The 144179-nt window shown below is 48.5% G+C and overlaps 2 protein-coding genes and 1 long non-coding RNA gene across 5 annotated transcripts in view; 1 reads left to right on the forward strand and 2 right to left on the reverse strand.

The window, feature by feature from the left end:
* Positions 1-28694: 28694 nt before the first annotated feature.
* Positions 28695-114195, reverse strand: prmt7 (protein arginine methyltransferase 7). The gene is made up of 17 exons (XM_085991146.1): positions 113978-114195; positions 86081-86117; positions 85323-85472; positions 84184-84292; positions 82972-83084; positions 82474-82721; positions 81904-82084; positions 80820-80947; positions 80240-80375; positions 78164-78247; positions 76801-76848; positions 65868-65957; positions 63411-63572; positions 59514-59588; positions 50324-50484; positions 36295-36391; positions 28695-29748 (listed from the first exon to the last, which is right to left on the reverse strand). The coding sequence occupies exons 1-17, from the start codon at positions 114139-114141 to the stop codon at positions 29596-29598; spliced, it is 2136 nt and encodes a 711-aa protein (XP_085847272.1). The 5' UTR covers positions 114142-114195; the 3' UTR covers positions 28695-29595.
* Positions 114196-129512: 15317 nt separating this feature from the next.
* LOC147116302 (uncharacterized) overlaps positions 129513-144179 on the reverse strand; it is a 19116-nt gene continuing 4449 nt past the window's right edge. For both annotated transcript variants that reach the window (XR_015078778.1, XR_015078777.1), the window contains 2 exons: positions 144148-144179; positions 129513-129819 (listed from right to left, as the gene is read on the reverse strand). The exon at positions 144148-144179 is cut by the window's right edge. This is a non-coding gene — a long non-coding RNA (uncharacterized LOC147116302). The remainder of the gene's footprint in view (positions 129820-144147) is intronic.
* The window catches only part of b3gnt9 (UDP-GlcNAc:betaGal beta-1,3-N-acetylglucosaminyltransferase 9), an 8876-nt gene continuing 1089 nt past the window's right edge, over positions 136393-144179 (forward strand). The window contains exons 1-2 of one of the 2 annotated variants that reach the window (XM_085991148.1): positions 136393-137217; positions 140529-144179. The exon at positions 140529-144179 is cut by the window's right edge and continues 1089 nt beyond it. In XM_085991148.1, the coding sequence (XP_085847274.1) occupies positions 140573-141808 (1236 nt within the window). In that variant the 5' untranslated portion in view covers positions 136393-137217; positions 140529-140572 and the 3' untranslated portion in view covers positions 141809-144179. The remainder of the gene's footprint in view (positions 137218-140528) is intronic. The other variant, XM_085991147.1, reaches the window with a different exon arrangement.

Raw genomic sequence — 144179 nt, forward strand, 5'->3', positions numbered from 1 at the left:
GTAGAGGTGAGGAGGTGGAGAGTAATGATGGGATCAGGATAGGGAGAGAGTAGTGATGGGATAGGGAGAGGGTAGGGAGCAAGTCAGGATTTGGAGGGGGTAACAGTCAGATCCGGATTGGGAGAGGGTAGGGATCAGATTAGCATTGGGAGATGGTAGGGAATCGGATCAGGATTGGGAGAGGATAGGGATTTGGCAGAGATGGGATAAGGGCTTGAATTCTGAGGTTTGCTTTGTAGTTTATGAATATTCACTGAACATTAACATTAGGAAGATTACTAATGTTAGGAGCGTTACTTACATTAGCAATATTACTCTTATTAGTAACTTCTACAGATTGCGGGTCTGCCTTGGATATTCTCTGGCTTAGTGTCACCGGTCACTCCCCAAGTGCCCTCACGATTAGGAGGTGACTTTCGCTACCCAGTATTGAGACATATGATAGCATCTTCCAGAGGGGTAATAATTATATGAACTGGATATTGTGATCCTGGCATGTACCATCACAGGCACTCCTGTGACCTTCCGAAAGGTGGACTGATTAAACCTTTAGTGAGATGAGGCCAGATACGAATTGTTAAGCTGCTTTACTTTACCATCAGTAAGGGAACATACAGAGTAACAGTAATAATAGATTTCACCTTTAACTTTAACCTCAGTTCCTCTCTGCTGTGAATAAAATAATAAAGGCACCACACTGTCCCAATTAGCATCCTCAGTAACACCTTTACTTTCCTTTCTGATCAGCCCCTGAGATGAAATCTGACTTTCCCTACTCTTAATTTCCAACCAAAGGCCCTCACCTGCTCCTCACAGCAGCTCTTCCCGATTAACGGCCAGTATGTGTCTTGTCGCTCATTTTCTGGTCGTCCAGAGGACAGGAAGGCAAAGGCTCAGTTTACAATTCCTTCCCTGTCCGCGGCTTGGCCAATAAAGCTGCCACTTAAAATGGCTATCAAATGATGTTCCAATGCTGCTGCTTGGTGTGGTTTATGTCACAGAATCACGGGTTTGTAAATGCACAATAAAGAGGGTCAATGAGAACTTCTTCAGGAAGACGGTTCCCCTTTAGGCAGCTGGTTATTTTGATGTAAACTGCATGTGGATTTGACCTCTGACCTGTTTCATCTTTCAGAGGACAAGCTGGAACAGCAGCATTCCCTGTTCAACCATTACAAGGACCCCTGCCGCCTGGGCCCTGGAGAAGAACAGCCCTGGGTCATTGGTGAGTGCATCTCCCACAGCAACTAGTGCGTTCTGTCCCTGCAATCATGGTGAGGGTCACGGGGCTCAGGGTGAGGGTGAGGGTCACGAGCTCAAGGTGAGGGTCACGGTGAGGGACACGGCGCTCAGGGTGAGGGACACGGCGCTCAGGGTGAGGGACACGGCGCTCAGGGTGAGGGACACGGCGCTCAGGGTGAGGGACACGGCGCTCAGGGTGAGGGTCATGGAGCTCAGAGTGAGGGACACGGCGCTCAGGGTGAGAGACACGGCGCTCAGAGTGAGGGACACGGCGCTTAGGGTGAGGGACACGGTGCTCAGGGTGAGGGACACGGCGCTCAGGGTGAGGGACACGGCGCTCAGGGTGAGAGACACGGCGCTCAGGGTGAGGGACACGGCGCTCAGGGTGAGGGACACGGCGCTCAGGGTGAGGGACACGGCGCTCAGGGTGAGGGTCATGGAGCTCAGAGTGAGGGACACGGCGCTCAGGGTGAGAGACACGGCGCTCAGAGTGAGGGACACGGCGCTTAGGGTGAGGGACACGGTGCTCAGGGTGAGGGACACGGCGCTCAGGGTGAGGGACACGGCGCTCAGGGTGAGAGACACGGCGCTCAGGGTGAGGGACACGGCGCTCAGGGTGAGGGACACGGCGCTCAGGGTGAGGGACACGGCGCTCAGGGTGAGGGTCATGGAGCTCAGAGTGAGGGACACGGCGCTCAGGGTGAGGGTGAGGGTCACGAGCTCAAGGTGAGGGTCACGGTGAGGGACACAGCGCTCAGGGTGAGGGACACGGCGCTCAGGGTGAGAGACACGGCGCTCAGGGTGAGGGTCATGGAGCTCAGAGTGAAAGTCACGGTGAGGGTGAGGGACACGGGGCTCATGATGAGGGACAGGGACACGGGGCTCAGGGGGAGGGTCACGGGGATCAGGGTGAGGATCACGGGGCTCAGAGTGAGGGTCACGGGGCTCATGGTGAGAGTGAGGGACACGGGGCTCATGGTGAGGGTGGGGGACACGGGGCTCACGGTGAGGGACACGGGGCTCAGGGTGAGGGTCACGGGGCTCAGGGTGAGGGTCATGGGCTCACGGTGAGGGACACGGGCTCAGGGTGAGGGTGAGGGACACGGGCTCAAGGTGAGGGTGAGGGACACGGGCTCAGGGTGAGGCTGTGGGAAAGGCGAGGGTTACAGGTCTCAGGGATGCTGGACTAGCAGTGAAGGTGACAGTGAGGGACTCTGGCCTTGCACTGAGGGTGGTGAGGGGGGGACGGTGGGGACAGCCACATCATGACGAGGGGCGAGGGTGCCGGCATCACTGTGGAGAAATTAGCGAGAAAAATGGACATGCTTTCAGTTTAATGATGTGCCTGGTGCTCACAACCACTGCCCCTGACAGGTGTGCACAGAATTTGTGAGTTATTTAAATCTGTGCACATAGGATAGCTGTCTAAACCTGTACCAATTTAAAGGGCTGGGCCCAGGCTTGGTGACTGAGGAAAGTGTGGTTGTATTTATGAAGCACGGGAGATAAGCCTTGAGTTTGATATAACAGAGTGCTGAATTAGGAAATGATGGGAAGAATCTGAGATTTAACGTAATAGAAAGGAGCAAACTCGAGCGTGCACTTGTAAAGTAGGTGGGGCAGCTATGGGTCAAAAGGGACACGAGGGTATAATTCAAAGTATGAGGGGCCTGTCAGTCTAAACTGAGAATGTTCGACTGTCTCTGCCCCCAGGTCTCAGACCCAGTATCACTGAGGAACAAGCCCTTGTCTAATTAAAGCGGAGGCATGTTTATTGTTCCAGTCTGGCAGAATCCTGGCATGTTTCAGTGTTTAATCGCTTGTGACTGAGCTCTCTGAGAGATGCCTTGTGTTTATTCTGAGTGTTTTTTGTTTGCTGTGAAGGCTTTGATACATGACACGTGTCTGTGTGACAGGTACTTTACTGGACCCAGAGGGACTGTACGATGAAGACACCATCACACCAGATAATCTGCAGAAGTAAGTGTTCTGCCTTCACTTTCTCGCCTAGGGTTTTGTGTTTTCAAGAAGTCTTTTTTCGATACTGGGGAAGGGCGGGGTGCAGTCTCTGAAATTCCAGCATCACGTCAATTTCTGTTGGACACTGCTGCAGTGACCATGTTGATAGTGACCACTGTATCGGTTCCTGTTCTGACCACACTGACAGTGACCACTGTATCAGGTCCTGTACTGACCACACTGCCAGTGACCACTGTATCGGTTCCTGTACTGACCACACTGACAGTGACCACAGTATCAGGCCCTGCACTGACCACACTGACAGTGACCACTGTATCTGATCCTGTACTGACCACACTGACAGTGACCACTGTATTAGTTCCTGAACTGACCACACTGACAGTGACCACTGTATCAGGTCCTGTACTGACCACACCAACAGTGACCACTGTATCAGGTCCTGTACTGACCACACTGACAGTGACCACTGTATCTGGTCCTGTACTGACCACACTGACAGTGACCACTGTATCAGTTCCTGAACTGACCACACTGACAGTGACCACAGTGTCAGGCCCTGTACTGACCACACTGACAGTGACCACTGTATCGGTTCCTGTACTGACCACACTGACGGTGCCCACTGTATCAGGTCCTGTACTGACCACACTGACGGTGACCACTGTATCAGGTCCTGTACTGACCACACTGACAGTGACCACTGTATCAGGTCCTGTACTGACCACACTGACGGTGATCACTGTATCAGGTCCTGTACTGACCACACTGACGGTGCCCACTGTATCAGGTCCTGTACTGACCACACTGACGGTGCCCACTGTATCTGGTCCTGTACTGACCACACTGACAGTGACCACTGTATCAGGTCCTGTACTGACCATACTGACAGTGCCCACTGTATCAGGTCCTGTACTGACCACACTGACGGTGACCACTGTATCAGGTCCTGTACTGACCACACTGACAGTGACCACTGTATCAGGTCCTGTACTGACCACGCTGACAGTGACCACTGTATCAGGTCCTGTACTGACCACACTGACAGTGACCACAGTATCAGGTCCTGTACTGACCACACTGACGGTGATCACTGTATCGGTTCCTATACTGACCACACTGACGGTGTCCACTGTATCTGGTCCTGTACTGACCACACTGACAGTGCCCACTGTATCAGTTCCTGTACTGACCACACTGACAGTGACCACTGTATCAGTTCCTGAACTGACCACACTGACAGTGACCACAGTATCAGGCCCTGTACTGACCACACTGACAGTGACCACTGTATCATGTCCTGTACTGACCACACTGACAGTGCCCACTGTATCTGGTCCTGTACTGACCACACAGACAGTGACCACTGTATCGGTTCCTGTACTGACCACACTGACAGTGACCACTGTATCAGTTCCTGAACTGACCACACTGACAGTGACCACTGTATCAGTTCCTGTACTGACCACACTGACAGTGACCACTGTATCAGGTCCTGTACTGACCACACTGACAGTGCCCACTGTATCTGGTCCTGTACTGACCACACTGACATTGACCACTGTATCAGTTCCTGTACTGACCACACTGACAGTGACCACAGTATCAGGCCCTGTACTGACCACACTGACAGTGCCCACTGTATCAGGTCCTGTACTGACCACACTGACAGTGACCACTGTATCAGGTCCTGTACTGACCACACTGACAGTGACCACTGTATCAGGTCCTGAACTGACCACACTGACAGTGACCACTGTATCTGGTCCTGTACTGACCACACTGACGGTGACCACAGTATCAGGTCCTGTACTGACCACACTGACGGTGCCCACTGTATCAGGTCCTGTACTGACCACACTGACAGTGACCACTGTATCAGGTCCTGTACTGACCACACTGACAGTGACCACTGTATCTGGTCCTGTACTGACCACACTGACAGTGCCCACTGCATCAGGTCCTGTACTGACCACACTGACAGTGACCACTGTATCGGTTCCTGTACTGACCACACTGACAGTGACCACTGTATCAGGTCCTGTACTGACCACACTGACAGTGACCACTGTATCTGGTCCTGTACTGACCACACTGACAGTGACCACTGTATCAGGTCCTATACTGACCACACTGACAGTGACCACTGTATCGGTTCCTATACTGACCACACTGACAGTGACCACTGCATCAGGTCCTGTACTGACCACACTGACAGTGCCCACTGTATCAGGTCCTGTACTGACCACACTGACAGTGACCACTGTATCAGGTTCTGTACTGACCACACTGACAGTGACCACTGTATCAGGTCCTGTACTGATCACACTGACGGTGATCACTGTATCGGTTCCTATACTGACCACACTGACAGTGACCACTGTATCAGTTCCTGTACTGACCACACTGACAGTGACCACTGTATCAGGTCCTGTACTGACCACACTGACAGTGACCACTGTATCGGTTCCTGTACTGACCACACTGACAGTGCCCACTGTATCAGGTCCTGTACTGACCACACTGACAGTGCCCACTGTATCAGTTCCTGTACTGACCACACTGACAGTGACCACTGTATCAGGTCCTGTACTGACCACACTGACGGTGACCACAGTATCAGTTCCTGTACTTACCACACTGACGGTGACCACAGTATCAGTTCCTGTACTGACCACACTGACGGTGACCACTGTATCTGGTCCTGTACTGACCACACTGACAGTGACCACTGTATCAGGTCCTGTACTGACCATACTGACAGTGCCCACTGTATCAGGTCCTGTACTGACCACACTGACGGTGACCACTGTATCAGGTCCTGTACTGACCACACTGACAGTGACCACTGTATCAGGTCCTGTACTGACCACGCTGACAGTGACCACTGTATCAGGTCCTGCACTGACCACACTGACAGTGACCACAGTATCAGGTCCTGTACTGACCACACTGACGGTGATCACTGTATCGGTTCCTATACTGACCACACTGACGGTGTCCACTGTATCTGGTCCTGTACTGACCACACTGACAGTGCCCACTGTATCAGTTCCTGTACTGACCACACTGACAGTGACCACTGTATCAGTTCCTGAACTGACCACACTGACAGTGACCACAGTATCAGGCCCTGTACTGACCACACTGACAGTGACCACTGTATCATGTCCTGTACTGACCACACTGACAGTGCCCACTGTATCTGGTCCTGTACTGACCACACAGACAGTGACCACTGTATCGGTTCCTGTACTGACCACACTGACAGTGACCACTGTATCAGTTCCTGAACTGACCACACTGACAGTGACCACTGTATCAGTTCCTGTACTGACCACACTGACAGTGACCACTGTATCAGGTCCTGTACTGACCACACTGACAGTGCCCACTGTATCTGGTCCTGTACTGACCACACTGACATTGACCACTGTATCAGTTCCTGTACTGACCACACTGACAGTGACCACAGTATCAGGCCCTGTACTGACCACACTGACAGTGCCCACTGTATCAGGTCCTGTACTGACCACACTGACAGTGACCACTGTATCAGGTCCTGTACTGACCACACTGACAGTGACCACTGTATCAGGTCCTGAACTGACCACACTGACAGTGACCACTGTATCTGGTCCTGTACTGACCACACTGACGGTGACCACAGTATCAGGTCCTGTACTGACCACACTGACGGTGCCCACTGTATCAGGTCCTGTACTGACCACACTGACAGTGACCACTGTATCAGGTCCTGTACTGACCACACTGACAGTGACCACTGTATCTGGTCCTGTAATGACCACACTGACAGTGCCCACTGTATCAGGTCCTGTACTGACCACACTGACAGTGACCACTGTATCGGTTCCTGTACTGACCACACTGACAGTGACCACTGTATCAGGTCCTGTACTGACCACACTGACAGTGACCACTGTATCTGGTCCTGTACTGACCACACTGACAGTGACCACTGTATCAGGTCCTATACTGACCACACTGACAGTGACCACTGTATCGGTTCCTATACTGACCACACTGACAGTGACCACTGCATCAGGTCCTGTACTGACCACACTGACAGTGCCCACTGTATCAGGTCCTGTACTGACCACACTGACAGTGACCACTGTATCAGGTTCTGTACTGACCACACTGACAGTGACCACTGTATCAGGTCCTGTACTGATCACACTGACGGTGATCACTGTATCGGTTCCTATACTGACCACACTGACAGTGACCACTGTATCAGTTCCTGTACTGACCACACTGACAGTGACCACTGTATCAGGTCCTGTACTGACCACACTGACAGTGACCACTGTATCGGTTCCTGTACTGACCACACTGACAGTGCCCACTGTATCAGGTCCTGTACTGACCACACTGACAGTGCCCACTGTATCAGTTCCTGTACTGACCACACTGACAGTGACCACTGTATCAGGTCCTGTACTGACCACACTGACGGTGACCACAGTATCAGTTCCTGTACTTACCACACTGACGGTGACCACAGTATCAGTTCCTGTACTGACCACACTGACGGTGACCACTGTATCTGGTCCTGTACTGACCACACTGACAGTGACCACTGTATCAGTTCCTGTACTGACCACACTGACAGTGACCACTGTATCGGTTCCTGTATTGGCCACACTGACAGTGACCACTGTATCGGTTCCTGTATTGGCCACAGTGACAGTGACCACAGTATCAGGCCCTGTACTGACCACACTGACAGTGACCACTGTATCAATTCCTGTACTGACCACACTGACGGTGTCCACTGTATCTGGTCCTGTACTGACCACACTGACAGTGCCCACTGTATCAGTTCCTGTACTGACCACACTGACAGTGACCACTGTATCAGTTCCTGAACTGACCACACTGACAGTGACCACAGTATCAGGCCCTGTACTGACCACACTGACAGTGACCACTGTATCATGTCCTGTACTGACCACACTGACGGTGCCCACTGTATCTGGTCCTGTACTGACCACACAGACAGTGACCACTGTATCGGTTCCTGTACTGACCACACTGACAGTGACCACTGTATCAGTTCCTGAACTGACCACACTGACAGTGACCACTGTATCAGTTCCTGTACTGACCACACTGACAGTGACCACTGTATCAGGTCCTGTACTGACCACACTGACAGTGCCCACTGTATCTGGTCCTGTACTGACCACACTGACATTGACCACTGTATCAGTTCCTGTACTGACCACACTGACAGTGACCACAGTATCAGGCCCTGTACTGACCACACTGACAGTGCCCACTGTATCAGGTCCTGTACTGACCACACTGACAGTGACCACTGTATCAGGTCCTGTACTGACCACACTGACAGTGACCACTGTATCAGGTCCTGAACTGACCACACTGACAGTGACCACTGTATCTGGTCCTGTACTGACCACACTGACGGTGACCACAGTATCAGGTCCTGTACTGACCACACTGACGGTGCCCACTGTATCAGGTCCTGTACTGACCACACTGACAGTGACCACTGTATCAGGTCCTGTACTGACCACACTGACAGTGACCACTGTATCTGGTCCTGTAATGACCACACTGACAGTGCCCACTGTATCAGGTCCTGTACTGACCACACTGACAGTGACCACTGTATCGGTTCCTGTACTGACCACACTGACAGTGACCACTGTATCAGGTCCTGTACTGACCACACTGACAGTGACCACTGTATCTGGTCCTGTACTGACCACACTGACAGTGACCACTGTATCAGGTCCTATACTGACCACACTGACAGTGACCACTGTATCGGTTCCTATACTGACCACACTGACAGTGACCACTGCATCAGGTCCTGTACTGACCACACTGACAGTGCCCACTGTATCAGGTCCTGTACTGACCACACTGACAGTGACCACTGTATCAGGTTCTGTACTGACCACACTGACAGTGACCACTGTATCAGGTCCTGTACTGATCACACTGACGGTGATCACTGTATCGGTTCCTATACTGACCACACTGACAGTGACCACTGTATCAGTTCCTGTACTGACCACACTGACAGTGACCACTGTATCAGGTCCTGTACTGACCACACTGACAGTGACCACTGTATCGGTTCCTGTACTGACCACACTGACAGTGCCCACTGTATCAGGTCCTGTACTGACCACACTGACAGTGCCCACTGTATCAGTTCCTGTACTGACCACACTGACAGTGACCACTGTATCAGGTCCTGTACTGACCACACTGACGGTGACCACAGTATCAGTTCCTGTACTTACCACACTGACGGTGACCACAGTATCAGTTCCTGTACTGACCACACTGACGGTGACCACTGTATCTGGTCCTGTACTGACCACACTGACAGTGACCACTGTATCAGTTCCTGTACTGACCACACTGACAGTGACCACTGTATCGGTTCCTGTATTGGCCACACTGACAGTGACCACTGTATCGGTTCCTGTATTGGCCACAGTGACAGTGACCACAGTATCAGGCCCTGTACTGACCACACTGACAGTGACCACTGTATCAATTCCTGTACTGACCACACTGACAGTGACCACTGTATCGGTTCCTGTACTGACCACACTGACAGTGACCACTGTATCGGTTCCTGTACTGACCACACTGACAGTGCCCACTGTATCGGTTCCTATACTGACCACACTGACAGTGACCACTGTATCGGTTCCTGTACTGACCACACTGACAGTGCCCACTGTATCAGGTCCTGTACTGACCACACTGACAGTGCCCACTGTATCAGGTCCTGTACTGACCACACTGACAGTGCCCACTGTATCGGTTCCTGTATTGGCCACAGTGACAGTGACCACTGTATCGGTTCCTGTACTGACCACACTGACCGTGACCACTGTATCTGGTCCTGTACTGACCACACTGACGGTGCCCACTGTATCAGGTCCTGTACTGACCACACTGACGGTGCCCACTGTATCTGGTCCTGTACTGACCACACTGACAGTGACCACTGTATCAGGTCCTGTACTGACCATACTGACAGTGCCCACTGTATCAGGTCCTGTACTGACCACACTGACGGTGACCACTGTATCAGGTCCTGTACTGACCACACTGACAGTGACCACTGTATCTGGTCCTGTACTGACCACACTGACAGTGACCACTGTATCTGGTCCTGTACTGACCACACTGACGGTGCCCACTGTATCAGGTCCTGTACTGACCACGCTGACAGTGACCACTGTATCAGGTCCTGTACTGACCACACTGACAGTGACCACAGTATCAGGTCCTGTACTGACCACACTGACGGTGATCACTGTATCGGTTCCTATACTGACCACACTGACGGTGTCCACTGTATCTGGTCCTGTACTGACCACACTGACAGTGCCCACTGTATCAGTTCCTGTACTGACCACACTGACAGTGACCACTGTATCAGTTTCTGAACTGACCACACTGACAGTGACCACAGTATCAGGCCCTGTACTGACCACACTGACAGTGCCCACTGTATCAGGTCCTGTACTGACCACACTGACAGTGACCACTGTATCAGGTCCTGTACTGACCACACTGACAGTGACCACTGTATCAGGTCCTGAACTGACCACACTGACAGTGACCACTGTATCTGGTCCTGTACTGACCACACTGACGGTGACCACAGTATCAGGTCCTGTACTGACCACACTGACGGTGCCCACTGTATCAGGTCCTGTACTGACCACACTGACAGTGACCACTGTATCAGGTCCTGTACTGACCACACTGACAGTGACCACTGTATCTGGTCCTGTACTGACCACACTGACAGTGCCCACTGTATCAGGTCCTGTACTGACCACACTGACAGTGACCACTGTATCGGTTCCTGTACTGACCACACTGACAGTGACCACTGTATCAGGTCCTGTACTGACCACACTGACAGTGACCACTGTATCTGGTCCTGTACTGACCACACTGACAGTGACCACTGTATCAGGTCCTATACTGACCACACTGACAGTGACCACTGTATCGGTTCCTATACTGACCACACTGACAGTGACCACTGCATCAGGTCCTGTACTGACCACACTGACAGTGCCCACTGTATCAGGTCCTGTACTGACCACACTGACAGTGACCACTGTATCAGGTTCTGTACTGACCACACTGACAGTGACCACTGTATCAGGTCCTGTACTGATCACACTGACGGTGATCACTGTATCGGTTCCTATACTGACCACACTGACAGTGACCACTGTATCAGTTCCTGTACTGACCACACTGACAGTGACCACTGTATCAGGTCCTGTACTGACCACACTGACAGTGACCACTGTATCGGTTCCTGTACTGACCACACTGACAGTGCCCACTGTATCAGTTCCTGTACTGACCACACTGACAGTGACCACTGTATCAGGTCCTGTACTGACCACACTGACGGTGACCACAGTATCAGTTCCTGTACTTACCACACTGACGGTGACCACAGTATCAGTTCCTGTACTGACCACACTGACGGTGACCACTGTATCTGGTCCTGTACTGACCACACTGACAGTGACCACTGTATCAGTTCCTGTACTGACCACACTGACAGTGACCACTGTATCGGTTCCTGTATTGGCCACACTGACAGTGACCACTGTATCGGTTCCTGTATTGGCCACAGTGACAGTGACCACAGTATCAGGCCCTGTACTGACCACACTGACAGTGACCACTGTATCAATTCCTGTACTGACCACACTGACAGTGACCACTGTATCGGTTCCTGTACTGACCACACTGACAGTGACCACTGTATCGGTTCCTGTACTGACCACACTGACAGTGCCCACTGTATCGGTTCCTATACTGACCACACTGACAGTGACCACTGTATCGGTTCCTGTACTGACCACACTGACAGTGCCCACTGTATCAGGTCCTGTACTGACCACACTGACAGTGCCCACTGTATCAGGTCCTGTACTGACCACACTGACAGTGCCCACTGTATCGGTTCCTGTATTGGCCACAGTGACAGTGACCACTGTATCGGTTCCTGTACTGACCACACTGACCGTGACCACTGTATCTGGTCCTGTACTGACCACACTGACGGTGACCACTGTATCAGGTCCTGTACTGACCACACTGACAGTGACCACTGTATCAGGTCCTGTACTGACCACACTGACAGTGCCCACTGTATCAGGTCCTGTACTGACCACACTGACAGTGCCAATGTATCGGTTCCTGTATTGGCCACAGTGACAGTGACCACTGTATCAGGTCCTGTACTGACCACACTGACAGTGCCCACTGTATCGGTTCCTGTATTGGCCACACTGACAGTGACCACTGTATCGGTTCTGTACTGACCACACTGACGGTGACCACTGTATCGGTTCCTGTATTGGCCACAGTGACAGTGACCAGTGTATCAGGTCCTGTACTGACCACACTGACGGTGACCACTGTATCAGGTCCTGTACTGACCACACTGACGGTGACCACAGTATCAGACCCTGTACTGACCACACTGACAGTGACCACTGTATCGGTTCCTGTATTGGCCACACTGACAGTGACCACTGTATCGGTTCCTGTACTGACCACACTGACAGTGACCACTGTATCGGTTCCTGTACTGACCACACTGACAGTGACCACTGTATCGGTTCCTGTACTGACCACACTGACAGTGACCACTGTATCGGTTCCTGTATTGGCCACAGTGACAGTGACCACTGTATCGGTTCCTGTACTGACCACACTGACAGTGACCACTGTATCAGTTCCTGAACTGACCACACTGACGGTGACCACAGTATCAGGCCCTGTACTGACCACACTGACAGTGACCACTGTATCAGGCCCTGTACTGACCACACTGACAGTGCCCACTGTATCGGTTCCTGTACTGACCACACTGACAGTGCCCACTGTATCAGTTCCTGAACTGACCACACTGACAGTGACCACTGTATCAGTTCCTGAACTGACCACACTGACAGTGACCACAGTATCAGGTCCTGTACTGACCACACTGACAGTGACCACTGTATCAGGTCCTGTACTGACCACACTGACAGTGACCCCTGTATCGGTTCCTGTACTGACCACATTGACAGTGCCCACTGTATCAGTTCCTGTACTGACCACACTGACAGTGACCACTGTATCGGTTCCTGTACTGACCACACTTACAGTGACCACTGTATCGGTTCCTGTACTGACCACACTGACAGTGCCCACTGTATCAGTTCCTGTACTGACCACACTGACAGTGACCACTGTATCGGTTCCTGTACTGACCACACTGACAGTGCCCACTGTATCAGTTCCTGTACTGACCACACTGACAGTGACCACTGTATCGGTTCCTGTATTGGCCACACTGACAGTGACCACTGTATCGGTTCCTGTATTGGCCACACTGACAGTGACCACTGTATCAGTTCCTGTACTGACCACACTGACAGTGACCACTGTATCGGTTCCTGTATTGGCCACAGTGACAGTGACCAGTGTATCAGGTCCTGTACTGACCACACTGACAGTGCCCACTGTATCGGTTCCTGTACTGACCACATTGTGACCGTGACCACTTGTTAACAAATTTTTGGCCTGCACTAGATAGTCTCTCAGGATCGGTCTCTCCTGTAAGTGGACCTCACGTCCCTTATGATCATAAGAATGCCTTTACTGCCCGATATCTAGTGACACGATTGTGTAATCCAGGGCTGTAACAATGACCCCTCTCTGTGTCCTGGATACTGTATTCCCTCAAGTGCCCCACATGCATTTCTCCTCCCTTCCAGAAGGCGGTAAAATAAATGCTAGTCAGACAATACCAACTGCAATCCAACAAACGGGTTTATTTTATATGAATTTCATGACTGCACAGAAAACCATTTTCAGTGAGATTTACTTATTTCCTATTGTTCCTCATATCATCAAAAATAATAAATTATGTAAGCTTTGCCCTTAATTAACTTTACTACTCCATATCGCTGAATTGGTTGGCACTTAATTAAAAATTAAGTCTCACTAATATTTTCAATCTCAGACTTGCTCCATGCTGCTTTTGTCCAGCCACAGAGGAAGCCAAAAACATGACCTCTGACCCTCCCTTGGTAAGGATTGACTTACCAAGTTGCCAATCAAGTTACTACCTTGAATGGGAAACCCTCTCCCTGTTTGGCTCGGCCTCCAGCTCTGTTCAATGAATGGAACCAATCCAACATTATAGATGCAAACTCTCTGGAAAGTGCTATCGATCCCCATTATTTCAAGCTGATATGGTGTGCTCCAGGGACCCGGGTTCGAATCCGGCCTCGGGCGACTGTCTGTGTGGAGTTTGCACATTCTCCCCGTGTTTGCGTGGGTTTACTCCGGGTGCTCCGGTTTCCTCCCACAGTCCAAAGATGTGCAGGTTAGGTTGATTGGCTATGATAAATTGACCCTTAGTGTTAGGGGGATTAAATACGTGGGGTTACGGGGATAGGGTGGGATATGTGTTGGTGCAGGGGTTATGGGGGTTGGGTGGGATATGTGTCGGTGCAGGCTCGATGGGCCGAAATGGCCTCTATCTGCACTGTGGGGTTTCTGTGATTTCTGTGAAACTCACTTCTGTTAATTCCTTCAACTGGTCTCCCAGATACAGAACAACTTGCGTGTTGCTGGGAGTTAACCTCCTGTGACCCAAACTTAACTTCTTAACAACATTATAATATAAATTAACCCAAAAACCCATCTGTTGCAAATTGGCAAAACATGATGCCACTGACCATATTGACACTGACCATTGTATTGCTTCCCATGCTGACCATATGAACAACATTAACAACTGTATCAGTTACAGCACTGACCACATCGACAGTATTAGCTCCTGTGCCGATCACTTGAACAACGATGACTGTATTGGTTCCCACACTGCCAGTGACCGGTGGATCAGCTCCTGTGCTGACTCCACCGATAACGATCACTGTATCAGTCCCCACACTGACCAAGACCATAACAGCAGTGACTGTAGTAATGTTCCCTTACTATGCTGTGTCTGGCTCTCAGAGTTACAGGATCCCAGGGGCTATTAGCAGAAGGTGGAGCCTTGACTCAACAACACTCGAGTTCCAGATACTGCTGCTTGGCCATGAATATTGAATATGTTGCAGGGTGAATGGCACTGGACAAATAAATCTGTTGTCCCCAGGCTCCTCCTGCCTGTCAATCTGTGGTGAGTTCCACAGCAGCATCAGTCTGGGAGCAGATCCCACTGCAACGAGAGATCAGACTGCGCCGTAACCTTTCACCTTCTTCACAGGGTGCTGGAGAGCGAAGAGGGGCGCAGGGAGTACCTGGTCTCCTCCAACAGCAAAAACCACTCTCAGAAGGGGAGGAAGGTGCCTCTGAAGGGCTGTGGACGGAGGATCGACTATGCGCTCTACTCTGAGGAAGACCTCAACCCCGGCTGGAAAGCGGTACAGTTCGCGCGGTACCCCCTCACCCGACGAGGACACTGCGCATAAAGTCCATTAGGAGATGCAGTGAACGTGATCATCCCACAGTGAAATAAGAGAGAATTCCACAAGCTATGGGGAAAGGGCAGGGCATAGGACTAATTGGATAGCTCTTTCAAAGTGCTGGCACAGGCACGATGGGCCAAATGGCGGCCTCCTGTGGTGTATCATACTACGGTCCTGCAGGGAGAGAGGGGTGAGGTGGGCACTAGAATCCCCAGGGGAAACATGATGAAAAGGTGGTGAGAGGCACAAAGAGGAATCTGGACATGGGAACAGCTGCAGGGACAGAACACGACAGCGTGAAATCTTTCTGGCACTAACAGTGAGAGGGCTGTCGGAGAGAGAGGTGAGGACTCTAAAGGAAGCTGATGAGATCCCAAAACTGAGGGTGACCCTAAAGTAGGAGAGTACTGAAGTCTTCAAATCGTTGAGTAGGTTTGGAATGTTAGCTCCCCAGTTGAAAAGTATAAAAAGAGAATAACCACATGTACAAAATAATAGCTTAGAGCAGAGGTTGTGTCCCCTGATTGTTTTCCTTCCAGGAGCTGCTTAGTCTATCTATTATAAATATATTATATTATCATAGAATCTTACAGCACAGAAGGAAGCTATTCAGCCCATCGTGCTTTTGCCGGCTCTTTGAAAGAGCTATCCAATTAGTCCCACTCCTCTGCTCTTTACCCATAGCCCTGTAAAGTTTTCCTTTTCAAGTATTTATCCAATTCCCTTTTGAAAGTTACTATTGAATCTGCTTCTACCACTCTTTCAGGCAGTGCATTCCAGATCACAACAACTCGCTGTGTAAAAACATTTCTCCTCATTATATTACTATGCTATATTCACTAGTTCACCTATTGTTCAATAATTTACTCGTTACTTAAAGTCTAAAACAAGGTCTGACGCTGTGATGCTCGACTGCTTTTCAAGGATAGATCCAGCAGCTGAAGCAATTTACACAAAGGCCTTCTGTTTGTTATCAGAAACTTACCGAGATATCGGGCCAGTGACATGGGGGGGGGGGCAGTGACATGGGGGGGCCAGTGACACGGGGGGGTGCCAGTGACTTCAGGGCCAGTAAAGATACTCACGTGACCCCGGGGACCCAAGGCAACATTGTGTGAGAGGGTTCTAAAATATATGAACTGAAGGAAATGACCCAAAAACATAACTGGGGCATCAAGCAGTAAAGTACTCGATGAGTAAGGTGTCAACAAGAGATAAACAGGTAAAATCTACAGGGGCGCGACATTTCTTGATCGATGTATCACCGACACCTGTTGTTTGTTTATGTGCAGGAGGTGGAAGAGTTCAACTTTGTCACCCAGCTGGCTGGCCTGACTGATCACCTGGCGGTGGCGATGCGTCTCTCAATATCGACCGGAGAGGAGGACCCTTGACTTCAGGAGACAGCAGAAACCACTTGGGAAAGTGTTATTTGTGTGGGAACGAGGGTGGCTTGTTTTCAGGTGCACAGATAAGGATGACACCCAACCAGACCTCGGCCCGAGGCCTCCCACTCGATTTGTCTATAGAAATTATTTAGAAGAAAGTGTCGTGGGCAATGATCAATGCTGGTTATTTCCATGCTCTTCTCCAGAAGGCTGAGGCCTTGCTGTGGACTCCCAGAACAGTGGAGAGCGAAACGACATAGATATTCCTCACTGCCTTGGACTAGTGCCATTCTTGAGGTGTTTTCTCTCTTTTCTAAATGCCTAGCACAACTTAGTTTGTGACCAGTCCGTGAATGAGTGTTTGATGTTTTTTTTTGCATAATCCTTTGTATAACTTTCAATGAATCTGTCATCTATTTTTGCCTTTCAATGAGCATGGCTACGTGGCAATGACACCTTCAGTGTTTGTGTGTGTCCCATTCCTGACATTGTGTTAGTGCATGTCCCATCTCTGAAGGTGTGTGTGTATATATGTATAAAGACAACAGCAGCCAGGCAAATGTGATTAGCTGCCGCGACACAGGTCTGGACCCTTCTGCCAATTGTTGCTCTAATCGCAGTCACCCCGCACCACTGCCCTCTCTAGCGATCTAGGTGTGCGTCTGGCACAGGGAAAGCTGGCATCTCGTTACACATTAGTGCGCTGGGTTTTGGCACGTTTAATGTAATCCCCACTTGAGACCAGTTCACGACAGAAACCCAAGGAACATTTAGCTTCACGTCGTGGTTTCTGTACAGACGGCCGAGGTGTGACCAGCTGTGCCATTTCTGACACGAGAGTTTTGGGGAGGTGGGGGTGGCGGGGGAAGAGAGGTGAGGTGAGGAAGGGAACAGTCCCGCCTTTAGTCTGGTTACCAGGGACGGGGTGATAATTGGTCCAGTCTGGTTCCCCGCCGCTCCCACACAAGGTTACTGCGACGGGACAAAGCTCCACTCCAAACACCACCTCCCACTGGCAGCCCTGAGTGTTTACACTTTAGCCGATGGTCTGCGCACGACAGCGCAAACTTTTGCAAAGCCACTTTTTGCATGCGTCTTTCGCTTTTTGTTAATGAAATCCTCAAATTGTCAGCAGATAGAGTGAGCACTCCGACCCCCCCTGAGGAGTGTGTCAGTGAACACTCCCCCCCGCCCTGAGGGGTGTGTCAGTGAGCACTCCCCCCCCCCCCCCTGAGGAGTGTGTCAGTGAACACTCCCCCCCCCCTGAGGGGTGCGTCAGTGAACACTCCGACCCCCCCCTGAGGGGAGTGTCAGTGAACGATCCGACCCCCCCCGAGGAGTGTGTCAGTGAACACCCCCCCCCCCGAGGGGTGTGTCAGTGAGCACTCCCCCCTCCCCTGAGGAGTGTGTCAGTGAGCACTCCGACCCCCCCTGAGGAGTGTGTCAGTGAACAATCCGAGCCCCCCTGAGGAGTGTGTCAGTGAGCACTCCCCCCCCCCCCGGAGGGGTGTGTCAGTGAGCACTCCGACCCCCCCTGAGGAGTGTGTCAGTGAACAATCCGAGCCCCCCTGAGGAGTGTGTCAGTGAGCACTCCCCCCCCCCCGGAGGGGTGTGTCAGTGAGCACTCCGACCCCCCCTGAGGAGTGTGTCAGTGAACGATCCGAGCCCCCCTGAGGAGTGTGTCAGTGAGCACTCCCCCCCTCCTGAGGGGTGTGTCAGTGAACACTCCGACCCACCCCCTGAGGGGTGTGTCAGTGAGCACTCCGACCCCCCCTGAGGGGTGTGTCAGTGAACGATCCGACCACCCCCCCGAGGGGTGTGTCAGTGAGCACTCCCCCCCCCCCTGAGGGGTGTGTCAGTGAGCACTCCGACCCCCCCCGAGGGGTGTGTCAGTGAACACTCCGACCCCCCCCCCAGGGGTGTGTCAGTGAACACTCCGACCCCCCCCCCGATGGGTGTGTCAGTGAGCACTCCCCCCCCCTGAGGGGAGTGTCAGTGAGCACTCCGACCCCCCCCCGAGGGGTGTGTCAGTGAGCGATCCGACCCCCGAGGGGTGTGTCAGTGAGCACTCCCCCCCCTGAGGGGTGTGTCAGTGAGCACTCCGACCCCCCTGAGGGGTGTGTCAGTGAGCACTCTGACCCCCCTGAGGGGTGTGTCAGTGAGCACTCCGACCCCCCCCCTGAGGGGTGTGTCAGTGAGCACTCCGACCCCCCCCCCGAGGGGTGTGTCAGTGAGCACTTCGACCCCCCCCCGAGGGGTGTGTCAGTGAGCACTCCGACCCCCCCCTGAGGGGTGTGTCAGTGAGCACTTCGACCCCCCCCCCCCGAGGGGTGTGTCAGTGAGCACTCCGATCCCCCCCTGAGGGGTGTGTCAGTGAGCACTCCGACCCCCCCCTGAGGGGTGTGTCAGTGAACACTCCTCCCCCGAGGGGTGTGTCAGTGAGCACTCCCCCCCCCCCGAGGGGTGTGTCAGTGAACACTCCCCCCCCCCCGAGGGGTGTGTCAGTGAGCACTCCCCCCCCCCCTGAGGGGTGTGTCAGTGAGCACTCCCCCCCCTGAGGGGTGTGTCAGTGACTCAAGTATGATACATGCACGATGACGTGTATACGCTAAAATTGCTTTTTCTCCTTATTCCTCCCCCGGTAGTACTTTGCTATTCTGTGACTGGCCTTGAAGAGACAGAAATTGTCCAGGGCAAAACTCCCTGCAATTCTCTCTCCGTTCCCTGTGGTCAATACCAGGTCTCTGCAGAATTATATTCATCAGCAGCCCGCCCGCAAACCCGGCGGCCTCATCTGAGGAAGTCAGTGTGCGCGGGGGGTGGGGTTTGCTCTGTGACCAGGCACCACTGAGCATTACTGAACCACTATGATTGCAAATGTGACTTACGCAGCGGGGGTATTAGGAAACACAATTCAACAAAACAAAGCTTGTCGGCTTGCTCGTGCTGTTCGCAGTTGTATCGCAGGATGAGATCCTGTTCCCAATCCTTCCAACGAGTGGGCAGCAGCGGACCGTGGGTTAGGGTGGCGAATCAGCCGCCCGTTATTATTCTCGTTTCCAAATTTCCCGATTCTCGTTTCCAAATAAAATTAAATGGAAGTGAAAATCAGGCAGTCTGTGTCGGGCAGAGTGTGTATCGGGCGGCCAATCCACGGCGCCAGTAGCCCTTGAATCCACCCATCCTGAGGGCGTTTTCCTGCCACAGCACTTCACTGCCAGCTGATGGTGCTGTCGCGCCGCCTGACGGGTCCTCTGCAGTGGTCTGTACTTTGCCCTGAACCATTACTGCCTTCAGATCCCATTCAACCGTCCCCATAAGCAGAGTTTCTTGTGCTTGTCTGGATGATGACAGACTATTGTGGGACCAATTTCGCCTGCTGCATGGTATCAGTTTGCTAGGGAGGTACCAAACCTCTGTTTGGTATTTACAGTTCGGGCCCTTCTTGCCATCAACCTGTGCAGGGCTGGGAACAGCTCCTTTAACTGAAACATACTTTGCTGTTGAGAACTGCATGCAGTGCTGGAAGTGGTTTCCAGTCACTATCCACAAGTAGCTCTGTGTGACACAGAGCCCTGCTGGACAGACACGACTCTGTTAAATGTCACTCTCCGCCACCTCGGCAGCTTGCCCAGCACGCTGAGTTCCCAGGAACAGCTTGAGGTGAGCTTCTAGCATGTTGGCCTCTTGAAGGAAAACTCGCTCCCTGGGACTTGGTGCCAGCTGCTTCACCGGCTGTTAAATGTTCTTCATTTCTGTAGGGTTCAGGGCTCCATAGTGATAGAACTCCTCCCTTCTTCTACCTTTCCTTCCTTTGACAATCTGCAGACTTTAAAAACACAAGCCTGCTGCCACTTATTCTGGCTTCACCTCTTTCTTCATTGACTAATTTTTTTAGCCTTGGTGATATCCCACACTGGGACTACTGTGTGGAAAGTGTTCAAAAAAGGAAGACTTACATTTATACCAAGGACATCCCAATGCGCTTTACAGCCAATTAAAGTACTTTTTGAAGTGTTGTCACTGTTGTAATGTAGGAAATGCGGCAATTAGTTTGCGCATAGCAAGCTCCCACAAACAGCAAGTTGATAATGTCCAGATAATCTAGTGATGTTGGTTGAGGTATAAATGTTGGCCAGGACACCAGAACTCCCCTGCTCTTCATGGGATCTTTTACGTCCACCTGAGAGAACTTCAACCTGAGGTCGTGACATCCCCAAGCTTGTTTGTTTGTGCCTATCCTCCCTTCAGTTCTCACACTGGCTTCCAGCCCAGGGTCTGATACAGCTGAATACCAGAACTGAAACTCTGGCCTATTCCTGGTACCTACTTCTGCATCCTCGATCGTTTGGCAGCCATATCGGAAAGATGTGCTACTCCAAGCGGCAGAAGTCCAGTACCTCGTGGCACAGGGTGACTCATGAATCCATTGGGGAATGCTGGGCCAAATTTTAATGGGTTGATTATTACTCGTCATATTTGCACTCCCCACCCCCACGTAACCTATCTGGAGCTCAAATGATCCTGAACTGAGCAGATGTCACTGGCACCCGCCCTAAAGCTCAGATCTCACTCCCCTCCACCAGCCCCCTCGCTCCCAGTTTCACGCCAGCCCTGCTCATTATACCAATCTTATTTGTTCCCCCCAGCCTCCCTCTCCATGGAAGGAGATACAAAATTAAGGGAATATAAAATATTTAACATCTGTTATGTTACAGCTAATTCTTATGAGCATTCCGGGACTGTCTGAGGTATCCCAGGAGTAGCCTTATGTTGGTGTGAACTCCCATGTCATCTTGTGTTCCAACATTCTGCAGGAATGACTATCTCCATCTTCGTCACAGTGAGGTGAAGACAGGATATCCCATGTCCCCCACACAACGAGGGGAAGGCAGGAGATCCTGTGTCCCTCACACAGTGAGGGGAAGGCAGGAGATCCCGTGTCCCTCACACAGTGAGGGGAAGGCAGGAGATCCCATGAGATCCACGTGAGATCCTGTGTCCCTCGCGGTGAGGTGCAGGCAGGAGATTGCAGGGGACGAAATTGAGATCCTTTTCCGCTCTGTTGATAATTTTTTTAGTGAGAGGCTTGCCTTGTGTTTCACTTATTTGAGATATAAAACCTGATGTCAGGCCACTTCCCACAACAGCCGCACTGACTTGGTGAGAATTTGGAATTGACCAGAGTGGAGCAAGTCCTTGCAGTAAAGGAATCCTTTACAGGAGCTTGTACCACATGCATACATAAAATAAATCTGACTTCAATATGTGGCATCTTGAACACTTTACCCCTGCCATCAACAGCAGGGCAACGTCTACATGTGTAGGCAACCCCTTGGATGGAGCAGGTTCATTAGCAGGAGTACCTGACCCATGCATAACCTCACACCTCTACACACATATATGGACTAACACACACCTGACGATTCTAGAGCACAAATGCGGTCAGTCTAGTGTAATTGGCCCTTAGTCTCAGCATCAGATTACACGAATATTTCCTTTTGGTATAATGTTGTTTTCTGACACTTTAGATCGTTGTATTAACCTGGGGTGCATTGAGTGTGTAAGAGATTTATAAAACTGTGTACTGCAATCTGGTATCCACCGTAGGAGGAAGCGCTAAAATCAGGACGAGGTAGGACATGAAGCAGCGTCTGTCAGCATTACACAGTCACAGATTTTTTTTAAAGACTTTGATTTATATGGCGCCTTTCACAACCTCAGGACATCCCAAAGCGCTTTACAGCCACTGAAGTACTTTTTTTGAAGTGTAATCATTGTTGTAGTGTAGGAAACACAGCAGCCAATTTGTGCACAGCAAGCTCCCACAAACAGCAATGTGATAATGACCAGATAGTCTGTTTTAGTGATGTTGATTGAGGGATAAATATTGGCCAGAACACCAGGGATAACTCCCCTGCTCTTCTTCGAAATAGTGCCCTGGGATCTTTTACGTCCACCTGAGAGACAGGGCCTCGGTTTAACATCTCATGAGAAAGACAGCACCTCTGACAATGTGGCACTCTCTCACCACTACACTTGAGTGTTAGCCTAGATTTTTGTGCTCAAGTCTCTAGCCTTGATCCCACAACCTTCTGACTCAGAGGCGAGAGTGCTACCAACTGAGCCATGGCTGACATTTACAGAAGTACAACTTCTGCCACTTGTAGCCCTGCATGCAGTTTGAAGATGATTATTGCTAACCACAGCCACTCCCTCAGTACAATGACCTCAAGAGTTCAAACTATGGGTGGGTGCCCTACATGTGCGTAGATGACACGTGAAGCCTGCTGGGCTCACTTCATGGAGTGGAGTTGGAAGCCCTGTTTTCCTGAGGCAGGACTTGCAGTTTAAGGGGTCTTCGAAAGGTATATTAAGCAAAAAAAATGAAGATATCGTATTTTCCAGCGTTCTTCTGCGGGCTGGCTAAAAAAGTGATAGGAACAGGAGGAGGCCATTCAGCCCATCGAGCCTGTTTCTCCATTCAGTGAGATTATGGCTGATCTGTATCCCAACTCCATCTGCTGTTGTGGAATTTACAGAGGACCAGATGCCGGGGAGTGCGGAATTTACAGAAAGCAGCAAATGATGCGTCATCCGATGTGTGATGTGCTCACTGCTCAGACTGCGGGAGTGGAGGGGCGGGTTTCTAGGCTTCGAGCAGGGTGATTACAATAAACAGTTCTACAAATGTGGGGTGTACTGAGAAACATTAAAAGAAAAGAAAACTGAAAATTTGAGACAAAAACAGAAAATATTGGAAACACAATTGGTGAGGCAGTCTCCGTCGAGAGAGAAACACGGGGTAATTGTCGGATAGGGTCCCTCTTCAGAACTGAAGGTTGAGAGATGAACAAGCGTTGCAATAGAAACAGAGAACACGGAGGGGGGGAGTAAAGTGACGACCCTTTACATTCACTCTGTCCAAATATCAACACCGACGACCTGTCTCTTGCACAAACAAATGCAATTTATATGAAGAAAATGGAAGAGTAAACGCCCTTGTCTCCCGAGATTGGATTGAACCCCAGGTTAACAGTGACATAGGCACTGCGCGCTCTCGCCATACAGCCCAGCTCCTGTGAGTCTGACTCGGTTTGCTCTGTTTTCTACTCTGTCCGGACTGAACTTTTTGTACCTTTCCTTGTCTCCACCGCTTTCACTAGAATCTGAGAAATTGTTTTGATAATTTTTTTTCTAATCCGCCATGGATCTTTTCCAAGTGTATCCGACCTGTTTTATCAGTAAAGAGAAGCACAATTGTTAGCCACGACTCTGGGCGTCGGGAGTCCTTTATTTCCCAGCACCATTCTTCACTATCGGCGAGGGAACCAAACTGGCGGTACGGGGGTGGGGGGAGAAGTACAGGGAAAGAGTGGCTGGAGCACAGCGCTGGCAGGCTCCTGTGGGGCAGGCACTTGGGGCTCCTGTGTGGGGAGTTCTTGTTCTGAGCCGTGTCACTGCGGGTGAGACCGGGCGTTGCCCATACGGGAGGTGGGCGAAGGGAAGAGAAGTTCCCCACTGATGCTCCCCTCTAATCCATCTACCAATTACTTTAGATCTATCGGAGGGCCCGGGGAGCAGATTGCCCGTCACATTTTCATAGCCAGTATAGGAAGAGATCAGAGGGCCAAACTATGGGAAGGGGCGTTTGGAGGAAGAGGCACAGCTTGATCAAAGGTTTCTGCTCTTCGTTAGCAATGAACTCAGTAGGTAACACGAGGTTTGTATTCCAGGGAGAGGGAATGACGGCAGAGTTCTGAAGGGATTACCCGATTGAGAGGTTGCAGTGTTCAGAAGGGAGTGGTTTGCTGTGTGTGTGGGGGGGGGGGGGGGGTTGGAGAGCTTACAGTGGGGGGGGGGAGGGTTTATTGTGGAAGGAGGCAGTTCGCTGAGCTGCTTGCACTAAAGTTAGCATGACTTGTTCCACAATGAGGTCTTTCACTGCAATACCAAGAGTTTGATTATTTTCCATTTGCTGGGGGGAGGACGGCAATGTTGGGCGAGTATTCCTCCCTCAGACACACACGTCATTTAGAAACAACACACTCGCTCGTCACCTCCATTCAGAACAGCAGCCTTGGACCTCTGGAATATACAAAGCACCTTTCCTCACCAGCTGGATCTGAAATACTTCTCATCAGTTACCTAAATGAGGTAAAAGCTGAATCATGAGTGTTTGGGAAAACAAGTATACTCCATTGGGGCTTTCCTGCCAGACTCAGGGTTACATACCCCTTTGCAACGCACCCCAACTTCCCACTCTACAGCCAGCCAAAATTGACACGTGTTTGTATACAAATAAATATTTATCACTTGAATTATTACTCCATATCAGTAACTGTAGAACCACATATGTCACCTGTCTGCTGTTGGACAGTTTTTAACTCCGAGAAAGACCATTCTAGCACTTACTACCTGTGTTAAATTTCAGCAAATGCTTACATTAAGTATGAGGATACTGGTACTCGTACTCCATTTGTGAAAGACTTCCCACCGGCCGTCTAATCTATGCTCCGTGCGGGCTGTGGGAGGTGCCCACGGGTGGAGCAAACATAGCGCACGGGGCTTTCAGCTTCCTGAACTGGTGCCACTCCCGCGGGGAGAAAGAGCGACCCTCACACCGACACAGTCAACACAATCCATCCGTGGGCCAAGATCCTTGGCTGGTGACTGCAGCACAGAGGGTCCAGGTCACCAGGAACCATCTCAATCAGATGGCGAAAGAGCTTGTGGCCAACGAACGCACTCTCCAAAACACAAAGGGTCCCACATTTACCCCACACTAATCAGGCCGCACAGATCCACGGCTCCATTTCTCTATTATGAGTAAAGTAGAATCTGTTCTCTCACCCCTTATAATCGGAGGTCAGTGAGAAGATCAATGGTGTCTGTGCCAAGTGCCAGACCATGAGAGATACCATCAGTGGGGGAGGCTCACCGAGGGCAGTACAGCTGAAACTCGCACTCTACACGCTGACAAGAGTGCACAGTGGTTTGTCAGACCGACTGAGCAGGGCAGTTTACGTCTCTTCCTTCCTGAAGGATGTTGCCGCCCTCTGGTGCTTCACCCCAAAGCCCAGTCACTTTCTTCAACCACCAGGGCATCACAGCCGAGCCCAACACTGCCCTCGCCGGACACCCGCACATGTACCTCCCAGCACTGGTTACTGCATCAGGAGTGGGAACCGGGCTGAATTGTCTCTTCGCTAACCCAGACCTGCTGAGGCCAATGGTAGTGACCATGTAGCTAAGATCAGTAGACTAACCTTGTTAGCACGTACAGCTCAGTACCAGACCGGGCAATGCACTTAAAGCGGAAACTTTGGAGGAGCAATCAGAATAATTCCTAATACACGAGGGACACTCCAGCATTATCATGGAGGACAGTGCAGGAGAATGAAGCCGTGCTATACACATCAACCACTAGACGGAGCCTGTTCATTTTGGAAGCAGTTTTGAAATGGTGCTGTGATTTATTTAATCAGCACGCGGTTTACAGACAGCGCGAGCCGAGTCAGTGATCGGTGCATTCTCGACACTCTAACAGCGGGTCCACAGCTCATTCAGCTCCATGGCACCTGCACATCATCGGGCAAGGCACAACTAGACAGAGCACACGCCACACAACTCCTGATATTTATTAAATAACCTCCAGTGAGACTGGCTAAACAAATACAGGATAAATCACACAAAGCCAGAGTGACTCACTGGATACAAAAGCAAAATACTGCGGATGCTGGAAATCCGAAATAAAAACAGAAAATGCTGGAAATACTCAGCAGGTCAGGCAGCATCTGTGGAGAGAGAAACAAAGTTAACGTTTCAGGTCGATGTCCCTTCGTCAGAACTGGTTGACCTGCTGAGTATTTCCAGCATTTTCTGTTTTTATTATTGACTCACTGGGTTTACGCTGACCATGGTTACTAGCACAGACCGTCTGGGATTGCACTCGGCAGTGAATATACTGTGAAGAGCCAGCCTGTTCTTGATGATGTGCAGGGCCACGAGGCAAATCACGCTGTTATGGGGCAGTCGGAGGGCCAGCACAGCCTCCTTTAACTAGGGCCGCACGGTACAACACATGGTGAATAAAGCGATCAGCCCTCACCCCAGCAATCTGGGATTCAATCATCAGTCGCGTATGCTGGTAGACAAATATCTTTAAATCTCCAGTAGGGGGAGCAAAAAGAGGGTACGGAAGTCTGTATTTATTTATCTATCTATATATATAAAGCGGTACTTCTGTCATTCTGTCTGTCTATCTGTCTGTCATTTCCTGTGCGTGTTACGGGTATGCACTCGAAAGTTACAGGGCGTACCTACGCGCGCGTTACCTCCAAAGAAAGCTTACGCTTCAGAGACGGTTTTAAGCGTATTTACTTTTCGGTCGGACGAAAATTGTTCGCGCCTTATGCAAAAAACCTTCAAAATTAAACTCATTATCTGCTAGCATTGATTGACTGACATCAAGGTTCCACCAATCCTGTTCCGTCACGATTGACCAATCCTACAGTACGGTCCCCTGATGGTTGGCCAATCGGTGTGTGTGTGGGCGGGACTATTCGTTTTCATCTCGGGGAGCTGCCAGCCATTGTTTGACTACCAGTTTCCAGCTCAAATGACTTCACCTTCCAGCTAAAACGACTTTCAAAGTTAGTTTCTCTTTTAAAAATAACATAAGATTTACCAAAAACGTTTTATAAGTACTTTCACTTTTATTTTTCTACCTTTTAAAAGGTAGACATACAGGGACACAGACAGGGCCCTAAGCCTCCCACTCGATTTAAAATGTTGCCCAGCCCCAGATTCACAAAAGGGACACAGACAGGGCCCCAAAGCCATAAGTAGTTTCACTTTCATTTTTCAACCTTTTAAAAGGTAGACATACAGGGACACACACAGGGCTCTAAAGCCTGCCACTCGATTTAAAATGTTGCCCAGCACCAGATTCACAAAGGGACACAGGCAGGGCCCCAAAGCCTGGCACTCGATTTAAACCGCCTGCCCCAAAACAGCCCCGGCAACGCCGGGCTCCCCAGCTAGTATAAAATATAATGGCTTATCGTATCTTACAGGAGCACTTCGCATACAGGCTTTTAGAATTACAGTTACTGTTGCCACAAAGCTAAACGTGGCAGCCATTCGCACAGGGGCAAGATCTCACCAACAGCTGTTTGGAGGGGGGGCGGGCGGTCTGTATCGGTTTAACAAACCCCCCAGCAATGCAGCACTCCCTCAGTACTGCGCCGATTGTCAGCCTACATGATTTGCTCCAATACATGGAGTGGGGTTTGAACCCTCAACCTGGACTCAGAGCCACTGAGCTAGGCTGACAGATAGCAGTGCAGTACTGAGAGACAGGTGAAATGAAACAGAATTACTCAGACTTCATAGATTCAACAAGTAAAATTCTGTAGATTGATCTACAGCTCTGTGCAAACACACAACACGGGGCAGGGGGAATGGACCTCGGCTCTAAACTCTCTCAGCTATAGGGGTCAATCTGAATCGGCAAAACATGGAGATTTCTAAAATTATATAAATCCGGGGAAGGGGGCAGGGCTTGAACAATGCTTTAATGAGTCTCCTTTTAAAATAAAACAAATCTTGTATAATTTGAAACATCAATGACATTTGAATCAAGTCCCACTGCCGACTTTACGCAATGAAGATTGACAGTCCAGTACTGAAGAAGTGCTCCATTGAGATGAGATGTTAAACAGAGGCCCCATCTCAAAGAAAAAGCTTGCGTTTATACAGTACCTTTCAGGGTCAATAGGTTAGTTTTGAAATGTTGTTATTTAGGCAAACGCAGCAGCCAACTCACACACAGCAAGATCCCACAAACAGCGATTAGATGAATGCCACGTTAATCTGTTCTGGTGGTGTTGGTTGAGGAATGAATGTCATCCAGGATACTGGTAGAACTCCCCATCTCCTTTCAATACCGTCACGGGATCTTTTACATCCACTTGAGCAAGCAGATGGTGCCTCAGTTTAATGCCTCATCCCAAAGACGGCACTTTCAATTATGCACCTGGCGTGTCATCCTAGATTTTCTGCTCCACTTCTAGACTGGAGCTTGAACCCACAACTTTGTCTCAGATGAGGATGCTACTATTGAGCCAAACAGGCTTATACTGGACTCTCCCCTCTTGCCCCAGTCACTGTCTACACTGCATGGCCCTGGAGTTCAGCCGTATTGATTGAACAAACCACTTCAGCTTATTCTTCCTTCAATTTCAAAAGAATCAGGAAGAAACAGTTCTTCATTTCAAAGCTTGGCGAGGGTCCGAAAGATTCCCAAGAGTAATATCTGAGTCTAGTTTCAGACCTATTACAGTTTTACTGGGAGCCCTGTGGCATTTAGTGCAGCCCGCCTCTCCAATTACTGACAACACTCAAAGATACTCGGCACCATCACTCATTCTTCAGCACGCTATGGCTGGTCACAGGGACTACTTGAAATCCATGGCTAACTCGCCAGTCTCTGGGTGAAAGGTCACGCTGTAGACGACTGAGGTCAGCCCGTCTGTCGAGGTTTCGGGATTGGTCACCGAGCTGAGGAAGTAAACACCTTGCTTGCAGTGCGGGTTCCAGTTGCAGTCACCCTGTCGAAGGCAGAACAAAGGAATTCAGGAACAAGAAGACAGGACATGGCAGATGCCTGTTATCCGAGACAGAAACATCCGTCAGGTGACCGGACAGTGCTAATCCCAACTAGGGGTCTGCCAGTATTGATCACAACTAGGGGTCCGTCAGTATTGATCACAATCTAGGGTCCGTCAGTATTGATCACAACCTAGGGTCCGCCAGTACTGATCACAACTAGGGGTCCGCAAGTATTGATCCCAACTCAGGGTCCGTCAGTATTGATCCAAACTCGGGGTCCATCAGTACTGATCACAACTAACTCCCAGAATGACTGGGAGTTTAAGAACATAAGAACATAAGAAATAGGAGCAGGAGTAGGCCAATCGGCCCCTCGAGCCTGCTCCGCCATTCAATAAGATCATGGCTGATCTGATCCTAACCGCCAATCCACTATCACAGAACCATCTCCTGAATCTAACAGAATTAGACACACGAAATAGGAGCAGGATCAGGCTACACGGCCCCTGGGCCCGCTCCGCTACCCACAGGGCCATGACCAATCCGAACCTAGACTCATGTCCAAATTCCTGCCCGCTCCCCGTAACCCTTAATTCCCTTTACTTCTAGGAAACTGTCTATTTCTGTTTTAAATTTATGTAATGATGTAGCTTCTACAGCTTTTTGGGGCAGCATATTCCATGGACCTACCACCCTCTGAGTGAAGTAGTTCCTCCTCATCTCAGTTTTGAAAGAGCAGCCCCTTATTCTAAGACTATGCCCCCTAGTTCTAGTTTCACCCATCATCGGGAACATCTTCCCCGCATCCACCCGATCCAACCCCTTCACAATCTTATATGTTTCAATAAGATCGCCTCTCGTTCTTCTGAACTCCAATGAGTACAGTCCCAATCTACTCAACCTCTCCTCATATGTCCATCCCCTCATCCCCGGGATTAACCGAGTGAACCTTCTTTGTACTGACTCGAGAGCAAGTATGTCCGTTCTTAAGTATGGACACCAAAACTGTGTGCAGTATTCCAGGTGCGGTCTCACCAATACCTTGTACAACTGAAGCAATACCTCCCTATTTTTATATTCTATCCCCCTAGCAATGAAAGCCAACATTCCATTGGCCTTCTTAATCACTTGCTGCACCTGCATACTAACCTTTTGAGTTTCGTGCACCAGGACCCCCAGATCCCTTTGTATTTCAGTACTTTCCAGTTTCTTGCCATTAAGATAACTTGCTCTACGATTTTTCCTGCCAAAGTGCATAACCTCACACTTTCCATTATTGTATTCCATCTGTCAAATCTCTGCCCACTTACTTAGCCTGTCTATGTCCCCTTGCAGGTTTTTTATGTCCTCCTCACTCACTACTTTCCCTCCCATCTTAGTATCATCTGCAAACTTTGATATGTTACACTCGGTCCCCTCCTCCAAATCGTTAATATAGATTGTAAAGAGTTGGGGACCCAGCACTGACCCCTGCGGAACACCACTAGTTACTGATTGCCAGTCTGAGAATGAACCATTTATCCCAACTCTCTGCCTTCTGTTCGATAGCCAATCCTCTATCCATGCCAGAATATTACCCCCAATCCCATGATTTTTTATCTTAAGCAATAATCTTTTGTGTGGCACCTTGTCAAATGCCTTTTGGAAGTCTAAATACACTACGTCCACTGGTTCCCCTTTATCCACCCTATACATTACTTCCTCAAAGAACTCCAGCAAATTTGTCAAACATGACTTCCCCTTCATAAAACCATGCTGACTTTGTCCTATTAAATTATGATTATCCAAATGTCCTGTTACTGTCTCCTTAATAATGGACTCCAAAATTTTACCTACCACAGATGTTAGGCTAACCGGTCTATAGTTTCCAGCCTTCTGTCTACTGCCCTTTTTAAATAAGGGTGTTACATTAGCAGTTTTCCAGTCTGCCGGGACCTTTGCTGAGTCCAGGGAGTTTTGGAAAATTATTACCAATGCATCCACAATCCCTACCGCCACTTCCCTCAAGACCCTAGGATGTAAGCCATCAGGTCCAGGTGATTTATCCACCTTGAGTCCCATTATTTTACCGAGTACCACTTCCTTAGTGATTTTGATCGTGTTTAGCTCCTCCCCCCCTTTAGCCCCCTGTTTGTCCAGTGTTGGGATATTCTTAGTGTCTTCTACTGTAAAGACTGATGTAAAATATTCATTCAGTGTTTTTGCCATCTCCATATTTCCCACCAATAATTTCCCAGTCTCATCCTCTAAGGGACCAACATTTACTTTAGCCACCCTTTTTCTTTTTATATAACTATAAAAACTCTTACTATCTGTTTTTATATTTTTTGCTAATTTCCTTTCATAATCTATCTTCCCTTTCTTAATCAATCTTTTTGTTAATTTTTGCTGTCTTTTAAAGTTTTCCCAATCCTCTATCCTCCCACTAGATTTGGCTACCTTATATGCCCTTGTTTTAAGTCGAATACTATCCTTAATTTCTTTACTTAGCCACGGATGGCTGTCTTTTCTTTTACACCCTTTTCTTCTCAGTGGAATATATATTTTTTGGAAGTTGTAAAATAACTCCTTAAATGTACACCACTGATCATGTATTGTCTTACCCTTTAATCTATTTTCCCAATCCACTCTACTCAATTCCGCTCTCATACCTTCATAGTCTCCTTTATTCAAGCTTAGCACGCTTGTTTGAGATCCAACCTTCTCACCCTCTAATTGAATATGGAATTCAACCATGTTATGGTCACTCATTCCAAGGGGATCCTTTACTAGGACATTTTTAATTAATCCCATCTCGTTACACAGGACCAGATCTAAGGTTGCTTGCCCGCTGGTCGGTTCAGTTACATACTGCTCAAGAAACCCATCCCTAATACACTCAATGAACTCATCCTCAAGGCAGCCCTGCCCAATTTGATTTGTCCAATTAATATGATAGTTAAAATCCCCCATAATTATAGATGTTCCCTTATTACAAGCCTCAACTATTTCCTGATTGATACTCCGTCCAACAGAGTTGCCACTGTTCGGAGGCCTATAGACTACGCCCACTAGTGTTTTTTTCCCCTTATTATTCCTTACCTCCACCCAAACTGTTTCATTATCCTGATCTTTTGACCCAATATCATTTCTCTGTATTACAGTGATTCCTTCCTTTATTAACATAGCCACCCCACCTCCCCTTCCTTTCTGCCTGTCCTTCCTGATCGTTAAATAACCTGGTATGTTTAATTCCCAGGCATTGTCACCCTGCAGCCATGTTTCTGTAATGGCCACAAGATCATACCCATATGTAGTTATTTGTGCCATTAACTCGTCTATTTTGTTACGAATGCTACGTGCATTCAGATAGAGAACTTTCAAAGTTGTTTTGTGACACTTAGTTCCTGCTTTTGCCCTTTTTATTACTTTACCTTTTACTCCATACCTTCTGCCCCTTCCTGACACGCTCTGGTTTTTAATTTCCCCACTGCTACCTAAGTCTATGACCTTCTCTGTTGTCATTTTTATTATTTGCTCTCTAGGAATCTCCCCCCCCACAAGTTAGTTTAAAGCCCTCTCTACAGCCCCAGTTATATGATCCGCCAGGACTCTAGTCCCAGCACTGGCCAAGTGAAGCCCGTCCCAACGGAACAGCTCCCTCCTGCCCCAGTACTGGTGCCAGTGTCCCAGGAAGCAAAACCCATTTCTCCCACACCAGTCTTTGAGCCACGCATTTAACTCTCTAATTTTATTTGTCCTAGCCAAATTCGCTCGTGGCTCAGGTAATAATCCAGAGATTATTACCTTTGTGGTTCTGCTTTTTAATTTGGCCCCTAGCTGCTCAAACTCCCTCAGCAGAACCTCCTTCCTTGTCCTATCTATGTCGTTGGTACCAACATGGACCACGACAACTGGATCCTCCCCCTCCAAGTTTCTCTCCAGTCCAGAGGAGATGTCCTTAACCCTGGCACCGGGCAGGCAACACAGCCTTCGGGACTCTCGCTCTCGGCTGCAAAGAACTCTATCTATCCCCCTAACGATACTATCCCCTACCACTGCAACATTTCTTTTAACTCCCCCCACTTGAATGGCCCCCTGCTCCAAGGTGCTGTGGCCAGGTTGCTCATCCTCCCTGCAGTCCCTGCTCCTGTCCCCACAGGGAGTAAGAGCCTCGAACCTGTTGGACAAGTGCAAGGGCTGCGGCTCCTCCAACACTACCTCCTGGATCCCCGTACCTGCCTCACTTCTAGTCACACCATCCTGACCCTGGCCACGGACTACATCTGAATTAATTAATCTAATTGGTGTGACTACCTCGTGATACACAGAGTCCAGGTAACTCTCCCCCTCCCTGATGTGTCTCAGTGTTTGAAGCTCGGACTCCAGCTCTTCAACACGGAGCCGGAGTTCCTCGAGCAGCCAACACTTACTGCAAATGTGATCACTGTGAGCATCAATGGTGTTCACCAGCTCCCACATATTGCAGCAGCAACACATCGCCTGATCTCCCATTCTATGTAATTAATTAAATTTATTAATATTCTTAAATATCCTCTGCCCCGATTCTAGATGGTGAATATCACACCTTAGAAACTATAAACCAAAGAGATTTAAGCTTAAAAGTGAGAAATACTTACCAACCAATCACTTACCCGCTTTCTGGTGACGTCACACTTGGATTACTTTTTACCTCTCTCCTTCCAGACTGGAGACTGGTCTCGGGAGCCTTTCATAGCCCCGCTCTGCCGCTCGAGATTCCCGCCGACGCTGTGAGGCCTTACCTGATCTCTGGGGCTTTTATAGCCCCGCTCTGCCGCTCGAGATTCCCGCCGACGCTGTGAGGCCTTACCTGGTCTCTGGGGCTTTTATAGACCCGCTCTGCCACTCGAGATTCCCGCCGACGCTGTGAGGCCTTACCTGGTCTCTGGGGCTTTTATAGCCCCGCTCTGCCGCTCGAGATTCCCGCCGACGCTGTGAGGCCTTACCTGGTCTCTGGGACTTTTATAGCCCCGCTCTGCCGCTCAGGATTCCCGCCGACGCTGTGAGGCCTTACCTGCAATCGGGGGACCCTCTCCTGAGCTGTGCCTCCAGCAGCCCGGGAGATCAGCTATTTAAATTTCCCACCGCAGTAGCCCGCACCCACCCCTCCCGTTCTGTGACACCAATGGCTGCTGTAAAAGCCTAAGGCTCAGGGACATCACATGGCAACTGCCACAGAGAGCTGCGACCGTGTGGATCGCAGTCGGCAGGGACTGGAGAGTCGGCAATCAGGAGGCTTGGGAATCGTGATTGTTGGCATTCGGGTAGTCTCTGAACTCATGACGGCTCTGAAAACGGGTGGGAGGTCTGAAATCTAAGTGTGCTTTACTCAGAAGTGCAGCGGGAGCTCCATTCCCTGCACCATTATCAATATCCCACTGCCTGCTCCATTCCCAGCACCAATATCCCACTGCCTGCTCCATTCCCAGCATCAATATCCCGCTGCCTGCTCCATTCCCAGCACCAATATCCCACTGCCTGCTCCATTCCCAGCACCAATATCCCACTGCCTGCTCCATTCCCAGCGCCAATATCCCACTGCCTGCTCCATTCCCAGCATCAATATTCCACTGCCTGCTCCATTCCCAGCACCAATATCCCACTGCCTGCTCCATTCCCAGCACCAATATCCCACTGCCTGCTCCATTCCCAGTGCCAATATCCCACTGCCTGCTCCATTCCCAGCATCAATATTCCACTGCCTGCTCCATTCCCAGCATCAATATCCCACTGCCTGCTCCATTCCCAGCATCAATATCCCACTGCCTGCTCCATTCCCAGCACCAATATCCCACTGCCTGCTCCATTCCCAGCATCAATATCCCACTGCCTGCTCCATTCCCAGCACCAATATCCCACTGCCTGCTCCATTCCCAGCACCAATATCCCACTGCCTGCTCCATTCCCAGCACCAATATCCCACTGCCTGCTCCATTCCCAGCATCAATATCCCACTGCCTGCTCCATTCCCAGCACCAATATCCCACTGCCTGCTCCATTCCCAGTGCCAATATCCCACTGCCTGCTCCATTCCCAGCATCAATATTCCACTGCCTGCTCCATTCCCAGCATCAATATCCCACTGCCTGCTCCATTCCCAGCATCAATATCCCACTGCCTGCTCCATTCCCAGCACCAATATCCCACTGCCTGCTCCATTCCCAGCATCAATATCCCACTGCCTGCTCCATTCCCAGCATCAATATCCCACTGCCTGCTCCATTCCCAGCACCAATATCCCACTGCCTGCTCCATTCCCAGCACCAATATCCCACTGCCTGCTCCATTCCCAGCATCAATATCCCACTGCCTGCTCCATTCCCAGCACCAATATCCCACTGCCTGCTCCATTCCCAGCACCATTATCAATATCCCACTACCGGTTCTTCACCATTACCAATGGCCCATTTCCTGTTTCATTCTGTCACAATACCGATATACCACAGCACAGATTTACTTCCTGGCCCAGTGCCCAGGTTCTGTTGGGCTTCATCTTACTGTGAAATTGAATAAAGGATTATTACCGTATGAGAGTGGGGCCTGGTTAACCCCGTGCTGATGGTGATGTCATCAGTTAGGCAATAGTCCATCCAAAGCACTACTCCATGGCAAGTGCCAGATCTAGAAAATAAACAAGCAATTTAACAACATTAAAAAAAAATCAATACACGAGAAATGTTATTAAGGGAATTTAAGATTCTAAAGGATGTGATAAATGGAAACTTAATAATACATCACAAACCACAGAACATTCTATGGGGGGGGGGGGGGTGGGGGGTGAACAGCCAGAGGTCGTGGTTCATGTTGGTACCAACGACATAGGTAGAAAGAGGGATGAGGTCCTGCGGGTAGATTTTAGGGAGCTAGGAGAGAGATTAAAAAGCAGGACCTCAAAGGTAGTAATCTCCGGATTACTCCCGGTGCCACACGAGTGAGTATAGAAATAGGAGGATAGAACAGATGAATGCGTGGTTGGAGAGACGGTGCAGGAGGGAGGGCTTCAGATTCCTGGGACATTGGGACCGGTTCTGGGGAAGGTGGGACCTGTACAGGCCGGACGGGTTGCACCTCAACAGAGCCGGTACCAATAATCTCGCAGGAAGATTTGCTAGTGCTGTTGGGGAGGGTTTAAACTAAGTTGGCAGGGAGATGGGCACCAGGATGTAGCATTAGAAAGGAGAAACAAGGTGCACAAAAGACAGACAGAGAGCACTAAAGCAAGAAATAGTAAGGTATTAGGTGGGGTCAGACTAAGAGAGAACACAGGATAGTCTAAGATAGGTTTACAGTGTATGTATGTGAACGCACGAAGCATAGTAAACAAGGTTGGTGAGCTACAGGCGGAAATAGCCACATGGGAATATGATGTCGTGGCAATAACAGAGACCTGGCTCAAAAAAGGGCAGGGCAGGATTGGGTATTAAATATTCCTGGATATAGTGTGTTCAGGAAAGATAGGAGGTGGTGTGGCAGTATTGGTTAAGGAGAATATTACAGTGCTGGAGAGAGAGGATGTCCTGGAGGGGTCAAGGACAGAATCTATTTGGTTAGAGTTAAGAAATAATAGAGGTGCCATTACACTACTAGGTGTATTCTATAGACTACCAACTAGTGGGAAAAATATGGAGGAGCAAATTTGCAGAGAAATTACTGAGAGATGCAAGAACTATAAAGTAGTGATAATGGGGGACTTCAACTATCCTAATATAGACTGGGATAGTAATAGCGTAAAGGGCAGAGAGGGGGAAGAATTTCTGAAGTGTGTTCAGGAGAACTCTCTTGATCAGTATGTTTCCGGCCCAACAAGGAAGGAGGCATTACTGGATCTGGTTCTGGGGAATGAGGTAGGTCAAGTGGAGCAAGTGTTAGTAGGTGAACATTTAGGGAACACTGACCATAGTATCATGAAGTTTAGATTAGCTATGGAAAAGGACAGGGAGCAATCTAGAGTAAAATACTTACTTGGAGGTAGGCAAATTTCAGTGGGATGAGAACGCATTTGGCCCGGGTAAATTAGCAGGCAAAACTGTAGTGGAACAATGGGCTGCCTTTAAAGAGGAAATAGTTCAGGTACAATCGAGGCACATTCCCACTAGGGAGAAAGGTAAGGCAACTAAAGTTAGAGCTCCCTGGATGACGAAAGAGATAGAGAGTGAGATGAAGCAGAAAAAGAGTGCGTATGACAGATATCAGGTCGAGAATACATCTGAGAATCAGGCTAAATATAGAAGGTTCAGAGGAGAAGTGAAAAACAAATAAGACGGGCAAAGAGAAGGTATGAGAATAGAATGGCAGCTAACATAAAAGGTAATCCAAAAGTCGTCTATAGGCATATAAATAGTAAACGGGTAGCAAGAGGAGGGGTGGGGCCGATTAGAGACCAAGAAGGAGACCTACGCATGGAGGCAGAGGGTGTGGCTGAGGTACTAAATGAGTACTTTGCATCTGTCTTCGCCAAGGAAGAAAATGCTGCCATAGACATAGTGAAGGAGGAGGTAGAGGAGATACTGGATGGGATAAGAATTGATAAAGACGAGGTACTAGAAAGGCTGGGTGTACTTAAAAGGAAATAAGTCACCAGGACCAGATGGGATGCATCCTAGGACGCTGAGGGAAGTGAAGGAAGAAATCGCGGAGGTACTGGCCATAATCTTCTAATTCTCCTTAGAAACGGGGGTGGTGCCAGAGGACTGGAGAATTGCAAATGTTATACTCTTGTTCAAAAAAGGGTGTAAAGATAAACCCGGCAACTATAGGCCAGTCAGTTTAACCTCGGTAGTGGGGAAGCTTTGATAAACAATAATCAGGGACAAAATTAACAGTCACTTGGTTAAGGAAAGCCAGCACAGATTTGTTAAGGGCAAATCATGTTTAACCAACTTGATCGAGTTTTTTGATGAGGTAACAGAGAGGGTTGATGAGGGCAATGCGGTTGACATGGTGTACATGGATTTCCAAAAGGTGTTCGACAAAGTGCCACATAACAGGCTTGCCAGCAAAGTTGAAGCCCATGGAATAAAAGGGACAATGGCAGCATGGGTATGAAATTGTCTAAGTGACAGGAAACCGAGAGTAGCGGTGAACGGTTGTTTTTCGGACTGGAGGAAGGTATGCAGTCGTGTTCCCCAGGGGTCAGTTCTAGGACCAGTGCTTTTCTTGATATATATTAATGATTTGGATGTGGGTGTACAGGGCACAATTTCAAAATTTGCAGATGACACAAAACTTGGAAGTATAGTGAACAGTGAGGAGGATAGTGACAGACTTCAAGAGGACATAGACAGGCTTGTGGAATGGGGCGGATACGTGGCAGATGAAATTTAATGCAGGAAAGTGCGAAGTGATACATTTGGGTAGAAAGAATGAAGAGAGAAAATATAAACTAAAGGGTACAACCCTAAAGGGGGTGCATGAACAGAGAGACCTAGGGGTATATGTACACAAATCGTTGAAGGTGGCAGGGCAGGTGGAGAAAGCAGTTAAAAAAGCTTCCTGAATAGAGGTCTAGAGTACAAAAGCATGGAAATTATGATGAACCTATATAAAACACTGGTTCAGCTTCAACTGGAGTATTGTGTCCAATTCTGGGCACCGCACTTTAGGAAGGATGTTAAGGCCTTAGAGAGGGTGCAGAAAAGATTTAAGAGAATAATTCCAGAGATGAGGGACTTCAGTTACGTGAATAGACTGGAGAAGCTCGGGTTGTTCTCCTTAGAGCAGAGAAGATTAAGAGAAGATTTGATAGAGGTGTTCAAAATCATGAGGGGTCTGGACAGAGTAGAAAGTAACTGTTCCCATTGGCAGAAGGGTTGAGAACCAGAGGACACAGATTTAAGGTGATTGGCAAAAGAACCAAAGGCGACGTAAGAAAAAACTTTTTTTTACACAGCGAGTGGTTAGGATCTGGAATGCACTGCCTGAAAGGGTGGTAGAGGCAGATTCAATCACGGCTTTCAAAAGGGAGTTAGATAAGTACCTGAAAGGAAAAAATTTGCAGGGCTATGGGGAAGGGTCAGTGGGGGGGGTGGGGGGGGGGAGGGGGGGGAAGTGTGGGACTAGCTGAGGTGCTCTTGCAGGGAGCTGGCACAGGCTCAACGGGCCAAATTGTGAAGGAATATACTATATAGCCTTTTTAGAAAAATACACTATCTTATGAAAGAATTCTGGCCTTGTTGAGATAAGACAGTGGTTGACCCTGAAGAGTACCTTATAAGGAACTCTACCTTATAAATTCTTTAAAACATGACAAACTGGGTTTGGAAATTTAGAAACCTAACTGTGAAATAGCTATGAAAGAATTCTGGCTATTGAAACAGGACAAGTTGTTGACCTTGAATAACTAACCTTATTGAAACAGAAGAATGGGATGGCTCTGAGTAGCTGACTTTTTGGGAACAACACAATGGTCAACCCTGGATATGTGATATAAACGAAACTTCGTAAAGATGGCATATAAGATAAGGAACATCTGCCCTCGTAAAGATGACATATAAAATAAGGGACATCTGCCTTTCACACCTGTTTATATGGTGAACCCAGAACACCTGAAAATGTGGCAGATTCTGGAATATTACAAGTTGATATGGCAGTAAAGAATTGCAGAGGTCAGCAGAAAGATGAATAGTGATAATTAACTTGCATTAGTAGAAACCTTAAAGGAAATACAACTGAAAAAGGGTATAAATATTGAAGTCTCAAATGGGATATCAGAGTCGCTTTAATCGGGCAAGGTGATTCTCGACTACAAAGGCGGCTCTGTGGTCTTCCACTCTTTGCACCTCAGGGAATCAAAGGTATTTTGATATTGATGGATATCCTGTATAGAAAATTTCAAGAACTATAATACAGTAGCGAAGTTAAGATTTAAAAGTAAGCTTCTCTGTTAAAAATAAATTGTATTTTTTCCCTTTTTAGAACTGTTAATGTTGCGATTAACTGATTCACCAACTGTAAATTGCATGTCGGTTCTTTTAATAAATCTCTATATATTTTTAGAATAGTCTCACATAAGTCTTCTGTATCAATAACTCGCGAACTCGATCTCTGTACACTCCTTGGTGAAGAGGTACATTTTTCTGAGGGGAGATCTCCGGACCCTCATAATATCCAGGACGTTACAGTCTGGCTAAACTTATTAAAAGCGCTATCTGGAGGACGGTAACATTCTCGGGTTACTCCTTTCGTTTAGGGAGAAATAGCCAGACTTTTAGACCCAGTTAAGTGTCTTTAGGATTCGGCTACCTCAAACTTTAGTTGAAAGTGAACATCTGAGAAATACACCTGATCCGGGATAGCCCCAAAGGGGCCAGGACAAGTAAATATCCTTTCAGAATGGCTTTCTTCCATGCTGTAACCATTCTATGATTCTATAAGGGTGGGGAGGGGTTTGACTGCAGCTCGGCAAAGGAAAGGTGAACAGAGAGTTTAGAAGTAACTACTTTACAGACAGTGGTGACTGTACAGAGCAAACTCACTGGTGAGCAGCAGAGACATACATGGTCGACAAATTCAAGGCCGAACTGAATGGATAAGTAAGAGAAATGACTGAGAAGTATGATGCAGTAGTATATGATGTTGATAGATAGAGGTAGCTCCCGGCGACAAATAGTGGGAGCGCACGCCCCACGATAGCACTCACTCTATATCCTGTGCCATGTGGGAAGTCCAGGATGCTTCTTGTGTCCTGGACAACCACATGTAGGAAGTGTCATCAGCTGAAGGATCTCGAGCTCCAGGTTTCAGAGCTCCAGTTCCATTATAAAAGATGTAATAGCAGAGCACTTGGAAAACAGTGACAGGATCGGACAAAGTCAACATGGATTTACAAAAGGTAAATCGTGCTTGACTAAGCTACTGGAATTTTTTGAGGATGTAACTGGTAAAATAGATAAGGGAGAACCAGTGGATGTGGTGCATTTGGACTTTCAGAAGGCTTTCGATAAGGTCCCGCATAAGAGATTAGCGTGTAAAGTTAAGGCACATGGGATTGGGGACAAGGTAGAGAACTGGTTGGCAGACAGAAAGCAAAGAGTTGGAATAAACGGGTCTTTTCCCGAGTGGCAGGCAGTGACTAGTGGGGTACCGCAGGGATCGGTCCTTGGACCCCAGCTATTCACAATATATATTAATGATCTAGACAAGGGAACTAGATGTAATATCTCCAAATTTGCAGACGACACAAAGCTGGGTGGGCATGTGTGCTGTGAGGAGGATGTCGTGAAACTCCAGGACGATTTGGACAGGTTGGGTGATTCGGCAGAAGTATGGCAGATGCAATATAACGTGGATAAATGTGAGGTTATCCACTTTGGTGGCAAAAACAGGAAGGCAGATTATTATCTGAATGGCAATAGATTGGGAGAAGGGGAAGTGCAACGAGACCTGGGTGTCCTTGTGCACCAGTCGCTGAAGGTAAGCATGCAGGTGCAGCAGGCGGTTAAGAAGGCAAATGGTATGTTGGCCATCATAGCGAGAGGGTTTGAGTACAGGAACAAGGATGTCTTGCTGCAGTTGTACAGGGCCTTGGTGAGACCACACCTTGAGTATTGTGTGCAGTTATGGGCGCCTTATCTGAGGAAGGATGTTCTTGCCATAGAAGGAATTCAGCGAAGATTCACCAGGCTGATACCTGGGATGGCAGGAATGACGTATGAGGAGAGATTGGGTCGATTGGGCTTATACTCGCTGGAGTTTAGAAGAATGAGAGGGGATCTCATTGAAACTTATAAAATTCTGACAGGACTGGACAGACTAGATGCAGGAAGGATGTTCCTGATGGTCGGGGAGTCCAGAACCAGGGGTCACAGTCTAAGGATAAGGGGTAAGCCATTTGGGACAGAAATGAGGAGGAATTTCTTCACCCAGAGAGTGGTGAACCTGTGGAATTCTCTACCACAGAAGGCAGTAGAGGCCAATTCATTAAATATATTCAAAAAGGAGTTGGATATATTTCTTAAGGCTAAAGGGATCAAGGGATATGGGGAGAAAGGAGGGACCGGGTACTGAATTTGGATGATCAGCCATGATCGCATTGAATGGCGGAGCAGGCTCGAGGGGCCGAATGGCCTACTCCTGCTCCTATCTTCTATGTTTCTATGTTTCTGGCGTCATTGCAGTGCATCCGCAAGGCTGAGAGCTAAATGGATAGCACGTTTCAGGAAGTGGTCACCCTGCAGCTTAAGAGTTTGCAGGCAGAGAGGGAATGGGTGACCGTCAGACAGACAAGGACCACCAGGCAGGTAGTGCAGGAGTCCCCTGAGTGCATCTCGCTCTCTAACCAGTATACTGTGAGGGTGATGGTTCCTCTGGAGAGTATAGCCAGAGCCAAGGCCACGGCACCATGGGTGCCTCAGCTGTACAGGGGCGGGGGGAGAAGGAAGGTCAGTGTTGTATCCGTATGTTAATGAAGACCCGGAAGCAGGAGTTGATTCAACAAGTGTTTACTGAACAAAGTCTGGAGGTGAACTCAACTATACAAGACGCTATACAGGCTTATATACCCGAGTGGTCACTACCGGTACTACAGTACCCAGGGGCTTAAAAAAAACATAGTTCCTCTTAAAGGTACATACACCACAATTCCTCCCCTTTTAGATAAATAGTACATAATATTTTAAGTAATCATTAATTAACATTTTTACAAGAACAATAATCTACACATTTGCTGAAGTTAATTAATTACAAATTCAGTCTCTCTGGAGGCTTCCTGACTCGGTCCGGATAACGCCTCGGTGGTGTAGTAGGTTTCGGTGGTGTAGTCGGTTCTTTTGGCAAGGTCGATTCGGCTTGAATGCCAGTGTCGGGTTCATCTAGTTCCAGTATCACCGGATCGGGGGTAGATACTATGGGTATCTCTGCTTCATCATTAGGCGTATAGAGTTGTGGTGTAGGTTGTCCCTTTTCGGATGACTCTATGATCTGGTCAGCATGGCGTCTTATTATGCTTTCTCCAATGTCCACGGTATACATCAGTGGTCCTAGTCGTGTGCAAATAGTTCCAGGCTGCCATTTCTCGGTACGGTAGTCCCGGGCCAAAACTTGTTGACCTATCTGGAAGGTTCTAGTTGGCCTTTCATTCATGCCTTGAAATTGCTGGTTCTCTACGTCCCTTCTGATGTTTGGCTTGATCAAATCCAGCCAGCATCTTAGTCTTCTATTGAAAAACATCATGGCGGGGGTTTGGTTTGTAACCACATGTGTTGCATTCCTGTATGCAAACAAGAAGTTATCTACCTTATGTTGTAGATTTATGTCTTCATTACCCATGGCCTTTATGGCCTTCTTGAAGGTCTGGACAAACCTTTCAGCTAATCCATTGGTGGCGGGATGGTATGGGGCGGACGTGTAGTGCTTAACCCCGTTGTTTTTTTTAAGAACTTCCTGAATTCTTCGGGTACAAATTGCGGTCCATTTTCAAAACAGATCTGTTCAGGCAGCCCATTCCTGGCGAATATGGTCCTTAATACTGTGATGGTTTTTTCCGTGGTGGTGGAGGACATCTTTATTACCTCCGGCCACTTGGAGTGTGCATCAACCGCGATTAAGAACATTGAGTCCATAAATGGACCAGCAAAGTCGATATGTACCCTTTGCCAGGGAGATGAGGGCCACTCCCATGGATGTAGAGGGGCTTGTGGTGGGGCGTTTTGGACCTTCTGGCATCCTAGACAGCTCTTGGTCATTTCTTCGATGTCTCCATCGATACCTGGCCACCACACAAACGCTCTGGCTAAGTTCTTCATTTTCACTCCACCCAGATGCCCCTCGTGAAGCTCCTTTAGCACTTTATCCTGGAGTTTGGGTGGAATCACCACTCTGGATCCACACATCAAGGTTCCTCAGCACACTGACAGCTGTTCTCTTCGTTGCGAGAATGCTGGCAACAGTGGTTCGCCATGTGCTGGCCATCCCTTCACCATTAAATCGTAGACTCATGAGAGAGTCGGGTCATTTCTCGTTTCCTTTTCAATGGTAGAATTTGTCACTGGTAGACATTCAACTATGGTCGAGTGGAACATCTCCACTGGGTCCACTGTAGGTGCCTCTTCTACCGTTGGCAACGGTAGGCGCGATAAACCGTCAGCATTCCCATGCTGTTTTGTTCCTTTGTATTCTATGTCATATTGGTGTGCCCCTAGGAAAAGGGACCACCTCTGTAGCCTTTGCGCTGTCATAATGGGAACGCCCTTTTTAGGGTTGAATATGGAGACGAGGGGTTGATGGTCAGTCAACAAGGTAAACTTTTGTCCGTGTAGGTAATGGTTGAATTTCTTCACCCCCCACACCAGGCTGAGTGCCTCCCTGTCGATCTGGGCATAGTTACGCTCAGCTGAGTTCAATGAGCATGACGCAAAAGCTATCGGCCGCTCCGAGCCATCAGGGAATTTATGCGATAATACCGCTCCCACGCCATAAGGGGATGCATCGCACGCCAGCCTGATTGGCAGTGATGGGTTGTAATGAGCCAACACTTCCTTGGACGTGATCAAGCCTTTGCATTTATGGAAGGCACGTTTACAGTCTTCGCTCCATTTCCAAATTACTCCCGTTTGTAGCAGTGCGTTAAGAGGGTGCAGAACCGTTGACAAGTTCGGTAAAAATTTATGATAGTAATTTATTAATCCCAGGAACGACCTTAATTGTGAGACATTTTCAGGCGCTGGGGCTTTTACGACCGCTTCAATTTTTTCAGGTGATTTATGCAACCCTTCTTCGTTAATGACATGGCCACAATATGATATTTGTTTCTGGAAAAATTCGCACTTGGGGCGATTTGCTTGTAGGCCCCATTCTCTCAGCCTCATGAACACCTGCTCCAAATTGGCAAGGTGCTCGTTGTCATTTTCTCCTGTTCCAAGGATGTCGTCTCGGTAGCATTGAGTCCCCGGAATCCCTTGCAGTACTTGCTCCATAGCTCTTTGCCAGATAGCTGGAGCTGATGCTACTTCGAAAACTAGCCGATTGTACTGGTACAGGCCTTTGTGTGTGTTTATCGTGAGATATTTTTTTAGAGGTCTCCTCAACCTCCATCTGCAGATATGCCTGTGCCAAGTCAATTTTGGTGAAACGTTTCCCTCCGGATAGTGAGGCGAAAATATCTTCTATCCTCGGAAGAGGATACTGTACCGTATGAAGAACTGGGTTTACAGTCACCTTGAAGTCCCCACAGATGCGAATTTTTCTCTGTTCTTCAGATTTATCATTATTCAACGTTTTCTTCATGACCGGGACGATGGGTGTTGCCCACTCGCTCCAATCTACCTTGGATAACACGCCTGCTTTCTCCAAATTCTCCAGCTCTGCCTCGACTGCTGGACGAATTGCGTATGGCACCGGCCTTGCCTTAAAAAACTTGGGAATTGCCGCATCTTCCACTTTTATTGAGGCGGTGGCGCCTTTCAGGGTTCCTAGTTCCTGTTGAAACACTTCTTTGGCGTTAGCCAAGATTTCTTTTAATCGTCCAGGGATGACGTCATCATCATTTTTTTTCTTACTGGTCACCGTCAGTGCCTGAATGGAGTGCCAGTCCAAACGTATCTTTCTGATCCATTCACGTCCCAACAATGGTGGACCACCATCTTGCAGAACGTATAAATACAACTTCTGTATTTCCTTGCCGTTGTATACAACAGGCACCCTTATTTTCCCTCTGGGGTATACTTTCTGCCCCGTATATGTCTTCAAGATAATGGATGTGTCTTTCAAAGGTATATGCGGAAATAGCCGTTCGTAATCCCGTCGACTTATGACGGTCAGAGCTGATCCTGTATCTAGCTCCATTTTAACTGGGGACCCCGCTATTGTGAGGGTAACCCAAATGGTCTGGTAATCTTCTTTGGCAATTACATTATGTAATTTGAGACAGCTTAGTCTCTTGTTTTCAGAGTCGCTATCGCTCTTCTGGTCTTCGGAGCTACTGTCCGTCATCATTTGTACCTTCCTGTACTTTTCCTTATTGACCTTTTTACTATCAGCGGATTTTTTTCCAGATCGGCATACACGTGCAATGTGTCCCATCTTTCCGCATTGCCTGCATGCTTTGTCCTTGAACCAGCAGTCCCTCTGGTCATGGGTGGATCTGCCGCAGCGATAACATCTCTCGAAACCCCGTGTCATTTCATGGGTGCCGAAGTCCTGTGGCTTTTGCTGTATCTCTGCAGCTCCTCTTGCTGCTGCTTCGTATAATACAGCCACACTGAAAGCCTTGTCCAGTGTCAAATCTTTCTCAGAAAGTAGTCTTTTCTGTGTTCCTTCGCTTAGGAGACCACAGACGAATTTGTCTCGTAGAGAATCTGCCAGTCCTGCCCCGAATTGGCAGTGCTTAGATAGCTTTCGTAATTTGGTGAGGTAATCAGCGTTACTTTCATTCTTGTGCTGATTCCTCCTGAAGAATTTGAATCGTTCCGCTATCAGCAGCGGTGTTGGGTTTAAGTGCTCCTGTAGGGTATCAACAATCTCCTTAAAATTCTTGTCCATCGGTTTGGCTGGAGTGATCAAGTTTCGTAACAGCCCGTATGTCCTTGCGCCCATCAGATTTAGAAGTACCGATGCCTTTTTATCATCCGCTACTTCATTCGCCTTGCAATATACCTCCACTCTTTCCACATATGTGGTCCAATCCTCTATATCACTATCGAAAGCAGTAATATTGCCAGTCTTAGGCATCCTGAAAATCAAAAATGGCGCCTCCCGCGTTTTCCCTTCTTCCCTGCCGAGTCAAGATGGCGCCTCCCGCGCTTTCCCGCCGCTGCCAACGCTGTTCTCCGTGGTTTTTATTCACATATATATTTTTAAACAGTTTCTCCGTCACTTGGAGAATCGTTCCTGTCGGACTCTCTGGGACTTTCCCCTCCCTTTGCTTGGTCCGAACGCCGACCTGCTTTGTAGCGCCGGCCGTGTCCTGAGTGCTCCACCCTCTGTCTCTGTTTGCTTCTGCCTTACGACTCGCTGCCCGGCCCCGCTGCAGAGCTACCCGATCGAGCCCCAGCCCGTCGCCCAGGAAGGATCAGTGCACTACCTGCCACCAGCCCGTTTAGCTGGTGAAACCACAGTTTAGGAATCGATCTCCTTGAGGTGCTGCCGAATTGCAGGTAAGTTCGTTTCTAACTCGTCGCCACTGTTGTATCCATATGTTAATGAAGACCCGGAAGCAGGAGTTGATTCAACAAGTGTTTACTGAACAAAGTCTGGAGGTGAACTAAACTATACAAGACGCTATACAGGCTTATATACCCGAGTGGTCACTACCGGTACTACAGTACCCAGGGGCTTCAAAAAAACATAGTTCCTCTTAAAGGTACATACACCACAGTCAGGAAAGCAATAGTGATAGGGTATTAAATAGTTAGGGGAATAGACAGGCATTTCTCCAGCCACAGATATGACTCCAGGGTGATATACTGCCTTCCTGGTGTCAGGGTAAAGATCGTCACTAAGCGGCTGCAGGACACTCTGAGGGAGGGAGGGTGATCAGCCAGTGGTCGTGGTCCATTTCGGTACCAATGACATAGCTGGAAAGAAGGATGAGGTCCTGTAGGCAGATTTTAGGGAGCTAGGAAAGAGCTAAATAAACTGGACCTCAAAGGTAGTAATCTCCAGATTACTCCTGGTGCCATTCGCTAGGGAGTACAGAGTTAGGAGGATAGAGCAGATGAATGCATGGCTGGAGAGATGGTGCAGGAAGGAGTGCTTTAGATTCCGGAGGCATTGGGACTGGTTCTGGGGGAGGTGGGACCTGTACAAGCCAGACGGGTTGCACCTCAACAGGGCCGGGACCAATATCCTCACGGCTGCGGAGGGGGGGGGTTTCTAGTGCTGTTTAAACTAGCTTGGCAGGGAGATGGGAACCTGAGCGTAGATTCAGAAGGGAGAGAAGCAAAGCTGGAAATGAAAGGCAGAAAATTAGTAAGGGATGAGATAGATAGATTTTTGGACTCTAGGGGAATCAAGGGATATGGAGAACAGGCGGGAAAGTGGAGTTGAGGTCGATGATCAGTCATGATCTTATTGAATGGTGGAGCAGGCTCAAGGGGCCGTATGGCCTACTCCTGCTCTTACTTCTTATGTTCTTATGTCCCTTGCTTTTTGTTGTATATATCAATAATTTAGACTTCAATGTAGGGGGCATGATTAAGAAGTTTGCAGAGGATACAAAAATTGGCCGTGTGGTTGATGGTGAGGAAGAAAGCTGTAGACTGCAAGAAGATATCAATGGACTGGTCAGGTGGGCAGAAAAGTGGTAAATAGAATTCAATCCGGAGAAGTGTGAGTTAATGCATTTGGGGAGGGCTAACAAGGCTAGGGAATACACAATAAATGGTAGGACACTGAGAAGTGTAGACGAACAGAGGGACCTTGGAGTGCATGTCCACAGATCCCTGAGGTAGCAGGACAAGTAGATAAGCTGGTTAAGAAGGTATACGGGATACTTTCCTTTATTAGCCAAGGCATAGAATGTAAGAGCAGGGAGGTTATGCTTGAACTGTATAAAACACTAGTTAGGCCACAGCTAGAATACTGCATACAGTTCTGGTCACCTCATTACAGGAAATATATGATTGCACTAGAGAGAATACAGAGGAGATTTACGAGGTGTTGCCAGGACTAGAGAATTTTAGCTATGAGGAAAGATTGGCTAAGCTGGGGATGTTTTCTTTGGATCAAAGGAGGTGGAGGGGTGACTTAACTGAGGTGTATAAAATTATGAGGGCCTAGATAGAGTGGATAGGAAGGACCTATTTCCCTTAGCAGAGAGGTCAATACCAGGATGCACAGATTTAAAGTAATTGATAGAAGGATTAGAGGGGAGTTGAGGAGAAATGTTTTCATCCAGCGGGTGGTGGGGGTCTGGAACTCACTGCCTGAAAGGGTGGTAGAGGCAGAAACCCTCATCACATTTAAAAAGTTCTTGGATATGCACTTGAAGTGCAGTAACCTACAAGGCTACGGACCAAGTGCTGGGAAGTGGGATTAGGCTGGATAGCTCTTTTTCGGCTGGCACGGACACAGCGGGCCGAATAGCCTCCTTCTATGCCGTAAATTTCTATAATTCGATGAGAGAGTGCGCTCTCCCTATGATAAAGAGCACCGTATGAAATTTGTTGAACTTTTGAGACTGGCTAGATATACCTCAATGTTCTTTCCAGCTCATTGTGCATTTATAGAATCCCAGTAAGTTGTAGCTCAGTGTTCAATAAGCAACCAGTTACCTCAGCACCCAGTAAAACAGTCACCCAAACCAACAGCACAGTTACTAACAGCCAGGACAGGATAAAGGTCACCATAAACTATGCTTTAGGTAATGATTTGTGACTTTCTTTCCTAGATTTATCAGCAGTCTCAGTGATCGGACCCGTGGCTTCTTTTTAGACACAATTCATGTAAACAGAGTTTAGTCACTACACACCTAGCCTGATACAATAATTCAGGGTTCATAAGTGAACGGAAGGTTTCAATTATGCCTGTCTCTCACATCCCTCAAGCGCCTGCTAAATATCTATTCAGCTCTTTCCTGTTTAATATCAGGTGCAGGGAGGCACTTGCCCTTCTCCGTACCTCAACAGCTGCATTGATCCTGTGCAGTAGACTGGCTGCTCTGGTACCTCCTGGCGAAAATCGAAGGTGAGGACCTGGCATGGGTCACTGAGTGCCCTGCAAGGGTACTCCCACAGTGGGTGGGGCTCAGCCTCTTGACACTCCCGGAAATTCAAGGAATTCTGGAAAAAGATTAAACAAGAGATATGAGAGGAGTATGGAGATATAGAGAGACACAGAGACAGAGAAAAAAAATGAATGAATTATAAACAGCTAGTCATGTTACAACATTCAAAAACTTAGATAATGCTGTGACTGAACCTGTCCAACACCCCATGGAGCCAAACACACACACTGTTGGTAGGAGTCAGCTGTGTCTCAGTTGGTAGTACTCTTGCCTCTGAGTCAGAAGGTTGTGGGTTCCCCACTCCAGAGACTTGAACACAAAATCTTGGCTGACACTCCAGAACAATGCAGTACTGAGGGAGTGCTGCAGTGATAAGACATTAAATCTGCTCTTTCAGGTGGATGCAAAAGATCCCAAGGCACTATTCGAAGAAGAGATGGGGAGTTCTCCCCAATGTTCGGGCCAATATTTATCCCTCAACCAACATCACTAAAATAGATTATCTGGTCGTTATCACATTGCTGTTTGTGGGACTGTTCCTGTGCGCAAAATGGCTGCATTACAACAGTGGCTACACTTCAAAAGTACTTCACTAGCTGTAAAGTGCTTTGGGATCGGCATCGGGTGGAGGCGGAGCAGTGCGGCAGAGCGACTACAAGAGGCCCCAGAGGCTCAGGTAGGCCTCAATGCGGCATCGGCAGCAGGTGGAGGCGGAGCAGCGCGACTACAAGAGGCCCCAAGAGGTTCAGGTAGGCCTCAGTGCGGCATCGGCAGCGGGTGGAGGCGGAGCAGCGCGGCAGAGCGACTACAAGAGGCCCCAGAGGCTCAGGTAGGCCTCAGTGCGGCATCGGCAGTAGGTGGAGGCGGAGCAGCGCGACTACAAGAGGCCCCAGAGGCTCAGGTAGGCCTCAGTGCGGCATCGGCAGTGGGTGGAGGCGGAGCAGCGCGGCAGAGCGACTACAAGAGGACCCAGAGGCTCAGGTAGGCCTCAGTGCGGCATCGGCAGTGGGTGGAGGCGGAGCAGCGCGGCAGAGCGACTACAAGAGGCCCCAGAGGCTCAGGTAGGCCTCAGTGCGGCATCAGCAGCGGGTGGAGGCGGAGCAGCACGGCAGAGCGACTACAAGAGGCCCCAGAGGCTCAGGTAGGCCTCAGTGCAGCATCGGCAGCGGTTGGAGGCGGAGCAGCGCGGCAGAGCGACTACAAGAGGCCCCAGAGGCTCAGGTAGGCCTCAGTGCAGCATCGGCAGCGGCGGGAGGCGGAGCAGCGCGACTACAAGAGGCCCCAGAGGCTCAGGTAGGCCTCAGTGCGGCATCGGCAGCGGCGGGAGGCGGAGCAGCGCGGCAGAGCGACTACAAGAGGCCCCAGAGGCTCAGGTAGGCCTCAGTGCGGCATCGGCAGCGGGTGGAGGCGGAGCAGCGTGACTACAAGAGGCCCCAGAGGCTCAGGTAGGCCTCAGTGCGGCATCGGCAGCGGTTGGAGGCGGAGCAGCGCGACTACAAGAGGCCCCAGAGGCTCAGGTAGGCATGCCAATCTCCAATCTCAGGCAAGGAGAGAGGTGAAAAGTATTCAAGGTGTGACGTCACCACAAAACAGGTAGGTGATTGGTTGGAGTATTTCTCTCATTTTAAAACTTTAAGTCTGTGGTTTATAGTTTTTAAGGTTGCTGTGGTGTACCAAGTCCTTTCTGGTGTAGAGTGACTGTTGGTAAACCATTTAACTGGTGTAACTAGAGGGATTGATTTAATTTAAATCCAATTAATTAAAGGGGATACTAGCAGCTAAAATCGGGCAGAGGGTGTCCATAACTAACAATAAAAAATTTAATTAATTACATAGAATGGAGCAGGTGATGTGTTGCTGTTGCAAGATGTGGGCGTCGGTGAACCCCATTGAGGCTCACGGTGATTACGTCTGTGACAAGTGTCTGCTGCTACAGAAACTCCAGCTCCGTGTTGATGAGCTGGAGTCTGAGCTTCAGACACTGCGACACATCAGGGAGGGGGAGAAGTACCTGGACTCTGTGTATCAGGAGGTGGTCACACCTATGAAGTTAAGTAATTCAGATGTAGCCCATGGTCAGGGACAGGACGGTGTGAGTACGAGTGAGGCAGGTACGGGGATCCAGGAGGTAGAGCTGGAGGAGCCGCAGCCCTTGCTCTTGACCAACAGGTTCGAGGTTCTTACTCCCTGTGGGGACAGGAGCAGGGACTGCAGGGAGGATGAGCAACCTGGCCACAGCACCGTGGAACTGGGGGCCATTCTAGAGGGGGGAGTAAATAGAAACGTTGTAGTGGTAGGGGATAGTATTATTAGGGGGATAGATAGAGTTCTCTGTAGCCGAGAGCGAGAGTCCCGAAGGCTGTGTTGCCTACCCGGTGCCAGGGTTAAGGACATCTCCTCTGGGCTGGAAAGAAACTTGCAGTGGGAGGGGGTGGATCCAGTTGTCGTGGTCCATGTTGGTACAAACGACGTAGATAGGACTAGGAAGCCGGTTCTGTTAAAGGAGTATGAGCAGCTAGGGGTCAAATTAAAAAACAGAACCTCAAGAGTAATAATCTCTGGATTATTACCTGAGCCACGAGCAAATTTGGCTAGGACAAATAAAATTAGAGAGTTAAATGCGTGGCTCAAAGACTGGTGTGGGAGAAATGGGTTTTGCTTCCTGGGACACTGGCACCAGTACTGGGGCAGGAGGGAGCTGTTCCGTTGTGACGGGCTTCACTTGGCCAGTGCTGGGACTAGAGTCCTGGCGGATCATATAACTAGGGCTGTAGAGAGGGCTTTAAACTAACTAGTGGGGGGGAGGTTCCTAGAGAGCAAATAATAAAAATGACAACAGAGAAGGTCATAGACTTAGGTAGCAGTGGGGAAATTAAAAACCAGAGCGTGTCAGGAAGGGGCAGAAGGTATGGAGTAAAAGGTAAAGTAATAAAAAGGGCAAAAGCAGGAACTAAGTGTCACAAAACATATTTGAAAGTTCTCTATCTGAATGCACATAGCATTCGTAACAAAATAGACGAGTTAATGGCACAAATAACTACATATGGGTATGATCTTGTGGCCATTACAGAAACATGGCTGCAGGGTGACAATGCCTGGGAATTAAACATACCAGGTTATTTAACGATCAGGAAGGACAGGCAGGAAGGAAGGGGAGGTGGGGTGGCTATGTTAATAAAGGAAGGAATCACTGTAATACAGAGAAATGATATTGGGTCAAAAGATCAGGATAATGAAACAGTTTGGGTGGAGGTAAGGAATAATAAGGGGAAAAAAACACTAGTGGGCGTAGTCTATAGACCTCCGAACAGTTGCAACTCTGTTGGACGGAGTATCAATCAGGAAATAGTTGAGGCTTGTAATAAGGGAGCATCTATAATTATGGGGGATTTTAACTATTATATTAATTGGACAAATCAAATTGGGCAGGGCTGCCTTGAAGATGAGTTCATTGAGTGTATTAGGGATGGGTTTCTTGAGCAGTATGTAACTGAACCGACCAGGGGGCAAGCAACCTTAGATCTGGTCCTGTGTAACGAGACAGGATTAATTAAAAATGTCCTAGTAAAGGATCCCCTTGGAATGAGTGACCATAACATGGTTGAATTCCATATTTAATTAGAGGGTGAGAAGGTTAGATCTCAAACAAGCATGCTAAGCTTGAATAAAGGAGACTATGAAGGTATGAGAGCGGAATTGAGTAGAGTGGATTGGGAAAATAGATTAACGGGTAAGACGATACATGATCAGTGGTGTACATTTAAGGAGTTATTTTACAACTTCCAAAAAAAATATATTCCACTGAGAAAAGGGTGTAAAAGAAAAGACAGCCATCCGTGGCTAAGTAAAGAAATTAAGGATAGTATTCGACTAAAAACAAGGGCATATAAGGTAGCCAAATCTAGTGGGAGGATAGAGGATTGGGAAAACTTTAAAAGACAGCAAAAAATAACAAAAAGATTGATTAAGAAAGGGAGGATAGATTATGAAAGTAAATTAGCAAAAAATATAAAAACAGATAGTAAGAGTTTTTATAGTTATATAAAAAGAAAAAGGGTGGCTAAAGTAAATGTTGGTCCCTTAGAGGATGAGACCGGGAAATTAATGGTGGGAAATATGGAGATGGCAAAAACACTGAATGAATATTTTGTATCAGTCTTTACAGTAGAAGACACTAAGAATATCCCAACACTGGACAAACAGGGGGCTATAGGGGGGGAGGAGCTAAACACGATCAAAATCACTAAGGAAGTGGTACTCGGTAAAATAATGGGACTCAAGGTGGATAAATCACCTGGACCTGATGGCTTACATCCTAGGGTCTTGAGGGAAGTGGCGGTAGGGATTGTGGATGCATTGGTAATAATTTTCCAAAACTCCCTGGACTCAGCAAAGGTCCCGGCAGACTGGAAAACTGCTAATGTAACGCCCTTATTTAAAAAGGGCAGTAGACAGAAGGCTGGAAACTATAGACTGGTTAGCCTAACATCTGTGGTAGGTAAAATTTTGGAGTCCATTATTAAGGGGACAGTAACAGGACATTTGGATAATCATAATTTAATAGGACAAAGTCAGCATGGTTTTATGAAGGGGAAGTCATATTTGACAAATTTGCTGGAGTTCTTTGAAGAAGTAACATATAAGGTGGATAAAGGGGAACCAGTGGACATAGTGTATTTAGACTTCCAAAAGGCATTTGACAAGGTGCCACACAAAAGATTATTGCTTAAGATAAAAAATCACGGGATTGGGGGTAATATTCTGGCATGGATAGAGGATTGGCTATCGAACAGAAGGCAGAGAGTTGGGATAAATGGTTCATTCTCGGACTGGCAATCAGTAACTAGTGGTGTTCCACAGGGGTCAGTGCTGGGTCCCCAACTCTTTACAATCTATATTAACGATTTGGAGGAGGGGACTGAGTGTAACGTATCAAAGTTTGCAGATGATACTAAGATGGGAGGGAAAGTAGTGAGTGAGGAGGACATAAAAAACCTGCAAGGGGACATAGACAGGCTAAGTAAGTGGGCAGAGATTTGGCAGATGGAATACAATAATGGAAAGTGTGAGGTTATGCACTTTGGCAGGAAAAATCGTAGAGCAAGTTATTATCTTAATGGCAAGAAACTGGAAAGTACTGAAGTACAAAGGGATCTGGGGGTCCTGGTGCACGAAACTCAAAAGGTTAGTATGCAGGTGCCGCAAGTGATTAAGAAGGCCAATGGAATGTTGGCTTTCATTGCTAGGGGGATAGAATATAAAAATAGGAAGGTATTGCTTCAGTTGTACAAGGTATTGGTGAGACCGCACCTGGAATACTGCACACAGTTTTGGTGTCCATACTTAAGAAAAGACATACTTGCTCTCGAGTCAGTACAAAGAAGGTTCACTCGGTTAATCCCGGGGATGAGGGGATGGACATATGAGGAGAGGTTGAGTAGATTGGGACTCTACTCATTGGAGTTCAGAAGAATGAGAGGTGATCTTATTGAAATATATAAGATTGTGAAGGGGTTGGATCAGGTGGATGCGGGGAGGATGTTCCCGATGATGGGTGAAACTAGAACTAGGGGGCATAGTCTTAGAATAAGGGGCTGCTCTTTCAAAACTGAGATGAGGAGGAACTACTTCACTCAGAGGGTGGTAGGTCCATGGAATATGCTGCCCCAAAAAGCTGTAGAAGCTACATCATTACATAAATTTAAAACAGAAATAGACAGTTTCCTAGAAGTAAAGGGAATAAAGGGTTATGGGGAGCGGGCAGGAATTTGGACATGAGTCTAGGTTCGGATCGGTCATGGCCCTGTGGGTAGCGGAGCGGGCCCAGGGGCCGTGTAGCCTGATCCTGCTCCTATTTCGTGTGTCTAATTCTGTTAGATTCAGGAGATGGTTCTGTGATAGTGGATTGGCGGTTAGGATCAGATCAGCCATAATCTTATTGAATGGCGGAGCAGGCTCGAGGGGCCGATTGGGCTACTCCTGCTCCTATTTCTTATGTTCTTATGTCCTGAAGTCATAGAAGACAGAATTTAAATGCAAGCCTTTCAAGACTTTCTTTAAAATGGAGGCATGAAATGAATTTATAAAATGTCAGGAGATCAATTCCTTAGCACCCTGTATTATTGAGTGCAAGATTAGCGTGCAAAATTAAGGCACATGGGATTGGGGGCAAGGTATTGACTTGGATAGAGAACTGGTTGGCGGATAGAAAGCAGAGAGTTGGAATAAACGGGTCATTTTCCGAGTGGCAGGCAGTAAGTAGTGGGGTACCGCAAGGATCGGTCCTAGGACCCCAGCTGTTCACAATATACATTAATGATCTGGACGAGGGAATTGGATGTAGTATCTCCAAATTTGCAGACGACACAAAGCTGGGTGGGAGGGTATGCTGTGAGGAGGATGTTGTGAAACTCCAGTACGATTTGGACAGGTTGGGTGATTGGGCAGAAACATGGCAAATGCACTATAATGTGGATAGATGCGAGGTTATCCACTTTGGTGGCAAAAACAGGAAGGCAGATTGTTATTTGAATGGCAATAGATTGGGAGAAGGGGAAGTGCAAAGAGACCTGGGTATTCTTGTGCACCAGTCGCTGAAGGTAAGCATGCAGGTGTAGCAAGCGGTTAAGAAGGCAAATGGTATGTTGGCCTTCGTAGCAAGAGGGTTCGAGTACAGGAACAAGGATGTCTTGCTGCAGTTGTACAGGGCCTTGGTGCGACCGCACCTCGAGTATTGTGTGCAGTTTTGGTCGCCTTATCTGAGGAAGGACGTTCTTGCCATGGAAGGAATGCAGCGAAGATTCACCAGGCTGATACCTGGGATGGCAGGAATGACGTATGAGGAGAAATTGTGTCGATTGGGTTTATACTCACTGGAGTTTAGAAGATTGAGAGGGGATCTCATCGAAACCTATAAAATTGTGTCAGGCCTGGACAGAATAGATGCAGGAAGGATGTTTCCGATGGCCGGGGAGTCCAGAACCAGGGGTCATAGTCTAAGGATAAGGGGTAAGCCATTTAGGACTGAAATGAGGAGGAATTTCTTCACCCAGAGAGTGGTGAACCTGTGGAATTCTCTGCCACAGAGGGCGGTGGAGGCCAGTTCATTAAATATATTCAAGAAGGAGTTGGATATATTTCTTAAGGCTAAAGGGATCAAGGGATATGGGGAGAAGGCAGGGACAGGGTACTGAATTTGGATGATCAGCCATGATCTCATTGAATGGCGGAGCAGGCTCGAAGGGCCGAATGGCCTACTCCTGCTCCTATCTTCTATGTTTCTATGTTTCTATCTCCACTGACAGACACAGCTCCCTTACTTTGTGAGGCTAAATGCTCCCAGATTATTTCAGTACTCACCACTTCACTGAACAAAAATACTGACCAGAAGAATGTGACATTTAATTACTTTTTATTAAATGTCTCCTCGTGAGTGAAAAGTTTATAACTTTTGAAAGAGCTGACTGGCTCCAAACTCTCTGATTACAGTAAAGAAACAGCGACAAGCCAAAGTCCACACACGGCAATGTTAGCTGCAGATTCTGAAGATGTACACTCATACGTGAAACTGGATGCTCGCGCAAAAGCCATCCAAGACCTCACGAGAGCAGGTCTTGTGACACCCTGGGGCCTAGAAAATATTTCCCAGGTGGCCAGGCATCTTGTGCTGTGCAAACTGGAGCAAGAATTGCTTATTGCCTCCATTTTTCTTCCTCAGTCTCCCAGAGGTGCTTCCAGGCCACTCATCCTGTATCTCGCCCTGGAACAAAGTCACTGGCTTCTGCTCTGCACTTCTCCATTTAACACTCAGCCAAGGACTGAAAGCTCACATAGAAACAGAGAAGATAGGAGCAGGAGTAGGCCATTCGGCCCCTCGAGCCTGCTCCGCCGTTTAATGAGGTCATGGCTGATCATCCAAATTCAGTACCCTGTCCCTACTTTCTCCCCATATCCCTTGATCCCTTTAGCCTCAAGAAATATATCTAACTCCTTCTTGAATATATTTAATGAATTGGCCTCTACTGCCTTTTGTGGTAGAGAATTCCACAGGTTCACCACTCTCTGGGTGAAGAAATTCCTCCTCATCTCTGTCGTAAATGGCTTACCCCTTATCCTTAGACTGTGATCCCTGGTTCTGGACTCCTGCGCCATCGGGAACATCCTTCCTGCATCTAGTCTGTCTAGTCCTATTAGAACTTTATAAGTTTCAATGAGATCCCCTCTCATTCTTCTAAACTCCAGCGAATATAAGCCTAATCGACCCAATCTCTCCTCATACGTCATTCCTGCCATCCCAGGTATCAGTCTGGTGAATCTTCGCTGCACTCCCTTCATGGCAAGAACATCCTTCCTCAGATAAGGCAACCAAAACTGCACACAATACTCAAGGTGTGGTCTCACCAAGGCCCTGTACAACTGCAGCAAGACATCCTTGCTCCTGTACTCGAATCCTCTCGCTATGAAGGCTAACATACCATTTGCCTTCTTAACCGTCTGCTGCACCTACATGCTTACCTTCAGCGACTGGTGCACGAGGACACCCAGGACTCATTGCACTTCCCCTTCTCCTAATCTATTGCCGTTCAGATAATAATCTGCCTTCCTGTTTTTGCCACCAAAGTGGATAACCTCGCATTTATCCACATTATACTGCATCTGCCATGCATCTGCCCAATCACCCAACCTGTCCAAATCATCCTAAAGTTTCTCGGCATCCTCCTCACAGCACACACGCCCACCCAGCTTTGTGTCATCTGCAAACTTGGAGATATTACATCTAGTTCCCTTGTCTAGATCATTAATATATATTGTGAATAGCTGGGGTCCTAGGACCGATCCCTGCGGTACCCCACTAGTCACTTACTGCCACTCGTAAAAAGACCCGTTTATTCCAACTCACCATGTACCAAACCCACCCCCTACGCCAAACTCAGGGCACTAGAGTGTCGACGTGGCATTCCACCGCGCCATCCTCAGAGCTGGAAGTTCTAATCACGCAAAGAAAGCAACAGTGGCAGGTTGTGTGCGTGACCCACTGCACACACGAAAGCAGCTCGGTGCATCAAAACAGCCCCCAGCTCTTACCTGGATCATCTCATCCATGAGATTGACGTCAAAGCCCTCACACACCCCACAGGGAGCACGGATACGCCAGAGGTCCTGGAGAGACAGACAGCAAGCGGAAGCAGTTTAAATAGATTATACTGATAACTGCTCCTCCAAAACAAGGCAACATATACAGATAGTGGAAGTAAATATAAAATAATTCACATTTCCCTCCACCGAAATCCAGAAATATTTCCATTTCATTCAAATGCAAATTAGATAGATTTCTTTCAGAAAATAACATTTTGGGATACAGTATATGAGCAATTTGAGACATGATGTGGCAAGTGTAGCACGTTTGAGGGGAACAGTTGACTTTGGACCTTTGGTTCCTAAAGCTCTCCACCACTGGGGGTTTTCCTCACCTCGTGTCTGGGTCTGTTGTAGACTAATTGATAGAGATTGATTGCTGTGATTAGTCAACAACTCCATTAATGTTGTATCATGTGATCACCAGGGTGGGAGACGGTGAACTAGATGGACCTCGGTCTTTTTTCTTCTAGTAATTGCTATGTTCCTACTTTGAGATGTCCCCAGTTGCTGCCGAGTGCCTCGTCCAAGAGCCAAGATATGGAGTATCAGCCAGCTCTTCAACCGTGGGGTGCTGGACAGCAGAGCCCGATCTGGTTCAGACTAATGTCTACACATGTGCATGGCTAAAGGATGGTGACCAGGAGTGGAAATCATGGCTGATTTTCCCCTCCCCAGCCCAGGTGCTCAGAGGCCAATTGCAGCGCTCTTTCTGCTGTCCCGGTTAAAACCAGCTCACCCAGCACAGACCAGTACAGCACCAGGTGATGTATTTCCCCACGAGACCAGCGGGGGAGCTTTTTGCTGCATTGAGAATTCCAGTTATTTGGCAGCTCTGGGGAACTCTGACAGATTGCTTTGCATTCTCCTTACATGAAAATAAGGGCAAGGATAAGAATGATCCATCTTTGGACACAGGTTATAGGCATTGGTGTAGTTAGGCATATGCTGACTATGCCATATAGTATGGTTTACTCTGCAGAAAATACAATGAGGATGTTCAGCTAACTCTCCCACTGTTGGGTCCTGGGTCTCCCCCCCCCCAACTCTTCCATCAGCTCACCCGAGGTATCCCACTAATAGGACCCACATCTCCCCTCTAGCTGACCCCTGCTCTCCCACTGGTCAGTCCTGAGTCTCCCCTGCTCTGCCACTGGTCAGACCTGGTTCTTCCCTGCTCTCCCACTGGTCAGTCCGAGGTCTCCCCTGCTCTCCCACTGGTCAGTCCTGGGTCTCCCCTGCTCTCCCACTGGTCAGTCCTGGGTCTCCCCGGCTCTCCCACTGGTCAGTCCTGGGTCTCCCCAGCTCTCCCACTGGTCAGTCCTGGGTCTCCCCGGCTCTCCCACTGGTCAGTCCTGGGTCTCCCCTGCTCTCCCACTGGTCAGTCCTGGGTCTCCCCTGCTCTCCCACTGGTCAGTCCTGGGTCTCCCCTGCTCTCCCACTGGTCAGTCCTGGGTCTCCCCTGCTCTCCCACTGGTCAGTCCTGGGTCTCCCCTGCTCTCCCACTGGTCAGTCCTGGGTCTTCCCTGCTCTCCCACTGGTCAGTCCTGGGTCTCCCCTGCTCTCCCATTGGTCAGTCCTGGTCTCCCCTGCTCTCCCATTGGTCAGTCCTGGGTCTCCCCTGCTCTCCCACTGGTCAGTCCTGGGTCTCCCCTGCTCTCCCACTGGTCAGTCCTGGGTCTCCCCTGCTCTCCCACTGGTCAGTCCTGGGTCTCCCCTGCTCTCCCACTGGTCAGTCCTGTGTCTCCCCTGCTCTCCCACTGGTCAGTCCTGGTCTCCTCTGCTCTCCCAATGGTCAGTCCTGGGTCTCCCCGGCTCTCCCACTGGTCAGTCCTGGGTCTCCCCTGCTCTCCCAATGGTCAGTCCTGGTCTCCTCTGCTCTCCCACTGGTCAGTCCTGGGTCTCCCCTGCTCTCCCAATGGTCAGTCCTGGTCTCCTCTGCTCTCCCACTGGTCAGTCCTGGGTCTCCTCTGCTCTCCCACTGGTCAGTCCTGGGTCTCCCCTGCTCTCCCAATGGTCAGTCCTGGGTCTCCCCTGCTCTCCCAATGGTCAGTCCTGGGTCTCCCCTGCTCTCCCATTGGTCAGTCCTGGGTCTCCCCTGCTCTCCCACTGGTCAGTCCTGGGTCTCCCCTGCTCTCCCAATGGTCAGTCCTGGGTCTCCCCTGCTCTCCCAATGGTCAGTCCTGCATCTCCCCAGCTCTCCCACTGGTCAGTCCTGGGTCTCCCCTGCTCTCCCAATGGTCAGTCCTGGGTCTCCTCTGCTCTCCCATTGGTCAGTCCTGGGTCTCCCCTGCTCTCCCACTGGTCAGTCCTGGGTCTCCCCTGCTCTCCCACTGGTCAGTCCTGGGTCTCCCCTGCTCAGTCCTGGGTCTCCCCTGCTCTCCCACTGGTCAGTCCTGGGTCTCCCCTGCTCTCCCACTGGTCAGTCCTGGGTCTCCCCTGCTCTCCCACTGGTCAGTCCTGGGTCTCCTCTGCTCTCCCACTGGTCAGTCCTGGGTCTCCCCTGCTCTCCCAATGGTCAGTCCTGGGTCTCCCCTGCTCTCCCACTGGTCAGTCCTGGGTCTCCCCTGCTCTCCCACTGGTCAGTCCTGGGTCTCCCCTGCTCTCCCATTGGTCAGTCCTGGGTCTCCCCTGCTCTCCCACTGGTCAGTCCTGGGTCTCCCCTGCTCTCCCACTGGTCAGTCCTGGGTCTCCCCTGCTCTCCCACTGGTCAGTCCTGGGTCTCCCCTGCTCTCCCACTGGTCAGTCCTGGGTCTCCCCTGCTCTCCCACTGGTCAGTCCTGGGTCTCCCCTGCTCTCCCACTGGTCAGTCCTGGGTCTCCTCTGCTCTCCCACGGGTCTCTCCCCATTCTCCCGCCGACTGGGCCTCACCCCCCACTCCAGGGATCCTTTCTCAGAATAGTATATTTATTACTTTTACAAAAATACACAGCATTTTTATTAGAAAAGAAAAACACTTTGTAAGAAAACCCCCCAATGTTGGGGACTGGATCGCCCTAGGAATGGCTTAAGGGTGCACAAACTTCTAAATCCTGGCTACATCCCCATTTATAGGCTTCCACTCCAAGATCACATGCAGTTAGTAACTGCCCCACTCGTAGTCTGTGATCATGGGGAGGGAGGGGCAACTTTTATACGTAGTGGGCACAACGCAAGGTCACTGATTCAACGACTCACGAGATAGCCCACGTGTTTCTAGTTTCTGAAATTCCCTGAATTGAGTATTAGCCCAACTACAATCCATTGCCCACATGAACCCCAGGGTACGCCAGTCACAAAAAATAATTTAAATAGCTAATTGAATGTTGGCCTAGTAGCTCAAGGCGGCTAGAATACAAAGGGGTGAAAGTTATGCTACATTTGTAGAGTTCTGGGTAGAATGAGTCTGGAGTACTGCGTTCAGTTGTGGCCACCGCACCTCAGGAAGGATATATTGGCCTTGGAGTGGGTATAGCCCAAGTTCACCAAAATGATACCAGGGCTAAAAGGGTTAAATTATGAGGACAGGTTGCATAGACCTAGCTTGTATTCCATTGAATATAGACGAATAAGGGGTGATCTAATTGAAGTGTTTAAGATGATTAAAGGATTTGATAGGGTAGTTAGGGAGAAACAATTTCCGCTGGTGGGAGAGTCCAGAACAACCTTAAAATTAGAGCTAGGCCATTCAGGGGTGATGTCAGGAAACACTTCTTCACACAATGGGGAATGGAAAGCTGCAACTCTTGCCCCCGAAAAGCTGTTGAGGCTAGGTTAATTAAACATTTCAAAACAGATTGATAGATTTTTGTTAGGGAAGGATATTAAGGGGTATGGATCAAGCAATACTGGACATTCTCTGCTCACCTCAAACTCGACGGCCATCGCCAAGAGCATGGCAGATTGTGGCAGGACGGTGAACTCGCTGCTCAGGTGCTTAGTCAGGTAGGTCCTCGCATACCAGAAGTAAAGGTTGTGCCATGGTAGGAGGCTGGTGGTGAAGAACGGCTCTCCGATCAGAACTGACACCTGACAAAATAAAGGTGAGAGAGCAACCCAGAAGAATCAGAGACACACAAAAAAAGGGAGGGTAATACAAGGGGTTTCACTGAAGCAAAACACAGCAGAGTTATTCACTCGCTTCACCTTCAGATTAAATGCAATGAACTTTTAAGTTCTGCTGTAAGTGACTTCACCCTGAGCGTCAGTCACTCGCTCCTTCACTTGAATCTGTCCACACACTCAGACAGGGATGATCCCAACCACTGCTACAACGGGACTCAGCATTTCCTCGGCTAGAAATCCAACAACTTGCATTTAAATAGCACCTTTAACATAGTAAAACGTCCCAAGGTACTTCACTGGAGCGTTATCAATTAAACAAATTGACACCGAGCCACATAAGGAGATATTAGACAAAAGAGGTGGGTTTTAAGGAGCATCTTAAAGGAGAGATAAAGAGGCGGAGAGGTTTAGGGAGGGAATTTCAGAGCTTAGGGCCTAGACGGCAATGAAGGCAATGCTGCTAATGATGGGTCAAAGGAAGTCGGGGATACACAAGAAGCCAGAATTGGAGCAACACAGAGCTCTCGGAGATTTGTAGGGTTGGAAGTGGTTAGAGAAAAGGAAGTTCCAAGAGCGCGTGTTCGGACACCAGCAAAGCCAAGATTGAGTTTGTCTGGGATGTCCCCCTGTCGAAGACGAATAGCCTGCCTACGTTCAATGATTGGGCTCACCCGTGGTGCCCTGGAACTGTAACCCAGCAAGGAGATAATGGCTTCAAGAGAGGAGGGGAACAGACTGGAGATCAGGGCCCCAAAAACCTACGATCTTGCTCTGTCCCAATATCAATGGTGGAGCGGCGTGTCGCGTATGCCATGCGGTTACATGCCGGACCCAGTTATAAGTCCCAGGATCAGGCTATTTACATAAGGTGGGTGGGCAGGCACCGGCACCAGTGTCAGCACAGCTGGGGTAGTGGGGTATGCAGAAAGAGCAGGGGTTAGCAAGCTGCTGGGGGGCAGGGGACAGTGCAAAGGAGTGAGGACAAATGGGCCACTTTTCTGAACGGCCAGCTTCCTTGCTGCGGCCCATCATTTTGTAATCAGCTGCTGTAAGGAAACTAGGCTTTCCCTCTTGGTGGGCCCCGCTTCCACTGGCTTAAGCATACTGCACGTCTACTTGTACACTGGGGGCACCAGAGGCTGGAGTGCAAGGAATTCTGGCAGATACCATCATTCCATCAGCATCACCTCTTTTTTTTTTTTTTTAAGCGGCGTGAATATTGACACCACTGTGTCAGCCAATGAGTAAGAGGCGGGATGCGACTTGTGGTTTTCATTTACTCAAGGACTACAACAGTCCATTTACTCAGCAAACAGAGTCTATTACTACAGCAAATAGTCTCTACAGCAAACTCATGATCGACAGCAGAGTCTCCGAATTCATGACCAAAACTACAGCAAACTCCCGAGTACAGCAGGATTATTTCTTCAGCAAAATGCAGTGAGTGGAGGATAGTTACATAATACTAATTGTGTGCGTAAAATCAATCCCAGTTACTTACACGTTGTTGATGGTAGGGGATTTGGCAATGGTAATCCCAATGAATGTCATGGGGATGTGGCTAGACTCTCGCTTGTTGGAGATGGTCATTATCTGGCACATGTGCGGCACAAATGTTACTTGCTACTTATCAGCACAAGCCTGAATGTTGTCCTGGTCTTGCTGCATGCGGGCACGGACTGCTTCATTATCTGATGAGTTGCGAATGGTACTGAACACTGTGCAATCATCAGCGAACATCCCCATTTCTGACCTTATGATGGAGGGAATGTCTTTGATGAAGCAGCTGAAGATGGCTGGGCCTAGGACATGGCCCTGAGGAACTCCTGCAGCGATGTCCTGGGGCTGAGATGATTGGCCTCCAACAACCACAACCATCTTTCCTTTGTGCTTGGTATGACTTCCGCCAATGTGTGATTGACGGAGGAATTACCCAATTATCTCCATTCTGGCTGGGACTTGTGGTGTTACTATATACAGCCTTTCTTTTTAAAACTCACCTGGAAAGGGGGCAAGTACAAAAAGCACCCACCTCCTCTGCCTGAGAAACCCCCAGGACAGCACCAACAGGGCGGACGGAGATCAGGTGTAACAGGGCCCCACCTTCACCCACACCAATAACGCTCCAGCTGCCTCAAAGACATTGCGTGTTTTCGGAGCCTAGACATTTTATCGAATAGAATAACAGCAGACAGTACAACCATGTGACACACACTCACGAACGAGCCACGTTTACCTCACTCGGACACGCAGTCTCACCTGGTTGTTGTCCAGGTCCGCAGGTGTTAGCTGCTCTGGACGTTTCTCAGAAACAATCACCTTTCCGGTCAGTCTGTTAGCAGCTAAAATCTGTGAGAGACGTGAATAAAAGGTTTAGTGGTCTGATCCTGGTCACATCACTACTAAAAGAAAGAACTTGCATTTTCATAATGCCTTATCACGTCCTCAGGATGTCCAAAAGCACTTCACAACCGATGGGATTACTTTGAAGTGCAGCCACTGTTGTCATGTAGGCAAATGTAGCAGCTAATTAGCACACAGCAAAGTCGCACAAACGGCAAAAGAATGAATGGACAGTTAATCCATTTTCTGTGGTGCTGGTTGAAGATTGAATGCTTTTCCAGTAGGCCGGGTGAACTTTCTGTTTATCGAATAATGTTGTAGTACTGTTTAACCTGGGTAGGTGGACGGGACCTCAGTTTAACGTCTCAACTGAAACCTCTGATAACGCAGTAATCCCTCAGTTACACACTGTAGTAGCAGCCTCAATAACGTGGTCAAGTCTGTAGTGGGGCTTGAAACCACAATCTTCTGACTTAGAGGTGATACTGAGCTGACACTTCTATTCCAACATTTAACGTCACAGTGACATTTTTTTTTAAATTTATTCATTCTCGGGATGTGGGTATTGCTGGCATTTATTGCCCATCCCTAATTACCCTCGAGAAGGTGGTGGTGAGCCGCCTTCTTGAACCGCTACAGTCCGTGTGGTGAAGGGACTCCCACAGTGCTGTTAGGGAGGGAGTTCCAGGATTTTGACCCAGCAACGATGAAAGAATGGAAATATATTTCCAAGTCAGGATGCTGCATGACTTGGAGGTGGTGGTGTTCCCATCTCTCTGCTGCCCTTTTCCTTCTAGGTGGTACAGGTCACTGGCTTGGGAGGTGCTGTCAATGAAGCCGTGGCAAGTTGTTGTTGTGCATCTTGTAGATGGTAGACACTGCAGCTATGGTACACTGGTGGAGGAGGGAGTGAATGTTTAAGGTAGTGGATGGGGTGCCGAGCTTCTTGAGCGTTGTTGGAGCTGCACGCATCCAGGCAAGTGGACAGTATTGTGTCACACTCCTGACTTATGCCTTGTAGATGGTGGAAAGGTTTTAGGGAGACAGAAGGTGAGTCACTCAGCACAGAATACCCAGCTTCTGACCTGCTCATGTAGCCACAGTATTTATGTGGCTGGTCCAGTTAAGTTTCTGGTCAATGGTGACCCTCAAGATGTTGATGGTGAGGGATTCAGCCATGGTAATGCCATTGAATGTCTGGCATTTGTGTGGCGCAAATATTACTTGCCACTTATCAGCCCAAGCCTGGATGTTGTTCAGGTCTTGCAGCATGCGGGCACAGGCTGTGCAATAATCAGCGAACATCCGCACTTCTGACCTTATGTTGGAGGGAAGGTCATTGATGAAGCAGCTGAAGATGGTTGGGCCTAGGACACTGCCCTGAGGAGCTCCTGCAGTGATGTCCTGCAGCTGTGATGAATGGCCGCCAACAACCACAACCATCTTCCTTTGTGCTAGGTATGACTCCAGCCAGTTGAGAATTTTCCCCCTGATCCCCATTGACTTCAATTTTACTAGGGCTCATTGATGCCACACTCAGTCAAATGCTGCCTTGATGTCAAGGGCAGTCACTCTCACCTCACCTCTGGAATGTATCTGTGTTGTATCTGTACTCGAACAGCTTGGCTAGAGGCGTGGCAATTCTGGAGTGCAAGTTTTCTGCACTACAGCCGGAATGTTGTCGAGGCCCACAGCCTTTGCACTCAACCGTTTCTTGATATCACGTGGATTAAATTGAATTGGCTGAAGACTGGCTTCCGGTGGGGACGTCAGGAGGAGGCAGATACGGATCATTCACATGGATGCTGAGCGGGAACTCTACCTCTTGTGGAAATGACAATATGAAAGGACAGAGAGGGTGCCATACCACCGGTGGGGGAGGGAGTGAGGGTGTTGAAGAGAAGTCACTACACTGCTTAGGCTTTTCTAACAGCAGGAATCTCACTTTAGAAATTAGCATCAACCAACCCAACAGGGTCCAGCCAGCAGACCACATCATACCCGAGGGCAGGAGTCCACCAGTACACTGCACCACACCCCGGAGCTGTGAGTCCACCAGCACACTGCACCACACCCCGGAGCTGTGAGTCCACCAGTGCACTGCACCACACCCCGGAGCTGTGAGTCCACCAGTACACTGCACCACACCCCGGAGCTGTGAGTCCACCAGTACACTGTACCACACCCCGGAGCTGTGAGTCCACCAGTACACTGCACCACACCCCGGAGCTGTGAGTCCACCAGCACACTGCACCACACCCCGGAGCTGTGAGTCCACCAGTACACTGCACCACACCCTGGAGCTGTGAGTCCACCAGTACACTGCACCACACCCCGGAGCTGTGAGTCAATCAGTGCACTGTACCACACCCTGGGGCTGTGAGTCCACCAGTACACTGCACCACACCCCGGAGCTGTGAGTCAATCAGTGCATTGCATCACACCCTGGGGCTGGGTCAATCAGTGCACTGCACCACACCCTGGGGCTGTGTCAATCAGTGTACTGTACCACACCCTGGGGCTGGGTCAATCAGTGCACTGCACCACACCCTGGGGCTGGGTCAATCAGTGCACTGCACCACACCCTGGGGCTGAGAGTCAATCAGTGCACTGTACCACACCCGGGGACACCCTGGGGCTGAGAGTCAATCAGTGCACTGCACCACACCCTGGGGCTGAGTCAATCAGTGCACTGCACCACACCCTGGGGCTGAGAGTCAATCAGTGCACTGTACCACACCCTGGGGCTGAGAGTCAATCAGTGCACTGCACCACACCCTGGGGCTGAGTCAATCAGTGCACTGTACCACACCCTGGGGCTGAGAGTCAATCAGTGCACTGCACCACACCCTGGGGCTGAGTCAATCAGTGCACTGTACCACACCCTGGGGCTGAGAGTCAATCAGTGCACTGCACCACACCCTGGGGCTGAGTCAATCAGTGCACTGTACCACACCCTGGGGCTGAGAGTCAATCAGTGCACTGCACCACACCCTGGGGCTGAGTCAATCAGTGCACTGTACCACACCCTGGGGCTGAGAGTCAATCAGTGCACTGTACCACACCCTGGGGCTGGGAGTCAATCAGTGCACTGTACCACACCCTGGGGCTGGGAGTCAATCAGTGCACTGTACCACACCCTGGGGCTGGGAGTCAATCAGTGCACTGTACCACACCCTGGGGCTGGGAGTCAATCAGTGCACTGTACCACACCCTGGGGCTGGGAGTCAATCAGTGCACTGTACCACACCCCGGAGCTGTGAGTCAATCAGTGCACTGTACCACACCCTGGGGCTGAGTCAATCAGTGCACTGCACCACACCCCGGAGCTGTGAGTCAATCAGTGCACTGTACCACACCCTGGGGCTGGGAGTCAATCAGTGCACTGCACCACACCCTGGGGCTGGGAGTCAATCAGTGCACTGCACCACACCCTGGAGCTGTGAGTCAATCAGTGCACTGCACCACACCCTGGGGCTGTGAGTCAATCAGTGCACTGTACCACACCCTGGGGCTGAGTCAATCAGTGCACTGTACCACACCCTGGGGCTGGGAGTCAATCAGTGCACTGTACCACACCCTGGGGCTGAGTCAATCAGTGCACTGTACCACACCCTGGGGCTGGGAGTCAATCAGTGCACTGTACCACACCCTGGGGCTGAGTCAATCAGTGCACTGTACCACACCCTGGGGCTGGGAGTCAATCAGTGCACTGTACCACACCCTGGGGCTGAGTCAATCAGTGCACTGCACCACACCCTGGAGCTGTGAGTCAATCAGTGCACTGCACCACACCCTGGGGCTGGGAGTCAATCAGTGCACTGTACCACACCCCGGAGCTGTGAGTCAATCAGTGCACTGTACCACACCCTGGGGCTGGGAGTCAATCAGTGCACTGCACCACACCCCGGAGCTGTGAGTCAATCAGTGCACTGTACCACACCCTGGGGCTGAGACTCAATCAGTACACTGTACCACACCCCGGAGCTGGGAGTCAATCAGTACACTGTACCACACCCTGGGGCTGAGTCAATCAGTGCACTGTACCACACCCTGGGGCTGGGTCAATCAGTGCACTGCACCACACCCTGGGGCTGAGAGTCAATCAGTGCACTGTACCACACCCTGGGGCTGTGTCAATCAGTGCACTGCACCACACCCTGGGGCTGGGTCAATCAGTGCACTGCACCACACCCTGGGGCTGGGTCAATCAGTGCACTGTACCACACCCTGGGGCTGGGTCAATCAGTGCACTGCACCACACCCTGGGGCTGAGAGTCAATCAGTGCACTGCACCACACCCTGGGGCTGAGAGTCAATCAGTGCACTGCACCACACCCTGGGGCTGAGAGTCAATCAGTGCACTGTACCACACCCTGGGGCTGAGAGTCAATCAGTGCACTGCACCACACCCTGGGGCTGTGTCAATCAGTGCACTGCACCACACCCTGGGGCTGTGAGTCAATCAGTGCACTGCACCACACCCTGGGGCTGGGAGTCAATCAGTGCACTGTACCACACCCTGGGGCTGGGAGTCAATCAGTGCACTGTACCACACCCTGGGGCTGTGAGTCAATCAGTGCACTGTACCACACCCTGGGGCTGGGTCAATCAGTGCACTGCACCACACCCTGGGGCTGAGAGTCAATCAGTGCACTGTACCACACCCTGGGGCTGGGTCAATCAGTGCACTGCACCACACCCCGGAGCTGTGAGTCAATCAGTGCACTGCACCACACCCTGGGGCTGAGAGTCAATCAGTGTACTGCACCACACCCTGGGGCTGTGAGTCAATCAGTGCACTGCACCACACCCTGGGGCTGGGAGTCAATCAGTGCACTGTACCACACCCTGGGGCTGTGTCAATCAGTGCACTGCACCACACCCCGGAGCTGTGAGTCAATCAGTGCACTGTACCACACCCTGGGGCTGGGAGTCAATCAGTGCACTGTACCACACCCTGGGGCTGTGTCAATCAGTGCACTGTACCACACCCCGGAGCTGTGAGTCAATCAGTGCACTGTACCACACCCTGGGGCTGGGAGTCAATCAGTGCACTGCACCACACCCTGGGGCTGGGTCAATCAGTGCACTGTACCACACCCTGGGGCTGAGAGTCAATCAGTGCACTGTACCACACCCTGGGGCTGAGAGTCAATCAGTGCACTGTACCACACCCTGGGGCTGAGAGTCAATCAGTGCACTGCACCACACCCTGGGGCTGAGAGTCAATCAGTGCACTGCACCACACCCTGGGGCTGGGTCAATCAGTGCACTGTACCACACCCTGGGGCTGAGAGTCAATCAGTGTACTGCACCACACCCTGGGGCTGGGTCAATCAGTGCACTGCACCACACCCTGGGGCTGTGAGTCAATCAGTGCACTGTACCACACCCTGGGGCTGAGAGTCAATCAGTGTACTGCACCACACCCTGGGGCTGTGAGTCAATCAGTGCACTGTACCACACCCTGGGGCTGGGTCAATCAGTGCACTGCACCACACCCTGGGGCTGAGAGTCAATCAGTGTACTGTACCACACCCTGGGGCTGGGTCAATCAGTGCACTGCACCACACCCTGGGGCTGAGAGTCAATCAGTGCACTGTACCACACCCTGGGGCTGAGAGTCAATCAGTGCACTGTACCACACCCTGGGGCTGAGAGTCAATCAGTGCACTGCACCACACCCTGGGGCTGAGAGTCAATCAGTGCACTGTACCACACCCTGGGGCTGAGAGTCAATCAGTGCACTGTACCACACCCTGGGGCTGAGAGTCAATCAGTGCACTGTACCACACCCTGGGGCTGAGAGTCAATCAGTGCACTGCACCACACCCTGGGGCTGGGAGTCAATCAGTGCACTGCACCACACCCTGGGGCTGGGAGTCAATCAGTGTACTGCACCACACCCTGGGGCTGTGTCAATCAGTGCACTGTACCACACCCTGGGGCTGGGTCAATCAGTGCACTGCACCACACCCTGGGGCTGGGTCAATCAGTGCACTGCACCACACCCGGGGACACCCTGGGGCTGAGAGTCAATCAGTGCACTGTACCACACCCTGGGGCTGAGTCAATCAGTGCACTGTACCACACCCTGGGGCTGAGAGTCAATCAGTGCACTGCACCACACCCTGGGGCTGAGTCAATCAGTGCACTGTACCACACCCTGGGGCTGAGAGTCAATCAGTGCACTGCACCACACCCTGGGGCTGAGTCAATCAGTGCACTGTACCACACCCTGGGGCTGAGAGTCAATCAGTGCACTGTACCACACCCTGGGGCTGTGTCAATCAGTGCACTGCACCACACCCTGGGGCTGAGAATCAATCAGTGCACTGTACCACACCCTGGGGCTGAGAGTCAATCAGTGCACTGTACCACACCCTGGGGCTGAGAGTCAATCAGTGCACTGTACCACACCCTGGGGCTGAGTCAATCAGTGCACTGTACCACACCCTGGGGCTGAGAGTCAATCAGTGCACTGTACCACACCCTGGGGCTGAGTCAATCAGTGCACTGTACCACACCCTGGGGCTGAGAGTCAATCAGTGCACTGTACCACACCCTGGGGCTGAGTCAATCAGTGCACTGTACCACACCCTGGGGCTGGGAGTCAATCAGTGCACTGCACCACACCCTGGGGCTGGGTCAATCAGTGCACTGCACCACACCCTGGGGCTGGGAGTCAATCAGTGCACTGTACCACACCCTGGGGCTAAGTCAATCAGTGCACTGTGCCACACCCTGGGGCTGGGAGTCAATCAGTGCACTGTACCACACCCTGGGGCTGGGTCAATCAGTGCACTGTACCACACCCTGGGGCTGAGAGTCAATCAGTGCACTGCACCACACCCTGGGGCTGAGTCAATCAGTGCACTGTACCACACCCTGGGGCTGAGAGTCAATCAGTGCACTGCACCACACCCTGGGGCTGAGTCAATCAGTGCACTGTACCACACCCTGGGGCTGAGAGTCAATCAGTGCACTGCACCACACCCTGGGGCTGAGTCAATCAGTGCACTGTACCACACCCTGGGGCTGAGAGTCAATCAGTGCACTGTACCACACCCTGGGGCTGAGAGTCAATCAGTGCACTGCACCACACCCTGGGGCTGAGTCAATCAGTGCACTGTACCACACCCTGGGGCTGAGAGTCAATCAGTGCACTGCACCACACCCTGGGGCTGAGTCAATCAGTGCACTGTACCACACCCTGGGGCTGAGAGTCAATCAGTGCACTGCACCACACCCTGGGGCTGAGAGTCAATCAGTGCACTGTACCACACCCTGGGGCTGAGAGTCAATCAGTGCACTGCACCACACCCTGGGGCTGGGAGTCAATCAGTGCACTGTACCACACCCTGGGGCTGGGAGTCAATCAGTGCACTGTACCACACCCTGGGGCTGAGAGTCAATCAGTGCACTGCACCACACCCTGGGGCTGGGAGTCAATCAGTGCACTGTACCACACCCTGGGGCTGGGAGTCAATCAGTGCACTGTACCACACCCTGGGGCTGGGAGTCAATCAGTGCACTGTGCCACACCCTGGGGCTGGGAGTCAATCAGTGCACTGCACCACACCCCGGAGCTGTGAGTCAATCAGTGCACTGCACCACACCCTGGGGCTGGGAGTCAATCAGTGCACTGTACCACACCCTGGGGCTGGGTCAATCAGTGCACTGTACCACACCCTGGGGCTGAGACTCAATCAGTACACTGTACCACACCCCGGAGCTGGGAGTCAATCAGTGCACTGCACCACACCCTGGGGCTGGGAGTCAATCAGTACACTGTACCACACCCTGGGGCTGGGTCAATCAGTGCACTGCACCACACCCTGGGGCTGAGAGTCAATCAGTGCACTGTACCACACCCTGGGGCTGTGTCAATCAGTGCACTGCACCACACCCTGGGGCTGGGTCAATCAGTGCACTGTACCACACCCTGGGGCTGGGTCAATCAGTGCACTGCACCACACCCTGGGGCTGAGAGTCAATCAGTGCACTGCACCACACCCTGGGGCTGTGAGTCAATCAGTGCACTGCACCACACCCTGGGGCTGAGAGTCAATCAGTGCACTGCACCACACCCTGGGGCTGAGAGTCAATCAGTGCACTGTACCACACCCTGGGGCTGAGAGTCAATCAGTGTACTGCACCACACCCTGGGGCTGTGAGTCAATCAGTGCACTGCACCACACCCTGGGGCTGGGAGTCAATCAGTGCACTGTACCACACCCCGGAGCTGTGAGTCAATCAGTGCACTGTACCACACCCTGGGGCTGGGAGTCAATCAGTGTACTGTACCACACCCCGGAGCTGTGAGTCAATCAGTGCACTGCACCACACCCTGGGGCTGGGTCAATCAGTGCACTGTACCACACCCTGGGGCTGAGAGTCAATCAGTGCACTGTACCACACCCTGGGGCTGAGAGTCAATCAGTGCACTGCACCACACCCTGGGGCTGAGAGTCAATCAGTGCACTGCACCACACCCTGGGGCTGGGTCAATCAGTGCACTGTACCACACCCTGGGGCTGAGAGTCAATCAGTGTACTGCACCACACCCTGGGGCTGGGTCAATCAGTGCACTGCACCACACCCTGGGGCTGTGAGTCAATCAGTGCACTGTACCACACCCTGGGGCTGAGAGTCAATCAGTGTACTGCACCACACCCTGGGGCTGTGAGTCAATCAGTGCACTGTACCACACCCTGGGGCTGGGTCAATCAGTGCACTGCACCACACCCTGGGGCTGAGAGTCAATCAGTGTACTGCACCACACCCTGGGGCTGAGAGTCAATCAGTGCACTGCACCACACCCTGGGGCTGGGTCAATCAGTGCACTGCACCACACCCTGGGGCTGGGAGTCAATCAGTGCACTGCACCACACCCTGGGGCTGAGAGTCAATCAGTGCACTGCACCACACCCTGGGGCTGGGTCAATCAGTGCACTGCACCACACCCTGGGGCTGGGAGTCAATCAGTGCACTGCACCACACCCTGGGGCTGGGTCAATCAGTGCACTGCACCACACCCTGGGGCTGAGAGTCAATCAGTGTACTGTACCACACCCTGGGGCTGGGAGTCAATCAGTGCACTGTACCACACCCTGGGGCTGAGAATCAATCAGTGTGCTGTACCACACCCTGGGGCTGAGAGTCAATCAGTGCACTGTACCACACCCTGGGGCTGAGAGTCAATCAGTGCACTGCACCACACCCTGGGGCTGAGAGTCAATCAGTGCACTGTACCACACCCTGGGGCTGAGAGTCAATCAGTACACTGCACCACACCCTGGGGCTGAGAGTCAATCAGTGCACTGTACCACACCCTGGGGCTGAGAGTCAATCAGTACACTGCACCACACCCTGGGGCTGAGAGTCAATCAGTGCACTGTACCACACCCTGGGGCTGGGTCAATCAGTGCACTGTACCACACCCTGGGGCTGAGAGTCAATCAGTGCACTGTACCACACCCTGGGGCTGAGAGTCAATCAGTGCACTGTACCACACCCTGGGGCTGAGAGTCAATCAGTGCACTGCACCACACCCTGGGGCTGGGTCAATCAGTGCACTGCACCACACCCTGGGGCTGGGAGTCAATCAGTGCACTGTACCACACCCTGGGGCTGAGAGTCAATCAGTGCACTGCACCACACCCTGGGGCTGGGTCAATCAGTGCACTGCACCACACCCTGGGGCTGAGAGTCAATCAGTGCACTGCACCACACCCTGGGGCTGGGAGTCAATCAGTGCACTGTACCACACCCTGGGGCTGAGAGTCAATCAGTGCACTGCACCACACCCTGGGGCTGGGTCAATCAGTGCACTGTACCACACCCTGGGGCTGGGAGTCAATCAGTGTACTGCACCACACCCTGGGGCTGGGAGTCAATCAGTACACAGCACCACACCCTGGGGCTGGGTCAATCAGTGCACTGCACCACACCCTGGGGCTGTGTCAATCAGTGCACTGTACCACACCCTGGGGCTGAGAGTCAATCAGTGTACTGCACCACACCCTGGGGCTGGGAGTCAATCAGTACACAGCACCACACCCTGGGGCTGGGTCAATCAGTGCACTGCACCACACCCTGGGGCTGTGTCAATCAGTGCACTGTACCACACCCTGGGGCTGGGAGTCAATCAGTGCACTGTACCACACCCTGGGGCTGGGAGTCAATCAGTGCACTGCACCACACCCTGGGGCTGTGTCAATCAGTGCACTGTACCACACCCTGGGGCTGGGAGTCAATCAGTGCACTGTACCACACCCTGGGGCTGGGAGTCAATCAGTGCACTGCACCACACCCTGGGGCTGTGTCAATCAGTGCACTGTACCACACCCTGGGGCTGGGAGTCAATCAGTGCACTGTACCACACCCTGGGGCTGGGAGTCAATCAGTGCACTGTACCACACCCTGGGGCTGGGAGTCAATCAGTGCACTGTACCACACCCTGGGGCTGGGAGTCAATCAGTGCACTGTACCACACCCTGGGGCTGGGAGTCAATCAGTGCACTGTACCACACCCTGGGGCTGAGAGTCAATCAGTGCACTGTACCACACCCTGGGGCTGGGAGTCAATCAGTGCACTGTACCACACCCTGGGGCTGGGTCAATCAGTGCACTGTACCACACCCTGGGGCTGTGAGTCAATCAGTACACTGTACCACACCCTGGGGCTGGGTCAATCAGTGCACTGCACCACACCCTGGGGCTGGGTCAATCAGTACACTGTACCACACCCTAGGGCTGAGTCAATCAGTACACAGCACCATTCCCTCAGATAAGAGTCTTCCACCATACAGCACTGCACCAGCATCATTGAGTGCAAACTCACCTTCTCCATTACTCGCCTGGACATAGCAGAAATCTCCAGACTATAAACCTACAGAAACACAAAGTCACTGAGTAAGTGAAAAAATAGGCAAGTCAGTCCATAAGAAATAGGCGCAGCAGTAGGCCATTCGGGCCTACGAGCTTGCCCAATCATATTATGATTTTCTAAGTGCCCTGTTATCACGTCCCAAAAAATAGATTCTAGCATTTTCCCTACTACTGATGTCAGGCTAACTGGCCCGTAGTTCCCGGTTTTCTCTCTCCCTCCTTTCTTGTACAGCGGAGTTACATTTGCTATCTTCCAATCCGCAGCGACTATTCTAAAATCTAGGGAATTCTGGAAGACCAAAACCAATGCATCCACCTCTTTTAAAACCAAAGGATGTAGACCAACAATCCAGGGGGTTTGCGGGCTTTTAGTCCCATTAATTTATCCAGAACTATTTCTTTACTAATACTATTTTCTTTAAGTTCCTCATTCTCTCTAGACCCTTGGTTCCCCAATATTTCCAGAATGTTGTGTCTTCTACCGTGAAGACAGATACAAAGGGCTGGATTTTCCAAGCCCCGAGGAGGCGGGCATGGAGGCGGGACAGCCAGTAAACTCGGAGCAAGTGGGGGTGGATGGCAAAGCTGCCCCCATCCCGCCTCCGTGCCCTTTTGCCAGGAGGCGGGAAGATGTGCAGCTTCGGGTCCCGTCTCCTGGAGGCAGGAAAGGCATTTAATCCTTTTAACTGCCTGTTAACAGAGCTGTCAAACGCTGATATTTCTTCTTTCAAGAAGTCTTGACAGATGGCACGTCTGACGTTGACATGATCTGTCAGTGACTTCCTCCCTAATTGGCCTGCTGAGCCCGCAGGGCGGGCTTAACAAGGTCAATCAGGGGAAAATCCCTCTGGTTGGTCAGGCGAGGATGGAGGCGGAACACTGACGCGACAAGCAGCTGTCCCGCCTCCAACTCGCCTCCATTCACAAACTCCAGCCCCAAGTATTTGTTTAATGTCTCTGCCATTTCCTTATTCCCCATTATAATCTCTCCTGTCTCTGCTTGTAAGGGACCCATGTTTACTTTCGCTAAATTCTTCCTTTTTACATACCTATAGAAGCTTTTACAATCTGTTTTTATGTCTCTTGCTAGTTTACTCTCATACCTGCAACGTCTACAGGAAGTCTGATTAGGAGTCTGGTAAATTTTATAGTTACAGTCCTCCATCATCCAGTTTAGCACAACGATTCCAAATCCCGAGAAAGGTCAGACCATCTTAATGAACAGATGGCAAGCTACTTGCAACTCCCAGTCAAATCAGGCATCAAATCGTGCCCACACGCCCAACTCCCACCCTTCCCTCCAGCAATGTCCATACCTGTGCAGCGCCCAGCAAGTGAGCAAAGAGAGAGAGCAGGCTTCCGTCACTGACAGTCACACACACGCTGTCTGGTCTCACAATCTGTGGGAGATACAACAGACAACAGTAAATCTGTAAGCATCGCAGTCACAGAGTGATACAGAGCCCTTGGTGGAATAGTTCACAGCTCACATTAATCAAATCAAATCAAATCAAATCAAATCAAATCAACTTTTGTCATTGTTAGTGCACAAGTGCAGTACAACGAAATGTAGGCTTGCGGCTCCCGAGAGTGTACAATTTGGATTAGGACACTTAAACATTTCAACGTACATTTGTACATATATATTAGCATAAATATGACCATAATAAAGTGAATAAAGTGCATCGGCAGATTCTCAAGTTGAAACCCCACCCCTTAAAATAACTGTTTGTCTAATTCCTTATCCTGTACTTAATTGTTTAACTAAATCCAGTCTATGAAGTTGGCAGTTTGCGTTACTGATGAAACCCCGCTTGTAAGACAGAATGGAGTATCAAGAACTCTTTAGATGCTTTCCTTCATATCGTTGATCACACTGCATGGACAGAAAATAAACCCCCTGATGACAGCTGGAAAGTATTAACATGCATAACATTGCAAGCAGTGTGCATATTAATCACAGGTTGCTATTGACAGGAATACACTGACGCTCACTCAGCATTTACTCCAGCTCCATACATTCTTGTCCTTCAATTCTCCCACTCCCTGCCCACAGAACATCATGCTCTTTGCCCAGTTACTGCTGTTGCCACTGAAGATTACGGAGCAGAGTTTGGGTTGCATCACACTCCCTCCTGCACTGTGACAATCCCAGCAATCAGCAGGTTGCCGAGGAAACCAAGGGCATGGATGCATGACCTAAACGACATGGCTCAGCGAGTTACAGCACCACTGCTGCAGGACACGAGGTTTGATCTACAATTTTGACCTTGATACAAGGGTGTATTTCTCCTCATAGCATGGGACATTTTTCTAATGGAACATTAAAGGCACTATACAAGTGCAGATTGTTGTAGTATCAAGCAGTGTCCCTGCAGCACGTGCAGCCCATACAGAATGGCTGGATGGCCCAGCTGGAGCAAAATTAGTTCCTCCCGCACACGCCCCTGCATAGATTATTGCTACATGTTTCTGATGGCTTGTTAAATGTAAGATTTAACCTCTGCCTTATCTTATTGATATATTAATCATAGTAAGCACATAAGTAATATACGTCTATACATTTACAGATAGGCAACCCTGTTGAATGAAATCTCGGACGCCTGCAGATAGATCTGTGGTGCCTTTAATTCAGGCTGCCTGGAGGCCATTAGGATACACTAACTTCTATAACACACCCACTTTTGGTCACAGGATATGATGTAACCACAGCACCATGTGTTATTCTCTTTGTTTGACAAATGGTAGAAGTCCAGTCCAGAAGCATAGGCATTAGGCCTCATCGCTTATCTCTATCTCTGTCCAGTACTTTTCCATTAGGCCATAGCTAGAGCCAGTCTTTCCAGGACAGCACCTCAATAATCTGACTTTAACCCTTTCACTATCAAAGTCTCAGTTACGCATTCTTAAATTCATGTGTTATTGGACTATTCTATTATTCATTCTTGATATAGGCTACATTCCAATTAACAACAGACAGGCACATCTTCTCCAGTATCTACCTCCTCAGTTGCTGTTATTGCTTCTCTAACCTTATGTTTCAGATGGACAAAATCCTGGAACTCCCTCCCAACAGCACTGTGGGAGTACTTTCACCTCAAGGACTGCAGCAGTTCAAGAAGACGGCTCACCACCAGCTTCTCAAGGGCAATTAGGGATGAGCAATAAATGCTGGCCTTGCCAGTAACGCCCAGATCCCAGGAATTCATTTTTTAAAAGTTCCTTGTCTCAAGGTTTCTCTCTCAGATTTTTCCTCATTGTTGTACTTTGTCCCATAGTAACCTTACCTATAATGTTTTCTGCTCATGTCAAGTTAACCTAACTTAGCCACTTTCGGTGTACCGATTCCAACATTAAACTGCTTATGTAGTGAAATATTTCAGGGTACTCACTGTTTTCAGGGCCTCGGTATAAGCCTCGTTCCTTTGCTGGTCATTTAGTTCTCCAAAGCGCTGCCTGTTGCACATGAGATGGGCCTGGCAGGAGCAGAGGGGGTGCTCACTCAGCACTTCAGCCTCACACTCATCACTGTGGAACACAAAGTTAAAGAGCCAGATGAACAGATATGTTACTTCTCATTTTTTCTCTCCTGGTTTTTCCCAGCCATGGAACTCTTCCAGTTAAGTGAAGATAAAGGAAACGCACAAGATAGAAATTACAGCCCAAACAGCACAGAACAGAGAGCAAGTCTGGACAGTACACTATTCATGCACAGTACAGACAGTTAAGGCTGGACAGTACATTGTGCACACACAGTATGGAGTATATGCACAGATAGTACACTTTGTACACACACTATAGAGTGAACAGCTCAGTCAGGGCATCAATGTACTAGACTCCTCCGTAACTGTGTCAAATGAGCAAGTGCATTTAGGGAAAGAAACATTGGAACCATAATCCCCAGTGTGTATTGACTCTGCCCAGCATTACCAAGAATTTCTGTATCTTTAGCAATTACTCCTCATTCCATACCTGCTGTGTTGCAGTTTATACCACAGAGAGTAGTCATCGTGCATCACTGAAATATGTAGACACTCCCCCTCCTGAACAGGTAACTCCTCGGGTAAGAAGTACACACACTGCATCCAGTGATCCCGCCACTGTCAACACAAGCAAGAAAAGCACAGTTTCAAACCAGCCTTGAACTCAGAGAGCAGTCGAGTCAAACATAAAATAGGCGCGAAGGCTCGATTATGAATCAAAGTGACAGATCAGCATTTCCAGCTGCACATGGAAGAGTTAAATAACATAGGAAAGTGAAAGATGGTAAAGGGCTCTCAATAGCAAGCACTGCTTAACTGAACTCTCTGGATACTGTAAATCAAAAATATGAGGACAACTGGGTCAATACCAAATGTTATTGGTTCCCATCCAACATGCAAAGTGAAACATATTTTAAAACAGCCTATTCTCATGAGTCATATTACAGCAGGTTAGAGTTTTGCCACTTTGTGGCTAAACAACTCCATTCACCTTACTGTTAGCAAAAAAGAACATCTCTCCTCACAAATCCCTCTGCTAACCCCTCTGTTCCAGAAATTCATGTAGAGATATAGTTCCAGCAGTGGCAGCTGCCCTTCAGTACCTCAGCCAAACAGTCACTATTCATGTAAAAGCCTAGACAGTAAGTTCTAGCAGGCTCCTTGCCTGAAGGGGCCATTGTAGCAGAGTCTGATGATGCTCTCTGAGTCGGAAGGTTGTGGGTTCAAGTCCCTCTCTGGAAACTTGAGCACACAATCTAGGCTGACATTCAGTGCAGTACTGAGGGAGTGCTACACTGTCAGAGGTGCCATCTTTCAGATGAGACTTTAAACCAAGGCCCCGAATGCCCCCTCAGGTAGACGTAAAACATCACGTGGCAATATTCGAGGAATGTGTTCAAATGCTAGTCTGTATTTTTGAATCTACATTCTTTGCAATTTATCGTATTTCCTTCTCAGTGACCCCTTCGCAGATTTACAGCAAGCCAAAGATGGATTTTGCCATTCCCTGCTCCTCAACATTTCCAGGTGTCAACTACACATTTCATGGAACAGGAACCAGGAAGCTGCCTTACCTGAATATTATTTGGAGTTGGATGGGCCCAGTATGGTGCCATGGTACATTTGATATGCCCTTCAGGGTCCATGTCCATGTCCCACCAGGACAGTACGACCTGGGCCTGTCCACTGCCAGTTGCTCGGACCTGCACAGTGTGTCGGGCCGGAGAACTGCTCACTGCTTTACTGAAATCCACCCTGCAGAAAGAACAAGGTTTTATTTGTGTCAAAACTCCATTTATTTTCTCAGGTGAGCTTAAGCAATGGAATGAAAAAACCAAGACACCACACCAGCTCCCCACTCTCACAACCCCTCCCCGTTCACACACTATTGGGCAAAGCATAGAGAGGCACAATATAGTGCAAGGGGATTGGAGACAGTTGTCTGTCTAAGCTGGGAGTACTTTATGCTGATACCGGATGTCTGAAATGGAAAGTGTTCCATTCCCCAGCACCAACGGCCCCACCTTCAGCAATACAAATAAATTCCTGAAAATGCGTTTCTACCTGACAATTGATAGGAATTTTGAACTCCTCAACCCCTACCCACAAGTACTCATGTTTCCACTGGAGACGCCATACTGTACCTGAATATCTCTATGACCTCTGTGAGGGCTGTGAAGTGGTTCCTGGTCACCTGGTTCAGCTGGATGTCATAGACACAGGGGGACCCAGCACACACCTGCATGTCCCTTGGCGGCATAATGACCTTCTCGACCTTGCCGCCCTCCAGTTGGATGTGAATCGGCAGCACTTTGTTCCAGGCCCACATGCGCTCTGATTCCACCAGCTGTGCATAAACTGTGGCTCTGTGTGGAACTGCCTCACATTCTTCCTGTCAGCCCACGGTTGGTGGGGATAGAAGGAAACAGAGGACTTAAAATGTACAGAATACCTTGCTTTGTTAGAACTGATTATATAATTATCAGTCTTAGTGGAAACTATCTAATTAAGAACAGATATTTACTGTTGTGAATCAAGTATCTTAAATGTACTTCCCAGAACTGGACAGCAAGGGTCTGTAAGGAGCCCTAGAATAGGAGTCACAATGCACCAAGCCCCCATACCCTCAAGCACTAACTCACCTGGACAAGGTACTTGTGAGCATGCTCGTAACTTGGCAGCGCGCCCTCTCCAATAAGTTCGGTATCAAACAGTTCTGTGACCAGGATGTTCGCTCGACATGACATGTCACCATCTACAGAATGGAAACCACTGTGAGGAAGATGCATAGGACAGAGTCTGCTAAATAAGGCTTCCATTAAACATGGATTTGTCAATGTAAAGACACTGCATGAATTGACCCTGGAAATGAATGTACACAAAGTAATACAATCTATGTTGTTAAAGCACTTCACAGACTTTTAACAGGAGTACGGCTACTGAAAGAGTACATTATCTCCCCACTGGTATGTTTTGAGATCAGCAAAGTTCCTTTGGGGGCATTCTCTAAACCCAACTGCAGGAAAACAGGCTGGTTCTTGTTAGCATCCTGTACTATGATTATTATTTCAGCAGTTTCAGACCTTTCAGGAACTGTTCTGTCCTCGGCAGTCAGAACTAACTTATGAGTTGATTGCTTCTCTCTGTCAGTGGCCTCTCTAACACTAGCGCTTGCAACTTCCATCAACGGTGGGCATCTCAATACTTAGCACAAACTAATTATTAGCAACAAGCTGGTTAGTTTGTAGGGAATGGATTCAAACTGCTGGAGCTTCTCAGATTTCAAGCAAATCTGGCTCTTTGGGAAATTGGGACTGTCATTTGCAGCAGAATCTCCACTTTAACATGAAACAACTTGGATGGATTTTCAATCATGGCTTTTGAAGACAATATGCAAATAAGACTCCACCCACAATGCTGTATTCTCAGTTTTTCTCCACTTTACAAACAAAACCCCATTGTGTAAATACAGCTTCCTGAGAATGTTCTGGTTATTACTACAAGTCCAACAATTGGACCTGGCCATTTAGAGCCTGGGGCTGGTTACGTTCAGCAAGTGGTCTCTCATGGAGCGACATCCCTGCCACAATATTGTGATTGTATACGACAGGTGATCTGTTATTAGAGGGATGTTAGAAATCAGGTTCCACTATATTTAAGATACTGTTTAAAAGCAGCTGTACCAGTTGTCACAGTGCTGATTACATGTCATTCCAGCCAAACAGCAAGACACACCGCTAACCCAGCAATGCAAGTAACTGTTTCACTGAAACCTGAAACTCAATAGTTACTCCACTGCCTCAGTCTTTCCCATCAATAGCCTCCATCTACCCTGCCCACTCCAGGTGCCTTACCTGGCCCCACTGTCACCTCAGTCGAGTGTTTGTTGATGACTTTAATTTTGTTGCTGAATCCGTTTTTATCCACAATCTTCACAGCAACATCAGCCATTGGCTTAAAAACCTGGGGGAATGACAACAGAGAGATCACACGACATGAGCTAAATTGTCCCCTCCAATCCCCTTACACTATATTGTGCCTCTCTGTGGCTGCCTGCACCAAATAGCAGACAAACAAGCAGCAGTTTCCCTCCAGTGTCTATGTCAGGTTGTGAGCAAAGAGGCAAGATATTGTGTGAAACATACAGCTTCAGTAAAAATCTAACCCACAAATACAAATAACTAGTAACTTAAATAACCTTTGCAATTGTTAGGTGTCTGAGATAGAGGGAGGGTTCAGAGCCAATCCATCAAAGTGACATATCCAACACATGCAACCAACAGACCGTTTCCACATTCAGTTAATTCTGGCACTAACGAGGCCAATTCTTTCACAGCCACAACCACAAGCCCTATCCTCAGGTTCAACGTCCTTGGTTTGCGCTCAGTTAGCTGAACTTAGCCAGGGCACTACAATTAGCTGCATCCATGAGCTCTGTTAAAGTAGCCAGTATGTTGCTGTACTGTCATACATTTTTGCTATGATGGAAAATTACTGATTCCTTATACCAGTTAAACCGCATATGCGTGTGGGTCTGATAATAACCTAATGTCCATTATTGTATCTGTTTCAGTTGTGTATTAACAGATAGGCTTTGTATGCAAGTAAGACAAGTGAACAGTACCTTTGTGCAATAACCAGGTGGCATTGTGGTTATGGTTGGAGCAAAGCTAGTTGGGGATATAAGTAGGTAGCATAGTCGCTGATTGCTGGAACAGACTCGAGAAGATAGCACACTGAAACCACTGAACTTCTGTTCCTGGATTGGGTAACTACTGTATATAGTGTGCTGTATTGTGTAGTGCTGTTCAGTAAAGTTATTAAACTAAACTGTTGTTGTAAGCTTGTTCATCTGGTGTTCAAAACCATAAGACTCAGTTTTTAGAGAGTCAACAAGTCTCAGGAATTTTTTTTACTGAAGTATATAAACTCAAATACAACAACAATGAAAATCTGGAGCATAACGCATCCCTGGAGCCCCCTGAAATCTCACCTCGATTGCATAACAGTAATCTGCACCAGCCCTCACTGCCATCATGGACAGCAGCCCTGTCCCAGTTCCAATGTCCAGGACAATTGCCCTCTGACCTCGCTCCTTCACCCTGCGGACCGCAGCCCGGATTCCACTGTGGTATTTCTCATTCTGCAAAATACAATTTCATGGGATTAAGCATCTGCTGCACTAAAGTGGTTCAAACATATCACGATTCCCCACTCAGCACAAATAATATAACAGACGTTTTCTCTAACCCTCCCTCCTTTTGTTATTTTTCCTCCTTTTACCTAATCATGTCTCCCAGGTGCCCACAAGGAGCAGATGGCAATCCAGGCCTCCGTCAATGTTACTCTGAAGCAGTCCACTAAGAGCTGCAAGAGCGTTCACTTTTAACTATGAAAATATGCTCAGAGACCTGGCTACTCTTCAGTACTGTTCATCTTCTGCAGTTCAGACAAGGTCCCTTCATAACCTAGGCTCTAGGTAAATAGCACACAGCTTGTTCAAGTTTAAAATCAAAACTCAATTCTTGATCTGTGCCGTGTTCGCAGCCAGTGCAATAATGAGCCACTATAATCGGTCTCCGCGCCCTGGGTTAGGCAGGGAAAATGGGCTAAGGATCCTGCTCCTAATTGCAGCCCAGTGACCCTGATTGAATCCTGTACAGTATGAGAAAGTGGGACGCCCTATAACCTCTAAACGAATACATATTCAAAATCAATAAACACGTGCTTCACTTTGTATCAAATGCTTACCCTGTCTTTGTCATGTAGCATATCTGCATAAGATGACCTGATAGAAAGATAAAGAAAAATGGGCCAGTTAACTCTAAAAAGTGTAACATTCATCTGTTAACATATGGTTTTCAGTGATTCAGCAGCTGTAATCTAATTGAAGAGTTTAGCTGACTTTCAAACAGATTAATGGATACCTGGGAGTCCTTACAGCTTGTAATCTAATTGAACGAAACACATGGTTTATATTTAGAATACCAGATGTCCAGCAATGAGGTAGAGACTAGGATCTAATGGGAGAGCTTCAGATGACAATCAAACATCAAGCAATTTATGTTGATTGCCTTGAACTGGCTGAGATGCCCAGTATTAAGCGTGGACAGAGTGAGGACATTTATTTTTCTTACCATTGCAATACTAAGGGATATGATGCAGGATTAGAAGGCATGTCCAACTTGTGACATTACTAAGTTAACCTGTAGATGACTGCTCATTCCCCAATACATTACTAAGGTGCTCACTTTCCCATTCCTGCTATGCGTTACTGGTTCCCTTCACCTTCTTCACACGTACTCTCCTGTGTATATTACAGGCTGCTATATTAAAGCTCCAGCCTTGCTGTGACTAAAATCGACATTTAATTTTTTTTTAAAAGTACAACGTCATGTCAATACACAAATGGTACAACAAGGATACAACAACTTCCAAATTCTAGTCAAGCCAAAGTGACAGTGCTTTCCTCACAGGGAGGGAGAGAAGAGGCTGGTTTATCCCTGGCCACTCGCTCTCAAACACTCCAAGCATTCAGCTGCACACTAGCATTGTCTGGGAGGTTGGGGGGGCGGGGTTGAGACAAAAGAAGGAAAACACTTTTTCAAGCATCAAGTTTATTACAGAAATTTAAGGGTAATGTTACCTGCAGCTTAGAGCAATACAGATTATATCCAGCAAACTTCCACTTTACAAAAACAAAGCAGATTGAATTGTGTCTGCTGTAACGTGTAATCATTTGAGGATTGTTACAGATTTAAAATAAATATTAGTGGGGGGGGGGGAAATGAGGTCACAGGCATTTTATCAAAAAACAGCACCGCTTATGATACAAGGAGAAGAGGGGGCAGTTACTGTACACTGTGGGTGGCTGGCTACTGTATACTGCCCCACTACCCACACATTGTGACCGCTTACTCTACAGTTGCTGTGGGTGGGGTGGCTACAGTGTAAAGCCCCGCTACCCACACAGTTAATGTACATGGGGAGATTATAGTATACGGAGTGACTGCTGCCAATGAACCGGAAGCTGCTGCCAACGACCGGAAACGTTCCGCAGATAAATCTGTGGTGGTTAAAGTATGAATGTATAATAATAGTCATATCGCAGGCCTAAATCTATGGAGCTATGGGGTGGTTTAATAATGTATAATAATAGCGTGCGTTGGTTTAAGTATTAATGTAGAATATTTTTGCGGGGGGAGGGCTGCGGAGGTTTATTTATACAGTGCGCAAGCTCCGTGTGAAGGGAAAGGAGAAGAAAATGAATAAAAATGGACTTCTACTGTGTTTTGTTGGCACAGATTTTCTTTTCCTGACGTGGCTGCGTTCAGCAGTAGCGATCTCTTTTCACCACACACTCCCATCCTTTCTCTCTGGAAGTGATTACTTTGTAATGGCGACAATATTTTCTTTTCAGTTAGTGCACAACCGAAAAAAACACTGAAACTGTGCATGCGCAACTACTTCAACATGGTTGGCAGCAGTCGCATCCTACAGTATAAAGCCTGGTTACCCACAGTTACTGTGCATGGGGAGACTACAGTATAAAGCCTCGTTACCCACAGTTACTGTGCATGGGGAGGCTACAGTATAAAGCCTCGTTACCCACAGTTACTGTGCATGGGGAGACTACAGTATAAAGCCTCGTTACCCACAGTTACTGTGCATGGGGAGACTACAGCATAAAGCCCCGTTACCCACTTACTGTACATGGGGAGACTGTAGTATAAAGCCTCGTTATCCAGTTACTGTACATGGGGAGACTACAATATAAAGCCCCGTTACCCAGTTACTGTACATGGGGAGATTACATTATAAAGCCTCGTTACCCAGTTACTGTACATGGAGAGACTACAGTATAAAGCCCCGGTACCCAGTTACTGTACATGGGGAGACTACAGTATAAAGCCCCGGTACCCAGTTACTGTACATGGGGAGACTACAGTATAAAGCCTCGTTACCCACAGTTACTGTACATGGGGGCACTACAGTATAAAGCCCCATTACCCACAGTTACTGTACATGGGGAGAGTACAGTTCAATTCAATTCAATTCAATTCAAATCGCTTTATTGGCATGACAAGGTACATCTTATGTTGCCAAAGCATCGAAAAACATTCATGGTTGTACACAAAAATACAGATCTATCCATACAGTGTACAAACAGATATATCCCTGAGTGTATAAATATACATTCATATAATTTTTATATACTCTTTTCTTATATTTAGTGGTTGTCCCTCTGTTTATGGCAAGCTAAGGTTACACAATTTCTCTCTTCCCCTAGTAGGTATGGGAGTTTTTGGTCGTCATTCAAATTTCTGAATTCCGGGCATACTTTTGTGAATTTTGGGTAGAAATTCTCCCTTATGCCCTGATATTTTCTACACGCTGTGAGGAAGTGCATCTCTGTCTCCACCATTCCCTGACTGCAGTGAGAGCATATCCTGTCCTCTCTTGGTAGCCGGGTCTGCCTGTGTCTACCTTTCTCGATCACCAGGCTATGTTCACTAAGTCTGTACATTGTCAAGGTTTTTCTCATTTTGCTATCCTTTACCCTGGTCAGGTAATCAGCCATGTTGTATTGTCTGTTTAGGGCCAAATAGCAATTGAGTTTGCTTTGGGTTTTTGTTGTTTCTGCCCAATATGACAGATATTTTTCCTTTTGCTTAGCGACGATTGTGTTGGGTCGAATTCTTTGTGTTACGCTGTCACTGTCCTGGGGCTGGTTATTGTTAGTAGTGTTGGTAGTTACTTCACTGAGTCCCGGGACTAGTTGACTGAGGGTATTCTTCTTTATGGTCCTCTCTTGGCATTTCAGGGCTTCGTAATGATAGCATTGGGGGTTGCTCATTTCTAGGTGTTTCCAAAATTTGGTGGCTCTTTTTTGGATAGTGATTATTAATGGATATTGGCCTAGTTCTGCCCTGCATGCATTGTTTATGGTTTTCCTTTGAGTCCGGAGGATACTTTTACAGAATTCTGCATGTAGGATCTCAATTGGAGGTTTGTCCCATTTTGCAAATTCTTGTTGTGTTAGCGGTCCCCACACCTCACTGCCACAGAGTGCAATTGGTTCAATTACTGATTTGAAAATTTTGAGCCAAATGCTAATTGGGATTTCTATTTGGATTGATTTTTTAATGGCATAGAAAGCCCTTCTTGCTTTCTCTTTCAGTTCATTCACAGCCAGATGAAAATTTCCCGTAGAATTGATTTTTAAGCCCAAGTATGTGTAGTTAGTGGTTTGTTCAATTTTGGTTGTTCCTAGTGTGAAATTTATTTTGGGTCCCTGATGTCTGGATCTTTGCTGGAACACAAGGACTTTGGTTTTTTGGGGATTTATTGTCAGGGCCCAGGTCTAGCAGAACGACTCCAGCAGATCCAGGTTCTGCTGTAGACCCTCCTTAGTTGGTGACAGCAGAACCAGGTCATCTGCATAGAGGAGGAATTTAACCTTGGATTCATATAGGGTGAGGCCGGCTGCTGTAGATTGTTCAAGTAGTTTTGCCAATTCATTTATGTAAATATTAAAGAGTGTCGGTGAGATTGGCGAGCCCTGCGTCACCCCCCGCCCCTGTGGGAAGTATTTTGTTTGTTTGTCTCCAATTTTAACTGCACATTTGTTGTTTGTATACATTGATTTAATTACATCATATGTTTTTCCCCCTACCCCGCTTTCGATAAGTTTCAGGAATAAACCGTCGTGCCAGATGGAATCGAAAGCCTTCTGGAAATCTATAAAGCATGCGTAGATTTTGCTTTTGTTTTGATGAACGTGTTTGTCAATTAGGGTCTGTAGGGTGAAGATATGATCTGATGTTCTATAGTTTGGCAGGAATCCAATTTGGCTTTTACTCAAGACATTGTGCTCCTCAAGGAAGTTTATAAGTCTTTTGTTTATGATACTACAGTACAGTATAAAGCCCCGTTACCCACAGTTACTGTACATGGGGAGACTACAGTATAAAGCCCCGTTACCCAGTTACTGACCCTGGGGAGACTACAGTATAAAGCCCCGTTACCCACAGTTACTGTACATGGGGAGACTACAGTATAAAGCCCCGTTACCCAGTTACTGTACATGGGGAGACTACAGTATAAAGCCCCGTTACCCAGTTACTATACATGGGGAGACTACAGTATAAAGCCCCGTTACTCAGTTACTGTACATGGGGAGACTACAGTATAAAGCTCCGTTACCCAGTTACTGTACATGGGGAGACTACAGTATAAAGCCCCATTACCCAGGTACTCTACATGGGGAGACTACAGTATAAAGCCTCGTTACCCACAGTTACTGTACATGGGGAAACTACAGTATAAAGCCTCGTTACCCAGTTACTGTACATGGGGAGACGACAGTATAAAGCCTCGTTACCCAGTTACGGTACATGGGGAGACTACAGTATAAAACCTCGTTATCCAGTGTGGTAAACCACTAATCTGCCTGTACAGAACATGTCTGGGCATGCCTCAGCTGGCTCCGCCCCTGGCTCCACCCCTAAGCCCAGGTATAAAGGTGATTGACCTCCAGTCCCCCTGGCTTTAAGGATCGGTCTACCAGCAGAGGCATGCTCGTATTCTTTTGTTAATAAAAGCCTACTTGTTATAAGTTTAACTCTTAGTCTTCTGCAGTTATTGATGGCACATCAATTTTATTAACAAAAGGTTTTGAAATGGAGCAAATCCTGAAACCGGAACGCCTGGAACTGGACCCTCAAACGGCGGATGCATCAAATAACTTCGAGCACTGGCTGAGCTGCTTCGAAGCATTCCTGCAGGCCTCCAACACTACCGTCAGGACCGAAGCCGACAAACTGCTAGTACTGAACTCACGGGTGAGCCACCAAGTATATTCGATTATCCGAGACGCTGTATCCTACACGGCCGCTATCACGATACTAAAAGAACAATATACTAAGCCAATCAACGAGGTCTACGCTAGACACCTCCTGGCTACCCGCAAACAGCGACCCGGGGAATCGGGTGACGAATACCTACGGGCGCTGAGAGTCCTCGGCCGGGAGTGCAAGTGCAAATCGGTGACGGCCGCGGAAAATACTGATGACCTAATCAGAGACGCCTACGTCGCCGGCATCAGGTCCAGCTACACTCGACAGAGACTGCTGGAGCAAAGTGGGCTCAACCTGCAGAAGGCTGTGGCCCTTGCTAACTCGCTGGACGTGGCCCTCCGAAACATGGATGCCTACCCCCCCGACCATACGGCCCTCCCCGCCCCGTGGATGTCGCGGGGGCCGCCATCTTGGGACACGGTAAGGCCACAGGCCTGCGCCAGGCCACCACCGCCCACCTGCAGCCCAACTACAGCTGCGATGTCCAGAGGCTCAAAGTGCTATTTCTGTGGCCAGGCCAAGCACCCCAGACAACACTGCCCGGCGAAGGACGCGATCTGCTCCAAATGCGGAAAGAAGGGGCACTATGCCAAAGTGTGCAGGGCGAAACCGACCAACTCTAGCAGCGCCGCGTGTGAGCCGTGCAGGTCGCCATCTTGGACACCACCAGCCGCGTGTGAGCCGTGCGGGCTGCCATCTTGGACGTCACTTTGGGACCAGGCCCCTGACTCCCCCACTGCCTCGCGCGAGTACAACAGCGACCCACCGACCTCAACGATGGCCTCCATCATCCTGGACCAATCCAGGCCTCACCAACTGGCCAGGTCCACGATGGACATCAAGGTAAACAGTCACGCAACAAACTGTCTATTTGACTGCGGGAGCACGGAGAGCTTTATCCACCCCGACACGGTGCGACGCTACTCCCTATCAGTCATGCCCACGCGCCACCGGGTCTCTATGGCCTCCAAGTCCCATACGGCGGACGTCGGCGGCTACTGTGCAGCGACCCTGACAGTAATGGGCACAGAGTACAAAGACTTTAAACTCCTTGTCCTGCCACAGCTCTGCGCTGCTGTGCTACTGGGACTGGATTTCCAGTGCCACCTAGAGAGTGTCACGATGGCGTACGGCAGGCCCCTGCCCCCACTTACAGTCGGCAGCCGGCAAAATTTAAAACAACCGCCGCGCACAATATGCAGCCTATCCACCCTGAAAGTCAGCCCCCCCCCCCCGTTGTTTGCTAATCTCGCCCACGACTGCAAGCCCATCGCAACAAAAAGCAGGCGGTACAGTGCCGGGGATAGAAGCTTCATTAAAATAGCAGTAGAGAGACTCCTGCGGGAGGGAATTATCGAGGGCAGCACCAGCCCATGGCGAGCCCAAGTAGTGGTCGTGAAGACTGGCGAGAAATAGCGCCTGGTCATTGACTACAGTCAAACAATCAATAGGTATACCCAATTAGACGCATACCCACTTCCCCACATATCTGATATGGTCAATCAGATTGCACAGTACCGGGTATTCTCTACCATTGACCTGAAGTCGGCATACCACCAACTCCCTATCAGGCCTGAAGACCGCCAGTATACTGCCTTTGAGGCAAACGGTCGCCTCTACCACTTCCTCAGAGTCCCCTTCGGCGTCACCAACGGGGTCTCAGTCTTCCAAAGGGAGATGGACCGGATGGTTGACCAGAACGCGCTGCAGGCCACTTTTCCCTACCTGGACAATGTCACCATCTGCGGCCATGACCAGCAGGGCCATGACGCCAATCTAGAAAAATTCCTCCGAACAGCCCAGCGCTTAAATTTGACATACAACAAAGAAAAGTGTATGTTTCGCACCACCCGCCTCGCTATCCTTGGCTGTGTAGTGGGAAACGGAGTCATCGGCCCCGACCCCGACCGAATGCGCCCCCTTCTGGAACTACCCCTGCCTCACTGCCTCAAAGCCCTGAAGAGATGTCTGGGGTTTTTCGCTTATTACGCCCAATGGGTGCCCAATTACGCGGACAAAGCCCGGCCCCTTATCAAGTCAACCTCCTTCCCCCTGGTGGCAGAGGCCCGTGCAGCCTTCACCCGCATAAAAGAGGACATTGCAAAGGCTACAATGCACGCCGTGGACGAGTCCATCCCTTTCCAAGTGGAGAGCGATGCGTCTGACTTCGCCCTCGCCGCAACCCTTAACCAGGCGGGGAGACCCGTGGCCTTCTTTTCACGAACCCTCCAGGGCCCCGAAATTAGACACTCCTCAGTCAAAAAGGAGGCCCAGGCTATAGTGGAGGCTGTACGGCATTGGAGGCATTACCTGGCCGGTAAACGCTTCACCCTGCTCACTGACCAACGATCAGTAGCATTTATGTTCAATAATAAGCAGAGGGGCAAAATCAAAAACGACAAGATATTGCGGTGGAGGATCGAATTATCCACCTACAATTATGATATCTTACACCGGCCCGGGAAACTTAATGGGCCCCTGGATGCCCTATCCCGTGGAACATGTGCCAACGCACAGGTCGATAGGCTACGGGCCCTCCACAACGATCTCTGCCACCCGGGGGTCACCAGGTTTTTCCACTTCATTAAGGCCCGCAACCTGCCTTACTCCATCGAGGAGGTCAGGACCATGACCAGGAACTGCCAAGTCTGTGCCGAATGCAAACCGCACTTTTATAGGCCAGACAGGGCGCACCTGATAAAAGCCACCCGCCCCTTCGAGCGCCTAAGCGTAGATTTTAAAGGGCCCCTCCCCTCCTCTGACCGCAACACGTACTTCCTCAACATCATTGACGAGTACTCCCGTTTCCCGTTCGCTATCCCCTGCCTGTACAGAACATGTCCGGGCATGCCTCAGCTGGCTCCACCCCTGGCTCCACCCCTAAGCCCAGGTATAAAGGTGATTGACCTCCAGTCCCCCTGGCTTTAAGGATCGGTCTACCAGCAGAGGCATGCTCGTATTCTTTTGTTAATAAAAGCCTACTTGTTATAAGTTTAACTCTTAGACTTCTGCAGTTATTGATGGCGCATCACCCAGTTACTGTACATGGGGAGACGACAGTATAAAGCCTCGTTACCCAGTTACGGTACATGGGGAGACTACAGTATAAAGCCCCGTTACCCAGTTACTGTACATGGGGAGACTACAGTATAAAGCCCCATTACCCAGTTACTGTACATGGGGAGACGACAGTATAAAGTCCCATTACCCAGGTACTGTACATGGGGAGACTACAGTATAAAGCCTCGTTACCCAGAGTTACTATACATGGGAAAACTACAGTATAAAGCCTCGTTACCCAGTTACTGTACATGGGGAGACTACAGTATAAAGCCTCGTTACCCAGTTACTGTACGTGGGGAGGCTACAGTATAAAGCCCCGTTACAGTTACTGTACATGGGGAGACTACAGTATAAAGCCCCGTTACCCAGTTACTGTACATGGGGACACTACAGTATAAAGCCCCATTAGCCAGTTACTGTACATGGGGCGATTACTATATAAAGCCCCGTTACCCACAGTTACTGTACATGGGGAGACTACAGTATATATCCCCGTTAGTTACTGTACATGGGGAGACTACAGTATAAATCCTTGTTACCCAGTTACTGTACATGGGGAGACTACAGTATAAAGCTTCGTTGCCCAGTTACTGTAAATGAGGAGACTATGGTAGAAAGCCCGTTACCCACAGATACTGTACATGGGGAGACGACACTATAAAGCCCATTACACACAGTTTCTGTACATGGGGAGACTACAGTATAAAGCCCCGTTACCCAGTTTCTGTACATGGGGAGACTACAGTATAAAGCCCCGTTACCCAGTTACTGTACATGGGGACACTACAGTATAAAGCCCCATTACCCAGTTACTGTACATGCGGAGACTACAGTATAAAGCCCCGTTACCCAGTTACTGTACACAGGGACACTACAGTATAAAGCCCCATTACCCAGTTTCTGTACATGGGGAGACTACAATATGAAGCCCCGTTACCCACAGTTACTGTACATGGGGAAACTACAGTATAAAGCCTCGTTACCCAGTTACTGTACATGGGGAGACTACAGTAGAAAGCCCGTTACCCACAGTTACTGTACATGGGGAGACTACAGTATAAAGCCCCATTACCCAGTTACTGTACATGGGGAGACGACAGTATAAAGCCCCGTTACCCAGGTACTGTACATGGGGAGACTACAGTATAAAGCCTCGTTACCCACAGTTACTGTACATGGGGAGACTACAGTATAAAGCCCCGTTACCCAGTTACTGGACATGGGGAGAGTACAGTATAAAGCCGCGTTACCCACAGTTTCTGTACACGGAGAGACTTCAGGATAAAGCCCCATTACCCAGTTACTGTACATGGGGAGACAACAGTATAAAGCCCCGTTACCCAGTTACTGTACATGGGGAGACTACAGTATGAAGCCCCGTTATCCACAGTTACTGTACATGGGGAGACTACAGTATAAAGCCCCATTACCCAGTTACTGTACATGGGGAGACTACAGTATAAAGCCCCGTTACCCAGTTTCTGTACATGGGGAGACTACAGGATAAAGCCCCGTTACCCACAGTTACTGTACATGGGGAAACTACAGTATAAAGCCCCGTTACCCAGTTACTGTACATGGGGAGACTACAGTATAAAGCCCCATTACCCAGTTACTGTACATGGGGAGACTACAGTATAAAGCCCCGTTACCCAGTTTCTGTACATGGGGAGACTACAGTATAAAGCCCCGTTACCCACAGTTACTGTACATGGGGAAACTACAGTATAAAGCCTCGTTACCCAGTTACTGTACATGGGGAGACTACAGTAGAAAGCCCGTTACCCACAGTTACTGTTGTGGTGTATGTAACCTGTTCCACCTTAAGAGAACTACCTTAAGAGATGTACTACTTTCTCTTGGCTGCTGTATACTGTAATACCGGTGGTGACCACACCGGTATATAAACGTTGTGTAGTGATTTGCTGGGCAGTTCAGCCCTGACCTGTTAAAGTTATTCTTGTTGTCTGTGTCCAGTGATTTATAATAAGCATAACTGGGACACACAGACTCAACAGTGGCGACGAGTCCGATCTTACCCTGCGGCAGTTTTACATCCAAGGCAGCTTCGTCCTCAGAACGGGCGTCGAGAAGAGGCATCCGTCCTCATCATCCTGCTGAGCACCACATCGCACGGGAGGCATCGAGAACCCGGGTTAAAAAGAAAAATTCTGACCACGAAGCCCTCCATCAACGACAGGCAGTGATCATCCCTTCTACCACGGTGGTGGGTAAGCCGATCAGCGACACGAGCAGAAAGTCGGCCGCGTTGGCTGTGGAGTAGGGGAGGGAAAACGGAGGAAAAAGGGCGGAGAACTCGACCGCGGCCGGTGAAAAGGGCCGGGCTGAAATCGGGGCCGAGAGGCGCAGCGACTGGGGCAGCGTTAAGGCCACGAGAACCGCGGAGAACTCAACCGCAGCCGGTGTAAAGGACCGGCCTGCAAGCGGGGCTGAGAGGCGCAACAGCAGGGGAAGCGTGAATGCCCACGGGACCCGCGGGGGAGCAAAGAGTAGCGTCGGAGAATTGAGCACCGCTAGGGAGGCGAGAACGGCAGCAGCACGGCAATCGCCATTGCAGCCAGCGGGGGAAGAAGGCAAACGCGGGAAGCCGCCATTGTAGTCGGCGGGGGAAGAAGACGAGCGCGGGAAAAACCGCCAAGCGCGGGAAGCCGCCATTTTAGTAGGCGGGGGAAGAAGACAAGCGCGGGAAGCCGCCATTTTGGGAAAAAGAAAATTTAAAGAAACTTGCAAGGATGCCTAAACATGGTAACATCAATGCTTTTGATAGCGATGTCGAAGATTGGGCCACGTATGTAGAACGCATGGAAGTTTATTGTAAAGCAAATGAGGTACCAGATGATAAGAAAGCACTAACCTTATTAAACTCAATGGGTGCGAAGACGTACGGGCTATTGAAGCACCTTGTATCACCAGATAAACCGGCGGATCAGACTTTCGCGAATATTGTTACTGTCCTGAAAAATCATTTAAACCCCACGCCGCTGCTGATCGCGGAACGATTTAAATTTTACAGAAGAACGCAGCTGAAAGAAGAAAGCAACGCTGAATTCTTAATTGAGCTGCGTAAGCTATCAAAGTACTGTCAGTTTGGAACAGGACTAGCAGATGCGCTGAGAGATAAATTTGTGTGTGGATTGTTAAAAGAAGGAACACAAAAGCGGCTGCTAGAGGAGAATGATCTTACGCTTGATAAAGCTGTCACTATTGCAGCATCGCACGAAGCCGCAGCGAGAGGCACTGCGGAAATGCAGCTAAGGTCATCGGAACTCAGCACCAATCAAATGGCCTTGGGTGCAGTAAAGTGTTATCGTTGTGGAAAGACAACGCACGATCAGAACCAGTGCTGGTTCAAAAATCAGGAATGCAGAAAATGTGGCAGGCTTGGTCACATAGCTAAAGTATGCCGGTCAGGAAAGAAGACCAGCAACAAAAAGTCACCGCAGGAAAAGTGCAGAAAGGTACACAAGGTGACAGAGAACAGTTCGGATGAACAGAAGTCAGATTCAGACTCCAGCAGTGAGGAACTGGGTTGTCTAAGAGTACACAATGTGGGTAATGAAGCAGACCTCCAAACTATCTGGGTCACACTTCAGATAGCAGGAGTCCAAGTGAAGATGGAATTGGACACTGGATCGGCATTGACGGTCATGAATAAGCAAGGTTACAAAAGGTTATTCCCACATATTCCCCTACGGGATACGGAGATTGTATTGAAAACATACACGGGGCAAAGAGTATACCCCATCGGAAAGATAGAGGTAAAGGTGGTCCACAAGGGCAAAGAAAGCCGAGGAATGGACTTATATGTGCTACCTGAGGGAGGTCCACCACTACTGGGACGGGAGTGGATCAGGAGAATAAATATGGACTGGCATTCCTTAAAAGCACTAACGGTAGATTCCGGTAAAAAAGATGTCAAACCTAAACGATTGTCCAGAATATTGGACGATGCTAAAGAGGTGTTCCAACAGGGACTGGGAACACAGAGGAATTACGGCAACCATCAAGGTTGAAGAACATGCAAACCCGAAATTTTCAAAGCCAGACCGGTACCTTATGCGATACGACCTGCTGTGGAAGCTGAGCTGGAAGGGCTAGAACGTTCAGGAGTACTGTCTAAGGTGGACTGGAGTGAGTGGGCCACGCCCATTGTTCCCGTCATGAAGCGTTCATCAAGCAACAAGCCGGGGGAACCGGGGAAGGTTCGCATCTGTGGAGATTTCAAGATCACTGTTAATCCGGTGCTTCACACGGTGCAATATCCGCTTCCGCGGATTGAGGATATCTTCGCTTCGTTGTCTGGCGGGAAACACTTCACCAAGATAGACCTGGCGCAGGCGTACTTACAGATGGAAGTTGAGGAAGAGTCACGCCAGTATCTCACGATCAACACGCATAGAGGCTTGTATCGGTATAATAGACTGGTTTTTGGAGTGGCATCGGCTCCAGCAATTTGGCAGAGGGCCATGGAGCAGGTATTACAGGGAATTCCAGGCACACAATGTTACCTGGACGATATTCTGATTACAGGAGATGATGATGAGGAACATCTTGCAAATTTGGAACTGGTGCTCACCAGATTGAAAGAATATGGACTTCGAGTTAATCGCCAGAAATGTGAGTTCTTTCAGAAGCGGATCTCGTACTGTGGTCATGTCATTGACCAGGAGGGGCTTCATAAGTCTCCTGACAAGATCGAAGCTGTTGTGAAGGCTCCCGCTCCGGATAATGTATCCCAGTTGAGGTCGTTCCTAGGGTTGATTAACTATTACCATAAGTTTCTGCCAAATTTATCCACGGTGCTGCACCCGCTGAACGCTCTTTTGCAGAAGGGAGTACCATGGAAGTGGAGCGAGGACTGTAAGAGGGCCTTTTGCAAAAGCAAGGCATTGATCACCTCAGAGGAAGTGTTGGCTCACTTCAACCCAACGCTGCCTATTCGTTTGGCTTGTGATGCTTCTCCATATGGTATTGGGGCAGTACTCTCACACAAGTTGCCAAATGGCTTGGAGAGGCCAGTCGCGTTCGCATCCAGATCATTGACCTCCGCTGAGCGCAACTATGCTCAGATAGATAGGGAGGCTCTCAGCCTTGTGTGGGGAGTAAAGAAGTTTAATCATTACCTGCAGGGCCAAAAGTTTACGCTACTGACAGACCACCAGCCGTTGGTATCCATTTTTAACCCTAAGAAGGGTGTTTCGGTGATGACAGCACAGAGGCTCCAGAGATGGTCCCTTTTCCTAGGGGCACATCAATATCAGATTGAATTCAAAGGTACAAAGCAGCATGGTAATGCTGATGGGCTGTCGCGCCTGCCACTACCTACAGCGGAGGAGGCACCGACGGTTGACCCTGTTGAGTTATTTCACTCGACCATCATCGAATGTTTACCAGTCACCAATGCAAGTATTGAAAGAGAAACCAGGAACGACCCGACACTGTCCCGGGTCTACGAATTGACAGTGAAGGGATGGCCAGCACATGGTGATCCACTGTTACCGGCATTCTCAGCAAGACGAGAACAGCTGTCCGTCTGTCAAGGAACATTGATGTATGGAACAAGGGTGATTATTCCTCCTAAGTTAAGAGAGAGAGTTCTAAAGGAACTGCATGAAGGTCATCTGGGGGGGGAGTCAAGATGAAAAGCCTTGCTAGGGCTTATGTGTGGTGGCCGGGTATCGACCAACAGATAGAGGATCTGACGAAAAGCTGCTCAGGGTGCCAAAAAGTTCAAAATGCACCTCCGATTGCACCGCTGCATCCATGGGAATGGCCTTCAACCCCATGGCAACGTGTACATATTGACTTTGCTGGTCCATTCATGGACTCCATGTTTTTAATTGCGGTGGACGCACATTCTAAATGGCCAGAAGTGATTAAGATGACTACCACTACCTCGGAAAAGACGATCGCAGTGCTAAGAACGATATTTGCAAGAAATGGATTGCCAGAACAAATATGTTCAGACAACGGACCGCAGTTCTTGTCAGAAGAATTCCAGAAATTCATGAAGAAGAATGGGGTGAAACATTATACCTCTGCCCCATATCATCCGGCTACCAACGGGTTGGCCGAGAGATTTGTACAAACGTTCAAAAAAGCAATAAAGGCCATGAGCGAAGATCAGATTCCACTACAACACAAGGTGGACAATTTCCTACTGGCATATCGAAACGCCACTCATGCAGTGACAAACCAAAGTCCTGCCATGATGTTCTATAACAGGAGGTTGCAGTCCAGGTTGGACTTGTTAAAACCAAATGTGCGGAGGGAAGTCGAAAACAAACAGTTCCAGCATAAAAATAACAAGACCACTCGGAGTTTCGAAATAGGACAACCAGTGTTAGCCCGGGACTATAAAAATGAGAAATGGCAATCTGGAACAATTCGGGCCAGACAAGGACCCCTGATGTACACGGTAGATATTGGTGAAAATGTAATACGACGTCATGCTGACCAACTGGTAGAATCGAGAACAAGGGTCGAACCCATGGTTACGGCAGAGACAACCGTGGAAGAAGTTAGTGAACCTGAAGCATCTACCTCAGAAGTGAATGTACCTGATGATGATGTCCAATCCATAAGAGATCAACTAGATGAGTCACCCCAGCAACGAGAATCAGAGACCCCTGAAAGGCGTTATCCAACTTGGATCAGGAGGCCTCCTCAGAGACTGAATCTTGGAACTGTTTTGCATGAAGTTGTATATATATATGTTATTATGTTATGTTAAATGGGGATATACACTGTTAAGCTAAAAAGGGAGGATTGTGGTGTATGTAACCTGTTCCACCTTAAGAGAACTACCTTAAGAGATGTACTACTTTCTCTTGGCTGCTGTATACTGTAATACCGGTGGTGACCACACCGGTATATAAACGTTGTGTAGTGATTTGCAGGGCAGTTCAGCCCTGACCTCCGAATAGTAAAGACCTGTTAAAGTTATTCTTCTTGTCTGTGTCCAGTGACTTATAATAAGCATAACTGGGACACACAGACTCAACAACTGTAAATGGGGAGACTACAGTATAAAGCCCCGTTACCCAGTTACTGTACATGGGAAGATTACAGGATAAAGCCTCGTTACCCAGTTACTGTACATGGGGAGACTACAGTATAAAGCCCCGTTACCCAGTTACTGTAGATGGGGAGACTACAGTATAAAGCCCGTTATCCAGTTACTGTACATGGGGAGACTACAGTATAAAGCCCGTTACCCAGTTACTGTACATGGCGAGACTACAGTATAAAGCCTCGTTACCCAGTTACTGTACATGAGGAGACTACAGTATAAAGCCCGTTATCCACAGTTACTGTACACGGGGAGACTACAGTATAAAGCCGTTACCCAGTTACTGTACATGGGGAAACTACAGTATAAAGCCTCATTACCCAGTTACTGTACATGTGGAGACTACAGTATAAAACCCCGTTACCCAGTTATTTACATAGGGAGACTACAGTATAAAACCCCGTTACCCACAGTTATTTACATGGGGAGACTACAGCATAAAGCCTCGTTACCCACAGTTACTGTACATGGGAAAACTACAGTATAAAGCCTCGTTACCCAGTTACTGTACATGTGGAGACTACAGTATAAAGCCCCGTTACCCAGTTTCTGTACATGGGGAGACTACAGTATGAAGCCTCGTTACCCAGTTACTGTACATGGGGAGACTACAGTATAAAGCCCCGTTACCCAGTTACTGTAGATGGGGAGACTACAGTATAAAGCCCGTTATCCAGTTACTGTACATGGGGAGACTACAGTATAAAGCCCGTTACCCAGTTACTGTACATGGCGAGACTACAGTATAAAGCCTCGTTACCCAGTTACTGTACATGAGGAGACTACAGTATAAAGCCCGTTATCCACAGTTACTGTACACGGGGAGACTACAGTATAAAGCCGTTACCCAGTTACTGTACATGGGGAAACTACAGTATAAAGCCTCATTACCCAGTTACTGTACATGTGGAGACTACAGTATAAAACCCCGTTACCCACAGTTATTTACATAGGGAGACTACAGTATAAAACCCCGTTACCCACAGTTATTTACATAGGGAGACTACAGTATAAAACCCCGTTACCCACAGTTACTGTACATGGGGAGACTACAGAATAAAGCCCCGTTACCCAGTTACTGGACATGGGGAGAGTACAGTATAAAGCCCCGTTACCCAGTTTCTGTACATGGGGAGACTACAGTATGAAGCCCCATTACCCAGTTACTGTACATGGGGCGACTACAGTATAAACCCTCCTGACACAGTTACTGTACATGGGAAAACTACAGTATAAAGCCTCGTTACCCAGTTACTGTACATGGAGACTACAGTATAAAGCCCGTTATCCACAGTTACTGTACATGGAGAGACTACAGTATAAAGCCCCGTTACCCAGTTACTGTACATGGAGACTACAGTATAAAGCCCGTTATCCACAGTTACTGTACATGGAGAGACTACAGTATAAAGCCCCATTACCCAGTTTCTATACATGGGAAGACTACAGTATAAAGCCCCGTTACCCAGTTTCTATACATGGGGAGACTACAGTATAAAGCCCCATTACCCAGTTACTGTACATGGGGAGACTACAGTATAAAAGGCTATAAAAGGCTCCAGAGACCAGGTAAGACCTCAGAGCGTCGGCGGGAATTCAGCGGCGGCAGCGGGGCTATAAAAGGCTCCAGAGACCAGGTAAGACCTCAGAGCGTCGGCGGGAATTCAGCGGCGGCAGCGGGGCTATAAAAGGCTCCAGAGACCAGGTAAGGCCTCAGAGCGTCGGCGGGAATTCAGCGGCGGCAGCGGGGCTATAAAAGGCTCCAGAGACCAGGTAAGGCCTCAGAGCGTCGGCGGGAATTCAGCGGCGGCAGCGGGGCTATAAAAGGCTCCAGAGACCAGGTAAGGCCTCAGAGCGTCGGCGGGAATTCAGCGGCAGCAGCGGGGCTATAAAAGGCTCCAGAGACCAGGTAAGGCCTCAGAGCGTCGGCGGGAATTCAGCGGCAGCAGCGGGGCTATAAAAGGCTCCAGAGACCAGGTAAGGCCTCAAAGCGTCGGCGGGAATTCAGCGGCAGCAGCGGGGCTATAAAAGGCTCCAGAGACCAGGTAAGGCCTCAGAGCATCGGCGGGAATTCAGCGGCAGCAGCGGGGCTATAAAAGGCTCCAGAGACCAGGTAAGGCACACCAGTCTCCGAACTCGGAACTCAGAGGGAAGGAGAGGTAAAAAATAATCGAAGTGTGACGTCAGCAGAAAGCAGGTAAGTGATTGGTTGGTGAGTATTTCTCTCTTTTTAAACTTAAACTCTGTGGTTTATACTTTCTAAGGTGTGATAGTCATCATCTAGAATTGGGGCAGAGGGTATTTAAAAATATTAATAAATTTAATTAATTACATAGAACGGGAGAGCAGGTGATGTGTTGCTGCTGCAATATGTGGGAGCTGGTGGACACCATTGATGCTCACGGTGATCACATTTGCAGTAAGTGCTGGCTGCTCGAGGAATTCCGGCTCCGTGTTGAAGAGCTGGAGTCCGAGCTTCAAACACTGAGACACATCAGGGAGGGGGAGAGTTACCTGGACTCTGTGTATCACGAGGTAGTCACACCAATTAGATTAATTAATTCAGATGTAGTCCGTGGCCAGGGACAGGATGGTGTGACTAGAAGTGAGGCAGGTACGGGGATCCAGGAGGTAGTGTTGGAGGAGCCGCAGCCCTTGCACTTGTCCAACAGGTTTGAGGCTCCTACTCTGTGAGGATGGGAACGGGGACTGCGGGGAGGATGAGCAACCTGGCCACAGCACCGTGGAGCGGGGGGCCATTCAAGTGGGGGGAGTTAAAAGAAATGTTGTAGTGGTAAGGGATAGTATCGTTAGGGGGATAGATAGGGTTCTTTGCAGCCGAGAGCGAGAGTCCCGAAGGCTGTGTTGCCTGCCCGGTGCCAGGGTTAAGGACATCTCCTCTGGACTGGAGAGAAACTTGGAGTGGGAGGGGGAGGATCCAGTTGTCGTGGTCCATGTTGGTACCAATGACATAGATAGGACAAGGAAAGAGGTTCTGCTGAGGGAGTTTGAGCAGTTAGGGGCCAAATTAAAAAGCAGAACCACAAGGGTAATAATCTCTGGATTACTACCTGAGCCACGTGCAAATTTGGCTAGGGTAAATAAAATTAGAGAGTTAAATGCGTGGCTCAAAGACTGGTGTGGGAGAAATGGGTTTTGCTTCCTGGGACACTGGCATCAGTACTGGGACAGGAGAGAGCTGTTCCGTTGGGACGGACTTCACTTGGCCAGTGCTGGGACTAGAATCCTGGCGAATCGAATAACTAGGGCTGTAGAGAGGGCTTTAAACTAATTAGTGGGGGGGAGGTTTCAAGAGAGCGAAAAATAAAAATGACAGCGGAGGAGGCAATAGAGCAAGGTAGCAGTGGGGGAATTAAAAACCAGAGCGTGTCAGGAAGGGACAGAATGTATAATTATAAAGGTAAAGTAGTAAAAGGGGTAAAAGCAGGAATAAATTGTCAGAAAACATATTTGAAAGTTCTTTATCTGAATGCACGCAGCATTCGTAACAAAATAGACGAGTTGACGGTACAAATAACTACACATGGGTATGATCTGGTGGCCATTACGGAAACATGGCTGCAAGATGATCATGACTGGGAACTAAACATACAAGGGTATTTGACAATTAGGAAGGACAGACAGGAAGGAAAGGGAGGTGGGGTTGCTATGTTAATCAAGGATGGAATCACAGCAATGGTCAGAAATGATATTGGGTCAAAGGATCAGGATAGTGAAACAGTTTGGGTGGAGATAAGGAATAATAAGGGGAAAAAGTCACTAGTGAGCGTAGTCTATAGGCCTCCTAACAGTTGCAACTCTGTTGGTCGGAGTATAAATCAGGAAATAGTTGGGGCTTGTAATAAGGGAACAGCTATAATTATGGGGGAATTTAACTTTCATATTGACTGGACTAATCAAATTGGGCATGGCAGCCTTGAGGAAGAGTTCATAGAGTGTATATGGGACGGGTTCCTTGAGCAGTATGTAACTGAACCAACCAGGGGGCAAGCAATCTTAGATCTGGTCCTGTGTAATGAGACAGGATTAATAAAAAATGTCCTAGTAAAGGATCCCCTTGGAATGAGTGACCATAATATGGTTGAATTCCAAATTCAGTTTGAGGGTGAGAGAGTTGGATCTCAAACCAGCGTACTGAGCTTAAATAAAGGAGACTATGAAGGTATGAGAGTAGAATTGACTAAAGTGGACTGGGAAAACAGATTAAAGTGTAAGACGGTACAAGAGCAGTGGTCTACATTCAAGGAGATATTTCACATCTTTCAAGATAAATATATTCCACTGAGGAAAAAAGGGAGTAAAAGAAAAGACAGCCATCCGTGGCTTAGTAAAGTAATAAAGGATAGTATCCGACTGAAAACAAGGGCATATAAAGTAGCCAAATCTAGTGGGAGGATAGAAGATTGGGAAGCATTTAAAAGCCAGCAAACAATAACTAAAAGATTAATTAAGAAAGGGAAGATAGATTATGAAAGTAAACTAGCAAAAAATATAAAAACAGATAGTAAGAGTTTCTACAGCTATATAAAAAGAAAAAGGGTGGCTAAAGTGAACGTTGGTCCCTTAGAGGATGAGACTGGGTGATGCGCTATCAATTACTGAGAAAGACTGGAAGTTAAGAGAGTAACAAACAGGCTTTTATTAGCTAAAGAACGAAGGCATGCCTCTAGTGGTCGACCTGTCCTGAATGCCTGGGGAACTGCAGAGCAGCCGCCTTTATACCAGGGGATATGGGTGGAGCCAGGGGCGGAGCCAGCTGAGGCATGCACAGACAGGTACAACAATGGGCAAGAGTGAACAACAGTGAAGTGAACAACAGTGAAGTGAACAACAGTGGTTTACCACATTCACCCCTTGCTTAAAAAATGAGTCCGACGGGGTGAAGTGTATTAAAAGTTCGTATAATTAAGTCTTTCTGGGGGTCTTGTATGCCGTCGTGATCGTCGTGGCGACGGCTGAGGTGGTGCAGCTTCCGACGCCGAGTCCCGCGTGGGCCGGAGCACTGGCGTGTCGTCCTCCTGGGTGTTGAGTTGGTTGGTGATCAATGGCGGGTCACGGGGCCACAGCGTGCCGTCTACAGGGGTTAGATATGGGTCCGTTGCCGCCGGTACATTGTGGGTAGCGGTGGTGTTGGTTTCAGGGGCCCCCGAGGGTGCGAGGTCTCGTATGGAGACTGTGTCCTCCCGCCCGTCCGGGTACGCAATGTAAGCATACTGGGGGTTGGCGTGGAGGAGGTCGACCCTCTCGACCAGGGGGTCCGTTTTATGGGTCCTCACGTGTCTTCTCAGTAGGACCGGCCCTGGGGACGTCAGCCATGGCGGTAGCGATGTCCCCGATGTGGACTTCCTTGGGAAGACAAACATTTTCTCATGAGGGGTGGAGTTAGTGGCAGTGCAGAGCAGTGACCGAATAGAGTGGAGCGCATCGGAGAGCACATCCTGCCAGCGGAAGGTCGGAAGGCCCCTAGACTTTAAGGCTAGCAGGGCGGCCTTCCAAACTGTTGCATTCTCTCTTTCCACCTGTCCGTTCCCCCGGGGGTTGTAACTGGTGGTCCTGCTTGTGGCAATACCCCTAGCGAGCAGGTACTGATGGAGTTCGTCGCTCATAAACGATGAGCCCCGGTCGCTATGGATATAGCTGGGGAAACCGAACAGGATGAAGAGGTCGTTCAGACATTTAATGACCGTGGCACTGGTCATGTCCGGGCAGGGGATGGCGAACGGGAAACGGGAGTACTCATCAATAATGTTGAGGAAGTACACATTGCGGTCGGAGGAGGGGAGAGGCCCTTTAAAATCAACGCTCAGGCGCTCGAAGGGGCGAGTGGCTTTTATCAGGTGAGCCCTGTCTGGTCTATAAAAAGTGCGGTTTGCACTCAGCGCAGACTTGGCAGTTCCTGGTCATGGTCCTGACCTCCTCAATGGAGTAAGGCAGGTTGCGGACCTTGATGAAATGGAAGAACCTGGTGACCCCCGGGTGGCAGAGGTCATTGTGGAGGGCCCGCAGTCTATCAACCTGTGCGTTGGCGCAGGTGCCACGCGATAGAGCATCCGGGGGCTCATTGAGTTTCCCGGGCCGGTACAAGATATCGTAATTGTAGGTGGAAAGTTCAATTCTCCACCTCAAAATCTTGTCATTTTTGATTTTGCCCCTCTGCTTGTTATTAAACATAAAAGCAACTGAACGCTGGTCAGTGAGTAGGGTGAATCGTTTTCAGTCCAGGTAATGCCTCCAATGTCGCACAGCTTCCACAATGGCCTGGGCCTCCTTTTCGACAGAGGAGTGTCTGATTTCGGAGCCTTGGAGGGTTCGTGAAAAGAAGGCCACGGGCCTTCCCGCCTGGTTAAGGGTAGCGGCCAGGGCAAAGTCGGACGCATCGCTCTCCACCTGGAAAGGGATGGACTCGTCCACCGCGTGCATGGTGGCTTTAGCAATGTCCTCTTTGATACGGTGGAAGGCTAAGCCGGCCTCTGCCGCCAGGGGAAAAGAGGTGGACTTGATAAGTGGACGGGCTTTGTCCGCATAATTAGGGACCCACTGGGCGTAGGAGAAAAACCCCAGGCATCTCTTCAGGGCCTTGAGGCAGTGGGGCAGGGGAAGGTCCATAAGGGGACGCATCCGGTCGGGGTTGGGGCCGATGACTCCGTGTTCCACAACACAGCCAAGGATAGCGAGGCGGGTTGTGCGGAATATGCACTTCTCCTTGTTATACGTAAGGTTTAGGAGTTGGGCAGTGTGGAGGAATTTGTCGAGGTTGGCGTCATGGTCCTGCAGGTCATGGCCGCAGATGGTCACATTGTCCAGGTAGGGAAAAGTGGCCTGCAACGCATTCTGGTCGACCATCCAGTCCATCTCCCTTTGGAAAACGGAGACCCCGTTGGTGACGCCGAAGGGAACCCGAAGGAAGTGGTAGAGGCGGCCGTTTGCCTCGAAGGCAGTATACTGGCGGTCCTCATAGCGGATAGGGAGTTGGTGATATGCTGACTTAAGGTCAATGGTGGAGAATACGCGGTATTGTGCGATCTGATTGACCATATCAGATATGCGGGGGAGGGGTTATGCGTCCAGTTGGGTATATCGATTTATTGTTTGGCTGTAGTCAATGACCAGGCGCTGCTTCTCGCCGGTCTTGACGACCACAACCTGGGCTCGCCAGGGGCTGGTGCTAGCTTCAATAATCCCCTCCTTCAGGAGCCGCTCCACCTCAGATTTAATAAAAACTCTGTCACCAGCGCTGTATCGCCTGCTTTTGGTGGCGATGGGCTTACAGTCGTGGGGGAGGGGGGACTTTAAGCGTGGAGAGGCTGCAAAAGGTGCGCGGCGGGCAATTTGAAAACTGCTGGTTGCAGACTGTGAGTGGGGGAAGGGGTCCACCGTATGCCATCGTGACACTCTTAAGGTGGCACTGAAAATCCAACCCCAGTAGAACGGCAGCGCAGAGATGGGGCAGGACAAGCAGTTTAAAGTTTCTGTACTCTGTGCCCCTCACCGAAAGGGTCACCACGCAGTAGCCACCGACGTCTGCTGAATGGGACTTGGAGGCCATAGAGACACGGTGGCGCGCTGGCAGGACCGGGAGAGAGTAACGCCGCACCGTGTCGGGGTGGATAAAGCTCTCCGTGCTCCCGCAATCGAAAAGGCAGGTCGTGGCGCGGCCGTTTACCTTAATGTCCATCATGGACCTGGCTAGTTGGTGAGGTCTAGATTGGTCCAGTGTAACGGAGGCCAGCGTAGGGTCAGGCGTGTCGCTGCAGTCATCAGGTGAGGCGGTGGGTGAGTCGGGGGCCCGTTGCAAAAATGGCGGCCGGAACGGATCACCCATGGTCGAAGGCGTCCAAGATGGCGGCGCCCATGGTCCACACGCGGCTGGAGGCGTACAAGATGGCGTCCAAGATGGCGGCGTCCAAGATGGCGGCCCGCTCGGCCCACACGCGGCACTGCTGGAATTTGGGGTAGGTTTAGCCTTGCAGACGCTGGCGTAGTGCCCTTTCTTCCCACAACCAGAGCAAGTAGCGTTTTTCGCCGGGCAGCGCGCTCTGGGGTGTTTGGCTTGGCCACAGAAGTAACACTTCGGGCCCCGGGACATCGCTGCAGAAGTTGGGCCGTTGGCGGGATGTGACGGGGGTGGCGCGGCGCAGGGTGGCGGTCCTACCGTGTCCCAGGATGGCGGCGCCCGCGCCATCCACGATGCGGCCGCGCGGTCAGGGGAGTAGGCGTCCATATTCCGGTGGGCCACGTCTAGCGAGAGTGCAAGGGCCGTGGCCTTCTTCAGGTCGAGTTCGCCCTGCTCCAACAGTCTCTGCCGGGTGTAGTTGGACCTGAGGCCCGCGACGAAGGCGTCCCGGACAAGTTCCTCCGTGTACACCGCGGCCGACACCTCTTTACATTTGCAGGCCCGGCCGAGCACCTTCAGCGCCCGTAGGTATACCTCCATCGATTCCCCGTGTTGCTGTTTGCGGGACCCCAGGAGGTGTCTGGCGTAAACCTCATTTACCGGGTGTGCGTACTGTTCTTTAAGGAGGTCGAGAGCACCCTTGTAGGTAGTCGCATCGTGGATGAGCGAATAAGCTTGGTGGTTCACCTTGGAGGTCAGAACCCTTAGTTTGTCGCCATCGTTTTGAACAGTTTCGACGGAGGCTTCTAGGAAGAATTCGAAGCATCGCAGCCAGTGTGCGAACTTGGTAGATGAATCCGCCTCTTGAGGGTCTAGTTCCAGGCGTGCTGGTTTGAGGATTTGCTCCATCGAAAAAAAAGTTTAGCTAATAAAATTGATGCGCTATCAATTACTGAGAAAGACTGGAAGTTAAGAGAGTAACAAATAGGCTTTTATTAGCTAAAGAACGAAGGCATGCCTCTAGTGGTCGACCGGTCCTGAATGCCTGGGGAACTGCAGAGCAGCCGCCTTTATACCAGGGCATATGGGTGGAGCCAGGGGCGGAGCCAGCTGAGGCATGCACAGACAGGTACAACAATGGGCAAGAGTGAACAACAGTGAAGTGAACAACAGTGGTTTACCACACCGGGAAACTAGTGGTGGGGAACATGGAGATGGCAAAGACGCTGAACAAATATTCTGTATCAGTCTTTACAGTAGAGGACACTAAAAATATCCCAACACTGGACAAACAGGGGGCAATGGGGGGGGAGGAGCTAAACACGATTAAAATCACTAAGGAGATGGTGCTCGGTAAAATAATGGGACTTAAGGCGGATAAATCCCCCGGACCTGATGGCCTACATCCTAGGGTCTTGAGAGAAGTGGCGGTAGGGATTGTGGATGCATTGGTGATTATTTTCCAAAACTCCCTGGACTCAGGAAAGGTCCCGGCAGATTGGAAAACTGCTAATGTAACACCCTTATTTAAGAAGGGAAGTAGACAAAAAGCTGGAAACTATAGACCAGTTAGCCTAACATCTGTGGTTGGCAAAATGTTGGAGTCCATTATTAAGGAAACAGTAACAGAGCATTTGGATAAACATAATTTAATAAGACAGAGTCAGCATGGTTTTATGAAGGGGAAGTCATGTTTGACAAATTTGCTCGAATTCTTTGAGGACGTAACATACAGGGTGGATAAAGGGGAACCAGTGGATGTAGTGTATTTGGACTTCCAAAAGGCATTTGACAAGGTGCCACACAAAAGATTACTGATCAAGATAAAAAATCACGGGATTGGGGGTAATATACTGGCATGGGTGGAAGATTGGCTATCTAACAGAAAACAAAGAGTTGGGATAAATGGTTCATTCTCGGGCTGGCAATCAGTAACTAGTGGTGTTCCGCAGGGGTCAGTGCTGGGACCCCAACTCTTTACAATCTATATTAACGATTTGGAGGAAGGGACCGAGTGCAACATATCCAAGTTTGCCGACGATACAAAGATGGGAGGGAAAGCAGTGAGTGAGGACATAAAAAACCTGCAAAAGGACATAGACAGGCTAAGTGAGTGGGCAGAGATTTGGCAGATGGAATATAATATTGGAAAGTGTGAGGTTATGCACTTTGGCAGAAAAAATCAAAGAGCAAGTTATTATCTAAATGGAGAGAAACTGCAAAGTGCTACAGTACAAAGGGATCTGGGGGTCCTGGTGCATGAAACACAAAAAGTTAGTATGCAGGTGCAGCAGGAGATCAGGAAGGCCAATGGAATCTTGGCTTTTATTGCAAGGTGGATGGAGTATAAAAACAGGGAAGTCTTGCTGCAGTTATACAGGGTATTGGTGAGGTCACACCTGGAATACTGCGTGCAGTTTTGGTTTCCATATTTAAGAAAAGATATACTTGCTCTCGAGGCGGTTCAGAGAAGGTTCACTTGGTTGATTCCGGAGATGAGGGGGTTGACGTATGAGGAAAGGTTGAGTAGGTTGGGCCTCTACTCATTGGAGTTCAGAAGAATGAGAGGCGATCTTATCGAAACATAAAAGATTGTGAGGGGCTTGATCGGGTGGGTGCGGTGAGGATGTTTCCACTGATGGGTGAGACTAGAACTAGGGGGCATAATCTTAGAATAAGGGGCTGCCCTTTCAAAACTGAGATGAGGAGAAACTTCTTCACTCAGAGGGTAGTAAATCTATGGAATTTGCTACCCCAGAGAGCTGTGGAAGCTGCAACATTAAATAAATTTAAAACGGAGATAGACCGTTTCCTAGCAGATGAGGGAATTAGGGGTTACGGGGAGAGGGCAGGGAAGTGGACGTGAGTCTAGATTTGGATCAGCCATGATCCTATTGAATGGCGGAGCAGGCCCAAGGGGCCGTATGGCTTACTCCTGCTCCTACTTCTTATGTTTTTATGTTCTTAAAGCCTCGTTACCCAGTTTCTGTACATGGGGAGACTACAGTCTAAAGCCCCGTTACCCAGTTACTGTACATGGGGAGGCTACAGTATAAAGCCGCATTACCCAGTTACTGTACATGGGGAGACTACCGTATAAAGCCCCGTTACCCACAGTTACTGTACATGAGGAGACTACCGTATAAAGCCCATTACCCAGTTACTGTACATGGGGAGACTACAGTATAAAGCCCATTACCCACAGTTACTGTACATGAGGAGACTACCGTATAACGCCCAGTTACTGTACATGGGAAGACAACAGTATAAAACCCCGTTACCCAGTTACTTTTTATCTTTCCTGCCTCTTACAAAAGCACAGTATGTTCCTTCAATTCCTTCCTCCCCTCCTGTCTCTGCACCTGCTTAATATGTTACATATATCCAGCTGTTTCCAGTTCTGATGAAGGGTCCCTCTCTCCCCACGGATGCTGCCTGGCCTGCTGAGTTTTTCCAGCATTTTCTGTTGTTATTAGCGAATTGAAGGAACATGCTGTGCTTTTGTAAGAGGCAGGAGAAATAAAATGTTGCAAATGGGAATGGCAACATCATACAGCATGAAAAATGGGGGCAGGGGTTATAGTTATACTGTAGTCTCCCCATGTACAGTAACTGTGGGTAACGGGGCTTGATACTGTAGTCTCCCCATGTACAGTAACTGTGGGTAATGGGGCTTTATACTGTAGTCTTCCCATGTACAGTAACTGTGGGTAACCGGGTTTTATACTGTAGTCTCCCCATGTACAGTAACTGTGGGTAACAGGGCTTTATACTGTAGTCTTCCCATGTGCAGTAACTGTGGGTAACCGGGTTTTATACTGTAGTCTCCCGATATAAATAACTGTGGGTAATGGGGTTTTATACTGTAGTATCCTGATGTAAATAACTGTGGGTAACGGGGTTTTATACTGTAGTCTCCCGATATAAATAACTGTGGGTAATGGGGTTTTATACTGTAGTATCCTGATGTAAATAACTGTGGGTAACGGGGTTTTATACTGTAGTCTCCCCATGTACAATAACTGTAGGTAACAGGGTTTTATACTGTAGTCTCCCCATGTAAATAACTGTGGGTAACGGGGTTTTATACTGTAGTCTCCCCATGTAAATAACTGTGGGTAACGGGGTTTTATACTGTAGTCTCCCCATGTACAGTAACTGGGTAACGGGATTTTATACTGTAGTCTCCCCATGTACAATAACTGTGGGTAACAGGGTTTTATACTGTAGTCTCCCCATGTAAATAACTGTGGGTAACGGGGTTTTATACTGTAGTCTCCCTATGTAAATAACTGTGGGTAACGGGGTTTTATACTGTAGTCTCCCTATGTAAATAACTGTGGGTAACGGGGTTTTATACTGTAGTCTCCCCATGTACAGTAACTGGGTAACGGGATTTTATACTGTAGTCTCCCCATGTACAATAACTGTGGGTAACGGGGTTTTATACTGTAGTCTCCCCATGTACAATAACCGTGGGTAACGGGGTTTTATACTGTAGTCTCCCCATGTACAATAACTGTGGGTAACGGGGTTTTATACTGTAGTCTCCCCATGTACAATAACCGTGGGTAACGAGGTTTTATACTGTAGTCTCCCCCTGTACAATAACTGTGCGTAACGGGATTTTATACTGTAGTCTCCCCATATAAAGCCCCGTTACCCACAGTTACTGTACACATGGTCAGCAGTGAGTCCGGTGCCACAGACAGGCCTGTCTCCATGGCAGCGCGCAGGCTTCGCCGGACACGCGTGACAAGTTATGACCGGCTCTGTACCGTGCTATCTCCTGGTGATAGTCATAGTCCTCGTCTTCCTCTTCCCACTCGATGGCGCCGGTCGTTGGGTTCGCTCTGCCACAGAAAGTCTTCATGATGCCGGGAGCAGCAATCACTCCAGTCCTGGGACCTCCAGCAGCGCTAACCTGCACCGGCGCCGCCATATTGCCATCCCAGCATGCAGCGCGCCGGCTATGCTGGCCTCGAGTGACGTAGGCCGCCTGCGCACAGCCGCCTGAAGCCGGGCTGGACGTGCCAGGATCACGTGATATAGGCGCCATGCTATCTGGAGTCAGCACCTGGAGCACCCGGCTTGAAGGGGTTGCTCACACTTCAGTCCCACGCTCCTCATCTTCGGTCAGGGGGGCAGCGGGCAGGTCGGGGTGACCTCCTCCTGGACCTGGCCAAGGTGGCCATCAACAGGTCCAGGCAGCGGCTGGCAGTCGTTTGGCCCACTGCATCTCTTCTGTGGCTAAGTTAGCGCCCAGGTGGCCCTGGAGATGGAGCACGCGGTGTCCACCAGCACGTTCGAGGCCTTCCGCGACCAGTGGGCACCAGAGGGACTGAAGTGCATCATCACTACTGGGAATGAAAGTCTTTATTTGTTGTGCCCCTTTAAAAAGGGGGCATGTGCTTGATTTTAATTTGGCAATTGCCGGCATTAAGAGTCAGCACCAGGAACAACAACAACAAATTGTATTTATATAGTACTTTTAACGTAGTAAAACGGCCCAAGGCGCTTCACAAAATAATTATTAAACAAAATTTGACACCGAGCCACATAAAGAGATATTTTACAGATAACCAAAAGCTTGGTCAAAGCACTAGGGGCGTCTTAAAGGAGGAAGGAGAGATAGAGAAGCAGAGAGGTTTAGGGAGGGAATTCCAGAGTTATGGAGCTAGGCAGCTGAAGGCACAGCTACCAATGGTGGAGCAATGAAAATAGGGGATACGTAACAGACCAGAATTGGATTCTAGCATAGTCCAAGCAGATTGAAAGGTAGCAAATGTAATCCAGCTATTCTAGAAAGGAGGGAGAGAGAAAACTGGGAACTATAGGCCAGTTCTCCTGACATCAGTCAACAACAACAGCTTATATTTATAGTCGGTGGCTAGGGAATGGAGTTTATGGCGGGGACCGAAAACAATGGCCGGAATTTTACCGGCGCTCAGAGTGCGGGTTTGGAGGCAAGACCACTGTCAAAAATCACAAAGATTGACAGCGGGTCAGTATCCCGCTGTAAACCTGCCTCCTTGCCAATTTTCCAAGTGTCAGGTCTGTCATCCCTGAACAGACCCGACACCAAGCGGCGAGTCAGCCAATTTAGATAGTTAAAAGCTTATTAAAAGGTAGTTAAGAACCATTTTACCAGGTTTTCATCGAGGTTCCCGGAGAGTGGCTATCACGTCTGGTAAGTATGTCGCGTTCTCAATGACTGGATTGCTGTGAATAGGTGAAAGCTGCAAAAGTGGTCTAAAACCTACCATTTCACAGTTGTTCATGTCCCAATCTTAGAAGCTGGAGCATTAATGATTTGGAACCCACTTTTGAGCTTTTTGCGCTTTTGAACTGTTTGGAGTAATCTCTTTATCCACTGTCACCTCCTTGGAACAACCTATCTCAACATTGACAGATTACTTCTGTCATCTCATCCTCACTTGCCATCTATTCCATCAGCATCGGTGCCCTTGAAAAAATCTCACCTTGGTCCTCAGAATCCCAACACAATCAGCCCCAACACCAGCATCACCGGGCACACCAGCAGCACCAACATCCACACCAACCTTCTCCGCAATCAACTGATGCTGCCTTGGAAACAGGGCATCATGACCCATGCACATTGCTGCCCGGGACGTCAGCGATGGCCTCACCATGTCCAGATTTGCTTCACTTAACACTACACCCTGGCTGCCACATGATGCACCAGGTTGGCACCACCCCACACCAGCACCATAAAGCATCCCTACAATGTCCAAGCCATTCCTTTCACACTCATCAACATGTCTCACCATTTACTGGAACTCACTAAGCCACTTCCAAAGGTGTACACAAATCTGTCCAAGAAAGCAAAGTGTTGAAAATAAAGATTTCAATGTTTGATACCACAATGACAGAAACTTCACATGAACATTGGCTAAAACACACAAATGCCTACCCTTGTGTGTTGTTAGTTGGTATGATTGGACTAGGATGAGGGTGAGTGTGAGGGGTGGCTAGTGAGATAGGGAAGTGATAATGTAGATAGAGAGGGATGGGTGGAGGTCCAAGGTAAGTTGATGTGAGTAAGGATGTGCAGGAGTAGGGTAGGGAAAGCAGAGTGATGGAGATGTGATGAGTGGCACAGCAGGATGAGGTTGAGTGTAGCTTTGCAGTAATGTTTCGTGATCTACTGAGATCGTTGAAAGGTTTGCGGCACTGCAGCCTGGTCCTCCTGACGACATCCCTGCTTGTGTCCTCCTGTGCAATGTGCAACCAGGCTGCATCGGTGTCCTGGGGAGGTCTCTTCTGCCCACTGGAAGGGAAGAGAAGCTCCTTGCGTGCTGTGACTACCTCCATAAGTATATGGAGGGAGTCATGGGAGAGCATGGATGCAGCCGTGCACCTTTGTGCAGTGCTTGTCAGTGTTGGCAGCACCTCAATGCTACAGAACACTGACAGCACAACTGTCAAAATGAATGTGGACATGGTCTCTTTAAGGAAACCGGCTGATGATGCTTCATCAAATGACATCATCGGACCTGCTTCCTTTTAATTGGCCAGGAACCTCGCAAGGCAGGCTTAACAAGCCCAATCAGCGGAAAATTCTTCTCACAGAGCGGGATGGACCCAGGAACGGGGTCGCAACCTGTCACCTACCTTGGCCGCACTGAGCCCACCTCAGTAGGCAAAATCGCGGCCAATGGCTTCGGTCTTCCCAATATTTAGTTGGAGGAAATTTCTGCTCATCTAGTACTGGATGTAAGATAAACAGTCAGACAATTTAGAGAGAGTGGAGGAGTTGGTGGCAAGGTAGAGCTGGGTGTCGTCAGCGTACATGTGGAACCTTATGCTGTGTTTTCGGATGATGTCGCCGCGGGGCAGCATTTAGATGAGAAATAGGAGGGGGCCAAGGATAGATCTTTGGGGGACATCAGAGGTAATAGTATGGGAGCAGGAAGAGAAACCATTGCAGGTGATTCTTTGGCTACAACTGGTTTGATAAGAATGGAAGCAGCCGAGTGCCATCCCACCCATGACGTAGGAGAAGCGTTGGAGGAGGATGGTGTGGTCAACCATGTCAAAGGCTGCAGACAGGTCAAGAAGGACGAGGACAGATAGTTTACCACGGTCACAATCACATACAATGTCATTTGTGACTTTGATAAGGGCCGTTTCAGTGCTGTGGCAGGGGCGGAAACCTGATTGGAGGGATTCAAATATGGAGTTCTGGGAAAGATGGGCATGGATTTGGGAGGCGACAACATGTTCAAGGACTTTGGAGAGGAAAGGTAGACTGGAGATGGGGTAGTAGTTTGCAAGGACGGAGGGGTTAAGGGTTGGTTTTTTGAGGAGAGGGATGATGACAGCAGAGATTTGAATGAGAGGGTGACAGTACTTGAGGAGAATCGTTAACAATGTCAGCTAACATGGGAGCCAGAAAAGGGAGTTGGGTGGTCAGCCGTTTAATGGGAATAGGGTCGATGGAGCAGGAGAACGTAACATAAGAACATAAGAAATAGGAGCAGGAGTAGGCCATTTGGCCCCTCGAGCCTGCTCCACCATTCAATGAGATCATGGCTGATCTTCTACCTCAACTCCACTTTCCTGAACTATCCCCATATCCCTTGATTCCCTTAATATCCAATAATCTATCGATCTCTGTCTTGAATATACTCAACAGCTGAGCTTCCACAGCCCTCTGGGGTAGAGAATTCCAAAGATTCACCAGCCTCTGAGTGAAGAAATGTTTCCTCATCTCAGTCCTAAATGGCTGACCCCTTATTCTGTGACTGTGACCCCTGGTTCTAGACTCCCCAGCCAGGGGAAACATCCTCCCTGTATCTACCCTGTCAAGCCCTGTAGGAATTTTGTATGTTTCAATGAGATCACCTCTCATTCCTCTACTCTATATAGGCTGAGTCTACTCAATCTCTCCTCATAGGACAATCCCCCCATCCCAGGAATCAGTCTGGTGAACCTTCGTTGCACTCCCTCTATGGCAAGTATATCCTTCCTTAGGTAAGGAGACCACAACTGTACACAATACTCCAGGTGTGGTCTCACCAGGGCCCTATATAATTGCAGTAAGACGTCTTTACTCTTATACTCAAATCCTCTTGTAATAAAGGCCAACATACCATTTGCTTTCTTAATTGCTGGCTGTACCTGCATGTTAACTTTCAGTGATTTGTGTACAAGGACACCCAAGTCCCTCTGAACACCAACATTTCCCAATCTCTCACCATTTAAAAACTACTCTGCTTTTATATTTTTCCTACCAAAGTGGATAATTTCACATTTCTCCACATTATGTTCCATTTGCCATGTTCTTGCCCACTCACTTAGCTTGTCTATATCCCCTTGAAGCCTCTTTGCATCCTCCTCACAACTTACATTCCCACCCAGCTTTGTATCATCAACAAACTTGGATATATTACATTTGGTCCCTCATCCAAATCATTGATATAGATTGTGAATAGCTGAGGCCCAAGCACTGATCCTTGCAGTACCCCACTAGGTACAGCCTGCCAACCTGAAAATAACCTCTTTATTCCTACTGTTTCCTGTCCGTTAACCAATCCTCAATCCATGCTAGTATATTACCCCCAATCCCATGAGCCCTAATTTTGTTTAATAACCTTTTGTGTGGTACCTTATCGAATGCCTTCTGAAAATCCAAATACACCACATCCACCGGTTCCCCCTTGTCTATTCTGCAAGTTACAACCTCAAAAAACTCAAACAGAGTGGGTCTCATGGACAAGATGAACTCGGTAAGGAGTAAAGAGAGAAACTAGTTCAGGGCTAGTTTGGCCCGGCGGGCTAGGGGATGGGAGGGAAGTGGCAAAGGCAGCTGAACGATGGTCTCAATCTTAGAGACAAAGAAGTCCATGAGTGATGCGCTATCAATTACTCATAAAAGACTGAGAGTTAGAAGAGTAACTAAAGGCTTTTATTAACAACAGAATGTAGGTCTGCCTCGAGTGGTCGACCGGTCCAGGATACAAGGGCTGGGGAGCAGTCACCTTTATACTAGGACCTGTGGGAGGAGTCAGCCGAGGCATGTCCAGAGTGGAATACAAACAGGACAAACAGGAATACAAACAGTGGTTTACCACAATGAGCTCCTCGCACTTGTTGTTGTAGGTGAGGGTGGAGGGGACAGGAGGGGTTTCAGAAGACAGTTTGCAGTAGAGAAAAGAAGCCGGGAGTTATCTTTGCATTCCCTGATGATCCTGGAATAGTGAGCAGTTTTGGCAGGTGAGAGCAGAACCCGATAGTGCCACATGTGGTCCAGCCAGATCTGGCGGTGAATGGCTAAACCAGTTGTCTGCCATATACATTCAAGTCTGCGTCCCTTGGATTAAGGGAGCAGAGATGAGAGCCGTAGCGAGGGAACGACCAGGGTGAGAGATAATAATGGTTTTAATGGGGACTAGGGCATTAAAGATGGAGGTAAGGGTGTGATAGAACAGATCGGTAGCTGCAGAAATGTTGTGAATGGAGGGCCAAAGGCTAGACAGTTGGGATTTTGAAAGTGCAGTTGTAAGTGAATTAGAAGAGTTTTTCCAAGGAAGTTATTAGCCTTGGAAGTTGTAATCACCAAGGATGAGAAGTCACTCGGTGCAGAGGCTGAGGGAGGAAAGCAGTGAAGATATCACAGTTAGAAAATTGTCATGGTACTTGAGTGGGCGGTAGAAAATGAGGATTTTAAATGAGAGGCGGGAGGGGTGGAACAAGGTGAGACACTCAAAGGAGAAGAAGGTGCCAGAAGATTAGGGGGACAGACCAAGGTGTGATTTGGTGATAAGAACCACACCGCCACCATGGCGATGCAAGTGGTGGAAGATATATCCAGGCAGAGAGGCTTCATTTAGGGGGAAGGTGTCATCATCCCTCAGCCAGGTTTCCGTCAACACCATGATATCGATGCAATCATCCACAATAAGCTCATGGATGGCAAGGGCCTTGTTCACAAGTGAACAGACATTCTGGAGGGAGTTGCGGAAAGGGGTGGTGATAGCTGATCCAGTGGCAGAGTCCACAGGGTCAGCATTGGGAGGGGTGAGTGGGACAGGAAGGAGGCAGGAAAGATTAGCCCCCAGCGGGCATGCTGGGCGGGAAGGTCAGTAAGAGAGTAGGATGGGGCAGTTAGTGTTGCCGCTCATAAGGAGGCAGCAATGCATGCCTCAGTGGGCCCTTCAGAGGATATAAAGAGAGGCACAGAGGGAAACTAGGCTTATCTAAGAGGGAGTCAAGCCTGGGATGGCGGCAGGAGAGTAGGCAGGTCGAGGAGTGCTGAAGGGTTGGGGTAGGAATTTGGAAGAGCAAACTACTCGAGAGGAGAAATGAAAGGAGGCATGATGACAGGAGACAGGATCTAGGAGGGGTAAAGAGAAAAGAAGAAAAAAAGTGGAAATAAAAGTGATGGGCTCAGGTCCGGAGTGGAAGCCAAAACGCTATTGTTACATAGGCCTGGTTATGTAGCAAGATTGGGATAGATATGTCCTGATTGTAAACGGGTAACAGAGAGGAGACAATAGGAGGGTTAAAGTCAGAGGTCCCGTGGTGGGATAAAGTTGACGTAGGTAGGGTGGAGTCAGCTTGGAGCATCGACAAACTGACATCCAGGTTTAGAGAAAGGTGTGGCAGGCGAGTGAGTACAGAAGCTATTTGAAGGATAGAGCATCGGAGGACGCACTGCTGGAGGTATTTCCATGGGAATGAAGAGCCAGGTGTGCAGAATCGGTTATGGGGCAGAAATATTGTGGTGAAGTTGGAGGTCACCATAAGATCCAAAGTGACGCAAAAATGTACTTCGGCCCAGGAGGGCGAATCTCTGGCCAGGAACCAGGCTGTAGCTGAAGCTGAAAAACTAGTAGTAACAGCAGCGGTGGGGGGTAGACTGTAAACTAGAGAAAGTTACTTTAAAATTTAAACAACTGAGCAGCAGATTAGAGGCACAGCAGCTGAGTCTTATGGTGTAGTTTAGTACAGAAGCGTAGTCTTGATGTCCAGAGAAGTCCAGGAGTTTGGAAGCCAAATTTAAGAAACGATCCAGTGCTCACTGAGGAAAACAAACAGTAGGCACGGCCGTTCATCCTTCATTGTAGCATCCAGTTAAATAATCCCAAGGAATTTCCCCTCAAATTTATTGCACATCTTGATCACTCTGTGTGAAGGATTTCCTGATATGTCCTAAAATTGCCTTTTACTAGTTTGAACCTCTCTACCTCTCTCTCCTCCTTTAAGATGCTCCTTAAAGCCTACCTCTTTGACCAAGCTTTTGGTGACCTGTCCTAATATCTCCTTCTGTGGATTGGTGTCAAATTTTGTTTAATAATGTTCCTGTGAAGCTCCTTGGGACGTTAAAGGCACAATATAAATGCAAGTTGTTGTTGTTGAACCTACTTTTAAATATAGATAAAGCTGACTTTGAAGGGATAAGGCCAAAATTGACCACAGTAAACTGGGTGGAACTGCTAACTGGTAAAACTGATGAACAGTGGGAGGTGTTCAAAGAAATATTTAGTACAAGACTTGTACATGCCCCTAAAGGGCAAGATCTCTACTTGTGTAATTAAACAACCTTGGTCAACAAAAGAGGTGAGAGATAGTATAAAACTAAAAGGGCTTACACAAATGCAAAGAATAGTGGATACCCTGCGGACTGGCGATATATAAAGAGCAGTAAACAGATACAAGGAAAGTAGTAAGAGCTGCAAAAAGGGAATACTAGAAAAACTTGTGAGGGCTATCAAGGATAACATTAAAAAAAATTACAAGTATGTTAAGAGAAAGAGGGGGGCTAAGGGTAATGTGAGACCCTTAAGGACAGATGCAGGTGATATTGTAATTGAAAATAAGGAAATGGCAGGCTTGTTAAATAATAACTTTGTATTGGTCTTCACAGGAGAGGATTAAGATAAAGTACCAGAGATATGAGGAAAACTAAAATAAATCAACTTACTAGATTTAACATAAGTTTTAAAAATGGTAATGGAGAAAATAATGAGACTGAAAATTGACAAATCTCCAGGACCTGATGGTTTCCACCCCAGGGTATTAAAAGAAGTAGGTGAGGCAATTGCTGATGCTTCAGTCATGATTTTCCCAAACACTTTCGATTCAGGAATTGTCCCCTTGGATTGGAAAATTGCCCATGGCACTTCATTATTCAAGAAGAATGGGAGAGAAATCAGGGATTATAGTCCTATTACTCTAATGTGTATTATGGGGAAGTTACTAGAATCTGTTATTAGGGACAGAGTGACTGAGCACTTGGACAAACATGAACTGATCAGAGAGTCAGCATAGATTTGTAAAGGGTAAGTCATGTCTAACTAACCTAATTAAATTTGTTGAGGAGGTAACTAATGTGGTGATAAGGAAGTGTCTAGGAATGCTATTTATATTGACTTCCAAAGGCATTTGATAAGGTTCCACACAAAAGACTATTAGCAAAAATGAAAGTGCATGGAATTGGAGGCAACCTGCGGGAAAATCTTGAAAAGCAAAGAGATAGAAAATCAGTGGGAAATCTTTAAAAGACTAATCCATAGAGTTCAAGAGAAATGTATCCCACTAAAAGTCAAAAACAAGCTCGCTAATTATGGAGCACAGTAGATGAATAAAGAACTAAAGGAAAAATTGAATCTAAGAAAAAGACATATAAGGAATACTCTGATACTAAAGGAGAGGAGGACAAAAGGGAATATGAAGAACTTAGGGGAGAAGTTAAAAACCCCATTAGGAAGGCAAAGAGAAATTACGAAATCAAATTATCAAGGAATATAAAAAGAAATAATAATGTATAGACACATAAATAACAAAAGGAAAATTAAAGTAGGGATAGGGCCACTAAAGGATGAGCAAGATAAACTCACAGGTAATGACAGGGAAATGGCAGAAGCATCGAATAACTACTTCGCCTTAGTTTTTACTAAAGATCATCACAAAATAGACACTTCATTAGAGGATGAGCTTAAAAAGAATATTAAACAATTGGGATAGAAAGGGAGAAAATCATTGACAAACTAGCAAAAATAAAAGAGGATAAGCTCCAGGTCCAGATGGTATGCACCCACCCCACATACTCAAGGAAACTAGGGAGGAAATAGCAGAGGCACTAGTTTTTTTTATATATAGTGCCAGAGGACTGGCGGACAGCTAATGTTGTTCCTGTATACAAAAAGGGAGATAGAACAAAACCTGGGAACTATAGACCAGTCAGCTTAGTGTCAGTGATAGGGAAGATACTGGAATCTATACTAAAAGAAGTGATAGAAGAGCATCTAGAGACAGAAAATATAGTAAAATGTAGTCAGCATGGATTCCGAAAGGCTTAACTAACCTGATAGAATTCTTTGCAGAGTTAACGGAAAGAGTAGACAAGGGTAATGCAGATGTCGTCATATACTTGGATTTTCAAAAGGCCTTTGATAAGGTACCACACAGTAGGCTCATGACGAAGGTTAGGGCCTGTGGGGTCGGGACAAATAGCTGAATGGATAGCAAATAGGCTAAAAAATAGAAAGCAGAGTAGGGGTAAAGGTCAGTTATTCAGATTGGAGGAAGGTAGAAAGTGGTGTTCCACAAGGATCAGTGCTGGGACCCCTGTTATTCATAATTTACATTAATGATTTGGACCTGGGAACAAGTAATGCAATATCAAAATTTGTAGATGGTACCAAACTGGGGGGTATAGCTAACACTGAGGAAGAATGCAACATAATACAAGAAGACATTAGAAAACTTGCAGACTGGGCAGTTAAGTGGCAAATTAACTTTAACATAGATAAATATGAAGTGATGCACTTTGGTATGAAAACAGAAACATCTCCTACACATTAGAAGAAACTGAATGGGGTAGAAGAGCAAAGGGATTTAGGGATACAGGTGAACAAATCATTAAAAGCAGCATCGCAGGTCAGCAAAGCAATTAAAAATGCTAACAAAGCACTGGGATTTATTTCTAGGGGTATAGAATTCAAAAGTAGTGAAGTTATGTTAAACTTGTATAGGACCCTGGTCAGGCTGCACTTAGAGTACTGTGCACAGTTCTGGTCGCCATACTATAAAAAGGACAGAGAAGCACTGAAGAAAGTGCAAAAAGATTTACAAGGGTGGTACCAGAACTGAGAGATTACAGCTGTTGGGGAAAGATTGATCAGGTTGGGGCTTTTTGCTTTAGAAAAGAGAAGACTTAGAGGGGACCTGATAGAGGTCTTTAAAATTTATAAATGGGTTGGACAGGATGTGGAGAGAATGTTTCCACTTGTGGGAGAATCCAAAACTAGAGGCCATAAATACAAAATAGTTACTAACAAATCCAATAGGGAAATAAGGAGAAATTTCTTTACTCAGAGAGTAGTTAGAATGTGGAACTTGGAAGTGGTTGAGGTAAATAGCTTAAATGCTTTCAAAAGAAAACTAGATGAGCTACTTGTAGACCGCATTGCGGCGCTCGAGCTGCGGGTGGATGAATTTTGGAGCATGCGCGATGCTGAGAAGCTCGTGGATAGCACGTTTAGCAAGTTGTTCACGCCTCAGGGTAGGGCAGCACAGGGGGTGACCATCAGGCGGAGCAACAAAGGCAGGCAGGTAGTGCAGGGAACCCCTGCGGACATCCCCCTTTCAAACAAGTATACCGCTTTGGATACTGTTGAGGGGGATGACTCACCAGGGGAAGGCAGCAGCAGCCAACTTCCTGGCACTGGGGGTGCTCCTGCTGCCCAGGAAGGGGGGAAAAAGAGTGGGAGAGCAATAGTGGTAGGGGATTCTATAGTAAGGGGAACAGATAGGCGTTTCTGTGGCCGTAGACGTGAATCCAGGATGGTTTGTTGCCTCCCTGGTGCCAGGGTCAAGGATGTCACTGAGCGGCTGCAGGGCATTCTGGAGGGGGAGGGTGAACAGCCAGTGGTCGTGGTCCACATTGGTACCAACGACATAGGTAAAAAGAGGGATGAGGTCCTGCAGCAAGAATTTAGGGAGTTAGGTGAAGGATTAAAGAGCAGGACCTCAAGGGTTGTAATCTCTGGATTGCTCCCGGTGCCACGTGCTAGTGTGTATAGGAATAGGAAGATAGAACAGATGAATGCGTGGCTAAAGGGATGGTGCAGGGGGGAGGGCTTTAGTTTCCTGGATCACTGGGTCTGCTTCTGGGAAAGGTGGGACTTGTACAAGTCGGACGGTTTACACCTGAACCAGAGGGGAACCAATATCCTTGCGGGGAGGTTTGCTAGCACTGCTGGGGGGGGTTTAAACTAACTTGGCAGGAGGATGGGGTACAGAGTGGAGCTATAGTAGGGGGTGATTTACAGCCAAATACAGAGGAAAAAACAAGTCAGCTGGGAAGGCAGAGAAAATATGTGAGGGCAAAAGGGAATATGGCAAGGCTGGAAGGCATTTATTTTAATGCAAGGAGTCTTGCAAATAAGGTGGATGAACTGAAGTTGTTGTTGAACACATGGGAGTACGATATTGTTGCTATCACGGAGACATGGTTGAGGGAGGGTCAGGACTGGCAGCTCAATATTCCGGGGTATAGAATCTTCAGGCGAGACAGAGGGGGGTGTAAAAGGGGAGGGGTGTTGCAATATTAATTAAGGAGTCAATTACTGCTGTAAGGAGGGATGATATATTAGCGGGTTCCTCTAATGAGGCCATATGGGTAGAACTTAAAAACAAAAAGGGGGCAAGCACTTTGCTGGGAGTGTACTATAGGCCCCCAAACGGTCAGGGGGAGATAGAGGAACAGATATGTAGGCAAATCTCAGAAAAGTGCGAAAATAATAGTGGGGGATTTCAACTTCCCCAATATAAATTGGGATAGTCAGAGTGTGAAAGGCTTAGAGGGTGCAAAATTCTTAAAGTGCATCCAGGAGAGCTTTTTGAGCCAACATGTAGAAAGTCCTACAAGAGAGGGGGCGGTACTGGACCTAATTCTGGGGAATGTAGCCGGGCAAGTGGTGGAAGTGTCAGTAGGAGAGCATTTTGGCGACAGTGACCATAATTCGGTGAGATTTAAGGTGGTCATGGAAAAAGACAAAGATGGCCCGGAAATAAGGGTTCTAAATTGGGGGAAGGCCGATTTTAATATGATAAGGCAGGATCTGGCCAAAGTGGACTGGGAGCAGCTACTTATAGGAAAATCCACATCAAAACAGTGGGAGACTTTCAGAAGGGAAATAGAGAGAGTACAACGCCAACATGTTCCTGTAAAGGTCAAGGGTGGGACCAACAAGCAAAGGGAACCTTGGATGACAAGGGATATACAAAAATGCATTAGAAATAAAAGGGGGGCTTTTGGCAGTTACAAAAGACTAAAGACGGAAGAAGCCCTAGAGGAGTATAAAAAGTGCAGGGGCATACTTAAAAAATAAATTAGGAGGGCGAGGAGGGGCCATGAAATAACACTGGCGAGCAAAATAAAGGAAAATCCTAAGATGTTTTATAAGTATATTAAGGGCAAGAGGATAACCAGGGAAAGGGTAGGGCCCATTAGGGACCAAAGAGGCAATCTGTGTGTAGAGCCAGATGATGTAGGCGGGGTTTTAAATGAATTTTTTGCATCTGTGTTCACTATGGAGAAAGACGATGCAGACATAGAAATCGGGCAAGGGGACTGTGACATACTTGAACATATTAGCATCGAGAGGGAGGAGGTGCTAGCGGTTTTAGCAGGCCAAAAAGTGGATAAATCCCCAGGCCCGGACGAGATGTATCCCAGGCTGCTGTGGGAGGCAAAGGAGGAGGTTGCAGGGGCTCTGACACAAATTTTCAGAACCTCTCTGGCCACAGGGGATGTACCAGAGGACTGGAGAACAGCTAACGTAGTACCATTATTCAAGAAGGGTAGCAGGGATAAACCAGGGAATTACAGGCCAGTGAGCCTAACATCTGTGGTAGGGAAATTATTGGAAAAAATTCTGAGGGACAAAATTAGTCTCCACTTGGAGAGGCAAGGATTAATCGGGGATAGTCAGCATGGCTTTGTCAAGGGTAAATCATGTCTGACAAATCTGATTGAATTTTTCGAGGGGGTGGATGAGGGAAATGCTGTGGATGTGGTTTACATGGACTTCAGTAAAGCTTTTGACAAAGTCCCGCATAGGAGACTGGTCAAGAAGGTAAGAGCCCATGGGATCCAGGGTGCCTTGGCGCGTTGGATCCTAAACTGGCTGAGTGGCAGGAGGCAGAGGGTGATGGTCGAAGGTTGCTTTTGTGACTGGAAGCCTGTGTCCAGTGGGGTACCTCAGGGATCGGTGCTGGGTCCCTTGTTGTTTGTGATCTACATAAATGATCTGGATGAGAATGTAAAAGGTATGATCAGTAAGTTCGCAGATGACACGAAAATTGGTGGGGTGGTAAATTGCGAGGAGGAAAGCCTCAGGCTACAGGACGATATAAACGGGTTGGTCAGATGGGCGGAAAAGTGGCAAATGGAATTTAACCCTGAAAAGTGCGAGGTGATGCATTTTGGACGGACAAATAAGGCAAGGGAATACACAATGAGTGGTAGGACCCTAGGAAGTACAGAGGGTCAGAGGGACCTTGGTGTACATGTACATAGATCCCTGAAGGCAGCGGAACAGGTAGATAAGGTGGTTAAAAAGGCATATGGGATACTTGCCTTCATTAGCCGAGGCATAGAATATAAGAGCAGGGAGGTTATGATGGAGCTGTACAAAACGCTGGTGAGGCCACAGCTGGAGTACTGTGTGCAGTTCTGGTCGCCTCACTATAGGAAGGATGTGATTGCTTTGGGGAGGGTGCAGAGAAGATTCACCAGGATGTTACCTGGGATGGAGCGCCTCAGCTATGAAGAAAGACTAAACAGGCTGGGGTTGTTTTCCTTGGAGCAAAGAAGGCTGAGGGGGGACCTGATTGAGGTGTACAAAATGATGAGGGGCATAGATAGGGTAGATAAAGAGGAACTTTCCCCCTTAGTAGGGGGGTCAATAACAAGGGGGCATAGATTCAGGGTAAGGGGCAGGAAATTTAGAGGGGATTTGAGGAGGAACTTTTTCACCCAGAGGGTGGTTGGAATGTGGAACTCAATGCCTGAAAGGGTGGTAGAGGCAGGAACCCTCACAACATTCAAGAAGCATTTGGATGAGCACTTGAAATGCCATTGCATACAAGGCTATGGACCAAATGCTGGAAAATGGGATTAGACTGGACAGGGATGGATGGGCGGCGCAGACACGATGGGCCTCTTTCTGTGCTGTAAAACTCTATGACTCTATGACATGAGAGAAAAGGGAATAGAAAGATATGCTGAAAGGAGGTAGATGGAATGGGGGGAGACTCGTGTGGTGTATAAACACCAGCACAGACTAGCTGGGCTGAATGGCCTGTTTCTGTGCTGTATATTCTATATAATTGGTTAGGGAATTGATTAGCAGATAGGAGACAGAGTAGAGATAATAGGTATGTACTCCAATTGGCAGGATGTGACCAGTGATGTCCACCATGGATTTGCACTGGGGCCTCAGCTTTTCATTATATTTATCAATAATTTAGATGAAGGAATAGAAAGCCATATATCCAATTTGCTGATAATACTAAGTGGTAAGTTTGCTGATGATGACAGTAAGTGGTGCAGATGGGAGCAGAAAGTTGTAAATGGGCATTGATAGATTAAGTGAGTTGGCAAAACTGTGGCAGATGGAGTTCAATGTAGGGATGTGTGAGGTCATCTACTTTGTACTTAAAAAAGATAGATCAGAGTATTTTCTAAATGGTGAGAAGCTAGGAACTGTGGAGGAGCAGAGATTTAGGGGTCTATGTACATAAATCACTAAAAATTGGTGGACAGGTACAAAAAATAATCAAAAATAATGAAATGTTAGCCTAGAGAGAATAATAATGCAAATAGGCTGACCCTGATAATTGAGTGGTATTAGCGCATTACCATTCTGGTGAGATTTGTGCCAGTCCTTAGCCATTTAGAATTGGCTTATACCTGTATATGGCCCATATTGTCCCTTTTACCTCTTAAAAAATTTCTCGCCAACCCATTCAAAATCAAGACCGAACCAAAATCAAATTCAATTCTGCCAATTCCCAAAACACAAAATCATTAATCAACCATTTCAAATATTACGAGTTCTGGTTAAAAACAATAGATAGAGCTCGGAGTTATTAGGCCTGGTGCCCATTTTGATCATTTCATTTTCATGTAACTAATTGTAGTGAATAAGTACTCATTAAACATGTGCTGTTTTCTTGAGAAAGTGCTTGGCCAACCTTTTTGTCAGGATGTGGGAAGATGGGGTATGAGAGATGTGCATCACTTTTATCATGACAGTATCGCACACAAGTGACATGTTGCACTAGAACATAATTTATGTAACTGCATTATTTTTCATGAAGATAGTGTCCTTTAAAACACACAATCAGTCAATAATATTGGACAAAGCGTCAGTTTATAAAGTCGAGCTGGTTGACCCTCTGGGGGGAAAAAAGCACTTTAGTTGTGTCGCTGATCAACAAAAGGTTTGTTAAAGGATTTATTAAATCTGTGTCCCTCAATGGCTTCTGCTGAAGGTGCTCCAATGTGTCTCTTTTCACCATTTGTAACAGCTCATTTCTCAGCTTGAAGTGTCTACACCATTAACATTCATATTCATTTTACCTGGAAGATAAAAGGTGTAAGTTTCACTCATCTCAAAATACCTACACAATAGTAACGTGATCATAAGCAAAACCTTGGAGCATATTGATCAATTATCATTATCATTTTGCTTTCTCTTTGGAGCCATTGACAATAGAAATCCAACTATATGTCCAATTTTGTTTGTTTTGAATTCAGGCAAGTGTTTTCAGCTACCCAACACTTCAGTGGAAATTCATAATTTTGGATGCAGACTCAATCGTCTTATGTTTGACAAGATGATTAACACCCAGCTCAGTGTCAATGGAACATCTCACCATTTCAAGAACCCAAGTCCATGTCACTTAAAGTCAGTTTATCTCTAGTACCTCAGAAAGACTGTTGTTTACTAACTTGTAAATGTGTCCGTGCTGTCTCATCCGTGCATGTTAGTTAGTATTTCTGGTGGCCATTGAACTCTGTACCCTCACCAACGCTGTCAGTGAACAGCACATCATCTTTAACAATGCCATTAACCACTATGTTCTCACCAATATTGCCAACACTGTGCCCTCACCAACTGCCACACAATGCTGTAGCATAACTAACATTCGCTTCAACATAGTCATCAAAGGGGGCACCATCACCACCCGTGACACCAAGCACTGCCCTATCACCAACACTGTCAAACACTGTACATTCACCAATACTGCTGACAAATATTGCACATTCACCAACACTGTCATCAAACATTCCACCCTCAACAATATTACAGGTACAGTAGCTAGTGGTTATGTTAAATAAAATCAGAAAATGCTGGAGAAACTCAGCAGGTCAGGCAGCATCTGTGAAGAGAGAAACAGAGTTAACGTTTCAGGTCGATGACCTTTCGTCAGAACTGGAAAAAAGCAGGAAATGGAACAGATTTTTAAGCAAGTGAAGAGGCTGGGAAAGGGGGGAGGGGATGAAAGAACAAAAGGGAAGGCCTGTGATAGGATAGAAGGCAGGAGAGGTGGCAGGAGAGGTTAAGAGACATTAAGAGATATTCAAGGCAAAAGAAGATGGTAATGGAACAGGTTAAGAAACAAAGGATGGCTCTAGATGAAGTGTAAATTGTGCTGGCAGAATGAAAGACAGCTGCCCTGTGGGGAGAAGAAAAAAAGACAGACAAAAAGTGTGGATAAAAAAATATATATATATATATGATAGGGGCCGAGGTTATGATCTGAAATTGTTGAACTCTATGTTGAGTCCGGAAGGCTGTAAAGTGCCTAATCGAAAGATGAGGTGCTGTTCCTCGAGCTTACGCTGAGCTTCTGTGGAACAATGCAAGAGGCCAAGGACAGTGAGGTCTGAGTGGGAATGGAGTGGTGAATTAAAATGACAGGCGACCGGAAGCTCGGGGTCACCCTTACGGACTGAACGGAGGTGTTCCGCAAAGCGGTCACCCAATCTGCGTTTGGTCTCCCCAATGTAGAGGAGACCACATCGTGAGCAGCAAACACAGTATACTAGATTTAAAATCTGTTCCATTTCCTGCTTTTTTCCAGTTCTGACGAAAGGTCATCGACCTGAAACGTTAACTCTGTTTCTCTCTTCACAGATGCTGCCTGACCTGCTGAGTTTCTCCAGCATTTTCTGTTTTTATTTCAGATTTCCAGCATATGCAGTATTTTCTTTTTGTAATAGTGGTTATGTTACTGGACTAGTAATCCAGAGGCCTGGACTAATGATCCAGAGATGAGAGTTCAAATCCCACCATGGCAGCTGGGGAATTTAAACTTCAATTAAATAAATCTGGAATTAAAAAGCTAGTATCAATAATGGTGACCATGAAACTATCAGATTGTTGTAAAAACCCATCTGGTTCACTAATGTTCTTCAGGGAAGGAAATCTGCCATCCTTACCTGGTCTGGCCTATATGTGACTCCAGACCCACAGCAATGTGGTTGACTCTTTAATGGCCCAGCAAGCCACTCAGTTGTACACAGCCGCTATGAAAAACAATAATAAGAATAAAACCGGATGGACCACTTGGCATCGATCTAGGCACCGGCTTCAGACATGACAACAACATATCCAGCCCAGTCGACCCTGCAAAGTCCTCCTCACTAACATCTGGGGACTTGTGCTAAAATTGGGAGATCTGTCCCACAGACTAGTCAAGCAACAGCCTGACATAGTCATACTCACAGAATCATACCTTTCAGCCAATGTCCCAGACTCCTCCATCACCATCCCTGGGTATATCCTGTCCCATCGGCAGGACAGACCCACCAGAGGTGGCGGCACAGTGGTATACAGTCAGGAGGAAATGGCCCTGGGAGTCTTCAACATTGACTCCGGACCCCATGAAGTCTCATGGCTTCAGGTCAAGCATGGGCAAGGAAACCTCCTGCTGATTACCACCTACCGCCCTCCCTCAGCTGATGAATCAGCATTCCTGCATATTGAACATCACTTGGTAGAAGCACTGAGGGTAGCAAGGGCACAGAATGTACTCTGGATGGGGAACTTCAATGTCCATCACCAGGAATGGCTCGGTAGCACCACTGCTGACTGATCTGCCCGAGTCCTGAAGGACATAGCTGCCAGACTGGGCCTGCGGCAGGTGGTAAGAGAACCAACACGAGGGTAAAACCTACTTGACCTCGTCATCACCAATCTATCTGTCACAGATGCATCTGTCCATGACAGCATTAGTAGCAGTGACCACCACACAGTCCTTGTGGAGGCAAAAGCCCATCTTCACACTGAGGACATCCTCCATTGTGTTGTGTGGCACTACCACCATGCTAAATGGGATAGATTCAGAACAGATCTAGTTGCTCAAAACTGGGCATCCATGAGGCACTGTGGGCCATCAGCAGCAGCAGAATTGTATTCCCCCGTAATCTGTAACCTCATGGCGCGGCATATCCCTCATTCTACCATTACCATCAAGCCAGGGGACCAACCCTGGTTCAATGAAGAGTGCAAAAGAGCCTTCCAGAAGCAGCACCAGGCATACCTAAAAATGAGGTGCCAACCTGGGGAAGCTGCAACACAGGCATGCTAAACAGCGGAAACAGCATGCTACAGCCAGAGCTAAGTGATCCCACAATCAACAGATCAGATCAAAGCTCTGCAGTCCTGCCATATCCAATCGTGAATGGTGGTGGACAATTAAACAACTAACAGGAGGAGAAGGCTCCATGAATAGCCCCATCCTCAGTGATGGCAGTGCCCAGCACGTGAGTGCAAAAGACAAGGCTGAAGCATTTGCAACCATGTTTAGCCAGAAGTACCGGGTGGATAATCCACCTCGGCCTCCTCCTGAGGTCCCCACCATCACAGCAGCCATTCGTCAGCCAATTCGATTCACTCCACGTGATATCAAGAAACGGCTGAGAACACTGGATACAGCAAAGGCTATGGGCCCCGACAACATCCCGAAACTAGCCAAGCTGTTCCAGTACAGCTACAACACTGGCATCTACCCGACAATGTGGAAAACTGCTCAGGTATGTCCTGTCCACAAAAAGCAGGACAAATCCAATCCGCCTCATCAGTCTACTCTCAATCATCAGCAAAGTAATGGAAGGTGTCATCGACAGTGCTATCAAGCGGCACTTACTCACCAATAACCTGCTCACTGATGCTCAGTTTGGGTTCCACCAGTACCACTCGGCTCGAAACCTCATTACATCCTTGATCCAAACATAGACAAAGGAGCTGAATTTCAGAGGTGAGATGAGAGTGACTGCCCTTGACATCAAGGCAGCATTTGACCGAGTGTGGCATCAAGGAGCCTTAGTAAAGTTGAAGTCAATGGAAATCGGGGGAAAACTCTCCACTGGCTGTAGTCATACTTAGCACAAAGGAAGATGGTTGTGGCTATTGGAGGTAAATCATCTCAGCCCCAGGACATTACTGCAGGAGTTTCTCAGGGCAGTGTCCTATGCCCAACTATCTTCAGCTGCTTCATCAATGAACTTCCCTCCATCATAAAGTCAGAAGTGTGATGTTTGCTGATGATTGCACAGTGTTCAGTTCCATTCACAACTCCTCAGATAATGAAGCCGTCCATGCCCGCATGCAGCAAGACCTGGACGGCATTCAGGTTTGGGCTGATAAGTAGCAACTAACATTCTCGCCACACATGAGCCAGGCAATGACAATCTCCAACAAGAGAGAGTCTAACCACCGCCCCTTGACATTCAATGGCTTTACCATCGCCGAATTCCCCACCATCAACATTTTGGGGGTCACGATTGACAAGAAACTTAACTGGACCAGCCACATAAATACTGTGGCTACAAGAGCAGGTCAGAGGCTAGAAATTCTGCAGTGAGTGTCTCACCTCCTGACTCCCCAAAGCCTTTCCACCATCTACAAGGCACAAGTCAGTAATGTGATGGAATACTCTCCACTTGCCTGGATGAGTGCAGCTCCAACAACACTTAAGAACTCGACACCATCCAGGATAAAGCAGCCTGCTTGATTGGCACCCCATCGCCACCTTAAACATTCATTCCTTCCACCACCGGCGTACCGTGGCTGCAGTGTGTACCATCTACAAGATGCACTGCAGCAACTCGCCAAGGCTCCTTCGGCAGCAACTCCCAAACCCGCGACCTCTTCCACCTAGAAGGACAAGGGCAGCAAGCACATGGGAACACCATCACCTCCAAGTTCCCCTCCAAGTCACATACCATCCTGGCTTGGAAATATATTGCCGATCCTTCATTGTCGCTGGGTCAAAATCCTGGAACTCCCTCCCTAATAGCACTGTGGGAGTACCTTCACCGCACGGACTGCAGCGGTTCAAGAAGACGGCGCACCACCACCTTCTCAAGGGCAATTATGGATGAAAGAAAGACTTGCTTTTATATAGCACCTTTCACGACCACCGGACGTCCCAATGCGCTTTACAGCCAATTAAGTTGTTTTTGAAGTGTTGTCACTGTTGTAATGTAGGAAACGCGGCAGCCAATTTGCACACAGCAAGCTCCCACAAACAGCATATGATAATGACCAGATTATCTGTTTTAGTGATGTTAATTGAGGGATAAATATTGGCTACAACACCAAGGATAACTCCCCTGCTCTTCTTCGAAATAGTGCCATAGGATCTTTTACATCCACCTGAGAGGACAGATGGGGCCTCGGTTTAACGTCTCATCCAAAGATGGCACCTCTGACACACATGGGCAATAAATGCTGGTCTTGCTAGTGACGCCCACATCGCAGGAACAAATAAAAAAAATGATACTCCCATCAACACTTCTATCGAACAACAAGCACTACACCAACACTAACTTGGTAATCAACGATAGAACACTGCACTCTCACAGCACCACCGACATTTCCATCGAACATTGCACCATCATCAACACAGCAATAAACCACTGTACCATTATTATCTAACGGTGTTAAAGGATGAGGGTTCCCTTACTCTCTCCACCATTCCATCCCATTCCCAATTTCAGTTAAATCGCAGTGATTCGGTAAACACTTCTTCCTGCCTCCATGATTACGCACCGAATTATGAGTGAAGACTAGAAATGGCTTCTTACCAATTTAGCGTGACCCGACAGAAACTAGTTCAGCTACGGCAGATTAAACCCTTTCAGTACTGAGTACTGTTTCAACGTTCAAATTAATGCGGAAATTTTAAATCAGGGAATTGACTCTGTAAAGTAGCTGCATGCGAATTTCTGATTGTGATCACGACATAATGTATTGGTACTAACCAACCATGGTGGACCGTTAAAGGGGCTCTGTCTTCCGATAAGTGTTTGGGCAAACTAATTCTCTATTTTGAAGAAACTGAACTCAAACCACTAAGTTGTCTGTTCTCTCCACAGATGTTGACTGAACTGCCCTGTGTTTCCAGCAGTTTCTGTTTGTGTTTCTGAGCCACTTTCTGCAATATTGTGCTTTTTACTAATTCTCTCTGTTGGCAAACGCCCGATGCACGAACAGATTTTCATTAAAATGCTCCACCGTGTGTGTCATGCATCAGGTGTCATCACGTGGAATATGAGCCTTTGCTGTTCCTCCCCACAGTGCCCCATTAAGAAAGACTTGCACTTCTTTAGCAGACTTTACTGCCTCAGGACGCCCCAAAGCGCTTTACAACCAACGAATTGCTTTTGAACTGTTGTAACGTAGGGAAATGTGGCGGCCAATTTGCGCACAGCAAGGTCCCACAAACAGTGACAATAACCAGATAATCTGTGTTACTGATGTTGGTGAGGGGTAAATATTGGCCAGAGCACTAGGACTCTTCTGCAAAATAGTGCTAAGGGACCTTTTACGCCCAGCCCAGAGAGCAAACGAGGCCTCTTAGCCGAAAGAAAGCATCTCCGAAAGTGCAACACTCCCACAGCCTAAATTATGTGCTCAAGTCCATGGAGCAGGGCTATGAATCCATAACCTTCTGACTCATCGGCGAGAGTGCTACCACTGAGCCAAGGCTAACACCGTTAAAGTGGTGATGAAAACAGGCTGGTACTGTAGAGGGGACTGACAGACTCTGATAGTATTCCAATCACACGCCACATTCTTAGACAGTCTCCACTGCTGAGTGCTTGTGTAACTCTTTAAAAAGTCAAGGAATGCAGCCTGAGGTAACAGAGAGAGGAAGCCAGCGACTGTCCTGTAAGGAGGAATGTTCGGTCCCATTCAGGAGCACCGGGACCTAAACATGAACCGATTCGGTGCTGCCTGCACCTCTCTGACCTGCGGCCCTGGGTGGAATTGCAAACTCCCCCAACCCCCTAGTTTCTGATGACCGGGCTCCCAGCTCAGGCAACTCCCAGTCCCATTAATGCAATCCAGATGTATTTTCCTTGGCTCCCACGGATTCCTGGCGAGTTTCTTCTCCACTGAAACTGTCCAATTGCAGCCAGCCTGAAGAGGCTTCGCAACCTCGAAGCAGCTTGTTCTGTCACTCGCGGGTCGCTGTTTGCTGGCCAGCACTGGCGGTTCTCAGGTAAAGAGGGTTGTGTTATTGAGCGGTACAGTGAGCAGATGTCTGCGGGCTGGCTTCTGCCACTTCCATTTCGCTTAAAAAAGGAGAAACAGGCTTGACGATTGAACTGCAGGCCGGGGGAGGGAGTCCGAATGTCCCTGCCCTCTCCGAGCAGTCTCCCGAAACTTGTTTAACAGGGTCTTGTGCGGGAGCGGCGGATCCCCCCGGGCCTTGCCTCCTTCCAGATGTTGTGTTCAGATTGCGGGCGGCGGTTGTGTTGGCAGCTCGCTGTGCCTGTTACAGGCGGGATGCTGTAGGGAGTCCCGAGTCCAGTCACAAGTTAGGAGTGAAGCAAACCACAGAACTGGCAAATAAAAGTTCAGGGTTTACACTGGCCTCTTTCTATCGGGGAAAATTCAACTTCTTCCCGGGAAGGCTCGTCTTTATAACAGATACACGTTTATAACAGGTGCGATACAAGGTATGTACCTCCCCAGTGCTTTGCTGCAGCGGGATCTTTTTGTTCTTTTAGAATACAAAACAGGACTCGGCAGCACCTCCCGTTGTTAAGCGGCTAATATGTTAATGATGTCAACTATTGGGGTTGCATTGAATAGGATGGTATATGTGTGTTAGCTGTGGGATGGAGAGGTACGTGTGTGTATTGGGTGTGAGATGGAGAGGTGCGAGTGTGTATTGGGTGTGAGATGGAGAGGTGCGAGTGTGTATTGGGTGTGAGATGGAGAGGTGCGAGTGTGTATTGGGTGTGAGATGGAGAGGTGCGAGTGTGTATTGGGTGTGAGATGGAGAGGTGCGAGTGTGTATTGGGTGTGAGATGGAGAGGTGCGAGTGTGTATTGGGTGTGAGATGGAGAGGTGCGAGTGTGTATTGGGTGTGAGATGGAGAGGTGCGAGTGTGTATTGGGTGTGAGATGGAGAGGTGCGAGTGTGTATTGGGTGTGAGATGGAGAGGTGCGAGTGTGTATTGGGTGTGAGATGGAGAGGTGCGAGTGTGTATTGGGTGTGAGATGGAGAGGTGCGAGTGTGTATTGGGTGTGAGATGGAGAGGTGCGAGTGTATTGGGTGTGAGATGGAGAGGTGCGAGTGTGTATTGGGTGTGAGATGGAGAGGTGCGAGTGTGTATTGGGTGTGAGATGGAGAGGCGTGTATTGGGTGTGAGATGGAGAGGTGTGTGTATTGGGTGTGAGATGGAGAGGTGCGAGTGTGTATTGGGTGTGAGATGGAGAGGTGCGAGTGTGTATTGGGTGTGAGATGGAGAGGTGCGAGTGTGTATTGGGTGTGAGATGGAGAGGTGTGTGTATTGGGTGTGAGATGGAGAGGTGTGAGTGTGTATTGGGTGTGAGATGGAGAGGCGTGTATTGGGTGTGAGATGGAGAGGTGTGTGTATTGGGTGTGAGATGGAGAGGTGCGAGTGTGTATTGGGTGTGAGATGGAGAGGTGTGCGAGTGTGTATTGGGTGTGAGATGGAGAGGTGTGCGAGTGTGTATTGGGTGTGAGATGGAGAGGTGCGAGTGTGTATTGGGTGTGAGATGGAGAGGTGCGAGTGTGTATTGGGTGTGAGATGGAGAGGTGCGAGTGTGTATTGGGTGTGAGATGGAGAGGTGCGAGTGTGTATTGGGTGTGAGATGGAGAGCTGTAGGGATACAATACCTTACATTAGACCTGTGACCATTGTGATATAAACGTTTGACTTTAAAAAGCAGTTTATTGGTTACACAGGAATGGTCTGTCTTTCTCTGAATCTATGCTCCAGTAATACAAGGCAGCAGAAATTCACGGTGAGGACAAAGAAATATCACCTCAGTTTGACTGATATTTTTCAAGCCCGGCATGGATTACAAGGTGAGGCAGGAAAGGCAACAGCGCGGGACGGTCCAACAGCACGATAGCTGGGTCAGACCACCTGATAAATGGTTAAAAATGTGTCCCCATGTGCAACTTCAATGGGAAATCACTGGACTAGGAGCATGTGGTGCTAAATCTGAAGAACCAGTAAGGAAGCAGGCACACACAAATCTTTTCCTAATCTCATTAGATTGAACTGCCAATGAAAAATAGCCAATATTGGAAATCTGGTGTGAAAATGAAGAATACCCAGTGAGATAAGGAGTGGAACAGGATCCACTGTAACCCCTGGTTATGAGGCACTATCACATTGAACAGTGCAGGTGATGTTCGAAAGTGCAAGAACAAAGCTCGAGTGGTTCTGTCGATTTCAAAACAAACCCTGAGATTTCTTACTGCATTATTCCAAAGATGATATGCACAAGTAGAGCCAAGTTGATTCTGTTTTTGTGATTTTTGACATGTGACAAGAGGCACAGCAGACAGCAATGATTGGTGTGCACCTGTCATCAGATCACAAGATGTGAACTGGGGGGGGCTATCGTGTTTCAATTGCTACAGTAACTTTTTCTTTAACATTGCATGTTAGAGGAGAGTAGCAAAGTCTGAATGTTTCTAAGATTCAGACAAGTGTATTGGTATTAGTTATATAGATATATCTACACATATGCGTACGTCTGCGGTATGTGTCTGTTATCAGTTATAGATAAATATAGATTACTGTAGAATTATGTGTTGCATCATTTCTAAATGACATCCATTTGAGTAAGAGAGAGAGAACGGAAATAACCACCTTCTTCTTCAGAACGAGGGGGTATATTAAAGTATATTTTTGTTCTCTAATACTGGTGTTTCAAGGATTGTCAGACCTAGTTTCCTGGTCTGCCTTCATAACCGGCAGTAAAGGATCCACGTGGCAGACTGGACAGCTGTTTCCTTTAACCACAGAAACCCCACAGTGCAGATAGAGGCCATTTCGGCCCATCGAGCCTGCACCGACACATATCCCACCCGATCCCCGTAACCCCTACACCAACACATATCCCACCCTATCCCCGTAACCCCACGTATTTAATCCCCCTAACACTATGGCTATGATAAATTGACCCTATCAACCTAACCCGCACATCTTTGGACTGTGGGAGGAAACCGGAGCACCCAGAGGAAACCCATGCAAACACGGGGAGAATGTGCAAACTCCACACAGACAGTCACCCGAGGCCAGATTCGAACCCGGGTCCCTGGCGCTGTGAGGCAACAGTGCTAACCACTATGCCACCGTGCACCGTAACTATGCTCTTTTCTCTGTTTGTTCTACAGATGTGAATGAATAAAAGAAACCTGCCCACAGCCAGTCTGTGACCTCCAGCCCTGTATAAAATCACCCACAGCCAGTCTGTGACCTCCAGCCCTGTGTAAAATCACCCACAGCCAGTGTGTGAACTCCAGCCCTGTATAAAATCACCCACAGCCAGTCTGTGACCTCCAGCCCTGTATAAAATCACCCACAGCCAGTGTGTGAACTCCAGCCCTGTATAAAATCACCCACAGCCAGTGTGTGAACTCCAGCCCTGTATAAAATCACCCACAGCCAGTCTGTGAACTCCAGCCCTGTATAAAATCACCCACAGCCAGTCTGTGAACTCCAGCCCTGTATAAAATTACTCACAGCCAGTCTGTGAACTCCAAGCCCTGTATAAAATCACCCACAGCCAGTCTGTGAACTCCAGCCCTGTATAAAATCACACAGCCAGTCTGTGAACTCCAGCCCTGTATAAAATCACACAGCCAGTCTGTGAACTCCAGCCCTGTATAAAATCACAGAGCCAATCTGTGAACTCCAAGTCAGTATAAACCGGCCCAACTGCGATCTGTAAAATACGGTCTTGTACAACATTGACCATAACATCCTCTGCTCTCCACCCAGCCCTCTGCAAACCCACCCAGGACTGCCTCTGCTCTCCAGTGACCATGAGACTGCGGCGGAAAGGAGATCTCATCTGCACGTTCCTCCTGCTGACAGCATTTTGTATTTTGCTTTACATCCAAACGCACTCTGAAACCCCGTGGCTGGACAAACACGAGAACCAAAGGGAATTGGAAACCGAGAGATACATGCAAAGCACCAAGGCGGAAACTCGGCCGGTCTCAACCACCAGCGCAACAGAGTCTGAGCGCATCTGCCTGCGGCTGGAGGATGGGCAGGTCCGGGTGACCACATCTCCAAGCTCAGACCTTTTACCGTGGAACTACCGCCAGTACCTCTGGCAGAAGGACTGTCGGGAATTCAATCAGATCATTAACCAGAAGGACAAGTGCCGGAAGGTCCGCGGGGAACCGCTCTTGTTGATCTCCATCAAGTCCAGGGTGGAGGAGTTTGAAAGGCGTGAAGTGGCTCGGAAAACCTGGGCCCGAGAAGGTCGTGTCCATGGGCTGCAGGTCCGTAGACTCTTCCTCCTGGGAATCCCCACCAACCAAAGTGCTTTGGCTTCGTGGAGCCGCCTGTTGGAACACGAGAGTCGGATCTACCAGGACATCCTGTTGTGGGATTTCCAAGACACCTTCTTCAACCTGACGCTCAAGGAGATCCACTTTCTGAAATGGGTTGACCAGTTCTGCCCCACTGCAGAGTTCGTCTTCAAAGGGGATGATGATGTCTTTGTAAACGTGGAGAACATTGCGGATTTCTTGGTAGACGCCAATCCCAAGGAAGATCTATTTGTTGGAGACATTATTTACCAAGCCCTCCCCATCAGATCCAATAAGAGTAAGTATTTCATTCCAGAGATGATGTACGGCCCGGGGGTTTACCCCGTCTATGCAGGAGGTGGAGGCTTCCTCATGTCTGGACACACAGCAAAGAGGCTCTACCGTGCCAGCAAAGAGGTGGATCTCTTCCCTATCGACGATGTCTTCTTGGGGATGTGCTTGCTGCGGATCGGACTCGAACCCTTAACTCACGAAGGATTCAGAACCTTCGGCATCGTCCGGCCCTCTGCAGCTCCTCACATGGAAACGTTTGACCCATGCTTCTACAAGGAGCTGATGTTGGTCCACAGCCTTAGGGTGCCCGAGATCTGGCTGATGTGGACCCTTCTGCACGACCCCAATCTGAACTGCGCTCACAAAGGGCCGATGAAGCGCCCATTCCGGTGGCGGGTCAAGCGAAAGGCGACATCCACCTCTATAGGGAAATTAAGACACTGACGGCAGAGAAAGGGGCAGCTCTCCCACATCACCAGGAGACGATGCCCTCAGTAGCTATCCATGCAAATTTATACTTCAAATGTTTTATAAATGTCTCAATCCTTTTGTATTATTTAATGTCACTGGTGACAACGGTGCACCGATGTGTCTAGACCGCCATTAAACACATGAGCTTAAAAGTCAAGGACAGCAGGCAAGCTTGTGGGAATCCCACTGTGAAACAGAGTCGCCTGTTCCTTACCCTCTTCAGTGGTTTCACTCGGATGTGCAGTTTCTGCGAGAACCCCCTGAAGCTTCTTTAATTAGAGTGGGTGAGAAGCACAAATCACAAAAATAGAAACAAAAAACTGACAGTTTTCACAAGACAGAGACCACAACAGGTCTCAATGTTGATTAGCAAGCCAGAGAAATTTACAGCGTCCATGGGTTCCTGGTGCTGGGCTGGATCCGTACTGGAGTGATCCCAAACTGATCCCACTGCCCTGAATGAAATTAACATATCAACAAGTACCAGCTAGTCTAATTAAAAGACAGAACCAGTTAACCAAATTACATAACACACTCAGTTGATAAGATACTTAACCCCCCACAACCCAATGTGGTACAGAGCCATACAGACCAGGAAGATCCCAGGCCTGTAGTTAGTTCACTGATCTCAGCCAGGGTGACAGCAGAGGTGCTAACATTGACTTCAATGACCTGGCCAGGGGAGGCTGTTTGTGCAGTGGAAAAAAAGATCAACGAAGGTTCTCATTCTTGATCGCTATCTATTAGACTGGCCCCTTCTGGAGAGTGTGGAGTTTGGGTGAGGACAGGGTCAGGCTTGGCTATGGTGCTTGCACAGCTGAATAGCTTGATGATATTCACTGCCTGGGCTCACTCATAAGGTCCCGCCATGTATTGGGGTCCACCAGCATCAGTGCCACTGTACCCCAACATGAATCCTGCTTTCTGTAGACTAGCAGTGTTCTACAGAATTCACGTGATTCAGCACTTCTGTGTCATTGTTTTATGTCATTGCCATTTCTCTCTGATTCTATGTGCCATCTATACTCTGGAGATGCTGATGATCAGTTAATTCCATACCGTCCACTCGCTCAACAGGTGGACTGTACCAGCCCCTGGTTTCACACATACCCATTCGATCACATCATAGTAATAGATTGTGGTAGGTAAATAATAACAACCCCAACAACTTTCCTTGCATTCCTGAATAATGTGCCCACAGTATGGCATCTTTCTCATCAGTCCCATCACTTCTCTCTCTTTTGTACTAGTTCAAGGGCCAAGGGCCTTCTCATTAGTCATTTACTTCTTCATTTTACAGTTGCACAGAAACAGTCACAATCTTAACTGGATAAAAAAGTCCAGAGAAATATTTTAAAATATGGTCTATCTTCAAGTACAAACTTTTCCAGAGACAGTTGTGCAATCTTTTTATCCATAGCTAACAAAATGCCGGAGCAGGTTGACGGGCCTAATAACCTACTTCTTATCCTATGTTCCAGTTAAATACCTTATTTGAAATTGTTATCTTCCATTTAACTTCTCCATTGCTTAATTATCCAAGTAAACAATTTTAATCAACTTGTTCTATTTCCAGATTATTCACTTTGAGGTCAATTTTTGGAAGCTCCTCTTTCTTGGTAATTACCATTGATTTTTCCTCTTACCATTAAATTCATTACGTGTTCCAAACTTTGTCAATTAAACTACTGTTTTAATGACAACATAACTGCTAATATTTCTGCCCTTAAAAGTTTCTTGGAAAACGGAGCTCAAACATTTAACATAAACTAGCTTACAATCTTAGCCATATCAGATAACTCCTACTTTGTATACTCAGGTGGAGTGTTTATCAAGATCTAGTTTTCTGTTCTAAAACAGAAATGAAACTGTGCTTTACAGAAGGATCTACTGTTAGATGAAGAATTCTGAAACTAGGGGCTGGATTTTAGGGAGGAAGGTGGGTTGGGGGCGGTGGGGCTCCGAGGCGGGCGGGAAACCCAGGAGGCCGGGTTTCCTGCAGGCTGTACCAACTTTAACGGCAGGGCCTGATTTGCATGCGCGGCCTTAGTTTCCCACCTGCAGCCAGCCAGATGGAGAGGCTGGCTGCGGGCAGGTAGGTAGGCCTGCGACACTAGGCCGCAGAAAGAGGGAGGGATTGGGTGGGGCCTGTGCCGACTTCCAGAGGAGGGAGGGGAGGTTGATGAAAGATTGCCGACATCATGGGTGGGAGGGAGGAGAAGAAGATTGCCGACGATCGTGGGGGGGAGAGAAGATCACAACGATCGGGGGGGGGTGCACTGGATCCAGGAGGTACGTTGACATGCACTTACCTCCTGGATACAGAAGTTCCCGCCTTGCTGTA

The sequence above is a fragment of the Somniosus microcephalus genome, chromosome 6 (assembly GCF_052327205.1).
Source record: "Somniosus microcephalus isolate GS21.2 chromosome 6, FLI_Smic_1.0, whole genome shotgun sequence".
In the NCBI taxonomy this organism is placed as follows: Eukaryota; Metazoa; Chordata; class Chondrichthyes; order Squaliformes; family Somniosidae; genus Somniosus; species Somniosus microcephalus.

Bases quoted from the DNA above. Each gene is read 5' to 3' on its own strand.
- prmt7 (XM_085991146.1), bottom strand. From the start codon at position 114,141: ATGGCGGCGCCGGTGCAGGTTAGCGCTGCTGGAGGTCCCAGGACTGGA. The intron at 59,589-63,410 runs GTGAGCAGAGAA...CTGTCTCTCCAG, and splicing joins CGATGGCCGTCGAGTTTGAG to GACCTCTGGCGTATCCGTGC. The intron at 50,485-59,513 runs GTAAGAGCTGGG...ATCTTTTTCCAG, and splicing joins TCATGGATGAGATGATCCAG to AATTCCTTGAATTTCCGGGA.